Genomic DNA, 144,179 nt, shown 5'->3' with positions numbered 1-144,179 from the left:
GTTAAAATGCCAGCTTGAGCCTCATCTTGAAAATTTAGGAAAATTAATTAAACTTTCTAGGTTCGATGAGCTGATTTTTCTCTGCTTACTAATATCAGTCAGCTGACTTAACTTTCTCTATTTTATCATATTGGGAAAGGGAAAAAACACCCCATAATAGACCAGTAAGATAATACAGCTATCTTATACACTGTAGCTATAACTATTTCACCGTCTACTTCTCCATTGAGATTATGAGGCAACTGCTAAATCAGCTGGTTGCTTTCTTCCTCTCATAGAGTATTCATCTTGTTCAGTTTGCACTTCTCAAGGTTTTGCCTGGTAGAAAGGTCTTATCTAAACTGCATCTGATCATATGCTGTGAGCTGTTTCTATTTTGCCACCTATTTCTTACTTCTCACACTTCCATCATGTTTGGTTAGCCATTCCCTATTCTACCAGTTGGTCCTTGCTGCTCTTTCCTTAATCACTCCTTGCTCATCAAGCTGTTCTGACTACTGCGGTTCTACTAATAATTTGTTACTTCAGCTCTTACAATATAAACATTGCTGAAGGCTGACACAACCTTACCGTGAATATTGCTTATACCACTTTGACTTACTAGAAACTCTTTAGCAAAATATCCCACTTTTTTCTTGTTTTTAAATTATTATTAGCCCATAGCTTTGCATCTGCAAAATCATTGAGTTGGCTGTGATTTCTCCTATTCTCTTTCAGCTCCAGACTTTTTTTTCTGTACCAGTGAAATAACATATGTTTAAAAAGGTTATATTTTGTTAGTCATTTCCATTTGTCTCCTTTTCTCTTAAACAGATACCCATACAGCACTTTTCCTGGGCTTCCATGCTCTCTGAAAATCTCCTGTGATGTTCTTTTGGGATTCAACCATCAAGTTTAGATGAGAATGCTGTGTCACCACTCCACAACAGTAGGACTACAGTAATGTATGGAATAGGATAATCCCAATTCTCTAATCCCAACATTAATTTTGGGCCATCTGAGTATGGACTCTCTTAATCTGCCATTTTATTACATATTCTATTCAAAATGCTGAAGACAAAAATATGATTCCCCCCAGTAACAGCTAGAAAAACAGCATCAGAGTAAGTTACAAAGCCATCAGATTCAGTCCACTCTGTCTTAATTCCTCATTAATCTCAAAGTAATCAATAGAGAGAAGGCTTAAACTAATGATATAAGTAGACATAGTCAAAATATAGCACAGTGAGCAAGAAAAGGAGTCCACTTCAAATGATTGAAACAATGAAGGAGGAAAAATCTTTTTTGTAGGAAGATTAAGTATGGCAATTCATTGATGTATCTGACTGGTCATAACGTAGCATATTGTGGACAGATGGAAATATTAGTCAGTTTAAAAGAAATGGAGTTCAGCAAAATAGCACCACCATTCTCCTTTAACAACTCCGTGTTCTCAGATAGCATCAGTAAAAATGCCCTAGCCATATGGTTATCACAAAATACCAGTCTGTCATCACACTGACAGTCAGCACAGATTGGTCTGAATAAAAGTAGTAACATTGTTTGCTGAGGAAACACATGCATTTTTGAAGGTCATTAGCTTTCTCCTCCAAATTTGCGTTGCCTGGGCTGTTCTGGGAAATCTGTATTTTCCTTCCTGGAAAAAGAGTAAGCACTTGTTTTTCATGCAATTCAATAAAAGTCTTAGTAACTCCCATTAGTGCTGTGATGTATCACAGACTTGTCTCATAGACCTGTTTGGTACTCCCTCTCAAACAGCCTCAAACTTTTAATGGATTAAGATATTTACAGTTCTTCACAAAGAAGTAAATTCCCTGTCTCTACTGAAGCTTAGAACTTGCTGCTGAGTAGCATACACCTGGCTGTTTTTCACATCCCATGTCCCCTGCACTGGTAGCTGGAGGTACTGTTTTTTGTTTGTTTGTTTATTTGTTTGTTGTTTGTTTGTTTGTTTTCCTTTCTTTCTCTGTAAGAGAGAATCTCGAGTTTCTGTGGATACATTTTCTTTGTACTGGCACTGGACTGCACAGGCTGTGTAGAACATATCTGTTAAGGCCCTTTCGATGTGAAAGCAAGGTCTTTCTAAGCAAAGGCTAGCAAACATGAGCTCCATATTCATAGAAATGGCAGTGGTGTTCTCTGTCTCAAACAGTTCTATTTTCCTGAGAGATCTCCTCACAATGTAAGTGCTGCTTTCTAAAGGCACTGGTGAACTCCACCTTTTTTCTTGGTGGGAGTTGGCTGTGGCAACCATGGGCTATGGACAATAACCCCAACATGGGCAGCTGCTTCTGTCAGTCTTGAGAAAGTGTGAAAGCTCTGAACTGCCCTGTCTTGAGTGCTGACAGAGGGAGCACTTCATAGCATGAGCTCAGGTTGGGGAAAGATTTTTCAGAGAAGAAAGTAATTTGGGTTGAATCCTATGTGCTGTTCTCATGACCTTTTAGAAATAAATAAAGGAGAGCTTGCACCACCCCTGACTATGTAGATATTCAACAATGGACAATCATGTGTCCTATTATCTGTCAGTGAGACGAGGAACTGAAGCAAATAGGGCTTTAGGAATAGTTGCTTGTATGAAGGTCATACTTCTGATACACTCATGAAGGTCTCTTAAACACTTGGAAAGCTCCATTTGAATTGGGCAGTAATATAGAAGTGCACTGGAAATTTCTGTCAGAGGTATTGATAGAAACCGCCTTACATGAAAATAAGAGTACTTGGATGTCATTACTGTCCTGTAAAATTGAATTTGGTGGTTAAATAAAACAATTCTTGCTGATCTATTGTATATATTTAAATGCATATTTAATTGGTTTCCAGCCTGGCTGTAAGGAAAAAAAATCTCCTTGAAGAAAATGTTACTTGTCATCACAAACTTCTTGCCTGTTGAGATCTCTTTTTCAGCACATTTCACCTAACTGAGTGGATAAGTAAAAAATGTGTTTTGTTGAAGATAAGTAGTAACCATTGAAAGCTTAGTTATATTTGGAGTATGAATATGCAGTATGGTGCAGGTATTCAAAGTTGGCTACGTGTCGTTACTTGGAGGAAATACTGTTACTTCTACAATGAACCTGGTAGTTATTACGAACTTATAGTTACCTTATGCAAATAAAGTTACTGGTAAGTGTATTGGTAAGTACACTTATTAAGTACCTGCCATGAATCTGAACTGGGATTTCCCTGGAGTAGAATATGAGGATACATACCGTTTTGAGCTTTAACTCTTTCAGCAGTAGCTCCATTTGATTCATGCAGCAAGGAGATTTAGCACACTAATTCTCAATGCTCTCACAAAAATGTAACTCGATCAATTACTGCCAGCGTGACCCCAAAGTCTTAATTATTAAATTGTTTTATACTGTTCCTTGCAGAGATGACATTTGCTCATTAATTTCTCTGCATTCCTTTTTCTCAACATACATCTCACAAAAGGAATAACAATTTTATTTAGCTACTTATTATCTTGATTTACAGGTTGCTTACATAGATTATAGGCTTGTCTCTATTCAGGACATTCAAATTTATCATTGAGGTACAGCAAATAGCTACAAGTGTGTGGTTGTTGGCTGTCCTGTAAATGGTCCTATTTGTCACAGTGGTTAGACTGAGCTGGAGGGATGTAACCTCTGAAAGCTGCATGTCCTCCATTACAAAACATGGCAGCAGAACATAACTACCTATTTCTACCTGCTCTGAATGAACGTGGCAATACCAGTAATACTGGTATTAATTACCAGTAATACTGGCTGTTAAATGAGAAGTTTGTGTTAAAAAAATAGGAAGGAGGATTTGTGAACATATGTGAAGAAAGAAAGGAATTCCAGCTTCAAATTTCTTTTAATTCTACATGTGTTTTTCCAGGACTTTACAGGCACTGGAGGCTTGAAAATTATGTTCACGTGAAGCGTTTGAATATTTTCAGTATTTTCTGCATTCCTTAGTCTCTGTGCATTCACCTGAGCAGTATGGTCAGGGATGAAGTCACTACCTCTTGCTCGCTGGTCAATATCAAACAATTCTCTTCAAGCTATTTTCTTTCTGTGACATCTATGTTTACTTTTCCATAAATTCATTGCTTATTTTAGTTTGTGGAAATGTCTCATTCTTTTCAGTTTTCTTGGCTTTGAGTGCTCTTTCTTCAGCAACCAAGGTGGAGATAGGGACCCTAGTGACTCCCAAGGAGAAAGGTATTTTATGCTAGGTTATGCAAAAGGGCAAACATAGGGCTATCTACAGGTATTCTTTCTTGTGTTCTTTGTCTCCCTTTCCCATCATAAAAGATGCATCACTGCACACTAAACCCCGAGGCTGGAAAGACTGGCATTTTCAGAGTTAGCAGCTCTCCCTCCTGGAGATGGAGGGAATTGTCTCAGGATGACCAGGAAGAGGAAACAAGAGTGGTCAAACACTCACCTTCCAATCGGGCAGTGCACTGTCTGTCTTCTGAGACAGGAGCTGGCTTCAGCACTCATACTTTAATTGTATGTAATATATACCACGTATTTAATATATACCATTCTGGAACTGTAATATTGCTCTGCTGCTTCCCTAGCAGATTTAGTTTCTCATTCATGAGATAAAATATTGTATTTGTTGAACTTACCTGTGACTGTGTGACTGCTTACCTCCAGTTAGTAAAGAGCATTTGCAACCATCCTAAGAATACCTTGGCTATTCAAGTCTTCTGAATATATTGTGGCTATGGCACAAACAAATCTGAATTTCCCTTTAAAATTTCATCAAAGGCATGGTCATAGAAGGCGGCACTAGTTTTCTCACAGTCCGTGAGTGCCACCCACAGGATGAAATGCACATTTTTGTGCCACTCAATTTCTTTAATACTGTGGTCAGAAAATAGTACTTGTTTTAAGAGAGAAACCTGAAAGGAAATTAAATTCCTCAATCTGCTTTTGATATCACATAATCATTTACATTGCAACTAAATGGAAAATCCTTTCTCTCACCTAACCTTACCCTTTCTGCTAGAACTGTCTGACAGGCAAAACTGTGTTTTAGAACTTCAAACAGCTGATATAGAATTTTTAACATCTTATGGAAGGTTAATGGGAGAATTATACTAGATTTTATAGAAATATACTATTTTATAGAAATTCAGAAATATTTATAGAAGTATACTAGCTGTTGAGGACAGCTGACCTCAACTGACCAAAGGGATCACAGAATCACAGAATTGTAGGGATTGGAAGGGAGCTCAAGAGATCATCGGGTCCAAACCCCCTGCCAAGGCAGGTTTCCTAGAGCAGGTTGCCCAGGTAGGCGTCCAGACAGGCCTTGAATATCTCCAAAGAAGGAGACTCCACAACCTCCTTGGGCAGCCTGTTCCAGTGCTCTGTCACCCTTACTATGAAGAAGTTCTTTCGCATGTTGATGTGGAACTTCCTGTACTCCATTTTTTGGCCATTGCAAAAAAGTCCCATGCCATATGGCATCATGCTCAGCAGTAAAAGCTGGGGGAAGGAATGAGAGAGGTGGATATTTGGCATTATGGTGTTTGTCTTCGCAAGTATGCATTACTTACATAGAAGCCCAGCTTTCCTGGGAACAGCTAAACATCTCCTGCCAATGGGAAGTAGTGAATGAATGTTCTGACGACAGCTTTTGCTATACCTATTAAACTGTCTTTATCTCAACCCAATGAGTTTTCTCACTTTTACCCTTCCAGTTCTCTTCCCCATCCCGCTGAGGGGAGAGGGAATGAGTGGCTGTGTGGGATTTAGCTGCCCACTGGGGTCAGACTGCAATGGAAATCTGCAAGTTGAATGAAATGTGCTTATTAGAAGGTAACTGTGAGAGTGTGGCCATGGGGGTCGACAAGCCCCATGGTTGGTGGTAATATTGGATTCTTAACGATGAGAACATGAGGAATGAAAAGAGTTTAGAGGGAACAAAGAAGAGTGATTCAGGAGATGCCTTGCTGTCTTGGGCTGCTTGTTCTCCAGCCCTTAAGACATGGAAGTTTCTGGGTGTTTGCTGCTGCCAGGCAAAGTTGTTGACCAACGAATATTTAGTGGAAAAGTACTGCTGTAGAGCGAATGGTATAAAAAAAGATGAATGGTATAAGAAAAGAATGGTATAAGAAAAGATGGTCCCCAGATCTGGTCCCCAGATCTGGTCCTTCACCATCTTTGGTTAAAAAGAATTTCTAGTCAATAACAGTGGCTGAAAAAGTTCTGGATTAAGGCAGTGTGACTTAACACACAACACTAGAAATATTTTGAAGGAACTTTAAAAGTCAGGTCCCCACAGAGGACATAGTTCCTAAACAAGGCGTCTTGTGGTGACGAAGTTCTATGGTGCACAGCATATCCTAAGCCACAGTTGGGATCTCAAGCTGTCATCTCAGCTTGACCGGCTCCTAAAGTTGGAAGTATGCAGAAAAATTTTTAACAATGTGTTCCACACTTTTTAGCCCTAATGTCTAATCTGTGGTGGTTTGCAAAGGAGTTTTTGCACTGGCAGGAGTCCATTAACATAGTTTTGTGGCAATGCAATGCATTTTTGGAAGTTGTCTTGCCCTTTTATACATCTGCAACCTCCTCCCTTCATTGAGAGGAGACATTATGAAGTCTGAAGTTACAAATCTCTTATGCAGCATATGAGCCCCACAAAGTAAAGGTAGTTGTTTATCTTGGAGGGGGTACGTTTGAATCCAAAACTCATCTTTAGGACAGAAGCAAGACATTAAGGTCTTTATGTTAATAGGAACATGAGTTTTTCCACCTGGAACACTATTCAACAGATCAGGCAACCATTTCTTTAGCTTTGAAGATGCTGAAATGGACCCTGGGTTAAAAAGAACCAGTTCCCAGCCTGTCTCTAAAAACAGTTGCTTAGGGCTAAAATCTGTTTCCTTTCTGTTACATGAAGAGCCAAAGAGACTCATCCTTCCTTCTCATTTGAGTTCCGTGCTGCCTAGTCTTAAGATTTTCAGTACTCAGTAGCGTACCTCAGACTCTCATATTTTGAGAGGGGTTGCACTCCCCTTAAATAATACGGGAATCCCATTTTTCTGTCTCAAGGGTGAATGGTGTAAGGCACTTATAAATCATTGCAGATTGTGGTTGTTGTCAATTGCCATGTAAATTAAGGCCATGCAAGTACCTTCTACTGTTTCATCTTCCCTTTCATTTGTAGTCTGGTTACTCCTAAATATTACATATTTGGTGAAATGTCCTAAGAAAACATTACTTTTTAATTTTAACATTTTTTTTTCCAAGTCTGCCAGCAGCTGACGAGGAAGAAAGATATGCTTTTCTCTTTTATTCTTGTGAAGTTAGAGGCAGTGCCAATTTAAACAGTGACTGATGCTCTGCAATGATGCAAGTCTACCTTACTACTTCAAATTCAGTGATGCAACCTGAGTTTCCATTAAGGAAACTTTCAAGGATTCAACCAATTTAAAGCTTTTGGACAACGACAATTATTTGAAAACATTCCTACAGGTTTATTTTCTTCATTTACACTTGTTTGCTGTCTCCGTCTCATTCAAAGCAGATGGGACTGGTTTGCTTCTCTCTTCTCTAGAAATTTGCACTAGGAACCGTTGTTAGAATCAGAATCCTGATTGAAGAGAATGATGAAGTATGATTTCCACTCCAAGTTGGAAATTGGAGAGGAAAATGTTCATGTACACGTAAGAATTGTACTCAAACAGCTGATTACCCCTTTGCTTACACCTTAACGGATGCTTACACCTCTTAAGGGAAAACTTTAAACCTGAGAAACAACAGGTATTTTTTACATTTCCCTTGGGGATAGTGTACTCTTCTGTATTTTGCTTCTATACAAACAGTTCAAAATTTTAAAGTCATTTTGTCAGTCATACAACCTAGCAACCTTGCATGGCATTACATGTTCCCCCACAGATAGATCAAGCCCTGAATGCAAGACCAGACAAGTAAATAATGCCAACATGTAAAACTAACTTGTAAATACATTATTTTTGGCAGGTTTTTTGGCACTTTGTGGGGCTTAACTGTACTTCAGTGAGAAGAATGTCTTCTGGTGTGAACTGAAATTATACCTCTATGCCACAATGTCTTTTTTTTTTTTTTTTTTTTGGCGGGGGGGGTAGGACATCATTCCTTGTGGACACCTGAAGGAGTTGCAAAATAATAAAGATTACGTGAAAGAAAAGTTGCTTCTCTTAATTGAGGGTGAGCCGTTCGCTCACCCTCCCCCTCCCTCTCTGGGATAGGGGAGAGAAACAAGAAAAAGAAGCCTGTGGGTTGAGATAAAGACACTTTATTAAGACAGAAAAAGAATAATAATAATAATGATATTACTACTACTAATGTGTACAAAACAAGTGATGCACAATGCAATTGCTCACCACCTGCTGACCGATGCCCAGACTATCCCCGAGCAGCCGGTCCCCCCACCCCGGCTAGCCACCCCTATATATTGTTTAGCATGACGTCAGATGGTATGGAATACCCCTTTGGCCAGTTTGGGTCAGCTGTCCTGGGTCTGTCCCCTCCCAGCTCCTGCTGCACCCCTAGCCTGCTCGCTAGCAGGACAGAGCGAGAAGCTGAAAAGTCCTTGGCTTGGTGTAAGCACTGCTCTACAACAATTAAAACATCAGCATGTTATCAGCACTCTTCTCATCCTAATCCAAAACATAGCACCCTGCCAGCTACTAGGAGGAAAATTAACTCTGTCCTAACTGAAACCAGGACATCTGGTTTGTTTACTAATGAAGGAGCGTGAAAGAGACGCATGTCCTTGTATCTGAAGAGGAAGTGAAGGAACAGCTAGTGCAAGTAACACAAAAACCAGTTGTGCCAGACTAATATGCTGTTGTATCTGAGCGTGGAGACTGCAACCATCTTCTAACTTCCAGATCTAGAGGAACACTTTGGCTGCAGCCTAAGAGCCATGTGTACATAAGCTCCCTCAAGCTAGCCAATCTTCTTCCCATGACCTGCCAGAAAACAGCAATGTAGGCATGTAACCAAATTAAAGCCAAAACTTTCAGCCCAGTCCTTGACCTGAATAGTGAGTGAGGGTCCAGATCCTGGCATTTATACGTGATAGTTTATATGCAGCCGAAGTAAGTACTGTAGTCAGAGGTCATAGGGCTAGATTTTGAAAAGTCCTGCATAAAGAAGAGATCTCAGAAAAGCAAATGTAAATGACATTAATGTCAAGAAAAGTAATTCTGATTGCTATATTCTTTGTCTGTCGTGACTAGACAGATGAAAATCTATGATAGCAATTTTGCCTTTAAGGCCGTTTTCTTTTTTCTTTTACTTATCTATTTATTTATTTATTTTTTAACAGGCTCTGTACTAATTTTCCTCATGGAATGACTAACAGAAATATGACCCTTGTGTACCTTTTGTAGTTAATTCCTTAGGTCAACTCTAACTGCTAAGCCCCTTTTCAGGTTATTTCTATTAGTGATAAGGAGCAATTGACCTTAAAACATTGAAGCCAGGTAGATGAGCCTATTCCGCAAGGTCTCTTGGCTCCACCCTTGTTATGTGAAATCTGCCAGGTGTGGATCATTTGACTTTTGCTATATAGGAAGCATGATGAGGTAAAGGGGGAATTGTTTCCCCAGGGGAGTTTAGGGCTCAGGTTCTCTACAGTGCTTTTCCATCATGGGGAAGTGGAATCAGTGTCCCCCAGTAGGCTGTTTTTTCTTCATGTTTTCTGCTGTCTCTGTGAAATAGTTTTATAGGCTCTGTGAGCTAGTTATCATTGGTGATGCCTTCTCAGTGCAGTAAAACCCTGGTGGTACTACTTCACTATGAATTAGTTTGGAAGTGACTCAAGTTCAGAAGCTGGCAGGTAAGTGGTCCTGGGTTCTATAGTTGTTCAATGTTGAGGAGTTTGAGTACTTCCTTCACCTTGTCTGTTTTCAGTGAAATTACTTACAAGGATTCTAAGCTCCCTTCCCAGCCCCCCTCCCCACCCCCCAAAAAAAAAAAATCAACCTCAGAAGCTCAAGTTGCTTAAAGTATTGAAGAATGTTCTTAAGTATTTGTTAAGATTGAACAACAGGGTGTGTGAAAAAAGTGCCTTAATGTGAATTCAAATATTGCCTTGTGGTAAATAGAAACAGATTTGGATAGATACTGGTGGCATTACCATTATTTTCACTAAGTGGAAATATGAGAATATGCTGTTCATAAAAGAAATGCTGTTTTCACAATATGTAAGTCAAAAGTCTAAAAATTACTAGAAGTGATAGTTTCAAGGAGATAACTTTAAAGAAAGAAATTGTTGTTGGACATCTCCCCCGACCCCTTGGTAGATTGGTTCCCTGAAGAAAAGACATGAAAACTGTAACTGTTAATAGTTTCTGAGGTAGGGTCAGGGAAAGACGGCTTTTCCCACTTGTGCACTCTCCCTTTCTTCTCCTCCAGGCGAGTTACGGTAGCTTTCCAAACCTTGATATGTCCTTGGGATGTTCAGACCAGCATGTTCTTATTGTTGTTTCCTGAATGCACTTCACCTTTTGTCTAAGGTCAAACAAATACTTAAGAGTGTCATCCAGAGATTTGTCCTGAGGCAGGGTAACTGTGAGTGGTAGGGAGAGTGGGAGGATATGGGCAGGCTACTAGAGCAGTGGGCAACTCCAGTACTTTGGAAACTTACCCCTGAGCAACTGAAATAGTTTAAAACTCTGGTAGGGTAGAGTGCTTGAAAAAGGTGTGTCATCGTCCTGGCAGTACTAGACATACATAAATTACTACAACATGCTGGGGCTTGGCCTATGCTTACTGAGCTGGTTTCAATGCCAGCATAACCCTAGTGATGGACCCTACAGCCACTTCAACCCCTGAGGCAGGCCCAGCGGCCACTCCAAGCCCTAAAATGGGCCCCAAGGCTGAGCCAGGGAAATAAACTGTACCAGTGTATGTTGCACCCATAATCAAAATGAGAAAATGGTTTAGAGAGTCTGATTGTTTAGAACGCAGAGGAACTCCTCTGACAGTCCAGCCTTGTATTCTCCATACCTAGTCTTAGCAGGAGTAGGAGGATGAAGATGATGTCACAAAAACAACAGTAACTACCTGAAGCCTATACCAGTCTGAGCTACGAGATGTGTGAAAAGATTTCAGCAGTTGTCTAGGTGAGCACTTTGTCAGCTGGCTGCTCTGGTGCTGGGACACTGGAGCCAATAGTCTGGAATTAGAGGGCAGGGAAACCAGACAGCTGGGATACCTTGTTAGAGATGCAGGCCTTGACAAAGCAATTGGAAATGAAGAACCAGGCTACAGCCTCTGTCCCAGAGGTTAACCGACCTCATTTACCGATATGCGTGCTACGCCATTGGCCCCCTCGCTACTACTGCCATTGCAGGTCTTTGCTGTTATGCCCCCTGGTGACCTGACCTATCCTTTTGATCCAGGCCCTATAGCTCCTGAAAAGTAGATGGATCTGTTTCCCTCCCATCTGGGAGGAATGGGGTACATAGGGCCTGAAGTCCCATTTGCTTAACAACTTAAACAGACATATCATTCCCACAACTAGCCACTGAAACTTGATGGTGTTTGTAGACAAGAAAAGGAATGAAAAGTGGAGACTGTTACATGATCTGAGGAAAAATTAATGAAGTCATGGAATGTATGGGAGCACTTCAACTGGGATTGCCGTCTCCAACTATGCTCCCACAGTCATGGACATTAATAAAGGATTGTTTGTTACACATTTGCCAGAATTTGTAAAACTTTGCTATGTTTGTTTCAATTGATACCTTTTCTGCCTGTATTTTTGCATCTGTCCATGCAGGAGAAAAGGTGAAGGATGTGTGTAAACATATTCTGTCAGCATTTGCGAAATTAGGAGGTCCAAAAATGATTATAACAGATAATGAGCCAGGATATGGGGCCCATGCAACCCACTTTTTTTCAGCAGTGGGGTATTCAACATCTGACGGGTATACCTCATTCTCCCCATGGGTCAAGCAATTATTGAACAGGACTGTGGTACCCTAAAAGCTATGCTTCAAAAACAAAAAGGGGGAGTAGGGGTGTGACCCCCCAGGAAAATATAGCTAAAGCATGCTATGTTCTTAATTGTTAAATTGATGGACAGAGGCAGGTCCTCCGATTCACAAATATTTTAATCATGGTACCTTAAACTTAAGGAAAGAAAGGGCACAAGTCAGGGTAAAAATTTTAAGCACCAATCAATGGGAACGGCCCTACTCTCTAATAACTTGGGGCTGAGGTTGTGTTTGTGTTTCACCAGGAGCCGGTCCTAGATGGGTGCCAGCACAATGGGTCCATCTGTCCGTTTCATCATCTGCCTTAACATGATCCCAGCACTCTCCTCTGCGGTTCGGACTCCATCTCAAACAAAAAAACAATGTATGGGAGGGTCCCGCTGGCATGCAGGACCCACAAACAAGGACTCCAGGAGCTGGAGGGGCAGCCAGAGCCCCCCGGCTGGGCAGCACTCATTGCCTGCCTCTCCCAGGGATGTGGTTAAAAAGTTTGTTGAAGATAGGATCAGTATGCCTGGTGGGTTTTCCTCTGTGTTTTAATTTGTGTTAATTGTGCTTTCTTAATTTGCATTGTGATTTTTTTTTATCTTAATAAACCAGGGGGAGATGTGGGAGTGTGGCCATGGGGGTCGACAAGCCCCATGGTTGGTGGTAATATTGGATTCTTAACGATGAGAACATGAGGAATGAAAAGAGTTTAGAGGGAACAAAGAAGAGTGATTCAGGAGATGCCTTGCTGTCTTGGGCTGCTTGTTCTCCAGCCCTTAAGACATGGAAGTTTCTGGGTGTTTGCTGTTGCCAGGCAAAGTTGTTGACCAACGAATATTTAGTGGAAAAGTACTGCTGTAGAGCGAATGGTATAAGAAAGGTGCCTGTCCTCAGTAAAGATGGAGCTGAAGTTATGTCGTCAATAAAGTAGTAGCAGTTACCAATCCTAAAAGTGCTTAGGGGAAGGGTGTGGGTACAGGCAGTCTTGATATAATCTCAAAGATTTCCATAAGCAACAATTCGTGATCTTGTTTTGAAGCCTGCATTCATTACATCAAATTTAATGCTCACCAATGAATTTACACTACATGAATTTCTTATTCCTATTTGAGTTGCCAGATCTCATCCACTAATTCTTTACACAGCTGGAAGTTCTCTCTTCAATTCAGGGTCTTGACTTTGCTCTTTGCCAGGTCCATATTTCACAAGGATCACAAACTCAACTAGGGCATGGTAGCTGCAGCTGAGACTGCCTCCAGTCTTGACATCTTTAATGAGTTAATCAGTACTGGTAAGTGATGTGCGGAAAGCAAACTCCACAATCAGTAAGATTGTAAAGTAGGTATGTTTATTCAGTGCTGGGCAGCACAGGGGGTAGTCCCACTAAAGTCGTGAACACCCCAACGTGGCACTTGCCTTGGTTATATGTGGTGAAGAGTTACATGTGCATGAAGTTTCTTAATATGCCTATACATATGTGTGACCTATCCCTGCTTTGTATTAAAATTAGTTCCAGGGAGTCATTTTCATAGATTCCTCCTATCCACACTTGCGCAGTGTTTTCTGGTAGTGGTTGCCGGGGGTTGTGCGGATGAAGATTAGTGGGTCTTCCTCATCACCGCTGGTTGACCTCTCATCTCAGCGCAGACTCATAAGCTTCTGCTTAAACTGCAAATTCGAATTCGATTTCAGTTGGTTCTTGAAATGTGTTTCCTGTTTCTGTCAAACTGTTTTTCGTGCACAATAGGTAGCGGAAGATACAGTACGTTATCCCTTAGCCTGTCTTATTTACTAAAATTCCTTTGGCTTCCTTTCACATGTTCATTAGCCTATCTTACCTGCTAAAATTCTTTCAGCCTTCTCTCATAAGCACCAGGTCCAGTAACACTTCTCCTGTGGTTGGTTTGTGTAATACCTGGACCAGGAAGTCATCCTCGACTCACTACAGAAGCCTCCTGGATTACTTGCTGTGTAGCTTTCCCAGCAGATGTCTGGGTGGTTGAAATCCCCCATCAGGATGAGAGCTTGTAAGCATGATGCTTTTGTAGCTGAAGCAGTCCCCCTCTTTCCCTGCCTATCTCTTCAGAAAAGCTTGTAGCCCTCAACTGCAGTGTTCCAGTTGTGTGATTCATTCCACTGCATTTCCATGATGGCAATTAGATCACAGTTTTCTAATTGCACCATGGTTTCCAAAGCCTCCTGCTTGTTTCCTATGCTGCGTGCGTTGGTGTAGAGGCATTTCAGCTGGGCTGCATCACCTTTTTTAGGTATTTTGCTATTGCTTCCTAGAGAGTTGGTGTTCCCTGGTTCTTCTCTGTCTTTCAGAAGTATATCTGCTTTCCCAATGAATCCAGTTCAAAGCTCTTCTTTTAAGTCCAGCCAGCTTGCTGCCTAGAGTACTCTTGCCCCACCTGGTGAGGTGTGCTCCATCCAGCATCAGCATGCCTGGTCTCTTGAACCTTCCATTATTAGTTGACCTTCCTTGTTCTCAGCTGAAAATAAAGTGGCTGGGATGGAATTGCTTAAGCGCAATTGAACATGCATGTAGAAATATATTTATTAGGACTGATCCAAGAATCCACTACCCTGACAGTCTGATTCTTAGCTGAAACTGCAGGAATGGTAATTTCAAATTTGATGGATTATTAGGCAAGGATAATCTAGGAAAGGATTAAGGAATAATCACTATTGGTCCCACAGTTTTGTTTTACAGAATATTTCAGAATATCCTCCCTGCAAAGTGTGACCCAGAAGTATATGCTATTTTTTGTCAGACTGCTGGTTACCATTGCACAGGTCAATGCTTAAATAGTGAATCATTTTGCAGGTTACTCTCCCTGCTTCATTTCTCACAGGGAGTGAGTTCTGGTATCATGGGAGTTCTTTGTTTATGCTATTAATCTCTATTAAGTTCACTGCTGAAAATGGAGGATAATGTTGGACTGTGGAGGAAAAAAAAGTCTCAACAGTGTTAAGTATTTTTCTGGTCTTCAGATACTTTTCAGATTTTTTTGAACTATTTGTATGAAGATCTTATTAGACTAGTAGCTACTCATATCTGATTTTTTGTTGTTTTTCTTTCTTTTGGTACCCTCTGCATTCTATGATGTACATATCTGTGAGAAACTCTGTTTAGAACTATTGAGTTCTCAGTGTGTTGACATCAGCATGTATTAGGTTGATTGAAATGTCTCCTTTTCTCTTCATTTTCATATGCCTGTTACTGTTGACAGTCTCATACTTACCTTGTAGCTGATAGTTTGAGAGCTCTTTTTTTATATTTGCGCAATACTCACTAAAATGGGATCTTGGCTGACATAAAAATTAAGAAAGCTGCAGTAATAGGTGATGTTTAACACTAATAAAACAACCAGTCCCTAAAACAACCAGTCCCAGAAACACGTACCTCTTCCAGGATCATAGGGAAAGGCTATGAAAAAGAGAAATACAACTCTTCACTGGTTCAAGATTTAAATTACAGATGCTTTAAGGTGCTCAGATTTATTAAGTTATATACGAAGAATGTATAGGGGCTAAGAGAACAGCATAGCGTCTGTTGTATCATCAGTAGACAATAAAATGGCTTGCTGTCATTTTAACATACAGAACATAACCACTGAGAAGTCTGTCAACCCCAAGTTGCTGAATGAGCCATGTTTATTGCCTGATCAAATATTGATATGATGAGAGGTCATGTTATTTTCTGAAATCCCATTAGTAACCTGTGTACCAGTGTGTGCTGGGGGGAAGAACTTCAGTGTTATTTTTGACATGGCCATTTAAGAAATTCTTGGCAAAGGCATCCACAGATAATACATGTCTCAGCCCAGCCAAAAAACATCAAATTCACTCTGAGCTGCTCATCTTGACTAAAAGCAGGTTGGGAATGGTGGAGGAGATAGATGTACTTTTAGGACCACTAGGATGGCTCACTGTGTTATGGAACAGAAATGTTGGTTACTTTCAGAAGGTCTTATCTGGAAGTTAATCTTCAGCTTTAATCTTCCCGAAGTTGGCATGGGATATAAGCCCATTGACTATTAACCAGTTTCCAGAGCAAGGACAGGGACTGCTGGGGGAAGTTTTAAGGCTACAACAGATTGTCCTCTTCATTTGCAGGGTTTAAGGCTGAGTAAATAAGAAAAAAGAAAAAAAAAAGCCTGCTAGGCCAAGGACAGATTTATTTACTCCATGGGAATTAAGGAGCATCATGCATTATAAGAATGTTTAACAGGATAAGAATTTGAGAAGTTTCTCAATTATGATATGCCAACCTTTGCTCAACTTCCTGCAGTAACAGCTTGAATGCAGCAGTTCTGAGGGCTCCTTATCTTGCTAGTTCCTATTACGGTCCAGAAATGTTATTTTACATTAAAGGAAATATTAATTAAAAAAAAAGAAAAAAACTACTATACCCAGGGCCTTGGAAAAGAGGAGGGGGGAAAAAGCTTACTTCTGTATCCCAGATGTAAGTGCATCTTTGGTACGCTTTTATAGTCGGTAAAGGGTATTTTTGTATAGTCTAATCTCTGACTGGCATTAGCAGAGAAGTAGAGAAGGTTGCGAGTATCCTGAAAGAATAGATCATTGCCAAGAATGCTAGCTTAAATGTCTTTGAGATCCATCATTTAGATATGTGTACAACTAACAAACTTTATTTTTTATAAACCTAAATTTTTGTTCATTCTGTTCAGTAACACTAAAGCCTATATCTTTCATGAGTCTGTTACATCACTGTTATTAATATTATCTATCCATCTGGACATCTTAGTAAATATAGCGAGTTACTTGTATGAGACCTCATTTCTATGAACATAGGTGCAGCTGACATTGAAAATCATCAGGCTATTCAAATACTTGTGTGTTAGCTTGAGTACTCTGTTTGTAATGGGCCCCCTAAAGAATCACTAGTCAAGGGGAAGCAGCAGACTATAGCATTAGTGCACTTTATTTCCACTGCCATCACATTTCCAGAAAGAATTCTGGGGGCAACTTGGGGGCTATTGGGGGGGGGGGGGGGGTATGAAATGCTCTAACATTCACTAAATTTGTAATGAATGTGCAAATACCTATCTGTCAACCTTTGGCTTTTCAGCTAGTTAGCAAGTGTTTATCTCAGCAGGTACATTATATTCTTCATTTTGTATGAAAAATGTAAGCAGTTGTTTGTGAATTGTATCACCTCTTGTGAACTGTATGTTGGTAATGATCTTTGGAGTAGAGATTATAAAGAAATGTACTTATTGAAGTGTAGCTCCATCATCACCACATTCCTGCTGAGTACCTGAAATAACATTCCTGTTTTCACTGCAGTGATAGATGAGCAGTTTTTATCTTCCAGTTTTTCCTCAGTTAAAGTGCCACACTTCCTGAACTCTAGTGGAAAGAAAAGACATTTTCAGTGCCTACAGATTGAGATGAAATTAAAACTTTGAGAAGTAGCTAAAGAGATTGTTGGTTCTTATAATGCATTCTCTAATCAAATGAGATTTAAGAAGGTCATTCAGCTGACATCTTCTGCAGATCATGTAGGAGGAGACTATATGTAATTTAGTAGCATCAAATGCTTTTGAAGTGTCTAAACACCAGATAGCCACATCAGTCTCTTCAAAAACAAAGGTATTTTAGCTGTAGCATTTAAATGGTATTCCATAACTGACCCAGGAAATTCTGTCCATGACGTTCTGTAGAAAATCTGGTACAATAGTTTGACTGCTCAGAACTTCTGTGACAGGAGCTGCAGGTGTGCGCTATGATGGGCAATGCCTGTATATGTTTTTTTCATTGACTGTTTACTTACCTACCATTTTAGGACAATTTTTTTGTCATCTCTTGCTTACCTTTGGAAGACTGTCCCAAAACCAAATGTATACACTTCTCAAAAGCTTTTTTGTTAACTTTAGTATATATGTATTCACAGAAAATTTACACCTATATGCATTTATGTGGATGAAAGACTATTTTCCCTGCAGCAGTCACAAGCTGATCAAAGTCAGTATTTGCTATGCAGTTGGCAAGAGCCTAGTGATCTTGCTATCAAAGAAGGGGAAGACTTGGAATTTGATGGGATAGTTCTGGGAGAAGGAGAAAAGGAAGTGGAAGAGTTAAATAGCGTCACTTAAGTGACAGGAATGCAAAGTAATGTCCTTTCCCAGTCTGATCTAACTTATTCTCCCATTATTACGGACTGTATGTGCTAAACCTTCTCTTCCAATGACTGTCATAAAAAAGACAATATAACCTATTTTCTGTATTTACATCTTCTGGAACCAGCAATGGGAGTAGACTGACTGTGGAAGAAAAACTGTTCCTGACGCTTTTCAAAACGTAGTTGATTACAATGGGGTTAAAAGATACAAAAATTTTTTTTCCTTATGCCTTTAGCTATTAACTTAGCAACAATCAACTTTCCAATATAAAGGTATCTGTTGTTTCTTCAGTTTTATTTCACTTTGTAATGACTTGTTCTAGTGGTTACTGCAGTAATTAAAACAGACATTGTTTATATTTGAAACAGAAATGTTTTCTTAGTGTAGTTAATAAAAAAAAAAAATCTTTCTAAGGACCTCTGAATGTGTTATCATGGGGTATACATCTTATTTAGAGAAAGCACAACCAAAAAATGTCAACAGTATTTACTAGGTAAGCCCTAGTGGATAAGCTGTCCATCACTTAGCCCCCTTAAAACTATCAGTGATATGTTTTTCTTGTGAGTGTTTTTCACACTGCCCTGAGCCTGCGTGGGGCTGAGCTACCCAGTGCCCATTGCCCAGCCTGGCTGAGCTGCAGCTCTGTGAGTGCCCCGGAGGGAAGGGGCTGACAGCCCCAGGCCACCCCTACAGGGCACACAGCCCCAGGGGTACAGGGGGGCTGCGGGGCAAGGGAGCAGACAGTGAAAAGGAAATCCACCACCAGCATCAGTCTCCTCCTGGGAAGAATCTATGAGGCTGTTGACACCCTGCATCCCTCTGCTATAAAAGTAAACTCTCACTATTAGCCCTAGGAGCCAGAGGAAAGCATAATGCATTAGAGGCATAGATATCTGGTAAGTCCTCCTGTGTAACAGCTGAAAGGGTATTACAAACAATTAGGTTTTTCTGTAGGTTAAACTGTGAGTGTGACTATTTTGTAACTGGGTTAATTGCTGCTTCATTTTCAGTAGTGTGAGATTTTATTTTGCTAACAATAAATTCTTTGCTTTGTGTATAAGGTGTAGTCCCTTCCCCCATAAAAAGACTTAATGTATACCACCTTTCATACTGAAGATGTATACAGAGCTATAAGTGAAAAAGATTAACACATCTATTTTCAAGTCTCAGCAAATTGAGGTCAAATCAAGGCATAGCTAATGACTTACACAATAAGAGATGAAAATAGGGAGATGAGTGTATATGAAACTTGAAGAATTTACACAAGCTTGTAGAACCTACTGCTGTATCATCAGATTTCATTTGCCTTTATTGTGAGAAAAATTAAACCCTAATTTAAGATAAGGCTGAAGCAATAAAAGTGTAATAAAAAGAAGCAAGTAGATAAATGTGTTAGAAATACAGTTTACAAGCTGATGTCTATTTTTCCTCTTACTGTGCTTCAAATTAAAACTTGTGTTGTTAATGATGCCATTAGCATCTAAAATACTAAGGACATTTTGCAGGTGACTTGTGGCTATTTGGCTCTCCATGCTTCTTCTTCAAAAGTTAACAGAAATGAGTAGAAGTTTATTTACTATTTAATTTCAGCATGTATGACTAAAATCCCTTGGTAGTAAGAAAATGAGATGGAATATTTCCTTACAAAATATTTGTTGTTCTCCTTTTGGCTTCTGATTATGGTCCAATGTGAAGACATACAAGTGGAAAAAAAAGATGGAAAAATAGGGTGGAATTTGCTGATTTGTTAGCTCCATAAAAAATTTGTAAGATTGATCATATTAGAATTGAGCTGGGGATGAGAGGAGCAGTCTGGAACGTGACTATATAAAGTAATAAAAATAAATATAAAAATTGTGGGAAATGCACAAAGTTGAATTCTGGACTTTGTCATTACTATGCAAAACTTGTCCTAATTCAGTGTAAGATTAGGTCTTTTTCCTGTGTGTGTGAGAAGCTCAGGTGATGCCAGTAGGGAGTAAACAAATCTAAAGGGACCATCTTCTTCACTGGAATTCCTACATGAAGCAAGAGTTATCCAACAAAGTTTTCAGTTTCCATAGTTTTTTTTTAAATGGAGACATGAGCAAAGTGGAACCAGGAACAGACAGATGAAATTAGAGTACAACTGGATTCACTTATTTTTATTTGAGAAATGCTCCCTAGAAATGATTTTTCATGCAGAAATGTAATTCTGCTGTTTAAAAAAAAAAAAAAAGAAAAAGCAGGGGCTATCATTTCACAAGCAGATTGTTATTGTAATTAATACCCTTTCTTGAAACCTGTGTGTCTGGATCAGAGTATCAAGACCACAGCTCTTTCCCCCAGGATAGTTCTCATTCTGTTGTGCCCAGGAATAATGATCTAGGTAGAAGTCTCCTCTATCATATTCAGCTTTGTTTCCTATCTATTGCTATTGATAAGTTTGGTTGGACTTCGATAAAAATCATGTAGAGAATACTACATTTAATTGCGCATGACAACACCACCATGTAGGAGGTGTTACCATCTAGGAAAGCCTTTAGGAATTTTTCTGGATTTTATAATGAAGTTTTTGTGTAGCTATATCTTTCAGTATTAGATATTTTGAGTGATTATAATCTGTTGTAACCCCCCCCTCACATATGAGGTTGATGTAATAGAAATATTTACACACACAGTGCTAAAGCAGAACCTAAGATGCTCATCTCATCTTAATATGTAGTACCACAGGTGAGAATTAATGCTGAAAAAAGTATCTCTATTTTTCTGAAAAAGGCTACTTTTACTCATTTGACTATCTTTATCTGAGAGATTTCCACAAATTGAGGGAATTTTGATGTTACTTCCTCTCCAGGGATTTGAATAGAAAGTGAATCTTGCAAATGCACATGCATGACTGAAAGTTTCATACCCAGGAAGTTCATGCAGCTGTCTGGAATGCATTACTTTTTCTAGTCTTTTTTATGATGAGGCAATCATTTTACCAAGAAGCAGAAATGCTCACACATAGTGTGTATGATCATCAGTTTCCAAGTGAATGAAAGAATAAATAATTTTGGCAATTACTCAGAGAACAAAATGTAACACTTAAAGCATAATTGGAACAATTTCTGGTAACTGAAGTGTTTTGTGTTTTTTTAAAAAAAGTCCATTTTGCAGTGGTTCTCTAAAATTTCATAGCAACTGTAACACTAACAATAAAACAGCAGCAACAGAGCCCTGGAGCAGGAAGTCAAGGCTGTCACTTTCAGAAACATAATTTATTCTTAAATGCTTCCTTTTTTTTTGTAGCTCAAACTGAAATCCATTGTTTCTGTTCAAGTTGCATAGATTCAATATAGTCAAAAAGAAGACAAAATAATAAATCATTGAAACATCCCCTCAAAGCCATACACATTTAATGTATAGCTGCCTAGCCACTGGATGATAAACTATACCCAGAACACAGCTTACTGTGGGTCTATTTCTGTACACTTTCCCTGTTCTGAGCTCTTAGGTTTAGATATTAAGTGCAATACTAGGAACAGCGATAAAGATGCAGTGTTGCACCCTTAAACCATGGTATGACATGCGTTCCTTTCAGTTCCATACTGCCGAGGATGAAAATGAGATTGAAGAGCAGCACTGCCCTCCGGTGTCCAGATTAATTCTTCGCAGAGGTAAGGCTTAGTTTTTCCTTCAACTCTTGGAATAGTTTATAGGTTTATTTGAAAAGCAGTGTCTAGAATTGAACTGTGAACAAAATTATGCGCATGGGACTGAAACTTTCAGGTCAGGGTTTGAATATATATATATATTTACATAAATACATACAATATTTCTATGTAAGACTAGAAATCATTGCAAAACAAAAGTGGAATAAAAGTGTTTTTAGTAACCTATGGACAGTATAGTGCTAGTAAAGATGAGTTAATTTGCTTCATGTTTCACTTACTGTCTCATGAGTTTTCAAGCATTTAATGAGGATTTTCCCCTAACCTGTTTAGAATAAAACAGTCAAATTTTTGAGATCCTAATCTTTTAGTCACTGAACAAAACATGGTAGACACCAGATTAGATAAATAGCAAAATTATTCTTGCTGACGCTGGTCAGAAAGAAGCATGAGAATAAAATGTGTACAGTTTAACTTTGTGTGTATACAACTATGTTTACATAAAAAGAACTCTTCTTTCCAGTGGTTTAAATTGTTATATTTAGTATCAGTTATCTAGGCTTAGCTCTGTAAACAACTAATTGTTAACAACATTAGTAGACATGTTTATCATGCTCCTTCTGTTTTTAACTGTGGCCTTCTAGCAATGTTGGAAAACTTACCTCCATATGATAAATAAACTTTATAATACTGTATTTTCCTTGGTTGAGTAGTTTATTTTATCATAAACATCATCATGCCTGGTAAAAAAACAAATAGATTTCGAGCTTTCGTGAAACACTTCTGTGGCCATTTTTCAGAGCTGGATTCTATAGCACATTGGATTCTTTCTACTGAAAGATACACAGCTAGTACTGAAATTAGTCTGTCATCTCTAGAAATAGTTATGATGGAATTAAAATAAAAATTTAAGCACCACCTTATTGTAAACCAGTTTTTCAGATAGTGATATGCCACAAGCATGTATTTCTTCTCTCATATGTGTCAGGTGTAATTTTGATTCTATATTGCTTCCACCAAGCGATAATGATGTCTTATGTGAAGAGAGAATATTATGCCAGATTCCACTCAATGGTTAAGACTAGCAGGGCTGACTATATGCAGGCTAATGTCAGTGAAGATTTTACAGACCAGATTTGTCCCTGGTTCCTATCCTGAAAAACATCAACTACAGAACAGTAGTTGAAAACAAACTACATTTGTTCCAAGTGGACATTTGAACTCTTCCTGCTTGCAAAAAAAAAAAAAAGCTTCTTTCCATATATATTTACAGACTGCTCACATCTCCCTTAATACAATATGATATGTTAATGTTGACGTTTTTAGAGACCATTACAGGAAGAAGGTACTCAACTCCTGTTTGTATTTCAAGAAGACTGTTTAACCTAATCCTTTCTGTGTTAAATGACACCTCACCAACTAATCAGATCATAGAAAATGAGAGAAGGCTAAGGTTACGTAGTACATCTGCACCCAGCACAAGATCGATATATTTCATTCTTGAAGTCTGTTTGAACATACCTTAAAACCACTGTTCTAATGCCCCACTATCCTTTAAAAAAACAAATGTCTAGCCTGATTTTTTTCTTGCTGCAGTTCAAGCTCATTGTTTCCTGCCCCACCAATATGATGAATGTATTATTTGCTTTATCTTCACAGCAGCATTTTATATTTGTAGCAGTTTGTGTTCCCCCAACCTCATGTGTTTGAGAGGTCCTTCTATATTTCACTGTAGTCTACAATTTTGAGACTCCAGGTCCTCATGATGATTTTTAATTTGTTTATTTCACATCAGTCAACATACCTTTGATGTACAGTTGTCAAAACAGAGACCTTAACAGTGCCAAAAAGAGCGAGAGGTATTCTTTGCTTGTCATATTATCACAGGCTTTGACTGTAATCTGCTAAAATCCCTGGACCCTGCAGTACAAAAAAAGCCAGTTGTCCTTCGTTCTGTAGTTGTCTCCAGTTGTTTCTGTTTACATATCATCCTTATTACACCCTTCCACAGGCATTCTTCCAGTTACCAGACCACTGATGTTAGCCTTCTGAGAATGACTTTTCAAATGCTTTCCATCATGTTGCAACATGTTTATTATGCAATTATTATGCTTATTAAGCATATTTATTTGCAAATGTTGCAACGTTTTTATTATGAGGAATTTTCATATAAAGCAGGATCAGAAGTCTACTTAAGTCAACATATCTGACAGACTATATAACCTTTTCTATCTTAAGGGGAATTAGATTGTTTTGAGTTATGTGTTCTTTAAAACTCTATGTTCTAACCTGTTTTCCCAAAATCTCTACTTCATTTAGGATGCATAGAACTACTTGGAGTACTTTTTCCATTGTTTCTTGGTTATTTTTTCTGTGAATTAAACTGAACCCACACCTGGAGTTGTGGTTTCCAGACATTTTTTCTTCCTTTTTATAAGTATCTTATATGCTTGCTTTTCTGCAGTCATTTAGTACTTTACTTGTTCTCAGGCTCTCAAAAATTCATGCAAAGAATTTTAAGGTTCCTTTAGAAGTGTTTTGTTTTTGTTAAAGTACCTTAAGTAAAATTTCCTCGGATCCAGTTAGCTGAAAACATCTGATTAATCTAAATTGTTCTCTAACCTGTTTTTTTTCCTCCCATACTTCAGGCTAAGGCCTTGACCTTCTCTTATTAATATTTGCCCACTTAAACATGACTGAAATTTCTGAAAGAGTAATAATTACTCCTTTGCTCCTTTACTGGCACATCATCCTTTCAAATGTATTTTTCAAGTTTTTATGCCATTTCTACCCTCGTATAATCTCCCTGGCTCAACAGAAACCCCTCAGAGAGGATCTTTTAGTTCCCTTCTTCTTCACTTAGAGGCTGACTGGACTTTACCAGGCCCATGCCAGCAGTAGGATGGATGGCTTTCCCAACTGTGACATAAACAACCATTTCTCGTCCATACATATGCCATCTGTTTTATGTTAAGAAAAAAAAACACATTGCATTTGATCTTAATTTTTGGATGGATCTTTCAGTCTGCCATATTGTCTGCTGGTACCTTGGTTTTCTTGACAGAATTCCACTTCCCCATCCATCTTAAATGATATAAAGCCATACTTGAAGTCCATTACAGCATCCTCTTTCTTAGCATGTTCTCTGTTAAAACTTACTCATGCATGTTGGCTGCATGTTACAGACAGGATAATTAAAGTATGATAGAAAATGCTTAGCTTTAAGTGTGTTTCCATGTTTAATGAATCAAAGCTCAAATTATGAATAAAGTTAAATTTTCTGTTTATGATTTTCCAAATGCTGTGGCAATGTGTTTCCCTCAACAACAATTGGTATAGTATTCATGAACATTCATGATATTTTAAAACTATTTTCAAGTTAAACACAGGCCTGTCCCATCTAAAGGCTTTTTAAAGCATGGGACTAAATTTCACTGATTTTTAGGGAGACTGATCAGTTGAAATAACATAGAGACTTAGCTTCTTAAATACTGACTTAAAGTTTAAAAATAATCCGACACTTTCATAAGTAAACTGAACAATATGCAGTACAGTTTGTTAGAAAATTGCTGTTTCACATTTTTTAAATGTATATATTTAAGAGTATGTGTGTTAGGATATAGATTTATCCCAGCCTTCTACAATATTTTAATCACAACAAATACCAGTATACAAAAAAAAAGTGAACCTGAAGAACCTGAAGCCACAACTTCAGGAAAGAACATTTTAGTTCTATTATTCAGCAAAATTGCAAGAGACTAGTACAGCCTGGGGAGGATTGTGAAATGAATTATCCTTAGCTGCACTTTCCCTTATGGCCTGATTCCAAAGCAAAGCACTTTCCTTTTATTCCCTGTAAATATCTCTTCCTGTCATTTCCTGGTTTATTTTACTTTAGGGACGTGATCAGCTTTTATGTGCTTTTAAAGATCCATTTCTGACAGAAGGTAATGGCATTTTGAACTTTTTGCCTTTACTATCACTTTAGACTTTTTGTGCAATGAAATTGGTCTTTTTTTCCTTCCTAGTTTGCGGATTGTGAAAGCTGATGTATCACCCTTCCTTGATGTTTCCCATTGGGCACCAAGAAATGAAAAGGCAAAAAGCCAGATCTGAATGAGATCAACAGAGACAAAAATTTAGCAATGTTGTTTTTCCTCAACTTTTTATTTAGCTAGAATTTCGTATTTCCTCCACAAAATAGGAAAGACAGAATCACTCCAATGACATGCTACAGGAATTTCTGAGCTACCAAAGGCTAAAATCTGTTACTGTGGATGGAGTGCACTCTGCAATGACGTTAGTCACTTTGCATACTGTGATGTCTACATTCAAAGGAGCAATGAATTATTGAGAGTGCTTGCAGGGTTCCTGGTCCTGGATTCCCTTCTGTATTCCAATGGGGAGACATAGCTGTACACAGTAGAGTATTTATGTTAAGTAATCTCAGCTCCAGCACTGCTACTGCTTATTTTTCTGCTGGCTGAATAGAGAGACCTTGTCAAACAGTTTGTTGTTGTGGATCAATCACTGATGCCTGGACACCAGACACTGATTTAGTCTCTATGACAAGGTTAGTCTTCATTGCTAGGTAGATGAATATGGATTTTGGTATTTAGGCCTCTCTTTGTGTCATGTTTTTTGGGCATCTGGTACAAAGAAACTCTGGAAGTGTAATGTAGAAAGCTCAAAGGTTTAACAATTATTTATTGATTAATACTCACAAAACATGTCTAGAATTTAACAAGTTGTTAAGTTAAGCATTAGTGCGCTGACAATTCACGGAAGAGCCTTTGCTGAGAAGGTTGGTGGTAGTCCGGAGGTCAGCCTCCAGGCTACATGATCAGTGGGTGGCTAAACGTCCAGGGGGCAGTGGAAGCTTACCCCAGGTGTTACCAGGACAGAAGGTTACATCAGCCTTAATGAGGCAGAGTCATTAAAATGTCCTCCAAAGCTCTCTGTTTACATTTAGATATTTATTAGGAGAAATAGCTAGCCAAATTTTTCATCTTTTCCCTACATACACGACAAGCCTAAGCAAGACGCTTAGTAGAGAGAGTAAATGCCATTGCTGGGCCTGGGCTGATTGGTGGCCTGTGAGAAATTTAGTGGCAGTAGTGGATTTTTAGGGGGTTCAAATGCATGATCATCATAACTAGCATTAGCTAAACCTGCTGACCACAGCCACTGCTGTGCTGACACTGGAATTCAAATGGGAATAGTTGTGGAAACCAGCTGTTTCACCCTACGCGAGTTCTTGCTCAGATTGCTATTTAAACACAAGGACAACCTTAGCCTGGAGACCACATTGCTGCTAATTAGGGAAAATATAATTGTTTGAAATTTACCTTGAATAGCCAGTGAAACACATTGACAAGATGATTTGAATCTGTCTCAATCACAACCCACCAGTCAATAGAAGATCACGAATTCTGTGGAATCATTAAGGTTGGAAAAGACCTCCAATATCATCTGGTCCAACCATTCCCCTACCACCAATATCAACCACTAAACCATGTCCCTAAGCACCACTTCCAACCTTTCCTTAAACACCCTCAGGGACAATGACTCCACCACCTCCCTTGGAAACCTGTTCCAATGCTTGACTTTGTCTCCTCTGTCTTGATAAACTTGACGTGTATTTGTTCATCAGCACTAGAATTCCAATCATCTGCCTGGATATGCCATGGTGTTGGTAAGAAGTATTAGCAGTTCATATACTGCGCTCTGTGAGCAGTTTAGAAGTATGGAATGAAGAACTAATTCTCTCATACCTCTTTTCAGTGATGTCTGGGTACAGTTGAGCCAGTGCAAGGAGCACAATTATCTGATACAGACCAATGGGAAAAAAAAAAAATCTCTTTTAGAGAACCCAGAAAGTACTTAGAAACCATAAATAGTTTTGTGACTCAGAGAAATATATGTGGTGCTTTGTAAAAAGGGGTGCAGTTCATACCAACCAGACCTAAATCTACACTTTAGCCTTATGACTAATAGAAGGATATCACGAATAGTCTTAATACAACTAGAATACCTTTCTTCCCATCTTCCCACTTACTTTGAAAGGCAACCTAATATTCCATTAAATGTTATCTTTGGGCACTGATTGCATTATAGAATGAAAAATTAAGCCAATAAAGTTGTAGAAGTGACAAGAGAAATCAGAGTAAACCAAACAATAATTTATTGGGGAATATCAGATTTATAAAATGTAATAAGGGAGATTTTCTCATTAACATTTAATATTCATAATTTTCTAGTAAATATTTTTAAGTTCTTATTTACTAAATTATAATTACCACAGCATAAAGCAGTACAAAAAACATTGATTTAAAGTAGATTAAATTTCTAATTCTAAACTGATGCTGAAGATAAAAACAAAATCACCAAAGTAGTTATTTAATTGTTAACTGGACTGACAGAATTTGGATGTGAATAGGAAACAATACAAAAATAGAAAATAAAATTTGCATACAGAAAATTTGAGGAAAACGTGAAGCTTTCTGTTGAGTATATTTCTGGGAAGATCCTAAAGGTTTCTTAATTTTTCATATACATGGTAATGGATAAAAGTCTCAAATCTGTGCAGACAAACTGCTTCTTACAAAAGAAAGCTGTTAGAAAGACCCATCTTAAGATTACTGAAAGTAGACTGCTGTTGGGCAGGTTTCAAAAACATGACTACTGAAGTAGTCGTCAGTGAGCAGAGCGTATATGTTACAGTGAAGTGGCTGTTAAACTTCTGTAATTAACCTTGCTGTGTAGTGAGGACTCCCTTTGAAAGTTAGAAGAGATGATCAGCATAACTAGTGTAGCACAACAGCGGAAATCCTGGTGATTCACGCAGTAGTATAAAACCTCATCACTGGGAATCAAAAATCTTGCTTTCTAGTCATGGGAGAATAAAATTGCTTTATTTGTGTTGAGATAGGAATCCTATGAAAAGAGTAATGACAGACAATCAAGGTGGTTGCTTCACGATGCATAATATGTTTTTCCTAAGGCATGACAAATCAAGCAAGGGGAGTGATTCTTAACAGGAGAAACACTCTGAAATTGAAAAATAAAAATGTTTTAGCTTGCCAGAAGTGTTAAATACTCTTTTGGAGTTGCATTAAGATGCAGATGACAATTCATAAGAGCTAAAGAGATACTAGTAGTTCTATTTTCCAGAACTAGGAAAAAAAACTAAAAGGTTTTGGTACAGCTTTCTGAGAAATGAAATGTAACTCTGTTGCTTAAGAAATTATGAGGAATGTCTAACATATATTAGCCATAACACTTTGGATTTTAATGTCTTAGAGCAAATAATACTATATGGATTTGCTTATTTTTTAAATAATGGTAAGGGTTATACTTAAAGCTGGAAAGTGGAACATAATGATTACATATATATATCTAACTCAGGCTGTGGGACAGAGAAAGGAAGCATGGGCTGAAGACATGAAGAGGTGAAAATTGTGTAGCTTTGGTAGCAGTCTTCACTCTTCCACTTACTGTCTACATATGAAGATATTTCATATATATCCATCAGTAATGTCCTATGTGAAGGATAACATGTTATCAAGCTATCTAACAGTAAAAGAGCAGGGATACATTAGCTGCTAGATATAAATTGTATAATTAAATATTTTTAAAAGGCAATCTGTAAAACAGAAGATATTAGTTCAAATTGGGCCTATCATATAAAGCATGAAGGAATAAGTGCATTTTAATGACCAAAATGCTGCATAGGATTACATAATATTCCTGTACTGTAGTGTCATAGAATTATCTCTTCACATCCTATATTATCTGTTTTAATCATATGTTAAATGGTAGGGAAATGACATAAGAAAGAAGAAATAAGCAGGTGCCATCCACTTGCAATTCTGTTTCATTTTATCGTGGGATTATTATTGTAAAGATATGTACTACAAAAAAGCTGTTTGATGATTAAGTTTAGATAAACTCTTCTGTTGTATAACACACTTTGCCTTTAAGCCCAATCAGAAATTGTTTTTCCTATTTTGTCATCTGGGAATTTTTTGCTTTAATTTTATATCATTAGTTATATTTTCATTTTTGTGATAAATTATGTAATCTGTAACAGACAGAAAGTGACAGTGAAAAAAAGTCCTGAAACACAGGAAGATTACTGAACCATAGGTATACAAGCTATGATGATTCCAGTATTTTCTGCTAACTCTTACATCCTTTAACAGCTGTTGAAAAAAAATATATATATTCACAATTAGTTGTTAAGAAATATGATTAAGAAAAAAATGTTGTTATCTTAATGAATGTTTCTGTAATTTAGAGCCATAATAACTGCCAGTACTTTACTGGTTCCGATGAATAAGTAAAAAAGTAAAATATAAATTTCATTGATACATTAATTTCCATCACAGGCATTTCAAGGAACCTAACAATTAATGAAACATGTCTGGTCATGCGTCAATACAATTAAATCTTGGGTCTAATGGAATAGATAAGGGCTATAATTTTGTATTAGAGGAAATAAAAACTGCACAAAGTCCAAACACGGCCATCTTAGAAGGCAAAAGTTCACAGAGCAGTCAACACTCGATCAATTCCAGTTTCCTTAGTGGCAGTTCACAGTCTGCAGACTTTGGCTGGAGTCTGAGGTGAGCACTTCTGGACTAACTTAGGAATTTAGGAAGAATGATTGAAAGATTGAAAGTTTTGTGTTTGGTAGTAAAAGTTTGAGCCATAAGATACATCCTTTTCCTTTCTTACATTACAAATCCATAATAATGCCATGCATTATCATTTACAGGCTTTCAAAGGGATAAACAGAAGTGCCTTTTTCCCCACATACACTTAAAAATAAATCATTGCAATTCTAACAGAAGGTCAAACTGGCTCATCTCTGCACTGCTGCTAACTCATAAAATCAGATAACCAGAATATCATACAGAACTGCAGTAGCTCATTTTCCAAGAGACATGGCATGTATCTTGCATTTTTTATTAAATTTGCTCCAGAGTTGCATAGTAAAATACTTCAGTGCTCTTCTGGTGATTGGCTAGGTTAAGGCTAAATTTGCAAATGCTTTACTTACTAAAAAATTGGTGATAGGCTTTGCTTCTGTACATTAAACATTTATTTTACTCTGAAACATTTTAAAAGAGCAAATATTTAACATGAAGCCTGTGTGACCTTTTCACTACATCTGAATCTACCTCTTGCTTTTGATTGTCTTCTTTCCTCCAGTTGATGATATCAAAATTGATCCTACGTAACTGGGTACATTTTACTTATGGTGTATCAGCTGTGTTTTCACATCAAGCTATTCAGTCACCTTTGTCTAGCATTTCTTTCCCTTATGTAGTCAGTGGTATCTCATCCAATGCAAGCTCTGAACTATCGAATTTCTTCCGTAATGTCCTGAACCACCTTCCCTTGATTTGTCTGTTCTTTATTTTAGCTGTTTTTACTGGCAAATTTCATAGTTCTGTTTTTATCAGATACTGATTTTTCATTGTTGTCTTTTGCACTAAAATTGCTATCATCTGTATTCAGAAATGTCCATGCTCTCAATATGCTGTATAACCTGGAAAACAAGCAAACAAATGAAAAATGACAACAACAACTACCAAAAAAAAAAAATCCTCAAGAACAAACGTTCAGTAACAAGATTAGGTACTGTGTTGAAGGTACAGAAGGCTTCCTTTAATTTTTCCACATTTATCTTTTGCTCACTTGGGGAGTAGATTACATCCTGAAAAAGAAAGCTAGGTTGTAACTAAGCAATTGCTATCCATTGTCTGAGATATATGTTGTTTGCTTTTATTATTATGACAATGTCTAGAAATCTTATGATTGAGGTGGTATCTTGTTTTGTGCTGTGTGAATTGTGATGTCCAAGGTCACAAAACTACTTCTATTCGTCTTTTTTGTTTCAGTATCAGTGAGGCTCAAGGACATAATTGCAGATACATGTGAGCTTATGTGCTCTTCTAAATTAAGGTCTTAGACTCTGCTTCAGCAATCAGATCTATGGAACTGTATAGTATCATTGCTATGGGCACACAGTTCTCTGCCCACAGCAAATGTGATTAATTGTTGAAGTCTTTGCTGAAAAATGATACTGAAGGTAGAATGTGCACTATCATAGGCAGATAAGCGTTGTTCTCAGTTCATTAGAAATGGTATGTATATGCTTAAAAAAAAGGTATGTCTTCAGGTGTAATAGTTTCAGTGAAAACTTTGGGTTGTGAGTAGGTACTGGCTTGTAAGAAATATGTTTGAAGAGACTTCTAAAGAATACTTCTAATATATGTTTTTATTTGATTCGTTTTTAAAATATATATATATATACAATTTTAATGATTTATTCATTTGCATGTGTATTATGGATATATGTATATGTCCATATATAAAAACTATTCCCACACAACCTTAGTGAAGTGTTTCACTATGCAACAGTACAACTGTTAAGTTACTCATTCACAAAAGTGAATCCTATCCCACAGTAGACAGTATGGGGATTCTCAGTAAGACTAATGGAACTGTAGCTGCCTCTCTCTCCTCACTCCGGTGTGGATTCAAATGTAATTTGAATTTGAATTTTAAATTCTGGTAGTTTTTCATTCTGTACTTGTTGAATAATGTTTTCCTAGTTGTGGTTTGTGGCCTAAAGTTGACCTCAGATTTTATACCTTCAAAGTTTAAGTTATGAATACTTCTAATTAAGGAATTATACCAAAAGTTTCTGGGGGTACAGAAAACAAACAAACAAACAAAAAAACAGTTTTTACCTAGACTCATTTAAATCTATCTTAATAAATTTTCTTTTCATAGCTGATGGAAGCTGTTTAGCTGTTTATATCCTGGGGGAAGAGGTGAAAAAATCAAGGTAACTAAAAAGAGAGTCATGGGGTTAATTAAACAAAATAATCCTTAAGGATTGCCAAAACTGTGGTCTTCCCATTATATGTTTACTCTGTTCATAATGATAGACAGGCAGTGACTTAATGAAATTCCTGTCTGATATGAGATCCATAAAGGAGAATGGAGAAAAAATCAAGTAATTTATACCTTGTACAAAAACACAACAAACTTAAAGAAGAAAAAAAGTCCAGTCTGTTCTCTCTAGTCCACTAAATAAGCGGAAATGATCTGTTCTTCTGGAAGACCATGCAGTAGAATAAAATTTTCCATGTCTGTGCAAGAAAGGGAGTCTTTTGAAAGAATATGCCACATGAATGGAAGCCTTCAAATAGTACAGCAGTTTCTTGTACCATTTAGTTTTGGTTTTATAAGAGAGAGGATACAATTCTTCCTTGGGTACAGTAATGGGAAAGCAACCCTGACTTCAGAGTTTGTAATAGCCTCGCTATTTATTTTTAGATGGAACGAGAACTCCAATGGCCCTCTGATGAAAAATGCACAACAGAAGTTCCCAAGCATATGAACTGCAGCTATAATAATGCCATTAACTATTAGGCTCTAACTCTACTGTGCCTGGGTTCCCACTATTGCTGCTGTACCACGGTGCTAGCAGAACACAATGAAAATGCTTTTTGGTTATCACTAGCTGTGCTAATGTGAGAATGCTTTTAGTTGCAAATACCCAAATACTCTGCTACCCAAAGCTATCTTCACCTGTGCCACTCTCTCAGTAGCACATACTGACCTGTGTAAAAGATTTCTAATTAATTTCTTCTGTTCCTGTTAGAGCATTTTGTTTTTTATTTTTTTTTTTTGGGGGGGGGAGTGTTCTGTTGAGTGGGGATTTTTGGTCTTTTATATATATATATATAGTGCAATATTGGTGGAATCAATATTTAACCTATGACTTCCCAGGTAATATATTTTGAACTTACTAGCTTGAGGCATGTAGAATTCACATTATGAAAAATGAACATGAAGCATTCAAAATGTTAAGACCACACTTACTTCCTCAGATTCCTATTCTGACACATCTAGACAAGAAAAAGAGGAATATTTGGCTTCTCTCTATTACAATGAGGTATTCACAAGATTAGGGTTAATATTATATTTTTTCAATCTGTTCTGCACTCAATTTTCCTGAATGCCACCAGGAGCATATGGCCTTCTGTTTAGTCAGTTTGTCTTCAGGGTGTGAAAACTCTCTTCTGACTTAACATATCATGTGAAGAGACAGGCTGTGACCCCTTACTCAGTCTCATAACAGTCTTTGATAACATGGAAATTGCAGTTAAATGCAAACAATTACAGACTAGTTACTACCAAAAGCTGTGTGGTTTAGATCTGCAAGACCTAACAAACCTGCATTTCTTTGCTGAACTGAAGTTCAGTAAAATCTGATTCTACTCAGAGGTAAAATAATGTTTGGCAATTGCATAACATGGTAAGTTACACATACAATTTTTTACTCTACTTGGTAGCAGTTTGCCAGTTTGTACAAAATACAAAATGCAATTTGTACAAAATAAAATTTGTGAAAAATACAAAACCTTTTTTTTTGATATTATGATCAAATATGTGAAGATTTCTTTAACATGTGAAGTACATCTAGTACATGATATGAATTGGGCAATACATTCTATTTATAAAAAACAGTTGGAATTACTTTATTCCATATAACAATGGGGAAAAAAAAAAAGTGCTAGGATAAAGACCTTTTTTCTGTTCTTGTATATATAAACCTACATTTATTGGAAAAAGAATTAGGTAGACTTCATGCCCCTTTTTAACATTTGTCTCTTCAAATGTTATCATGATGTAATTTCTTGATCCAGTTGAATCTATATAGAGAATCATAGAATCATTAAGGTTGGAAAAGACCTCCAAGATCATCTGGTCCAACCATCACCTTACTACCAATGTCACCTACTAAACCGTGTCCCTAAGCACCACATCCAACCTGTCCTTGAACACTCCCAGGGACGGTGACTCCACCACCTCCCTGGGCAACCTGTTCCAATGCCTGACTACTCTTTCTGAGTAGAAGTTTCTCTTAATTTCTAATCTGAACTTCCCCTGGTGCAATTGAGGCCACTCCCTCTAGTCCTATCACTAGTTATCTGTGAGAAGAGGCCAACCCCAGCTCCCCACACCTTCCTTTCAGGTAGTTATAGAGAGCAATAAGGTCTACCCTGAGGTTCCTCTTCTCCAGACTAAACAACCCCAGTTCCCTCAGCCGCTCCTCATAGGACTTGCGCTCCAGGCTCTTCACCAGCTTCGTAGACTTTCTCTGGACATGTTCCAGGGCCTCGAAGTCCTTCTTGTAGTGAGGGGCCCAAAACTGAACACCGTACTTAAGGTGTAGCCTCACCAGAGCAGAATACAAGGGGATAATCACCTCCCTGGTCCTGCTGGCTACAATATTCCAGATACAAGCCAGGATGCTGTGGTCTTCTTGGCCAAATGGGCACACTGCCAGCTCATGTTCAGGTGAGAATCGACCAACACTCCCAGATCCTTTTCTCTGCACAGCTTTTGAGACACTCTCCCCCAGGCCTGTAGTGTTGCATGGGGTTGTGGTGACCAAAGTGCAGGACCTGGCACTGAGCCATGTTGAACCTCATCCCATTGGCCTCTGCCCATCGACCCATCCTGTCCAGGTCCCTCTGAAGGGCCTTCCTACCCTCTGGTAGATTGACACTTCCCCCCAACTTGGTGTCATCTGCAAACTTACCGAGGGTGCACTCAATTCCCTCATCCAAATAATCAATAAAGATATTAAAGAGGATGGGTCCCAAAACTGACCCCTGGGGAACTCCACTTGTGACCAGTTGCCAGCTGGATTTAACTCCATTCACCGTTCACTCTGTTCACTCTCTGGGCCTGGCTGTCCAGCCAGTTTTTAACCCAGCAAAGAGTGTATGTGTTCTATAACCTATACTAGTAAAATTACTTTCAGAAATGTTAAAAATACATCTCCATAAGTAGTCACAGAAAGCTTTATGTAGACCAAAGATCTGGATTCTTGTAGAGAATAGGAAATAAACACATTCTTAATTAGCAAAAAGACTGCTTCAAATACTAAGTAAAGTGACTGTTTAATTAACTCATTAACATTGAGATAGATAATGGAAATAAGAATATGATGTTATTCTTTGTAAAATGTGAAATCAAAATTACACAAATTTAGATTTAAGAAAGGTAGAATGTGATTATTTGATTTTCTTTTTCCCACATCATGTCCACTCTTCACTATGGTAGAATATAAAAACAAAAAAGAAGGACAGTGCTTGAGAGGCAAATAAAATGGAAAAGGAGCATAGGGAAAATACTTCAGAAACAAATATTTTTATTAGGTGATTCTAAAAATTACACTTTAAAAAAAAAAAAATTTTTGGAAGCTGAAATAATTTTAAGTACCACAGTCATAAACTTTCACAGTACATCTTTGTCAATTTTGACAGTATTAAGAGGAAAACATACCATAGTATTTTGCAAATAAGAGGTATCTGAAGCACTTAAAACAACCATCTGCTTTTCAGATTTTTATGATATTTGATAATGATGTTTGTTTGTTTCCTCTGTATTACCTTTTGATGTACACGATGGAGGTGATTCAAAACCTAATCAGGAAAATATATAAGAAACTTAATGAAAAAAAAAAAAAAACCTTCATTTTTGAGACTAAATCAGATCTAAAGCTCTGGCAATAACAAAATGTATGGATCTGGGTCACAACTTTTACCTGCAGGCCTTGCAGAGAGTGTAGAAGAACGTAGAAAATGCTATCATGCAATTATTTCCAAATGATGGATAACCATATTCTTCAAATACTAACATTGTTATTTCATACTCTTGTTTATCTTATGCAAACTCCTGCATCTTGTACAAATAATCTTATACAAAAGTACAGAATAAATAAGTAGATCAATAGTAGTTCAGCACATATAAAACACCGCAACGTTAAGTACACAACAATGTGTCGACCACATTAGGTTGGGCTAACTCGAAGCAAGATGACCTGAGATATCTGGAAGAGGTGAACTGGAGCTCTCCACAGGTAAAAAGGTCAGAATAAATAGCCTAACTGCTAGTAGCTGATAATTTATAGCCTATAAACTTATGATTCCATGCACAGATTTATATAATGTTACATAAGTGCTTAAGACAATAAAAGAAATATCTGGCATTACAAGACTTTGAGATCTGTTAATGAAGGAGTTCATGTCGTCTTGAACCTTTTCATAACTGAGCTGTTAGCGAAGATTTTCTGTTGTAGGAGTATAAAATTACCTACTACCCTGGTTGTTAAAGTAATACTTTTAAAAACAAACAAACAACATCTTTCCTGTTCTTTGCAATGTCACTACCTGTCACCAGTGCTTCATATCTACTCCATTGTTATTTATTTACTCAGTATATTACGTCTTGAGATTTAGTAATGCTTGTTCTTTCTATTTTACTAGTCTGACTGGGGTGGAGATAGCTTTCTTCATAGCAGTTTGTGTGGTGCCGTGTTTTCTATTTGTGGATAATGCAGTGGTATCAATTCACTAATATTTTGGCTCTTGCTGATCAGTGCTTGCACAGTATCAAGTTGGTTTTTTGTTGTTGTTGTTGTTGTTTTTTTCTCTTTTTCCCACCCTACCACCCCAGTGACTGGGCATGGTCAAGAAAGTTAGACAAGGACACAACCAGGACAGCAGACATGAATTGGCTGGAGGGAGGATATTCCATACAGCACCATGCTTAGCAATGAGAACTAGGTGCTTGGTCTTTCCAAGGTAGCCATTGTTTGGAGAATGATCGAGTATTGGTCTGCTTGTGGAAGGTGGTGAATGAATGACTTTGCATCATTTGTTTGTTTTTATAGTCTTTCCTTTACCTATTAAATTGTCTTTGTCTCAACCCAAGAGTTTTCTTGCTTTTGTTCTTATTTTATCCTACATCCCATGGGGCTGGGGGGAAGCCAGTGTATGAGTGGTTGTGTTGGTGCTTGGCTGCTGACCGTGGTGAGTGTCAACAGAAGAGCATGGTATCTCTGTGTGTCAAGATGAGGCACTGGGTGTGAATGTATTTGTTTGTATCCAACTATACTGCAGAGATGGTATTCATTTCAAGAAAGTCATGTTCAGAAAAGGAAACCATGAGCTGTTTTTCATTGCTGAGCAAATAAGGGACTAGATCACCAGAACCATGCCCAAGCATGCTTGGCAAATGTTCTCTGACACAGTCAGTAGTTTTACCAAGCTTTCCATACAAAAGTTTAGAGGGGAACATGTTTCTCACTCTTTACTAAGTCAGGATGATCCAAGTTTGGTTGAAGACTTAGTAAACACGTAAGCTTGGGATCATTATCGGACTTGTTTTGAAAAAAATAAAGCAAAATAATATATGTATATAAAGCAGGCTTTTAAATGTTGCAGGGCATGCACAACTTTATAAGGCCAATGGTCAATATATTGAAATAATCTCAATAGGATGCTGTCTCAATGGGAGATACCACTTAGGAAGCATACAGAAGCCTGGCTGCCCCCAAGCCTGGTACCTCTTTTACCCATTAACTCAGATTTGAGAAATCCTTCTAGAGCTCCTTGTCATTAGTGTGTCTAACAACTACCCAAATCTTAACCTCAGCAGTAAATTTGGAGATTTCATTGATTGCTCCCTTCCTTAGGTCATTGTTGAAGAAGCTGGGTAAAAACAGTTCCAGCACCAGTCCTTAAGAGGCTCTTTTCTACCCTTAAAAGTGATAATTATGCTCTCTCCTTTGCTTTCTATACATAAACTGGCTTTATGAGATCCCATTAAGGGACCAATCCATTAGTTTTCTGGCAACTTTCTGTTTTGTGGCAACTCTCTATTGTGGCAAAGTTTCTTTAATAATTTTCCACATGGAATCTTGTCAAAAGATTTTGAAAATCAAGGTATGTCCACCATATCCCTTTATCTAAATGCTTGTTGGCACCCTCATAGCAAACCAGCATATATTTCCAAAGTATTCTTGAATTAAAGGCTGTGCAAAGCTGAGTTCAAATGGCATACATTTTGTTCATCCAGAAATATAGATGTTAAAAAAAATATTGAACCTAATTGCTTATATTCCCCTTTAAAACAAAAATTTATTCCTCTTTCAAACAAAAATAAGTTTATGTCCTTGAATTTATCTACCATAACATGACTTTTCACTCACAATTTCTTTCAACAGAATGTTTCTTTTAACAATCATATTTACCAAGATTATTTCATCACTGTTACAGGCAAAATTTCACGTTACTGTAGAAAAGAGAAACCAGTATGTTCCTTTAAGAAATAAAAATGTTAACATTTAATACCTGAATTACTGGTACTTGAGAGAAAACTTTCTTTGCACATTATGGCAGACCTATGTCTATGCATCTTGATGTTTTTTTTTTCTTATTTTTTTTTAATTTGTTGTTGTTTAACTTTTCTAATATTTGTGGTTTTTGCTTGCTTGTGTTTTTTATCTTAGTTTACAGGGTTTTCACATGGATTTTCTTTTTCTTACACGTTTCTGGCATGTCCTTCTAAATGCTCCTATAATTTTGATGATGGTAAGTCTGAATTTTGCTTTGGCAGAATATCTTCTAATTATCTGTAATTTTATTTTTTACTGCAAAACTGAACCTTTCAGAGGATATTATTTATTTGAAATCAGATGAAAAATTAGCTTTATTAGTTTTATTTAGCAAATGGTCTGTCTTCCTCTCGGTAACTTTTGAACAAGCAGGTGTATTCTGTTGACTTTCCCTGGGGCAGTTTGAGTGCTACTAATTTTCCCACCTTCACTGTTTCATAACTGTCATTTTTTTCATGCTGTCTTAGAAAATAGTTCAGAAATAATTTTGAAATGAAGATATTTCTAATTATTTTGTCTCACATAATTGCCAAAGCAACTTAAATTGTAGTTTTATGTGAAATATAAATGGTATTTATAAAGCCATTATCCTTTTATTTCATAATTTTTTACAGGTTGTACAAATATTATTCTTGGGTAGTCATATTATTATTTAATAGGCATTTTGCTAGACTGGTTCACCCTGAAAAATTGCCCTTTTTCTTTATATTTTACTATTCATGTGATCACATGTGACTGTAATGAAAATCATTGTTCTGGGAGATTATGCTGTTTTCAGCCTCCATATACTCTCTATTTTGAAAACACTGCAAAAATGTAGGTGATAATTTGACTTTCTAATTTATGGTCTCCTTTTCCTCTTGGATAAACTTGATCTCAAAGATATTCAGAAAGATGTAAGACCAAATATTGATCTTACTGGTATAAGCAAGACATTAATGCATCGAAATGAAATTGTAAGCCTGCTGAAGAAACTCAGATGTTTCCTACAGTGTAGGCAAACAATTTATTTAAGAAATAAGGGAAAAAGTACATTAACCTGATATATTTTTCATACCTGTTCTTTTAGGAGGAGTCATCATCTATCAGGGTTATTCCTTTTGCTTCTGGAAAAAAAATAGAAACTCAGGCTTAATATTTTTGTTACAAAAGATGTAGGACTTTTCTAAATAAACAGATTCTGGATGTTACATCTAAACTGCCCTGCCACCTTAAACCTCTGAAAATTAGGATACTTGTTCCTCCAGAGCAGTCTTGGAGGCTTGCTTCTAGTAGACTGTCCTGGAGTCTTTTTGTTCCCCAGAGAATAATTCTAATGACTAAATATACATGGATTTTTTTTTTTTAATTAGTAATAGAAAAACTTTAAATTATAATTGTACCCTGAAAATAATGCCTTAGAAAGTATGTATTTCAACTTAAAGCTGGTTATTTTTTGACTGAAAATAATTCCATTTTCCATTCATAGTTTAAAGAATTGACAGAAGTATGAAAGATGGAATGGCATTCTTTTTTATCAACAGAATTGCCAGTTTGGTTTGCCTTCTGTAATCATTTATCACTTATATATGTCAATGGAAAAGAACAGAGATCTCTAATCAAATTGCAAGACTAATAAGCTGACTATTAAGAGAGCTGGCTATTGGCTGCTTCTACAAAGCTGGGAAAAATCAGGGGTTTTCATTGTCAGTGTACTAACTATAGCATTTTGACACTATTATTGAAATAAATGAAATACCTGCTAGCTGGAAATGCAGAAACTTTTATACTTGTACTTTTTGCAATGTAAGATAGACAAATACAAACTAGAATGCTGGTTTATTTGCAAACTTCAGAATTCTGCCTTGTGGAATTATGCTGAAGCTGAAGCATCCTATTCTCATTGCCTGTTTCTCATTTTATGTGAGAAAATTGTATGAGATCTGAAATACAGGGAATTTTAAAAGACCTATTTTTGGCTGCGTTGCCATTTGGTCAGTTTCTTTTTCTTTTCCTTTTTTTTTTTTTTAAATCTTACCAATGTTTTTACTTTTACCGTGTTTCAAAATGACCTAAAAAGCAACTGTTTTGCTCTTTGATTTTTTTTTATGTATTTTCCCCCAAAGAGTATCAAGTCTGTCAGAGCTGATTTACATTCGTATGTAAATCCTTCCATGCAGAGTAGTTCTGTGCCTCGGTTGACAAGTTTTTATCATTTTTTTTCAGTGGTAATTCTTACTTTTAAAGAAGACAAAGTGAAGCTGAAAGCCTGTCAACGATAAAAGCTATACAATTTTAAATATCATTGTTAGTATATCATGTGCTGTTATATTTGATGCTGTGTGTTTTTCCCCATTTTGGGTAGAATTAAAATAAGAAGTCACAATTGTTTTAATAACACAAGTTATAAACCTTTTTTTCCTATTCAGCGTGTTGAGAGTGTTTATGTTGTTTCAAAAATAGATAGATATTTTCATTTTTGTAGCACTTACAATGGGTAATGATGAACAATATCAACACAGTGACGAAAATTTGAACTCCTGCTCAAATAGTTCAGTCCAATTATATGAACTTTTGAGAAAGTAATTACATGCCTAGTTGATTCCATTTTTGAAATCCATGAGCATTTTCCTCATCCTTCTGTGTTATCTGTCAGCTCCTATTAAAATAATTATCACAAAAAAAAAAAATAAGAAACCCACTGTACATTCTATTTCTCCATCGTCTCATCAAACGTCCAATGTGAAAAGTTAATTTGGTGCAAGAAGCTAAATGCATTACCACAAAGGCCTAACCTGGATGCATTTTAACATGTGTTTAAAAGACTATAAATTATCTTTGCTCGGTAGTCATTTTGTGGGTAGAGGACAAAAAATAAGAGTGATCTAATCATTTAGTGATCAAACTTTTGATCTGTGCTATCTTGTTTGGGGATCTTGAAAGATTCCGCACAATCATTTTCTTATCATACCTTTCATCCAAAACAATTTGAAAAACATTGAGCCAACATGTAATTGTTGCCCTACAGTTAGGTGCAAAGTGGGATTTTTCAAAGCAATCTGCACTGATGCAATTCTTCTACCAGTCAAGCTCAGCTTCTGCTGAAAGATTTACTGTAGATTTCAAAAAGAAGACCAAGACTAAAGCTGACTGTTTTTCAAAGGCCATGCCAGGGTATTTTTAACATAAAAAAGTCTCACTGTCAACTTGCTTTGTAATACCTGCATTTAGAGAGAGCAGTCTTATCCTTACATTTGACATATTGAGCACTAGGTAAATATTTATTGGAGCTCTTCTTCAGCTGCTTTGGTCTCAGTTTGCTCCTCATTTTGGTCACTGTTTAGAGGAGAGATCTGCAGGGATTTCAGACTTCTTCTTTTCCTTCTTTCTATCTTATCTTTTAAATAAAGTATTCTCTCTCTGACCTGTGTATCTTGTTTCCCTTTGCTCTGGCTAATGTGGTCAACCAGCAGTAATGCCTGCGAGGTGGTAACATAACATAATAATAGAAATACTTCAGGGTTTATTTTTTATGGTGTGCCTTCTAGAATCTCAGTCAGCTAAAAGCGCTGTCACATCCATAACACAGCTACACAGGAGTACAAATGTGTTATAAAATCAAATTGGATTTTGCACAGATTTCCCAAATTGGGAAAAGCCTTTGGAGAAAGGCTTATGGACAAGCTATCTTAGTTTTTGTAGTGTTTATTATATAGGTTAGAAATAGAGATAATTATTGCTTCCACAGTTCTAAGAGAAGAGATTATTTTTAAATATGTGTTTGCCTAAAAAAAAAAAAAAAAAAAAAAAAAACATATTTGTGAAGATAATCTGGAGACTGGGACTTGAAAAGCACTTGAATTTAGGAGAAATAGGTGCTATTCCCATATTTCATAATTTAATGGCCTTTTAAGTATCTTCAGCTAGCTGATCTGCAGAACAAGGAATACTAAGTACTCAGTAGTTGAAAAAACACCTATGAAATGCATGCATTGATGTTTAAATTTTTATTTTAACAAGAAATTTCCCATTTCTCATGGTGTTACTTTGAGTCACAAAATTTTAAATATGTATCAAGAATAAGATTTTGCTAGCTAGCATTGACAATCTTTGGAAAGATCTCTGGAAACTGCACAAAAAAAAAAAAAAAGAGGATGCATTTTTAAGGGTGGTTGTTAAATACTGAAAACATTGTATATTCAAAACTAGTGTTTTTACTGGTACTTCTTTTGAGACTAGATTTTGTAAATATCTTGAAATGGTTTACATAGGATGAAAAGGGGTTAGACTAACCTACATCTAAGCCTTTGTTTCAGATCTTTTTCTTTTCCATGTCTTGTGGCCCCTTGACATAAAAACAGATATGATGTCTTTATTCCAAAATTTCCTGGGAAAAAAATGCATTCTGAAAAAAAAAAAAAAAAGCCATATGCCTAGGACAGAAAAAGTAGACAGCATTTATTCTGTTATTGTGAATAAAAACTAAGAAATAGGAAAATCTTTCCTCTGCCATTTTTCTTTTCCTTTCAAGATTTCCATATTGGCCTACAAGGCACAAATCTGTGTGCACATTGATGTTGCTATAATTGGTTTTATTCATAGGAACTATTATACTGTGACAAATTTACTGCTGTTTTCAGCTATTGCTCCATTATTAATACACTAGCTTTTACATTAATTAAATCAGAGGAGCAATAATGCTGTTACTTCCTTTTGATCCTTGTCCTTTACCTACTAATTTTGCTAATCAGCATTATCAGTCAAGTTAAGACTCTGATTCTTTCCCGTGTGCCATATCTGTGCCTACCTCAACCTATCTAGTTCTCACAGAGAACTTTGCATTGGTGTGTTCTTTTAATTACTCAATTGTTAGCCTAGATAGTGTTTTAGTTTCTCATTGTTATTATTGTGATATTGTTCCCATGATCCACAACTTTTTTCTCCTTACAGTAAGGGACATATAAGGAAAACACATTTATCTAGGATGCAAAACTGACTAAATAATTCATTATTGACTATATAGCTTATTTTCAGAAGGGAAGCTCACCTAGTTTTAATTACTTAAAAATTAGAGTCCATGTTAAAATATTTATCTATGACGTTGCTTTAGTCAGTGAAGAAAGAATAGTTGCCTCCAGAGGAAAATTCTTCCCCTCACCATTAGATCTCTAAAGTTAGATGAAAGTCTTCCTCTTTCAGTGTTTGCTGCCAGCTCTGTATTCACTTCTGCTGAATTAAACTGGATTAATCACAGATTTCCTTTCTGGATAGTCTTATTCTGCCCCACTTTTTATTATAATCTATTAAGACACATCTCTCTGATTCTGACTTAAGATAGGATTCTCTGATTCAACATTGGGAACTTCTGGAAAAGTACATGAATGTTGCACTTAGCTACGTGAAGTTAGGCAAAGTAGTGATTGATACAGAAAGGAACTTCAATCCTGACATGTAGAATCTTTCTGGACCAGCTTAAACAAGGGGAAGTTAGGTTATGTTGGGTTACGTTTTGTTGGGTTATGTTTGTTAGTTTCTTGGAAAAAAAAAAAATTAAAAAATCTTCCAGGTTTGGGGAAAGGTAATATATTCCAGCTTTGCCTTCCATGCAGATTTTATTTTTTTTCACCACATAATTCTGAAGAATTACAGCTGTTAATGACAGGAGTGAATTTTGATTACTTTCCTGATATGGGTCAATTCACATGGAAACAAATTGTTTCCCAGCAATCCATTTAAATCATTTCATTGACCAGTTAATTTTAATACATGTTTCTGAACCCTCTTCAAGGGTTCAATGAAATCTATGGAATTTTTATTTATTTATTTATTTATTTTGGTTATATGCTTATTGGAAGTCAGAATTTAATTAAATTATGAACGCACAAAGCAGCATAGATATTAGCTCATGAAATAGTAATCTAAAACTCCTCACGATCTATTTTGCCAGAATCTCAGCATGATCTTCCACGTAAAGTAAATGTATCAGTTATTTGATTGCATTCAGTTGCCCTTTACTGAATTATTTTGTGCAGTATACATCCTGTCCTTATAGTGATCATCCCCGTGAAACTTATTTCTTGTTAGCTGTTTATATGAAAGTTCTTGGTAGTCTCAGGCAACTCCATGAGCAGATCTTCACACTGCCAATAAATCTTCCAATGTGAGAAGACCTGCCAAAACTCAACTCAGATTTTTCAGCAGTCGTCATTCAAATATATACATAGAACCCTATTTTGGGCAGTGCTTAAGGACTGAAAGGAGAGATCAGTGTCCAGCTGCCTTCTCTGTCTTCCTACCTCGGACATACCTTAAACTAGTGAAGCTCTATATCACCTAGGCCATTGGGCAATTGTACTTGTTACATGACTCTGAAATCTGTTTGTTTGTATATTATCTCAAACTGTATGGCTTCAGAGGGAAAATGGAGACATTCCTCCTTCACAGCTTTTACTTGACTAAAAAATACAAGTCTTTCCAAAACTGCTGCTTTTTCTGATCACTTCAAGGAATCAGGTCAGTCATTTGTTGAACATTTTTGCGACCTACAACATAGTATTTTCACCGTCCCTAGACCAATTTAAAGAAAAGTTACTCGTGTCTTTAATACAGTATGCACTTTTAAAATTTTTGGATCTTTTCTAAGAACATCAGGATAAAAAATACCATCCTAGACAACTGAAGATTGAACAAGTCCTCTAAACTGGATTATCCTGGAAATAGGTGAAAATAGAGCGTATACGAAGTCTGTGTAGTCTTCTGTTAAATCACAACTCATCTGCCAAGCTATATCTTCCTGCATCAAATATGTTTTGCAAGACATTTACAAAAAAAATACAACAGTAGTGTTGTGTATTATGCCATTCAAAATCAAGCAATTTTAAGTAACGGGTTACACAAACAAGCACATTTTTAACTGCTATAAATACTGATACCTTATTTAGTAAATCAGACAAGTGTTTTTCATTTCATACAAAGTTTGGCACTGTCACATATTTTCCTCATCCTCAATATGTGCAGTTAGAAGAGTTAAAGATAAGCAATATGCATTTTTTAAATTTTGAAATACAACACTGCTGGAAAGTTGTGCTTCTGTATGAGCTCCTATTTAAAATTCTGTTTATTTTGTAAAAATAGTCTCTTATTCTGCTTCTGCAGTTTCACTGCAGATCTGTTGATTTGTTCTTCTGCCTCCTGGTATGAAAGTCTTCATAGCAAAAGGGACAAATCACACAGACATCTGAAAACATCTGCCATAAGAAAGCTAATTTCCATTTCATTTTGATAGTGGAGGGCAAGTCTCTGTAAGTAACCAAAGCATTTTCTCACAGATTGCTAGCCATTAATAGAATGTCAGGCATTAGGTGTGTTTGTGATAGACTGGATATTAGAGGAATTATCTGAACACAACATTCCCTCCTTTCTGTGTCAGCAGACTTTTCACCCTGTGCTGGAGAATGATTAAACAAGAAAATAATAGCAGCCCAGTAGGGCCATAAATCCTGTGGTGCTGCAGATGTGGATGCAATATAAACCAAGTAAATTGTGAATCTGTTAGGCTTCTACCTCAGCAAAGGTAGAGGCAGAAGTCTAATGGCTTAATCTAAAATTTCACCAGTGTGACTCTAGTAATATTTCTGAAAAAATGTTGAATATCAATACTTAAGTTACCTTTTTAAGCAGGTTAAAAATAAAAAATAATAAAAAACCGAAATATATGGCTTTCACTATTTTTCTCATAACTGCATGTGCAAAGAATTACCAAAAGCTCATAGAAACTGTAAATCCAACAACATTCTTTTATTTTAATTTTCACTTTAAAAAAGTGAAATAGTGCAAATCCAGTAACCACTCTTGTATTTCTGTGGTTTTGCTTATCTTTTATCTGGGACAGAAACTTTATCGCTTCCTTTCTGAAGAGATTTCTTCACATTTGCGTATCTTGTGCGTGAATATGACTGTTCAGCAATGTTGTAAAAAACTGTAAATGAAGTTTTATGGTGTAATTAATCTACAGGCGTCTCCTATAAATAAACAGATGTTCTCGTGTACTATTGCCCTCCCTTTCACATTATTCGTGTCTTAGTTGACCTTAGTTGAAACAGGTTTTCTAGACAGAAATGAAGCTGAAAAAGTCATCTGATGAGAAATATGTTCCTCTTAGTTATTATGAAATTTGGTTTGCTTCTTTGCTTGCACTTTTTATTTGTGTTTGTGTTGGGCTTATTGTACTTTCATGGTTAACAATCCAGGAGTTAGAAGGAGGTAAGTAACCTTTAACTTTTTCAGGAGTTCATCAGTAGAAGTTCAGACTTTGAAGACAGTATCATTGTAATTATATTTCATATTTCATGCTATGCTTTTAATGCTTTTGGATGGTTGGTTTCCTTAACACTTTCCTTCTTTCCTCCCCTGGAAACTGATGTAAACAAAATAAGCAAAGATACAAGCACTTGAAGCATGTCTGAAGTCAGAGAAGAATTTTCATGTCTTAGACTTTGGGAAAGGTTCTTGGAATGCAATTGACACTGTAAGGCTTTGGTTATTCAGTCATGTTTATCCAATAGTGAACATAATATTGCAAATTGTTTGTGAATTTCTACTTTTTTCTCCATGTGTAACATTTGACTCTTAAAGATATTCATAATCCACTAGAGTCTCTGGGGAATTTTAAGGTGTTCTACAACTCAAAATCTTTTTTTTTTTTTTCCCATCTTTTAAAATGTATTGCTATGAGAGAGATCCTGCATTAGACAGTCAGCTCCTAGCCTTGTGTAAAGTTAGTAGGAGGTATTTCTTCTTATCTAGACAGTGCTCACAATGTGACACAGTCACATTACTGATGATCAAAGTAAACTAAATTTTAAAGATCTACATAGCAAGATTTTGAAATGGAACTGAAAAATTGATTTAAAGATTTTTGAGGTATATGTTGACTGTGCACTGGAAGGCCACACCTGGAATGCTGTGTCCAGTTCTGGTCTCCCTAGTACAAGAGAGACATGGAGCTTCCTGTGTATCTTTCTTTTAGAAGATGCATTACTAGGAGCTTTATCACATATAACTAATAATAAAACACTTAAAACATTAAGTATGTCATGTAACAACAAAAAACCCTTTACTATTTAAAAACATTTGTTTAAATAGATTTGCAGTTGATGAAAGGATAAATGGCCTTTAAAGAAGCTCAAAGTAATCTACTGTTACAGGTTGATATTAGGAAATTGGTGTCACTAGGTTGTGCTGTCCATCACAAGCTGTTTATTATTGTGTTTCTCAGTTATCTGTTTGTTTGTTTGTTTGTTTGTTTTGTATTAAAACTCATTTTATGTGTTAATACCTTTAAAAACATCCTAAAAATACCACTGGTAATGTAACTGGTAAGCAAAATGATGTTTTCTGTCAACCACGTGTTAATGTCTTATTCAGACCTTAATCTGAAAATTTCCAGTGTGTTATACAGTGAGGAGATATTTTTAATGTAGAGTGAATAGTTTTATGCATATCTCATATGCTATAGCATATTAAAAATCAAGATCAAATATGCAGTAAGGACTAATTATTTAGTTTTGCATAAATTCTCCTGGCATTTCATTTATGTAGTGGTAGGAAATTTCAGGTCAAAAATAATTTAACTAGTCTGACACAAGTGTTTCCAGTGTTATCATCAAAAACAATCTACATTTATATAAAAACAACACTACTTTCAATACAGAAAATGTGACGCAGTAATTCTTAATATTTTTAATCAAGAACACACACACAAAAAAATCAAATTCGCAAAACATCATGCTTCCAGTGTCTCCTTGTCCCTTGTGCTAGACATGGATTGACACGCTACACAGGTTCATAGAATCAAAGAGTAGATGGTGTTGGAAAGGACCTCTGGATGTTATCTGGTCCAAATCCTGTGCTCAAGTAGGTCCACCTATGACTGCTTGCCTAGACCCATGTCCTGAATGTTTTTGAATATCTCCAGGGGTGGAGACTCTACAGCCTCTCTGGGCAACCTGTTCCAGTGCTCAGTCACCCTCAGTGTAATACTATTCTCCTTTATCTGTTCACAGTGCTGCTAGAAAGTTCAGCATTTAGTATGAAATAGAAAATAATGAGGACCAAGGACAAATAGTTTTCACAATATATTTACAATTGTAGATACTGTACTTTAGTTGAAAATTGTCTCAAAGTTGTTGTTTTGTTTTTTTTAAATCAGCACTGGGCAAATATCTCAATACAAAGCAAAACAGGTAAAAATTAGTCTATTGATGATCTCTGTGGAATAACACGTAATGTAATCTATTTCGTTTATTTCTATATAATTCAAATTACTTAATTTTGTTTTTAATTATCCAGTTGAAACAGGTGGGAACAGTCATCTCTACATGGGAACATTTAAAATAGTCTCTGGGACAATATTCACTCCTTCTTTGCATGATAGATCATCAGCTGACTTCAAAATCCTTGCCTTTGATGTTGAAAAGTTGGTAAGAACCGATTGATCTCTGGTTAAACCAAGAGTATGTGACAGCTATATTAATTTCCTGACATGACCTGCTGTTGATGCTTTCTTACTCTCTCCAAAATGTGATAGTTAGGGTCCTAAGCCCACTCAGAACTCCATATATTTTTTATCTGTGAAAATCCGTGAAGCATCAAAGAAAATGGTTGCTTCCATAGTCTAGATATAAGGAGGAAAAAAGTCAGTATTAAAATCATGAATGCATTGTGCAACATTGTATTTTCAATTACTGTATTGGTTCAAGATTTCTCTTCTTTGTACAGATACAAGAAATTTTTCAAGCAAGTATTCTGACAAATGAATTTGAGAGATGTGAAATTTTCCAGTTCAAGTAGGTACAGTTAAATTATACTTCTCAAATAAATGTTGTCAAAAGTCCTCATTTAGCTATTTCTCTCAAGAGTGGTTAACAGTATCTTGTTTTTCAAGTCATCCTTTGTATAGCATTCCTTTCACTTCTTATGTCTTCTAAGTGCTGCTGTGGAAAGTTTGGCACAGCTGTGTTTCCCTGGGCAAACTTCCTTTTCAGATTCCTGTATGTCTGTGTCTTGACCAAACAAGGCTGAGGACTAAGACCAACTCACAATTTTGTCACATTTTCCATATGTGACAGAATTGCTAAAAACTTTTTTTTTTTTTTTTTTTTGCCAAGATTTGTTAGTTGTGCTACATTTGCAGGATTGCTGTTCTTGCCATCTAGAAGAAAGTTCAGGACAGTGAGCTCCTGTTGGCATAAGCTGAGGTGAATGGAAGTGCGTTCAGATGTCCCTATGGACAAAGATGTATTTATTTCATAACCCTTCAGGTGTTTGCACAGGGGCTGTCACTTGACACCATGTAAAGGATGTAAAGCTGCATCCTGTGTGTCCTAGAGAGTCAGTAAGATAGTAAGAGCTGCTTCATTTATTAAATTTTGTTTGAACTCAGTTTTCAATACCTTGTTACATTGGTTGTCCTACAGAAAGCTATCTGGCAAAAAAAAAATATATGAAAAAATAAATAAAAAAATCTGGTAAATGGAGTGAGGTCTGTGGTATTAATTTCACCTGCACTGTTCTTCATAAAGTCTTGATTCTACAAAACAAGTGTAATGCTGTCTCCCACTATTTAACAGTTCCAGAACACTCTTCATAATTTATTTATTTATTTATTTATTTTCCCCTACAGGAAGCCTGAAGAAGGTCATGAAAACTTCAAGTCTCAAACTGGGTAACTACATAGAACAAAATACATAGGCAAGAGACAAGGAGATTAATTTAGAAAATTACTCTGTGGGACAATGAATAATTTAAAAATGTATTTTAGGATTTGATAAGTCTCTCTGAAGTGCATATGAAGTTTGATATAATCCATACTTTTCCTTCAAAAACATCCTTCAAGATTAGAACAAAAGAAAACGTAATAGTCCCTGGGATTGTCAATTCAGAAGAAAAATGGGAAAAGTAAGAACAGTGACATAGATAAGAAACTAGCTAGAAAGGAAGGTATATTGTTTTGTGTTAAGCTTGCTTGTGAAAAGCTACTTATACAGGGGGACTGATCTCAGTATTATGTGTGATCATATGTAACCTATGTTTTAGAAAAGTATTTCTGCTAAAGAAAGGTCAGGTGACACACTATAATAAGCAGTCACAAAACAGAGAAGAAGATCAGGACTATAGGAGAACTGAAGGACCTTGAGGAAAGAATGACAAAATTAGTTACCTTATATGCAAGACGAGGCAATTAATAAAAAAGTGGTCATTACATGACAGCTGATGATGTTAATAAACATTTTCTCTGTAGAAAATACGAGAAAAGGAGGAATTCTATATATGACAGTACAAGAGGCAGTGGGCACAAACCCACAAAAGAGGTCCCATCTGAACATAAAGAAAACCCTTTTTGCTGTAGGGGTGACTGATCACTGGAACAGGTTGCCCAGAGAGGTTGTAGAATCTTCCTCTGTGATGATATTCAAAGGCCGTCTGGACAGGGTCCTGGGCAAGCAGCTGTAGGTGGCCCTGCTTAAGCAGATGGGTTGGACAAGATGACCTCCAGAAGTCCCTTCCAAGCTAAACCATTCTGTAATACTATGATATCAGCTGTTCTTTCTATAACTGTGATATAATTGCTTTCTGTACATACATAAAATGGACAAATATTTAGATGAGATAGTTCAGCTGAATGACCATGCTGGCAAAAGAAAAAGAGATATTTGCCAAGCGTGAGTACATGTATGCTGAAAATGAGAAGCAGATTTGAAGTAGAGCAATCATTTGATTGTAATAGTGAGGGCATAAAACTAATTAGAAAGAGGTAAAGTATGATCACCTTATGAAGGGTTTTATAATATCAAGGGAAAGAAGTAGGCAACAGAGGAATAGGTCCCTCCCAGGCTGTTGTCCCTGAGTGGATAGGATCCAAGTAGCAAAATAAGGTTCCTGAGCACACAGTAGGACGTACCAAAAATTTTGGTATTGAAGATAAAGACATCTCTAAGCTAGTTGCTCAGGACTCACTTTATAAGCAATGAAAAAAAAAAAATTACTTTTAGAGTTTTTTCATCTAGTTTATTCAAATGCCTTTTTAGGAGGAGATCAAAGAATAGCTCATTTCTTTCCATGAACTACAAGGAAAATCTAGATATCTGCACTGTAAATATCTATATTTGGTCAAATGAATTCTGCCTCTGTATCTTGACAGTGAAACCACAGAAGTCACACAAAATCTGATGTCTATGAATGTTAGATCTTGCTTTTAATATATCAGAAAGTATCTGTCTTCATTTTTACTTTGAAATAATACTAGTTTATCTCATAAATGATTTTCTGTTTGACTCTTTTCATTAAAGAAAAAGTGTTTATCCCTTCTGGCAACCTTGTTATTTTACCCTTGAGACTCTGCTGAGTCACAAGGATAGCAATAAAAGCTTTTGTTTACTCAGCATGGCCTAGAGGTTATCAGAAACAAGTAAGAAAAAGGAGAGTTCTTCCGTATACTGCAAACTGTGCTCAGCACAACTGCAAGCTTAATAACCCCATATCAAAAAGCACTTCTGAGTCTGTTGCCATTGGATATTATAAATGCTTAAGAATAAAAAAGATTATATCTAAAATTAATTAAATGGAAAACAAACAAACAAACAAACAAAAAAAAAACAGCAATCATCATACTTTGACACTACCTTAATTTAGCTACAAATATAGAATGTAATAATAGTGTCTAGGAGGGATGGGAAAGAGACAAAATTCTAGATAAAATTCAGGCCCCACAGAAATTAAATATAGTTTAACCACTTATTTCAAAATATCTGTGATTTCAGCCTTTACTGTTTCCTTATGAGAATACAAATAATCACACAACGGATCCTCATGGATGCAGAATCCATACATGATGTTTGATATATAGAAGTGATCAGGTTGTGTTATATTTTTTATAATGTGAACATTTCAGGGTTGTTAATCAATATTTTAGAGGTTAAACTAGGAGAGTTCAATAATTAATAAACCTACATCTCCTTTGGTTGACTTGAATTCAGCTCCATTGCAGCAATTGATATCAATGCTGTTATTTTTTTCTCCCACATTGAATATAAGAGTTGCAAAAGAAAGAATAAATGTTTCTCTAACATTCAAAGCTACCTGTTACTTAAGAGCTATTTCTTCATGTGTCATGTTGACCAGCCAACACTTTATGATACTTTGAGTTTTCAAATGGAATCCTGAGGTAGAAGGGACCCACAATGGAACCTGTGTTGGAATGAAATATTGTCAAAGTATTAACTAGCAAAATTTCAGATTTACTGCATTATCTTGCTTAACTAACCATCTTCTCTGTTTTGTATTGCTAGTGTTGTTGTGATCTTCAACCTTTATCTTACCCAGAGGGTAATGGCTGAGAAAATAAAAGATGAGTTGCTTTTGGGTATTGACGCAAATACAACTGGTCTTGTTCAGACTTTGAAAATTGATGTGAACAGCATACAAATCACAGGTAATGCTAATAAACATCTATTTTGATACAAAACCTTGAGAACTACAGTTAACATGTGCAATATCTTTGGTTCCCAACCATCAGAAAGATATTCATGGTTGTTCTCCTTCTCCACCGCACAATCTATATGAGCAGGTGAAAGAACCTTGTCACCTAGAAAGTATGAATCAGCTTAGCATATGTTCACTAAGGAAGGAACAAAGGACAAAGTAGTTAATTACAAGTCATAATCAGTGAATTTCATCTCTTTTACGTAGCATAACATTTGTAATTCCATTGCCCCTCAAATTAATGCAATTAAGCCCCAACTGTGGTATTTCATAAGTAAATGCAATTATCATTTTGTTTTGCTAAAGAGTATGGAAAAAGGCTCAGCCTTACAGTGCGTGAGGACTCATTTATTGAAAAGATGTCAAAAACAATAATAAACTGAATACAGAATGTAGCTTCTGGAGAACTATGCCCAAGGAATTGACTTCAAATTTCTCTGATACTTAGGTGAAATGTAAATGACTAAATTAGTATAATACTAATAACTAAATTAGTAAATAGCGTAGACTAAATAGTGTAAATTTAAAGACTAAATGATTTTAAATTCAGCAAATATACAAATATAGTGATTTTATGCAAGTATGAGAAAAATTTTCAAAGCCTAAATGGAAGCCCAGCAAAATCAATGGAAATCTTTCTTTTGACTTCAATAAGCCTCCAAACAGGCCTTCATTGGAGATAATGATAATATGTAATTTGAATCCTTAGAAGTGGAAGATGACATCTGAAGACCTGATGGAACTACTATTAAGTAGCTACCAATTGCTTAAGAGGAGTGGGGCATTTGTTGTGCAACATCTCTTTATTCCTTGCTAAGTGCTTCAGATATTCAAAGGCTAAATTCAGTATCTTGATATCTTTATTTTTCTTTACTACTTGCACCATGTATAAGTTGTTCTAAATAACTGCAAATCACTGTGGGAAGTGATTGCTTATTGTGCTTGAAAAATGCCACCAAAGGAAATTACGTAGAGCCTTTTAGAAGGTTATATATCTATTGATGAACTTCCAAGTAGTCAAACTTTTCTTGATGTGCATCATTAAAATGCCTCTCTTCACATGAGATTTCATGTGTCCATTCCATCAGGAGTGCTGCAGTAAAGTAAGAACTGTAACTAATGAAAAATCATAGTCATACATAGCACTTTTACTTCCTATATGTCATTATGTTCTGCAAGAGACGTTTTATTTCTATTTCAAAGAGGGAGGGAACTATAACACTGTAATCAGGTGTGATTTGCTTGAAATCAACTTCCACAGTGACTAAAAGTAGCTTTCTTTCTTGCAAATCATCCCAGGTTAATTTTAAATCATTTATCTGATCTAAATACTGTCTATGACACAGGTGCTCTGAAAAGCTCCTTTGTATAAAAGTGTCAAGATAGAGATTTTCCAGATGAGGACGTTTTATGTGTGAGATAATGAACAGGGATTGATTGAAAGAGGAATTGAGAGACCTTGTCTTCTCTGGAAGGTGAGAGTTTTGGAAAAGGCTGGGAACATTGTGAAATGGTCAGAAGGAGGGATGCAGGACACTGCTAGTGACTCAAGAGAAATAGTCACAGCTCGTTTGTTGTTTGTTTTTTACCTTCATTTTCCTGAGTTGTATAAAACTAGATACTGCACTATGAAAGGAGTTTATAATGAACTTCCTTTCTTCCAGAGTTTGCTGAAAATCGAACTACAATGTTGCCTTTAACTTCATCAGGTCAGTATCCTTCATAAAACAGAAACTATTTTTTGTTATCAGTACAACAGAAGAAACAAGAATTGCTGTTCAGTTGGTATAACTTAGCAAAGCTGCGTTGACTGTAATTGAGTCTTGACAGGTAGGGTCCATTCAGTGATAGTTAGCTGATCTTCATCATTTCTGACCATTTGAGAAACCAGTGATCTAATGCCTGTACAAAAGCTGTAAGAGCTTAATTGGAGGATTAAACAAAAGTTGGATCTCTGTCAAACAGCTGAGTCACAAGCTGAAGTCTTTACAGATTCAGACAGGTAAATGAGGCTGCCTAACCACATGCTATGGTTACTGATATACTAAGCAGTGTTAGTAGACTTTCATTCCACTGACAGTCTGGAAGTCTTATGACAAGCCAAGATAATACTTGACATTTTACTACTTGGTTTATATGAGCAAAGTATTTTTCAGTAGTCTAACATGTAGTCATTGTTGAGTAGTTATTACTACTCTTTATTACCAATGGTACAGCTGAAGACTGAAAATATACTGGTTTTCTCCTAGTTATCCCTTGAAACGTATGCCGTTTCAATGTGCCTGTGAGTCCTAAGGTCAAAAGCAAGAAGAAAATGGGAGTGAGGGGGAGGTGCCAGAGGAAGGGAGAAGGGAGCTGGGAGTTGTTGGCATCCCACGCTGGAACTGGAAAAATGTTTCTAGCATGGATTCATTCCTCCTTGCTCTGAGGAAACCTGCTTGAGGTCACAGAATTATCAAATATCCTGAGTTGGAAGACACCCACAAGGATCATTGAGTCCAACTCCCAACTCCGTCATTTTTATACGCTCACTAACAGTCAACTTCTTCGTTCTTTCTTTTTCAACTCAAAGCCCACATTTTACCCTATGTGGTATGTTTACATCTGTTGGAACTTGGTTGTGCTCTCTCCGTTGAGCCTAAAACCAGCTTTATCCACCTCACATGTTCCTTAGATTGTTTAGTAATTGACCACATGAGGTTTGTGCTTATACTACTGATGCTTTCGTCACTGTCCTATGCTTTTACTCTTATGGCTTTTGTTATCAGCTTGCATGTGCACTTTGGGGAGCACCTGTGACAACCCTGTTTTTTCTCAACACCCTTCAAGGTGTAACTTCCTGATACTTGTCTTATTAGAAAAGCCTGCTCATGCATGCATCCATGTTTCAGGTCATTGAATGGTTCATTCTTCCCAAAATAATGGTCCATTAAATGATGCATAGATAGGTATGTATATAGGTAGATATATACATATATAATTCTTTACAAAATACTGTGAGGCTGTGAATGATGTCCTTCCCTGAATGCAGCTTTGTGAGTACAGTCCATCCAGATGCACCCTCCCTGCACCTTCTGCTGGGCTCTCCTCTCTGCCAGAGGAGCTCTGCCCTCACGTTTGCTGACATGGAATGGTCCATAATCCATTTAATAAAAAATGACCTAGCTTAGCTTAATAGTGTTTGCTAAACCAGCACATTTTGGTAGAACATTACTAGGAAGTCCTCTTGCAAGTTTCTCCACTAATAGGTATGGAAAAACAGGAACATCTAACAAGAGTAACTGTCTGTAATGTCCAATGATCAGCAACTTCTGCAGCAAAAGTCATAAACTGGTGGTAAACTATAGAGAAGGCCTTACTGTACCTCATACTATTCCTTCTAGCCCATCATCTCATCAACTGAGAGAATCTGTTGACTGTAATGACACACAAATTTAAGTCTTAATGTAGTAAGTAAAAATAGTACAGAGGCATACTAATGCAAATTCAAAGAGGAAAAATTGACCTTTTGGGAACCAGAAACTCCAGAGACATCCTCAGTAAGAGGAAGATTGTTATTTAAAAAATCACTAGTGGGAAAGTGTGTTGGAACAAGAATTCAATTTTTTTTTCCAGAATGTTTTTCGATTTACTATCATTAATACAAATCTACTTGTGTACCTAGGCATTTGATTATTTCTAAATATGTATAAACATTATGTCTACAAAGCTGGTGAAGGGCCTGGAACACATGTCCTATGAGGAGTGGCTGAGGGAACTGGGGTTGTTTAGTCTGGAGAAGAGGAGGCTCAGGGGAGACCTTATTGCTTTATACAACTACCTGAAAGTAGTTGGGAGTAGTGTGGGGAGCTGGGGGTCAGCCTCTTCTCACAGCTAACTAGTGATAGGACTAGAGGGAATGACCTCAAGTTGCGCCAGGGGAGATTCAGATTAGAAATTAGGAGACATTTCTTGTCAGAAAGGATGGTCAGTTACAGGAACGAGTTGCCCAGGGAGGTGTGGCATCACCATCTCTGGGGGCGTTTAATGAAAGGTTGGACCTGTTTAGTGGGTGATATTGTTGGTAGGTGGACAGTTGGAACAGATGATCTTGAAGGTCTTTTCCAACCTTAATGATTCTGTGATGAACACATTTATGTATATATTTCCAGTATGTAAGTGCACAAATACTACACAGATTTGAGTCTCTTCACATGCTGAGCTAACCAATGTGTTAAGCAATATTATTTATATTAAAAAGTACTTATACATTTAGTACTACTAATAAAGTCATAACCTGTCTTTTTCCAGCAGATCCCATGAGTCTAATTACAAGCTCCCTGACATCAGTTCCGGGTCAGAACTTGTTTATTTAACAAGAAAACATTACTGTTTTTTTTAAATAATAAATAAAAATTCATAAATTAATAATTAATTAATTAATTAATTGAATTATTAAATTAATTAATAAATTAATGAATTTTAAAAATTATAAAATTAATAATTTTAATTAATAAATTTATATATAGAGAGAGAAGTTACTGAAATGTATGGGACTATGTATAGAAGAATGAGATTTAAAATACACTAGGGTTCCATATTAATTTTCTTATGTTTATTCTGACATTTGACCATCAGGATCAAACCAATTAAGGTGGCGTTACTATATCATTACCTAAGCTGTGGGTTTGGGGATACAGTAAATAGTGCAGATCTCATAAGATCTGTATATCTGCTTCTTGGTTCTGCCCAGAAAAACACAGAGGGGCTACAAGAGAGCACAAAGTAGAGTTCTAACCCAGGGTTTGTGTTTGCCCAGTTTCAGAACAACTCACCACAATCAAGTTCACAACTTCAGGTAGGTAACCTCATATGGGGAAAATCAGAGTGGCTATATGAAACAGTCTGAGATCTTAGAATTGACTGTTTTTGTACATTGTGTTGTTATATGAATTCTTGCATCCCATTCATACAAGCATACAATATGCAGGTTTACTTTTTATTTGACTAGGGAGACCTCTTAAAAAAGAGGTAATGTATTAGACTGTACATTCTACAAAAATGCTTTGTGTATTATACACATACTGATATGATAATATTGATTATCATTATTATTAATATGATAATATTGATATCACAATATTGATACCCATACTGAATGCTCATTTTTGCTTCATAATATTTGTTCATGGTTTTGGGAAATCTGTAACTGATAGCAAATTCTCACATTACTTCTGATAATGGAAAGACAAAGCTGTTCAAATCTTTGAAAACCTCCTCCAATCTCATTAAATGGTGAAATACATATGATATTTATAAGCATTTTCAAACTGGTCTAATGTATTTACTGCCATTTCTTAGTTGAGTACAGAAATCATATTGCAATTTAGGGTAATTTGCTGTTTCAAAAAGAAGTCAAAATGTTTTACTAGAAAATGTTAATTTCTTTATATCCAGTAGATGGCAATGCTGTTTAGTTTTATGAGTGGAAGAATAAAACTAGAATTGATCATGTCATTTTTAAACAATGTTTTCTTGTGTATTGGGCTGTACAAAACATACTCTGAGATTATTGGTAGAGGTTTTGTACTTGGTCTAGAAAGCACAGTCTCATCTTTGCTCATCTGTGGCAATTTGTTTGTTGACACTATCACGTCCAACACTTGTCTTAAATATTTTTGGTTTATTTCAGCTACCAGTTGGGTTCAAAATGGCAGCTCTTTTGCTTTACACTCTTTGTGTTGCTAACATGTAAAGCATTTTGTAAAGCAGTTTGAAACGCTACGGTACATCCAAACAAATTCCAGTCTTTGTCACTTATACTGAATATCTTACACATATTTACTTAATCTGATTAAAGAGTAAGAGTTGCATGAAAAATAAATCAAACAATAATGTCCAGAGGATGCAAGAGGCTGCTGTTTTACAAATTAATATTTTTGCTGCTTACATAAGAAATTTTAGCCTCTACCTCTGAGCATTTAGTGAAGTAAAGAAAAGGAGCTATGTAGGGAATTGTGTATTTTCATAATATTTTATAGAATTTTCAAGAATTATTAAATTGGTACTTATCCAAAGCTGATATTAGCTGCATGTTTTTGTTTACTTTAATATGACCTACTTCTTAGTTCTACAGATATCTAAGACTTTTACATACAGCTTATATTCTGTGGATGAACATTTATGTTCTAGCAAAATGCTATCAGTAAGATTCCACAGTTTTAAGGATCAGCCAATGTATTATTTTTTTGCAGAAATTTTCTCTTAGCTTATGAATTTTATTTTTAAATCTGAAAAGAATCAGGTTTCTGATGTTTCTAGTATTTCCAAATCCAATCTTAAAGGCTTTAGTTTTCAAGATATGCTAGTCAAAAAATAAGTTTTTTATCACGAGGTTCAATATTGTGATGTGTTGAGATCAAAAAAATAAACTGAATTGTATTAAACTCAAAACAGAGATTTTTCACTGTTATTTAAACCAAATGACAGTTTTCTCATGTTATTCAAGCATAAGAAATTGGAAAATGTGTTTATTATATTGCATAAAATAGTATATTTAGGTAGAGGAAGAAGATGGGAATTCATAGAATTTTTCTTCCAGCCCTACTCCAAACTTAGTTTCAAAAAATATGTCACTTCTCAGAACTTCTTCACTCTGTTCCAAATTTACCATTTTAGTATGTGATATTTCATTCCAAAGTTTTAAAAATGCAGTTTTGTAAAACACAATAGAGTGGTTGATTTGATTTGTGCTAGAGTAACCAAAGGTAAGTCAATTTTCCTCTGTAGTGTAACTGCAATACTGCTTTGTTGTTATTGCTGTTGTCCTTACTATTTCAGTTGAGTGCTTGCCACTTTCTGAAGTTTGTGCTGATGGTGTAACCTGCATTAGAAAAGATTTATTTTGTGATGGAGTCTTGGACTGCCCGGATGGTTCAGATGAATCTGAAAAAAGATGTGGTAAGAATGCAAATCCCTGCAGAACAGTCTTTTCGAACATACTTAAACCTGTCAGTATTCTGTAAATAATTTACAGCCAATAAATTGCATAATGACGTCTAAATCAAGTCTAGCAAAAATGATAACAAGAGGGGTTGTTATAATAATATTATTGTAAATTGATTTTTTTCTTTAAAATTCTCATTAAGAAAGAATATGCTGAGTAAATAAATATCACAAGCTGGCTATAGTAATATAGCATAATATCAAAATTCTTATTTAATATGTAAATATTAAAAACTATAAATATAAAATGTAAAATAATGTCAAAATTTCATATGAAGTTGTGTACTAGTAATATCAAATAATGTGCTTTCCAAACACATCAAAATTATGACCCTATACAGTTATAAAATCACATTGCCCAGTAACAGAAACAACTTACTGTCATATTTGGAGTCAGAAGAGAGGTTTTGCTTTTGATTCCAACATTAGGAATATCATCATACATAATACTACAAACAACTTTTCCCAATAACATATACTCTGATACAATAATATTGTATCTCGGTATACTCTATCATATAGACAATGTATTCTTCTTACTAATTTATTGTGAGATAATTGATTTTAGATTCCTACATAGAAAAATCAGGCAAGGAATAAGCTAATATACCAGGGCCCGTCTTTAAATTTCTGCAGTGTTAGCTGTAAAACATCTGGCTTTTCCTGCTAAAATCCCCTATGCTTCAACTAAAAATGTACTCTCTAATACTAAAGCTATACTGAATGTACTATATGTTTAGATAAGTTTGTATAATTTCTTGATGTGCTTTTATTAAAATTATGAATTAAATTAAATGATAACTGAAATTTGCCCTTTGAGAAATAATTAGATGCCATTGAGGATTTTGAAGAGAACTTAAAACTATTCATCAGGCAATAGAGAAAATGATTTTTTCATTTCAGTGGGAACAAATTTAGATCAATGAGACACCTTTTTGAAAATGTAGTTACCGTTCAATCAGAAAAGTTATTTTTCTTAACAAAATCAGCAGTCTGTCACACACGAAGGAACACCTACTCTCTCCTGCCTCCACATTCAGAGACTTAGGTGGGGTGGTGAGTGTGTACTGCATTTTGCAGCCACAGGTGTCAAGTGTGACTCCTGCTGTGGCAGGAACTGTAACTTCGTCTGTTGACCTTGCACTTGCACATCTGACACAAATGTTTGATTTGCTGGCACCACAGTGAGAGATGCAAGATGGTAAACATTTGGGCAAAAAGCTCTTAGGAGACCCTGCCTGAGCAGGGGATTGGACAAGACGACCTATAGAGGTCATCCTTCCAACCTCTGCTATTCCGTGATTCTGTGAAAATGTTACAGAACTACGACCTGATTAGTATATGACTGAATAAAAAAATAAATAAATAAATTGCATCCTTCACCACCAGTGAGCTTATTTGCCTAGCTTCCCTGAGCACCTTTTCATGCAGCTGCCAATGCTCCATTTAGCAGTGAGCACTGAAATTGTACCAAGGATTCTGTTTGTGTTGCTGGTTACCAAATTGTGTGTGCTGCTTTTTGGTGGGGAGGCATATGTGTTAATGTCACCTGCATTGCTCTTCACAGTCTCAGCTCCCAGTCTCTAAAGTTTTCTTGCAGAGAGAACTTTTTAAATTTTCTGGGAGACGTTGGAACAATGAACTGCCTGATTATTTTATTTTATTATTTTATTGTATTTATTTTATTTATTTTATTTTATTTTTAATATATCATTTGTTAGTAAAGGAATCTGGAAAACTTATTTGTGTTCTGCTGTGAGAACATATTTCTGAGCTCTCCTGGGAAAAATGGTGGGGTCAGTCTAGTTTGAGTTTTCAGAAGCATGTTAAATGTTGGACTCTGATTTAAAAACAAAGAAGAAAAATATTTTTTAGAATTTGAAATAATTTTAAGAATTTTAATATAGTCATTGCAAGCCTGTGTCTGAAAGCTGGTGGCATGCTGACCCCATCTGCAAGTGGAATCTTCTTTAGAAAAAAGGTGAATTGCAGACCTGCCCATTACCTTCACTTTTCTGAGTGCAGCCAGCTCAGAAGGGAGACTTAGTCAGGCCCTTTAAGGAAAACATCCATTAAAATACTTTGGTAGAGTATCCACTGAAATGCATCCAAATCTTTCTTTATCATAACAGCTGCCTCCAGCTAGATCATAACAGTGATGGGCTCTGATCAGGTCTCTCTACATTGGGGAAATCTGAAGGTCCAAGGGTAGCTTCAGCTAGACCTTTGCTCCATTGGAGAGGCTGAAGTAACACAACTCCAAGGAGTTATTCAGTCTTTCATTTCTACCATCACACTGTTTTTTTGAGATGTGGGTTTTGGTTTTGGTATTCTGGTGGGCTTTTAGTTTTATTGTGGATAGAGCTAAATAAAAAGTGCAGATCCTTATAATAGTTAATAATTAGTAGCATACATCTCATAAAAACAAATGCTTTTTAGTTAGTATTAATTATTAGGTCTCATTTCAAACGTTTTGCTCATGATTTATTAAAGATACTACAATCACAGCTGTTACATAAGAGAGAATTTAATTGATATTCATACATTGATAATTCACCTGCTTGCATTCAGAGTTATGACTCAGCTGTGCCTTGGAGCCTGTGCATGAATTCTACTTGAGCAGAGTTTTTCAGCTGAGGCATAGCCTCTGATGCACATGCCTTTCTGGATCTGATTTGCATCTCTCCCTGACTCTCTGCAACATAAAAGTTGTGAGTGCCCTGCTCCTTTCAACTGAGTATATTATTTCTTGATCATAGCCAAATTTCACCAGTCAGTAAAGAATATGCACAACTGAGCTGAAAACTACAGGAATATGCATACAACTTCAAATGGGCAGAAAATCATAAAGAAACTAGCTGTAGTTATAATTTGCTTTAGGGAGCTGGATGGGTCATCCCTGATCATTTTCGCTATTGCCTGGTATTTCCAAGCAATTTATTCAGTTGCAATTAGATTGGCAGATTCAGTTCATAACCTTAAAGAAATGCAATTCTGGCTAGGGGACAAATTGTTGCTCCATCACACTTACTTTATATTTTCAGTCTTAAAATTTTCCATCCAAAAAGCAGAGAGCTTTTCTATATGTATATATTTAGATTTCTTAGCAGACTTTGCAAAACCAGCAGAGTGGATGGCAATAAGCCATATGCACGTTTGGGATACCTGCCAATTTTTCCATTTCTTTGATTTTTCACTTATGTCCCATCCCTAGAGTAACAATACAGTCACATAAAAGCTAACAATGTCTACATTTTCAGAAGTGCTTCTGGGTTTTACAATGAGATTTACAGGTGATACATGATTCTTGCTACAAGTGTTCTTGTACACAGAGGAGTTGCTGCTGTTTAAGCAACTTGTTTTTTCATCTTGATTATTTTTCTGTCTAATACTTCTGAGTTTATAGTATGTTAGCGGTTTTAAAATACAGGATACAAGTGTGAATTTTAATGGTCTCTTCCTGTCTTAGACAGAACTCAGGAAAATCTAAGATTCTTAGCAAAGTTTCAGACAACTGAACACCTTCATTTTTTGCGTTTATTGATGAAAATTATCTTGAAAGGTTTATTTCTGGTTCTGCAATGGAGTGCAGTAACAAAAGACCAGTGCAAAAGTACAGTAAGCAATTTCAATGAAAGGGTCTCTAGAGAAATGTGAAAGTCTGAACAGCACCTATTAATAATATCCAGCAATGCTGAAAAGCAGCCATGTAGCCTGTAAGTGTAAGGAAAGGGGAGACTGGAGGCCGAGCCCAGAAGGTGTTCACTTTGCATCCTTTCTTTACAGTTATTATATGTCTAGGCTAATATTTTGTGATTATATACCTCACAACATTACTAGAGTATTGAGAGAGATTAATCATATGGAAGCCAGCAAGTAATGCACTGCCCTTGGCAGAGAAAGGGCCTGTTGAGTGAAATATGTGGGCTTCATCTGACCGGTTTGGGGAACTTCTCCCTGGATTTCAAGGATAACAGGATTAAGTCCTCCTCATGTGCCCTGTATGCAACATAACTAAATAGAAATGCACAGAGATGCATGTTGGGAAACAGTTAAAGTAGTTCCTACAAAAGATGTCTTCTGGCTTAGAACAACTGAATTAGAACAACTGAAGCTCGCATTAATTTTACTCTTCTCTCAACACTAGTAGCACCAAGAGAGAGGACTTCTAGTTCATATCATTTGTTACTGCTGCACTGACTGTCTTGTACTGGGGTCAGCTGCTTTGCTGTTCCTGTTCATGGTATCTCTTACTGTTTTCGATGCTTTTCTGTGTTCCTCATACTTATTGGTTTCCATTTGGTGACTGCATTTGGAAATAGGTGTGCTGACACCTGAAATTCATCCCTGGAGTATAGCCAGAGTTTCATTCTGGTATAAATGAAAACTAAGCTCTTGGATGTTAGATAAATGATATTTTTTGTAATGTCTCCATTTAATGTCTTTTTTAATGATTTCTTCTTTTTGTCTGCTATTTCAGAATGTTTTATAAATATTGACTTTGGAAAGGTATCCATAATGTTTTCTCTGTTCATTAATTAAAGAAATTGCACTGTTTGGGGGAGATGGTTGTAAATATTAGCCCATTGGTAAAGACAGAGAATGTATGAATTCAGATGGACAGAAAAAGTACTTCTATGCCTGCTCTAAAAGTGTAGTCTAATCTGATAAAAAAGTTATATAAAATACTATCTCTCTTTCATGGACCTGTTTTCTCTATGTATTTAAAATTTTACATGGTCTACTTTCCTCTCAACATCCATGAAGACTGCAAAATGGAACATGTTTCTATTCCAGCTTATGCATCAGACAAAATTGTTAGTGAAATTCATTTTACACGGTCTTTATTAATACAATATGACTGAGCCTGACAGAAACAAAGCTTAATTTTTATTTTGTTTTTGCTGTCGTGATGGACAGAACGAATTTTATGCTTTTAAAATGAACAGACAAGGAGCCCTGATTTATTATTTTATATAATAATTTCCCAGAGGAGTACTATGTTCAATAAAATTTCAATTTAATTTCCAATATGATTGATTATTCATCATTTGAATAGTCATTATAGGTATGATTTCATTTCTGATGTTAATGAAAAGCTCTATCTAATTTCTGGTTATAAACTTCAAATTGATGAACTAACCTCTCCAGAAAGTCTTGTACTGTACTGATTATATCCTTACTTGAAAGCTCTATGATGCTTTCTTAAAAAAGGGAAAAAAATAACTTCAGAGAGAATCCTGGCATAATGTTCAGTGAGGATGCAGCAAAGTCTTAAACAATGTTTCAGTGTCTTCTGCAATTACATAATGCAATGTGAATTAATATTTCCAATCTTTCTGAGGTTTAGAAGTACAGATTTTTTTTAAAGTAATTGATTTTTAAACTGAAGAACATGCATGAGATGGTATAATGCACCAAGAAAAAAAAAACTAATAAAAGCCTTTTGAAAAATTACATGATGATGGATGAGATTTACCTTAGATGAATGAACTCGATAGCTAGCAGGAAACTGGGAATATCCACTTATCTTTCTGAATACTTAGTAATATGTAAGGCGAGGAACAGGGAGATCATAAAAATAGAGAGACCAATAGTGAACCATATCCCTTCTTGCATTTATTCACGATATCAAGTTTCTGATAGTGCATGAACAGTTTCCTCATTTAAAGTAGCTGTAGATAGGAATTATTAAGGCAAGATACTTTTTCCTTACAAAGGTAAAAAATAAAATGAAAGACAGTTGGATTAGTTGAATCCTACTGGATTTTAATGAGTGTGATTAGTTTATATTAGTTTGGATTAGTTGGATTGTCTCTGATTTAAACTTGAACTGTCTGTGCTGCTTTTTTTTTCACGTATAGTAGTTTGAGATTAAATAGTCATAGGAATTAGAAATGAGAGTGGGTTGGCAGTGTGTTTTAGTTTATCTTCCCAGTGTTGCTTACAAAGTATTTTCTAGGTAGTACTTGTAAACCAGTATCTAAGGTCACTCTCATTTTGGCTCTGCTTCTCTTTTTCAAATGACATTTTGACAAATGTTCTTCATTATATCTTTACAGCTGCAGTTTGTGATGGAAAATACATGCTGACTGATTCCTCTGGGTCTTTCCACTCTATGAATTATCCAAAACCGTATAATGCAAATATTGTTTGCCGATGGATTATACTGTAAGCCATTTTCCAACAGTTTTGTAGCTAAGATTTCTTTGATTATGAGGTGTTGTTTTTTCGTGTACCTTATGCCATTTCTATTCTCAAATACCCCAGCATAGAAAATACATAATACATAATGGCATTTTCTCCCTTGTATTTACACAGCTTTTCTTTAAAGACTTGCAGGCCTAAAACCCATAACTATATCACAAATTTTCCCACTTGCAAGGATTTTGATAAAACTTGTGTGTTACATGCGTGTGAAGGAACATATTTTTAAGCTCACAACAAATTATACAATTCAAAATAATTGCAAGATATCAGTTTCAAAGTATTACAGTACATACCAGTCTTTAGGTACTGTTTTTGTATAAGACATCCCTGTTATTAACAGCTGGAGTATTCAAGAATCCCCTTGTTCCTCTTTATAGCCCAGGGAGAACAAAAAGGTAGCCATAGTATGTGATAAATCTCATCCTCAAGTACTCATCTAAAATAAGTCAATGATCACGAGTTTTAAGCTCGTAAAAATCCACAGAATGATTACCAGTTCAAAAGTTGCAGCATTGAGAGACAGTGATTCTGATCATGGCTTTGTAATAATAGCCGTTCTTTGATTGTGAGAAGTATTAATTTGGTAGAAGAGTTTCAAAATAGTTTTCCAAAATAGTTTAAGGAAATACCTTTAAAATTGAAAAAGATTTGAAATTCTCATTCCCAAAGGCCCCTTTCACAATGCTACCCTTTGAGCTTGTTCAGGACTTTCATCTTCACCTTTATATTTCAGGAGAAAGTCATAGTTTTTTCTTCTCTTTAATACATTCATTCCTTCTCAGCTTCAACACTACCATTCACCAATAATTACAGGCCACAGATGATGTTAAAATACAGTGTGTTACAGGAAAAGCACAAGACTGTATATGTCAGCACATACACCTGACTTGTTTCTCAGTTCGTGGTGTTACAGAATTTGAGCATAATAAATAATTTTGTCTCAAGTGAACTACTGCCTTCTAAGCTGTTAATTTTGCTTCAAAGGCTGGTGTAGTGGCAAGAGGCAGTGTACTGAGTAGGTGTCTACACGGGCTCTGTAACTGTCAAAAACTTAGTTTGGGAAATACTCATGGATAATTGTGAATAATACAGTACAGGTGCTGCAGATCTGTGTAATTACAGATTGATCAATGACAAAAGCAAACATCTGGTTTTATTTTCCAGTTATCTGCTTTAGAAAATTGTAGTATCACTGAGAGTAAAGGCCTGAAAAGTTCAAATATTGGGTCCCTTTAGAGCAGAATTGTTCCTATGAGGGAACCTTTCGGGTTTTTCAGTTACCAATGAGAGATATTTTGTACTATTATTTTTACTATCCATGTGAAAATGTGTTAAAAGTTAAGTTATAACACATCCAAGATTTGCTTTGTCTTCTGCCTTTCTTTCTGTCTAGAAAGATTTCCCTGTTGTCGTTGGGTAAAACATTTACATTTTCACCCCTCTAACTTTTCCGTGAATGAAGAAGTAATTTCTTCTCTTTTCAAAAGTAAGAGCAGTAAGTTCAATGTTTCTCCAACAGATTAGTTCATCTTTCCTTTTCAACTACTGTTTTACTCTTTTCAAACTAAGGATGTTTTTTAACTGACAGAAAAACGTTTTTCAAAAAATGCAAATACTTACTTCATGTTTCCCTACTAGTCACTTCTGATGAGCACCAGTAGATTGTTGTTCAAAAGTTATTTTTACTGAGTATCTTAATTAGAGAAAGCAAACAAACAAACAAAAAACAAAAACAACAACAACAAAAATGATGACATAAGAAGCTAATTTTGATATTACAGCTTTAGAATTTGGACTACCATGTATGTAACTGCTTAAATATAGGTTACTACAGCAAAACAAAACCCAGCAATTTTTACACTTTTGTTAAAATGACATCTGCTGTTAAAATTACTGGGTGATATTAGGTTTGATAACACGTTCCCAAACAGTGGTTTTGAGATCCTCAAATCTTCATGTAAATACTGTTTTGTGTAGGAGACTTTTTTTTTTTTTTTTTTTTAACTTTTGGAAGACAGATCTTGATACACATTGATAGCATTATAGCACTTCTCTGACTTGGTGAATTCTACTTGAGCAGTTAGACGTTATCATCTATCAATAACATGCACTAAAAAGAGATTTGAAATTAATGATCCACAGAGAAAAAAAAAAGACTGTCCAACTGAATAGCATGTTCTAAATTTTAAGAAAATTGAGTTCCTAGAATATATGTGACTCCAGTGAGTAAAGGAGTAGTTCTACTGTTACAAATGGTTAATTCTCTATTCCATCAGTAATTTTACAAACTAAAAGTTAGCCAAATAGCTAATCTTGATTAATAATATCGATTGGTGTAATTTCAGTTTGCTTCTGAACTGAATGCTGTTCAAGCACACAATGAATTTACTACAATCAAAAACAAGCAAACAACAACAACAACAACAACAACAACAACAACAAACAACAACAAATATTAGTGGAGAACATGGCTCTTAATTTATTTTTTTTTGTTTCTGGTTTATTTTCCTGTTATCTTAGAGTGCCTCAAGGGTTGTCAATTAAACTGAACTTCACTTCTTTTGATACACAACAATTTGCAGACAATCTAGATATTTTTGAAGGTATAGGACAAAACAAGACTTTAAGAGGTAAGGTTATTTTTCAGTTGATACTGGTTTTTCATTAATAACATTTAAGTGGTAAAATAAGTGTTAAAAATTTGAAAAAAAAAAACCTAAGTGTATGTTTAAGTGAAAGAATGCATCTGTATACAGTTTTCCATTAGACTATTGATCTTGATATACTTAAATACTCTTATGAAATAACCAGAAATATGCTTACGTATATATAAAAAATCACAACAATTTTACAGGTCTTATTTGAACAACATGTCTTACTTGAACAATCGTTATAACTTGAACAGTGCCATGGTCTTTCTGGGTTTGTGTTTCATTGGAAATATGTTGTCAGAAGATCCTTTGACATTGCACACAGTGAAATAAAATTAAGGCATTTAAACTGAAGCTGATATGTGAAGCTGATATGAAGCTGATATAAGTGCTATGGTGCTCCCTGCAGTTTATTATATGCATGACATTACTACCTCTATATTCTATTCTGGAAAACTGGGATTCTCACCATTTTTCATGACTCAGTCTGTCCAGCTGAATTCCATCACAGATGGAATACACATACTTGAAGATAAATATCTAGATCAGGAATATTTCTAACTCAGAAAGATCTTTATTGTATACTCCTATTTTTGGAAGCAGGGAGAGATTGGGAATGTAGAATAGTAAAAGACACCTGAAATACAGAATGGAGAAATTCTACCCCTCCAGTACTGCTCTGAATATAATCCCGCTTTGGGATTTAAATTTCCATGTGAGAGAGTGCTTCAATAATATTCTCTGTAGGAACCATTAACTTGTGTATTTTGAAAGACTTCTGTGGGGGTGACTGGTGATACTGCAAAGATGTAAAGACAATGTTAAAGACTGTCCTTCAGTGGGTTGCCTAAAACGTTCTAAGGTACATTTCCAGTAGACTCTACATTTAAGTAAATAAATTAATTTTACAGTAATTCAAAATTTCTTTAGTCCATGAAATTCTGTAAGCATATATACTAATTATGTAAGAGAGTAAGTATATCTAATAAAAACACATAGTCAGTATTGTTATTCTAGAGTTTCAGAGTGCATATCTGTAAACCTCAAGAAAATCTGCAGCATAATAAGCATGAATAAGAAGATTATAATTTTGAATATATGGGTATTTTATAACAAAATAAAAAAATAATCACAGCGTAACATAAAAGATGTTTCTCCACTAGCTGATATCCATATCGACAGATAAGTGAGATGGGATATGCAGAATAATTATATGGCAGCCAAACCGAATGGCTTCAGGGTTTCAAAGGCCTTGTAGACAGGATCACAGTACAAAAGAGAGAGCATTCTTTAAGACTCAAAAGACTAATCCAGTGTGTTTTTATAACAGCACTGGAGATATTAATGCACGTTCTTTTTCTCTGACTATTTTATTCTGCTTGTTTTCAGCTTCTCTCTCAGGGTCTAATGCTGAGACAGTATACATTTTTTCTCATGAGGCTACAGCTGAGTTTATATCTGATTATTCTGAAAATTACAATGGCTTTAATGCAACATATACTGCATTTAATGCAAATGAGCTAAACAGTAAGTGTTCTTTTTGTTTGCTTGTTTTCTAGAATGCTTGGTGAAACTATATTTTCAGTTTGATAAAATGGAGATGAACAGGGAAGCAGTATTTTCTGGCCTTAGTCCCTTAATTTACTCCACACTGAGAAATTTCATTCTGTTTTAAAGATCATATCATTGATTTCATTAGGACTGTCCACAGGCCTACAGGCCTAGATCTGGTAATAGGGTAATGCCTTACAAAGACTGTGCTGTTAAAATGAAAGAGTAAAACTCTGGCCATATCAGATGGCCTTCAGATTCCCCACTGTCAGTTTGTTAACTGATGAACACTGTGGGATCACCAATGCTGATCACTATTTTGTGATCTCCAGGTCATACCTGTTCTCCAAAGTTTCTGATAATCTAATTCATTGCCACAAATAGTAGTCCCAAGTGGCAAAATTAGCATTCAGAAAAATACGTGCTTCGGTGACTAGACATTAAATAAATAAATAAATAAAATAAAAAATCCAGATGCAGTAAATCTACAGTGAAAACAAAATGCAGCAATGTGACTCATGCTCTGATATTCTTTAGTAATCAAGAAATAAATTTAGAGGCAGATTCAGCAAGTGAAGGCTGCTTCAGCTGCTACATTTTGAGAAGGATATGGATGGGGCACGTGACTAGGAAGGGATATGCTGCAGAAAAGATTCAGAATGCCAACAAATTCTTGTCACATGGAAATCCTTGTTATGGGCAGAACTGCGATTCAAGGCACCATGAAGAGAGAAAATTATGGGAAGAAAAGTATTGAGAGTGTTGCAGCAAACACATATGATCAAATAAAGAGCAAAGGACAAAGACAGAGACATTTCTGATGTGTAAAGCACAGCAGTTATATGTCGAGCTTACCGGTGGAGGCTCTGATGGGAATCTTTCAGCTGGAGCAGCCCAGACTGCAGCTAAGAAAAGAGGAGGATTAGTCCTTAGGGTTAGCTATGCAAGGGGTACTCTCTCATTTCCCCACCACTTACTGGTGAAGGATCAAGAAAGAAATTTGATGAATAAGTACAAGAGCGTGTCAGGCCACCGTCAGTGATGCATTGTTTACAGCACAAATGACACATTTATTTGAGTTGCTTAGAAGAGCAAAATGAGAGTCACCATGGGCTCCAGTTTTCAAAAACATTTAAAAAATGTACACTTTGTCACTCATTCTTATGAAATTCTGAGAAAATACTTAATGTCTTTGTCATTTTTATATACTAGAGGTTCTTATTCACAGATTATGAGAAAGTCTGTTGCACTTTTGAAGATGGCTTTTGTTATTGGAGGCAAGATTCAGATGATGATTCAGACTGGGAGAGAATTCAGGGCCCTACCTTTCCCCTTATGAGTGGTCCTGATTTTGATCATACATTTGGCAACATGTCAGGTAAGATCAAAAATATATTGCTTGCAGATTAAAGGAAAAGCTGCTTTAGTTATATCACTGTAAGCTGTTTTCTTCATAGTGGTATTATTAGGATGTAATTTTATCTGCCATAAAAATGAGTCTGGGCTACCATACAAAAAAGTTTATGCAACTGATTATCATCTTGTATAAATACACCAAAACTAAAAGAAGAAACAAAGGAATATATACATTGTTTGAAGTGTGGGGTATTGAGGAGTTTGGACTCTATTCAAAGTGACTTATCTGTTTGTCTAAGGGGGAAAAAAATGTATTTACTTTTTACTGAAATTACTTCTTTTTCATCCTGATCTACCACTCAAAATCAATATATACATATATATATATTTATATAAAATTGACCTGCAAGGTACATATGGTACAGTTACAACCGCACTGCAAGAACACTGATTATCAGCACACATGCAGAACTCAGACACACCACCAACAGCAAAATAACTTAATTGGAAGAATAGTCACATCATGCGTGGATTTTAATTCAACAGATGATACTGAATAGAAATCAGATTTTGAATGTGTATGTTGAATGTTTTTCCAAGAACTTGACTCCAAAAGTTTTTTCTTGTTCAATAGAAAAAACACGGAATCTGTCTCAGCTGATTTTTCAGTCCAATTAAAACTAGTTAAGATAATTTGAATTTCACAATGACCATATATATTCTGTGCAAGACAAATAACATATGCAGTGATAAATAACTGTAAAAAGTGAAAATTATTCTGGCAAAACTTACTCTTGGGAAAAGAAAAATATTGTTCAGTATGTTATTGCATACAAATTATTCTCTCTGAGTAAATGAACATTTTCTAAATAATCTTCAGAACACTGTTTTGTCTTCCCTCTCAACTCCTAGAGTATAAATCAAATGAAAAAATGTAAAATTTACTTAATAAAACTCTTGACAGTGATTTCTAGCTGTGTTGAAAATGCTAATATATTCTAGATATGTTTCACTGTACTAGATCTCAGTACATATATGATGTTGCTATATGTAATGTTACCTTTATGTTGAATATTCATATTTCTATTACCTGCATTTGAAGTAAAACTGCAAACTGCAACATTAATATCTAGGTATTACATAGACACTGTAGTATTGTTTCACTACTCTTGAATAGCAGGGAAGTTAATACATACTTAAAAGACCTCAAGGCCTCAAGACTAAACCTCTGTAATACTGTAGACCTCCACTAGAAAATATTTATTTCAGTTCAAATTCAGCTTAAATCTCATTTTCCTTTCTCCACATCTGACTGTGTTGTACAGTATTACACTTCATACCAAAATGATACAGGCAATATAATAAATATTCTAACAGTGAAAGTGCCAAAGGAAAACTACATTCATTACTGGACAAAATTTCCTCCATTTATTCTGAATTCTCAGAATGAATGAATGAAACAAAAACAGGGGCCTGTCACATTGGCTCTAAAATGAATGCCATGCTCATCTTAAAGCTAGACACCATGTATCTTTTAACATGTGCTTTTCTAACACAGGAAACTATTCATATTTCAGACTTTTTTTTTTTTCATGTACTTGAACCTTCTGTGTGAAAAAGCTAGCTAATCTAGAAGTGTAAATAACAGAATATAATATAGTGTACATTGCCTAATTATATTTAATGTAAATTCTATCTGTATAATATTGCATATGTAGATATTAGGAATATAGGTTCATAGATAGATATAATAAAATCTAAGATTACAGACAAAATTTCAATAAAGCAAGAATTTTCTTTTAGGACTTTTAACTACGCTTAATTTTGCTTTTCTTGTGACAAACCATAATGTGTCTGTAGCCTGTCCTCACATTATATTTACGTTTGGCAGCAAGAAGTCCAAATTCTCAGCAGGAAAGAATTAATTCAGAATAGGATTAAACAATAAACAAATAATGTCCTTTCTTGTTTATTTTGCTTCCCCTTGTTATAAAATATTAATGTAGTCACTCTTTCTCCCCAACACACACCCCATATTTCCCATTATAGTGTGGATAAAAATTATAGCATGTCAGGAAATTCTATTGCAAATCTACAAGCAATGTCAAACAGGGGGACATTTTTATAAACTAAGCAGAAATCACTCAGGTAAATTCCTGACATTACTGAAGAAAAGGTGGATCTCCCACTGACTTCAGAAGGGCTAGTTTCTGATTTCATGTCTAGCTCTGAGGACCATCTGACAAGCTTAGAAGCTCACTTTAATGTTCTTGACTGATCAATATAACTCAGGGTCATTGTTCACTTCTATTTTGTCAGGAATCCTCCAAGTCATTAAATCTGTGCTTGATATTACTGATACCATTTTTAAACACAAAAACTTGCCCTCATCAAAAAAAAGGAAAAACAAAAAATAAAAATAATATTTCTACTGACTAAAATGTGCTCATTATTTTGCAGGATTTTATATTTCAACACCCATAGGACTTGGATTCAGAGAAGAGAGAGTTCGGATTCAGAGTTTGCCTTTGGTCTCTTCAGATCCATCTTGTCTAAGCTTTTGGTATTGTTTTGTAACCTCTGCAGATTAAATCATTCCTAAACACATACTTTGTTTAAGAATAAAACAAAATATTTTTCTTTCATATATATTAATGCAAGTCAGTGTGCTAACCATACAAGCCTACGTCTATTTGGATTTCCATGACCAATCTTGACTCCAGAAATTTTTACTCCATTATAGGTTTGTCTTGCAATTAGCTTTAGTTCCCATTTACACTCTGCAACCAGCATGTATTTCTATACAGAAATACTAAGAATCCCTGAAATGTTTTTGTTGTGAAGCTTAACTAGGCCTACACAGAAGATACAGCAAAAGAGCAAGTAAAACTTCCAGTTTTAATTGTATAAAATGTTTCATTTTGTTTTCATGCTCACTAAAGTTTAGTTCCAATTTCATAAAGCTGTTTAAAAAATAAAAAGCTTGATATTTTTTCATGAAATTTCACTTCAATATAATAATAGAAAACATTGTTCTTACCCCTCTAGGTATTACATGTACAGTCCTAATGTTTACCGTTTAAGTGTTAGCATAAGTGATGAACAAGGTGTGGAAAAGATAATTTTTGAGAAAGAAGGAAACTATGGAAACAACTGGAATTACGGACAAGTAACTTTAAATGAAACATCTGATTTTAAGGTTTGTTAAGCTATTAGTCTTTCATATAATTATTTTAGTTTAATTGATATCAGTTTTCTTCTAATGATCCACAGCTTTAAATTTATTTTTATAGGTATTTTGGTTGGCTAGTCTTTCTATACTAGTTTTCATTGATGCAAAAGCACTGCCAGAAAGGTGCATTTACCATCTGAGAAAGTGACTACATCTCTGACCAGGGTGCATCACATTTCCAGGAAATGTGTGTTATAAGATCTCAAGAAGAGAATTATACTTAATTGTAATAGTTTACTTACACATACTATATACTTATACTTAATAATTGAAAGACATCAAGATGTTTTTTGCCAGCACAAATTCCTTGGTAGCAGGATTGCCTTAAATATGTGTATATTAAAACGCAGTAACAAGCCATCAGATGATAAATTGCAGTTGTACATGGAGACATGCCATTAGATCAGAAGGGCTGGACAGATAAGTGATACAGAATGTTGTGTGTTAAAAATTACATGTATTCATATAAAAATAAGTAAAATTCTTGAATAATTTTAAATTATGTTCATCGTTTATATGAAATTCCTGCATTCCTAAGAATGATCTGTTCAGTTTGCATAGCTTTTGTGTTACAGGAAGTCCTGTCTCATCCCTGATCCTCTCCTCTGAGTATAGCACCAGTGTAGATTACAGTGGAAATAAGAATATTTGAGAAAGACTAAATGGTTCGGTATAGGAGGCTGAATGATGTTTCATTAAGTTATAACGTTCTGTTTTTTTAAATGAATTTCAGGTTATCTTTGATGCCTTTAAAAAGAATGGTGCAAGTGATATTGCCTTGGATGATATTGGCCTGACAAAGGGAAAATGTAACGAAAGTAATTATGTAGAACCAACTGCACTTCCAGTTGTTACTACTACCCCTTCAGGTCCCAGTAAGTAAACGCTACTGTTGATTGTCATTTCCTATTATTGTATTTGTGTTTGAGTGATTCAAGATTTGCAATAATATCCCTTCAGCTTTATAAAATTACCTCCTCAGCAATATAAAATTAACTTCAGGATAATATGTTAGGGATCATATTCCCTGCCCATGGCTCCATTCATAGCAAAAGTACTGGTAGTTTCACATCTTAAGCTCTCTGTACATTGTCTTCCAAAACTTGAAGAGTGAAAGAGAAGTTGTGGTGGTTTAACATTGATGGGCAGCTAAATTCTATCACACTGCTCTCACACTTCCTCACCTCAAAAAAAAAAAAAAACGAGAAAATACAATGAAAGAAAGAAAGAAAAAAAAAGGCTTATAGGTTGAGCTAAGGATGGTTTAATTAAACTAAAAGAAAAAATAAAAATAATAAAAAAAAAAGGCAAAGGACACAGAAGCAAAGAGAAAATAATTATTATCTGTTTCCCATCAGCAAGCAATGTTCAGCTACGAATTTTGAAACTGGTCCTAAATACTTGTAGCGTTTTTTTTGAGAGGTCAAACATTTTCGTAATGAGAGCCCACTCTTCTCTTTCCCCTTTCCCATGTTTTATTGCTGAGTGTGACATCACATGCTGTGGAATATCCCTTTGGTCAGTTTAGGTCAGCTGCTCTAGTGATGTCCCCTCCCCACCACTTGCCCACCCCAATCTACTGGCTTTGGGGAGGGTTGGAGGGAGTCTGGAGGCTGTGCCAGCCCTGCTCATAAATAGATAAAAACGATGGTGTGATACCAGTGCTGTTCCATCTACAAGCGCAGAGTGTAGCACTATATGGGTTGCTGTGGGGGAATTAACTTTCCCATCTAGACCCAATACATAAGTAAAGAATTCAGAATTTGTTTCTAAAGTCTGTAATTAGTAAAGCCTCCAGGAATCCAGTAAAGAGGAGGGAGTTAAAAAGAGGAGGAGGATTATAACCTCTATATTTAAAATTATAAACACTGCAGGAGTGGGATGAGAGTTAGCAAAATCACATAATAATATCATCAGAAGTCTCAATAGATATATGTTCACCCAGCTCTGAGAATACCTACACAACGAAAAATCTCATATTTAGGGGAATGAAACAATAATGGTGTCAGAATGGTTTTAAGAATGGAGCAAGATCTGTATGAATGCCAGATACCCAAAATGGATGTATTCTCTGGAAGAAGGCTCAAAATGAATGAGTTCTTTTCAATATGCATTTGGCCATATTGTTATTTGTACTATATCTGATTACATTCAAAAGGAAAAGTAGAACAATATTTGCTCTGAAAAAAAACTGAATAGGAAAACAAAAAAGATGGAGTTAGCAGTTCTGGTGTGTGAGGAGATGAGCTGCCACCTCCAGTCCTTTTTCACGTGGTCTGAGTAAACACACCTTGGAAGTTGACTTCAGGCAAATGATCAGTGGTAGAAAGTCTCTGTAGTAAGTAGTAGCTGAGTGCTGCTGTTGAAACACTAAATAAAACAGCGTTCAAACTGTAGATCTCGACCCAAAGTATAGTGACAAAATTTAACTATTCAAAAAATGAAGTGGTCACGTGGTGTATAAATCTGTATAAAATGAATTAGGGAGGATCTGTGTTATCTTTCAATATGATACAAAAGTACAGTCTAAGCAGTTCCTGTGTAAAAACTGACTTGGTTGCACTCTTACCTTATTGAGGCATGATACATATATGCCGTTTGCAACCTGCTGAAAAATGTGAATATTATCAATCATCTTCAAAGAAGTCTGATATTACTTTGATGGATATGGTGCAAGTTTACTAACAGTGACAGTTTTACTACAAATGTCAGATCTATAAACAAGAGATGAAAGAATTTGCATTGAACTCATTTCCTTTGCTAAACCTAGAGCTTCAGTGATAGGCATTTGCATCATTCACAGTGCCACAGAAGCTCATTGAAAAGTCTGATTTTTTGTCAGGTTATGGGGTAGGGGAGCTGGATTTGCTTTTGTCATTTACACAAGACTGTCAGCTTACACTTTCATCTAAAGCAAGGATTGCTTTAATCTTCTTATTCATTCATAACTTGTCTTTTAACACAAATCACAGTGTGGAAATTGCAGTGTAGATTCCACACTTTAGATGTGTATGTTAATATAAAGTAAGGTTTTGGTCAAAGCCAGAGTATTTTTTATTTTTTTTCTGTAAAAGTCATATATCGTTTTCTACAGTGCTGAGAAAATCCTTTATTATCCTTGATGAAACAACTGAGGTTATTGGTGCTGATTGTTTTTTTTTGGTTCTCTAATGAGCATCTGGAATACAATCCAGAATAACTCCATATAAATTTATCTTTAAAGATTACAAGAAATTTTAAAAGCATTTTTCCATGAGCAAAATCAATTGCTTTCATTGCTTTTCCATGCAAGACAAAGAACAGATCATTACTGATGTCTTACATGTAGCCAACACCAGACCAGATTTCGTCATAAGTTGCTGAAGTTCAGCCATTAAGAAAGTTGGTTTTGCTCTGCTCATGTCATAAGATGAATCTGGCTAAGAATTCTTTGTCCGGGTTTGCAATAGTTCTGTGCTTGTTTCTATGGGCATTAATATTCCATAACAAAACCAATGTAACTTTTATTTGTTGTTAATGGTACTTACAGAAATTAGTTGTCACTGTAACCCATATAGCTGAAACGTAATACAATTTTTAGTGAGAGTGTGATTTTTAACAGTTCCTTTGCCTTTCAGAGAGTTCAATCTATCTTGACAGGTTTGATTTAAAAAATAAATAAATAAATAAGTAAAATAAAATAAAATAAAATAAAACAAAACAAAATAAAACAAAGCAAAATAAAATAAAATAATAAAAGGCTGTAATGAGAAAGTTCAAATCTTTTTTGTATTTAGTGGAACTTCTTTCCAGTGGAATTCAATGGACAACCTCAGTAAGACTTGTATATTATGAAGTCCTTATACTAGAGACTCACAGTATGCAATTCTGACAGACATACCAAAATACAGAATGTAAACCAATAGGGGGGTAATGTTTAACCAAATACTATGTTGACAAAATCATGTTTAATTAAAGGAATAAAACAAGAAAAACAAATGGTAGAATTCTTCTACCTTTATTTCTGTTTCCTGGAAATGTTAGAAGAGCAGTGTTTGTTTCTGAAACAAGTAATCGAGAGCAACTGAAGTGGTAAAACAGTTTTCTTTCCAATGGTACAGCTGAAATAACATAAATAGCATTTCTTAACATGCAGTAAAATTTTGGGATATGAAGCTGATATATTCTGGATGTAAACCACCTTTCTGTACTATATATTGAAAGAGAATATTGAGTATATACAGCACATTTAATTGTGTGTGTGTGTGTGTGTGTGTGCATGTGCATATCTAAACTACTTGCTTTTATATAAATGTTATGTTTATATATATGAGTGCAAATACATGTTTAGGATAAAGACCTTTTTTTACTGGAGCCGTTGTTTCAGGGAAAGAACAAATGGCTACTTTTACTATTTAAAAAGGTTTAACTAAAAGCTTTTTGACTCCTGATGAAATCGAAATGACAGTATAAGTTCTTAAAATACTCACATATCATGTACTGTATGTTAGTGGAGTGGTCGAGACCCATTTTTCTAAAAACAATACATAATAGGAAAATTAGGAATCTCGCTGTAGTCAATCTTTTGATGTTCTGTTTCAGAACATATACAAGCTTTTGTACATTGTTTTGCTGTCATTAGAGTAAAAGGTATCATCATAGTTACCAAGGCAGATATTGTAAGTGCCAATTTTGTTGTTGTCATATATCTAGATAACTATTAAGATATCTTTTCAGGCCAAGCATTGAAGATATCATCTGGCTGTTCAATATACACTTAAACTGGAAATTAAAAAAATGAAAGTCTTAAATTTTTAAAAGCATTGACCCTTTCACAATTCTCCCATTTAGTATATAAATACTAGGTGTGCTAGTTAGTGTTGCCTGGCTCATTAACAATATACGACATCACTTCTTTATAGGTGTATTCGCACACAGTTCTGATGCCTTCACATGCTGCATTAGAGTATGTTTGGAAAAGTCTGAGTACCTGAGCAGACCTCTTTAGTGTTTTTCTAAGTTCCCTCCTTTCAAAATCTGCAGTTCATCTCCATGAATTTATATTCTGAAATTGCACTGGAAATTTTTATTCCATTTATCCTTATAGAAGTTCAAAGATTTTTCACACCAACAATATCACCTTTCCCCCAACGGGAAGAATAGTAGATATGCTAGTAGACATATTTGTTTTGAAATATATGGGTTTCAAACCTCCTTGCATAAAAGCTTAATTTGAAAATCTCATATTTAATTGATGAGTTAAACAATAATTGTTGCAGTAATAACAATAGTTAATTTTTAATACATTTTATAAGTTTATGGAATGAGAAAAGAAACTGCTCTTTATTTCTTAGCCAAGATGAACTGCAAAATGGTGAAAACTCCACCTGAGAAATTTTTTAGAATTTTTTGAATGTTTTTCAACTAAAAATTTTGCTACCAAGAAACTTTCAGGTAAATTCTAATGGTTTCCATTATAGATCCATATGGTCTTGCTACGAAGTTTATTTCCTAGATGACAAAATGGGCTTTAGTATCTCTGCCAGTGCTTCAAGAAAATCAATTAGATAATAAGCAAGGCATGCCAAATAAATGAATGCTTATATTTAGGCGATGGGGAGGCTTCCTGTCTTATATAGATGTTTTCTAGTTTTTATGTTAATACACTACTAAATTATACACATTTTATTCACATTTTCTGTCATGTGTGCAGCTTGCAGACCAGTAATTACCAAATGAAAACAAATTATATCCTTTCCTGCCTATGTGGGGAAGACTGCTCATAACACCATCATGAATGCAGTTGTGCACCTCGGCACTAGCACTTCACAATCAGCATTGTCTCACCTACAGCTGACCGATGGCATGAATTGTATGGGTCAGCAAGTCTACCACAGCAGCTGATAAGGACAGTAAAGCTCTTCCACACTTTGCTTCCCCAAAGGAAGTGGAGTGGTGGCTTATCACAGTTCATTGTTCAAGCTTTATAACAATAGGACCATAGCTGGCCCCTTACAGTGGTAAAGTTAAATTGAATATCTTTTTCATAAAATTATTTTTTCCAAATTGTCTTTGTAGACAGATGATTGCAAAAATAAAGTAATAGATGAAATATGTTTTGAAATGTTTTCTTTTTCAGATGACTGTGGAGGACCAGTTGAACTCTGGGAGCCAAACACTACGTTCAGCTCTGAAAACTTTCCAAACTATTATCCTAATCAAGCATCATGTAAGTCATTCTTTTCTAAGTCTTCAGGAAAAGTTTAGTTGAATAAAGGTTTTAAATGTGCTTTCAAATGTTGTCAGGAAAAAAAAGAAAAAAAAGATCCAAGCTAAATACTTTGGGCTCTTTTAATTGAAGTCTGTCTATAAGACACTTAGCAGAAGCTAGGGATTCTTATGCCAGTTGATTAAAAAGTGATGTTGATAAGCATAATCCCTTGGAATGATTTCAGACAGGCCAGATACATTATGCCTTTTATGTCAAATATTTTCATATCAATACACATGAGAAGGTGTTGAAAGTCCACATTTTAGCATTTCACCTCAACATATTTGTCAGGTTAGTAGCTTGGTCATCACCTCTTTGATAAATAGTTCACCTTTTAAAGTTGAAATTATATATGTATGTATTTTGCAAGGGATTATCTTTATTGAATATTTCTTAACGTACCAGTGAAAAGACAGCATTAATCTACTAATGTTACTTGATTTAGATGAAGCTACAGCTGGCAAAGGTGAAAAGAAAATGAGATTTACGATGTTTCAAGGTGGTATATGCTGTGTGCTGTTGATGGATTAAGCAAGGAAGAGAATTTTGCTGTTGCTTCTTAATTAAATTTCAATTATTTATTACTTTACCTTTAACAGGAGAATTGTGCTGGGATGTTAATCGCAAAAGTTATTTTGTGTTTTGTCCCACTTGTGATATGGTTCTTATTTCCAGGTATTAATTTCACAAGTTCCCAGACACGATTGTTACTAGTGAGAAAATACTTTTCATTCTATGAAGAGAGAAAAAGTGTTTTGTGTTGTTTGTTATTTTTAACTTTTTTAGCAAGATTTCCATAGTATCCACAGTCACTTAGAATAAATATAATAAAGGTGGTTTAAACAGAGGCAAATGCTTCTTCTGTAAAAAGAGATCTAACTTGAGAGACAGGTTTCTGTGAATGGTTATAGAAATTATTTTACTATCCAATAGCATAGGGCTTAAGTGACAAGACTGTCATGTTTTCATAGTTACAAAAGAATTACCTTTCCTATGTCAGGGAAACAAGCAGATGCCATGAATGGTAATAAACGCAATTGTCTATGTCTTAGAAGAATAAATCCAATTTTCGAAAGCATTTTAGAAAATCAGAGTAAATGGGATTTTAGATCTGGACAGCTTAAGTCACTTCTAAAGTTGAAATTTAGACTTCTGCATCTCGTGGGTAATTCTGAATATTTTAACAGAGATCTTTTTTTTCCTTCAATGTGAAAATCATACAGAAAATGTGACAACCATTAAGCTGGTTTTTGTGTTTGTGTGTTATTGTTTTCTAGGTGTATGGTACTTAAATGCCGAAATAGGGAAGAACATTCAACTTCATTTTCAGGTATTTGATGTGGAATATATTTATGATATAGTTGAAGTCAGAGATGGCAGAGGACCAAATTCTTCACTTTTGGGCAAGTAAAACTGCTGGGTAGTAAAATGAATGCAATTAGGCTACTGGAGCAAACTGATTGATCTGATGTAAAGGAAATCAATTCTCTCTTTCTTTTACATTTCTTCAGATTTATACATCTTATAAATTAGCAGGAAAACTCAAGGAAACATACAGTATGTGACATCATGTTTCCCAAATGTTTGCACACACTCAGCTTTCCATAAATCCAAAAGAAATTAACTTCTCAATAAATAAGACTGCTTATGTATGTGCAGAAACAGAACAATATTCATGTGTTGGTCAAACTTTATTTTCTATACTGATATATCAAATTTGGGGTTGAGCTTTGGGCATCTCAATCTGATAGCAGTAAGTCTTTAAGAAATAACTGTACTCATGTGGTAGCAATATTTGCATTGAATCCTAAAACATTTTGAAATAAATAAGATCAAAATAACCTAAATGTATCCATGTTCTCCTGGAGAGTAGCTGTCTATACGGGACAAGGCCCATTGCCAGATGTCTTCTCTACAACAAACCAGATGACAGTAATCCTTTTTACGGACACGACTGTAACAAAGAAAGGATTTCTTGCAAACTTCACTACTGGCTATCGTCTAGGTCAGTGTACAATCTCATGTCTTTAAGAGGTTATACCAAAGCTCAAATACATTTGAGGAAAAGTGGAGAGTAGGAGGTGACTCTCAGTCCTTAATCAACAGAAATATCAAAAAGTTAAAAAGACTAACAGTTACTCATTTGCACTTTATGTTTTCTAGCAGGAAATGTGACATTTTTGTTACTTTAAAAAGTACCCAGTTGGCTGATGTCAGTACCGTCTGCAACTCAGTTCAATAGTATGGGAAAAAGTGACTCAGTATTTTGACCAGTGAACCATCTAAATGCTAAGAGGGCAAATATGAACTATTATTTATACAAACTCTCAAGAAAGAACATCATTTTGTCACTCATTTGGTGGTGTCATTAATGTATGCTTAAATGCATTTGTAAAATACTTGTTATCAATCACACTAGAAGAACAAAATGCATATGGTAACTCAGATTAGAGTTTGAAATATGGTCTTTCTTGCAGCTTTAAAAATTTGATCCTTAATGTATGAAAGATTTAGGAAGAATTACTTTTACGTGTTTAGACAGCAGTGTATCTGATCCCAGTCAGTTTCCTGCTGAAAGAGTCATGTTTGTGCTGGGAACTGCAGCTGGAATTGTCACCTGCATAATACAGCAATCATCTCTACAAAAACATGCAAACTGGAGCCAAATGTGGAATATATGTGTATGGAATAGCAATGTGCTTAACAGGACAAATCCTTACACTAACTCTAGGTCAAACCTTATTGAAAATAATTAAAGGCTTTGTATTACTTTGTGGAAGTCTGACAACAGAAAAGAGAGAATGGAGAAGCAGTATGTGTTCAGAGATGTGTGCAGTCTCATTCACTTGCGTGAACAGAAAGTCAACAAGAATCTACACTCTTTTGCTTTCTTTTAATATCATAAAGTCAGCTTTTTTATATAGATTTACAGTAATAGTGATATATGTATATTTTTTTATCTCTGACAAATCATAACCATTGATTTACTGTTGGTAAATCAACTCACCTTGTGCAAGACTGACAGGCAGGTTTATATGGGCACATGAGCATTTTACTGCTTCTTTTTCTTCCTTATCTATCACATTTGTTCAGCTCAACAACACTATGACTATTTTTTAACTGGTTCAGTAAAGATGAAGCTTTGCCCATGTTTTGTTGTAAAATAAATTATTATGCTTATAAAGGCAGAGTTCTCAAAGTGGCCATTGCCAGGTCTGGTTAAATATATTAAAAGGTTGTCAATTGCAGAAGAGTTAAGCTTATTCACAATCTTTGCAGCCAAAGGACACAGACTAATACCATATTGTAAGTAAATAAGCGAATTTTGTAAGTAAAGAAGATTTTTCTTCACATTTTATTTTTCCATGAAATACTAAGATTTTCATAATGAAGAATAATTTTACAATAAATAATTTTTGATGGTATACAATATAATAAGAAAAGCGTATTTGAAAATCTTATCTTCATCTAGCTGTGTAAGTAGGAAGTAAGTTCTGTGGAAAATCTGGCATCAGTTGTGGCCAGTGAATGTGTGAAAATCTGGTTCAGGAATTACAAAAATCATACTCTTTTACGTCCATGTTAGATAACAGGCCATACTGGCTGATAAATTAATCTTTTTATATGGATATTAAAAATTTAGGAGGAGAGCAATTGTCTTGCCTTAAATAAGATTTAAGATATAACAAATGGTGCGATTAAATCCACTGGTCCCCACACAGCAAGGATTACACCTTTATATTTATTCTATATGTGATCTACATTTTTTACATAACTGATACTGAAGTGGATTAATCCTATTTTTGTGAATGCTTTCCTCATTCATTTCTATTACTTTTGTCTCCCCTTTCCTCCCAGCTAGGTTTTGAAAGGAGGACTCTTGGCTGTCAATGCCTCTTTACTTGCACATTTGACTTGACACACTTTAAAGCCACTAAACTTCTGTGAAAGTGTTGACATATGAAATTTGACATTATTAGTCGCTTTCAACAGGATTTAATCAGGATTTGATTTTTCTTATCCACTCCAAAGATTCATTTGTGCAGCAGAAGAACACTAGTAACCGAGCAATGCTAACTTTAGCAGAAACTGTACGGTGTAATACCACTGATTTTATACTTAATTAGCTTTTATTTATCTGAAAATCATCATTATTTTGAAAAGAAAAAAAAAAAAGGAAAGAAAAGGGAAAGTAAAGGGAAATCATAAGTGGAAGGCATTAGGAAAAAATCCTGTATACTATCCACCCAATTTTATTGTCAGGTAAACTGGATGATCTCCACCAAACTGATGTTTACAGTTTTACCTTTCCAATAATTGTGGTTTCATTTTCATTTCATGTTCTCCTTCAGGAGCTTGTACACTCGAGGAATATCAGTGTCGTAGTGGAGAGTGTATACCATTGCATAACCTTTGTGATAACCTACCTCAGTGTGAAGATGGCTCTGATGAAGTGAAGTGCAGTAAGTTTTATTTCATACATAGAGAAGGAATGCATGAGTATTTGGTATGAATTTCATAGGCAAACAGACACAGAACCTTAGCCAGTGTAAACTGCAGGAGCTGCATGCAAGCCATGCAGATTTACATGGCAGTATCTGACTTTGTCATGGACAGAAAAGCAAAGTCACATTTCTGAGACAATGCATGTAATCTTGTGTCTCTAGGAAAGGTAGTAAGTTACTCTGTACTTAAAACTATGACTATTTACAGTGACCTCAAAATAAAATGAAAACTCGTTACATGCTCTCGTTCTGTATCCATATCACATTTCCAAAATTTTGTATTTTTTCCTGTTATTAATTTCAGTTTCATAGCAGTATAAATGCTGTAGTGTGTAATAGAGTTTAAGAAGTCTTCCTGAGAGAAACTGTCAAATAGTGGGAAGCCAAACTGTGGCACAGAGCACCCTGCAGCCTGCCTAGACTCCACCTCATGCTGGCATTGCCATAGGATGAAGGTGTGGCACAAATGAAAAAGTGGCATCTGTTGCTCTCAGTGGATGTGCAGGTTCCTACAAGAAAATTGATAGCTGCAGTTGCTTAATCATCTGATAAAATGGTTCTTTCCAAAATTTAGGTGTACGACATATGGTTTCATTTTGCATAACATGGAAAGAATGTTCCCTAAACAACAACTTCAGTGTAAAACTGTTGTTAAAACTACATTGGGCCTAGAACAGAAATCACATTGCTGTGTCTGACAAAGTGCTGTTCTGACAATGTATTATGAAACACTAATGGGAGAGTTAAAAGCATACTTTTAAGCTCAATATATCATCATCTTCCTTTGTTTTAAGAAGGACTTCTAGGGTTCAGATATATCATTGGATATATGCTGACAGTTCTCATTAATTTCAACATCTTTTATATGGATGTATGTGTATATAATGTCTGAAAGTGCAGTGTCAGTGTTCACATTAATGCAAGTAGCTGTTTTTCTGCCTTTAAAAATGCACAAAATAAAATTCACTTCAGCTTCTTCTTAGCCATTGCTAAAGAAGATCTGAACAAGGTAACCATCACCTAAATTAACATTATGTACATTTTCCCAAAGATTTATTTTGCCATAGATTGTCTATTTCTTCATAACCAATTACCTCACATTAAAGGATAGGGAGAATTGCTTCCAAAAACCCATTTAATCCAAAAGTTGGCTGAATCAATCTAACCTTTAAAATAAAATGCAAATTCAATTAGACACCCTCATATTGAGTCTTTTCAGTGTCCAAAATACTTGCTCATTTTCCTGAAACCAATTTCAATTTCTTATCATATGTACCATTTTAGACTAGACAAACTGCCATTTTCAAATACTCCAACTCATGAAACTTCCCAGGGACTCCAAAGAAAAGACATAGGATATCTCTTTGAAAATTCTAAAGTATATGACATTACAATTAACCACTTGTTGAGTGCTCAGTGAGTCTCTTACTGCTTAGCAGCAGTGTATTTGGAGATTAATGTAGATCTGATAAGGAGAAAGGAAGAGGAATTATAGTTCAAGTAGAAGACAGGGAAGGTGTCAAAAGTGATTTGGAGAAATCTCACAGTGCAAGCAATTCTGAGATTTTAAAGACTGCTCCAAAATTTTGTATGAGTGATGTTTACCATTAATTTAACCACTGTCTGTCACTTATTTCATTCATGTGCTTTGCATGTTAACGAGGAATTTTTATTTATTTATTTTTAATAAAGTGGATAAATGTTAATCTTTATGGAAATATTTAGTTGCAAAAAGGTTTTCTGGAGAACTAATATTTTCCCCAAAACAATATTTCAGCAACCAGTAAATTGCAAATGAATTATATTGCTTTCCCTGCTTCATGCTGGCAATAACTGTTATCTGTCTCAAGTTCAGCTGTAGCCTATGAGTTATAGATGGAATTCTGTTGACCTTCTGCTCCAACTTCCTTAGTCACCATGACAGTAGCATAAGATTTTTTACCACATACTTAAAGAGTTTCCAAATTTTTTTCTGATTTTTATTTTTTTGAAAACCTTTGATAGAACTACTGGTTTTCAGAGAGCTTTTTTATTACTACTGTTATTATTTTAACTTAAGCTGCAATGAAAGCAAACACTGAAAGTTCTCATAGCGATTATAACTGGAAAATCCAATTTTTCTGTCAGCTCTGGTTTTAACCTTACTTCTAGTCAGTGTTACTGAGTATCATGTAGCTAAAGCCTCACCACAGTAGTTCAAAATTGTGTAGTACTGGCTAAGAAGAAATAGTTGTTAGAGTAGATGGAAAATGTTCTATTTACTGTCTGTTCATGAGACTTGCAAAACACAGGCTATGAAAACATCCTGTCACAGAAATATAGAAGGAAAAAGCATTTCCTTCCTGTGGGAATACAACATCTTCTACATACTGGGTTTATTACTGCTGTAATGTACCTTAACTACTTTTGTTCTTTGCTGGCAATAATATTATTGCATTGTGTGGAGGGGGGATTGTTTGTGTTTCGTGTTTTTTTGTTGTTGTTGTTTGTTTGTTTTGTTTTTGTTTTTTGTTATTTTTTTATTTTGTTCTTTTTTTTACCACCTGCCTAAAATGCTTCTATCCATTTTGGTCTACAGTGAGATTGCTTAATGGTTCTTTAAGCACCAAAGGGCTGGTACAAGTCAGGATTGGGAAGACATGGCACCTGGCATGTGCAGATGATTGGAATGAGCAGATTTCAGACAGTGTTTGCCACCAGCTAGGATTAGGGTGAGTGAAAATATTCAGAATATTCAGTGTCTTTGTACCTTGTTTGCAGCTTTTCTGCGTCTCTGTATTTGTGTTTTCCTCATCATTTTACTGGTGTCTATACCATTAAAAAAAAAAAAAAAAGACAAAACAAACAAACCAAACAAACAAGTCTACTTTTCTATAGTAAATGAAGTGCGAGGTCAGCCAACAAATTTGTAAGTGTCGCAGCGCCTGTTTTGATGGCATTCATCACAGTGTTGCGAACTTTGAATATGGTAGATTAGGCATGAGCATACATATTGGAGAACACTGTGAGACTGATGTGGTGGTGTTAGTCTTTTATCATTTTATGTCATCATTTATGTCTTCACTTTTTATGAGGATAGCTCCAGATTAAATCTGGAGAAAACAACAGCCTTGGCTGCTCCACTATCATATTGATGTTCATCTCAACTAAATTCAAGATAACCACCTGGGTATCCTGCAATGAGGATCCCAGTACATTTCATACTTATCATTAGACCTTAGCTGTTGGGTTACGAAACTGTATTTCTCTTGAGGTGTGGTTGAGGGTGGAGGGAGAAAGGAAGCGTATGATTGAAAAAATGGATTTGGCTTCAGTCACTACTGATCAGCTGAATTTCTAGGGAAGGGGTGAGGAGGGTCGAGTGCAGAAGTGTCATATTTTTGCAACTGTGGTAAAATTTATGGCCTGAATTCTGACCTCACTTACACTATATGGAACTTCACTGCCATCCATTGAATAATAAATGTCTTTCCTACAGTGCTGAGGTTTTTAGGGAATGTCACTCAAGTAATAACCAAATGAAAGTCTTAGCTTGCAGTTTATCATGGTCTCTAACCAAAGTAGGAAGCCTGCAAATGCCTGTCTCATAAATTAGTTTTAGATACCATACAGGAAGATGTAGAAAAACAGCTAAATGTTTGAAAGTATTTTTAATCATCTGATGAGAGAATGTGTGATGTTTTATTTTTATTTCTTTTGGGTAGGTACTGCGTTTATATACATATCAAATACCTGCATGCACAAATTCTGGTTGTAATATGTATATGTAATTATCTAATTTATGCATGCATATAAGGACATACAGAGTGTGACTAAATGTTCTTCTAGTCAAATAACCTTGTCCATCACGATGGCCAGTAGCTTTCTTCCTCGCTGCCTGCCTGCTCCTGCCTCCTTTTCCTCCATAACTTCTGGACACTGGTCGTTTTGTAGTGTAATGGTTTAGTTTACATTTTGATATTTGATAGGCTTCAGTGAACTTTGTCTTCCATGGTATTTTCTATTAGCTTTTAAAAATTACTTATTCTTTTGTCTCCATACCATTCTATGGCAATATATTTCAGAGTTTGTCTGCATAATAGAGTCAAATACACTTGTTAAAAAGAAAAAATCCTATTAAGTTTCCTAATTAGTTCTTTTTAAATCCATTGTTCAGTTTATTCCCATTGTTTAATATATATATAGTATTTTTAAACTGAAATTGTATCACATTCTGGTATCTTGGGTACCTTTTCTGTTACAAATCCTGCAGAACAGGATAAAATTATCATACGTATATAGAAATCCATTAAGCATCAAGCTGTTTCTGTGTTCTTTGAATCTCCTTGTAGCAGCATATTTGTTGATAACTGGCACTGTATTTGTTAGTAAATGGATGGTTCTAATAACAGGTCTTGGATAGGCTATAGCTCATGCTGCTATACTGAAATAACTACCTAGAATCATGCATTATCAGAGAAAGAGGCTAAAGTTCATCTGGGGTGATTTACTTTTGCTGTTAATTGGTTATACATTTTCTAGTGTCGTTTCTTCTTTAATTTGTGAAAAGGAAACAATGAGAGTCCTGCAGCATATCCTGATTGTTTATGTAGCTGAGCTAGAAGGTGCAGTGTTCCACACAGATTCTGATAAATCACACAGCAGAATCCTTTTGCTTCCATTTTTCAAGTATGTGACTGTCATGTTTGTGATATGTGCCAAACAAGCAAATCTGGAGGGATGCCTGTGTGTTCATCTACAAAATGGTTGCAAATTATTTGCCTAACCTATATTCTGAATGAGTCCAGAGTGCAAGATACACAAATTGGTGGAACTGAGAAACCTGAACAAGAATCCTTTGCTCAGCCTACACTTCATGTGTATCTGATGATGATGTTAAATCTCAGTATTGTTAGCATCTCTTTTCTTTGAGCCATCAAACAATACATTGAGCTTTTGACCACTCTTCTGGTTTCAAACACATCTGTTTCTTTGGGACCAGAGCCAGATGGGTTTTTACTGAATTTTACCCAGGAATGGGGTCAAACCTTGCAGTTTTGCTGTAACCAAAAGTCCAACAAGGAATTTAGAATTTGTTCTCAACCCTGCAGTCTGTTTTGTTCCTGAACTCACAAAATTCTTGAGAAGGAAATGAGTTAACTGGAATATGATTTCTTTTTTGAGATTCCCAGGTCAGTTATATTTTCATTTACTCCACTAATGAATGGTAGGTAGTAGCTGCATGCCTAACTCCTTGAAATACCTGACAAAATCCTGTTTTTGACTGTCAGACCTAGGCCTTCCAGCGTGGCAAGAGCCTGCTGTAGAGCCACTATGAGTAATGTACTAGATGTAGCAAAGAACCTGTTTCTCCATGTGTTGAGACTGTTTTGCATCATTGAGGACCAGAATTAGGGCAGTCCTAATAACTCAGTGGTAGACTTAATGTCATGTCAATTGTCAACAAGTAATAATGTGCACTTTGACCTGAAAGCCATAGGAGGAGTCTTGATGGATTTTTTTTTTTGATTTTTAGGTCCACAGTTTCACTTGGGATCAGACACTGCTAGTACACTAACTTGTACTAGTACACAGACAAGCTAGACACTAGCCTCATTTAAACCCTTTAGTTTAAACATCTTTTCAAATCCAGGAAGCATTGAGAGGTTATTTTTATTTACCATTTGCATATTTTCTTACAAAGAAATTGTGCGTACACAAGCATTTAGAAAATAGCTGCTCTCCATATGAATTCACACATGAACAAAGATTTTTTTTTTTTTTTATGCCAAAGAATGTGTTCATTGTTTGCAATTTGCTACTATTCTTTAGTGGTTGTTGTTCTCCTGTTTCTCATAAAATCATTGGACAAAGCAGAAACACTCCCCTGTGGCTTAAACACAAATTAAACAAACTGCAAACATCCTTGCAGCCTGAAAACTAAACAATGAATTACAAAATGTGTGAATATATATATATATATATATATATTTTTTTTTTCAAATAAGTGTGTGGATTTTTTTAGGTAGTAAAAGGAATTGTATCTATTGGGCAAATGGCACTCTTATCCTTATTCTGAATAGTTTTTCTGAAATGTACCATTTTATCTGAATCTTTCTCAACAGTCAATATAGTGCTTATTGTTACTGAACACATCTGAGACAGAATTAGAGACTGAAACCTTAAATAATGCTGTATATCTGCATGTAAGAAATTTATCCAGTATTCTTCTGTGAGTTTTGGCTAGTGAACATGTTGAATGGAATGAGGGCTACTTAACACCTGTATTAGCTTCTTAAAGGCCATTTTCGTCACAGCCTTCAAAATTTCTAACAGATCATTTTCATTAACAGAAGACCCACAGTGAAAAGCCAAGATACATCTTACTTTTAGGATCTCGCCTATGATATTAATCTTTTCTCCTTTTGAAATGATAAGAGTCTAGATGATTAGAGATAAAAGTTATCACAATATGCCATTATCACTCCCTCCATTTGAAAACTAGTTCTATTTTGAATGTTAATCAGTTCTAGGAAAAGTAATCTTATCAGAACATTTTATCTTGGGTACACCTAATCTATGTGCTGAACGATGCCATGAATCAAAGAAAATTAAAGAGCTGTGACACTGTCTGTCTAGAGTTGTCCAGAGTTTCTGGACCTGCTAAACTATCATGTTCTTATTAATCTGAGAAGCTCCAGGAAAAGCACATGATTTCCATGATTTCTTATACTTACAGAAATGCTTAAGACTCATCATTTACCAATACCTTAATTAAAAGAGTAGCAGCTTGGTTTTGCAGTCACATAAGATTTAGGAATCTCCAGCTGTTTGTACTTCAGGAAGTCAAAGTAAGTAAGTGAATCAAATGTAATTATCAAAGGTTTTCTCATAGCGACTTTTTCCGTAGAGCATGTCATACAGCTTTCCTAGTGGCACATCAGGGCTATTGAAAACCTTCTTTTTCCTATGCCTAATCTTACTCTTCACACACAGCAGATTTGCAGGCAAATAGTAGACTGCATACTTCCCAGGACAGTGAGTGCACTTGAAGTCATACTGCCTTGATAGGTGCTCCCTGTGTATTAAATCTGCACAAATGGTTGTCTTTTCACTCCTGAAATATCTATGGCTAAAAGATCAGATGGAAGCAGGCTGTCACCCCCAAAACAATTATGTAGTTTGACCTCAGCTGTCTTTTTTACCCAGGTTTCCTCAAGAGCCAGGGAGTATATGTTCCAAGCCTGTCATATGCAGTATCACAAAGTATATGGTGCAGAATAAGCTATGAACAAAATCTAGATATGGGTTGTAAACATCGAAACACTTCATCTCACCAATAGTTCACAGAATTGTTGGTGTTCAAAATGCCATTGTTGCAGAAAAGGGAATCTAGGAGTACAGCCTAATTCAGATGAACTAACCTGTTCAGTGGAAGACACAATACCCTTGATTTATTCCACAAATCTTAGAATCATAGAATCATTTAGGTTGGAAAAGACATTCAAGATCACCACATAAAACAATCAACCTGACCTACCAAGTCCTATCATGCCCCTCAGTGTGATGTCCACATGTCTCTTAAATACCTCCGGGGATAGGGACTCCACTGCTTCCCTGGGCAGCCCATTCCAGTGCCTGACCAGCCCCTCTGTGAAGAGATTCCTTCTAATACCCAATCTAAACCTCTTCTTGAGAAGAGGTTATTCTGTTATTTTGATTTCAACAGATCTGTGGGGTGAAACTTAACTTCTAAGGTAGCTTTAATTCCATTAGATTCTTCATGAAAGAAAGTATATTTTCATTTCTCCTCTAGGCACAAAGGTAAAATATCAATGAAATTAAATCCTGTAAAAACAGCAAAACTGTGATATTCCAAGCTTCAGCTTGTTACTCATCAATTTTGCATACTAAGTTTTAGCTCCATATATTTTAGAATCATTATTGTAAACCATTCAGCGTGGCACCAAAAAGCACAAATTGATTTTTTACTTTCATTAAAATAATTATTTCTATCTATTTCAATATAATTGTAGCATTAGAGATCTTAGAAGAAGGCGTGAGAATGAAAGTAGGCAAGTATCCAGGTATTTAATCCATGAAAGTTTCAAAATCTCACAAATCTCCAGATAGTCATTATTTCATTTAAAAAAAAAAAAAAAAGCTGCAGTTTATTCCACCACCATAATCATCTCCCAAACAGTCCTCCACCAGTGGAATAGGTTAAATATCTAAAAACACACAAGTGTGTCTTTTTTTTCTAGGGATGCAAATATGTCATCAACTGTATTATTCACCGGAGATGGCCCATTTGCTGACATCACCAAAACAGCTAACCAAAGCCTTATATTTACAAAAAGGTGGGTAGAGTGAGGTTTATTCCTCATACAAAGGATAACTGTAAGTATGGTGACTGACATTTATACAATAATTTCTAGTTCAAGTTTTTCTGAGGGGTAACATGGTTCTGTACAAGGTCTGGAGTATCAAAATAGCTAGGTTTTATTCTCTATCTGCTGATGAATTTTATATAACACTGGTCAACTCACTCTTCCCCCTTCCATTCCTGTCTATTTTTGAATTTCAAAGGAAAGAGATGCTTGCTGCATTTTTAGCCAGCATTCAGTACAGTTTTATGTGAAGTCTTTGAACATTGACTGTGGAAATGATAAATACCGTTATTTTTACATTTCTTTTTACATGCATATTTTATTTGTAAATGCTATTTACAAAGTATTTCTTATGTAGAGATCTCTAAACTGTGAATATATAATACATTAATTTGAGCACCAATAGAAGGATTAAAATGGAGTGGTATTCCCCCATTGTTATATAAGAGAGAACACACTAGGTTCTCTCCAAAATCAGTAGTGAAAAATATGCACTTCCAAATTGTGATTCATCAAGCTATCTTTGCTGGAATAAAATTAATCACATTCTGTAATCCATTGACTTTATTGACATAAGTTTAGGACACCAGACAGATGTTTAGACAAATTAATCTCACCCAAAAATGTCTTCTGGGTTTGTCTCAACATTTAGAACTGAATCATTAGGTGAGATGATCCTTGGAATGCATTTGATTATACCCTTAACCTTTCTCACTCCAAATGAACTTTAGTTCACTTGAAGTGATTCTGAAGGGTCCTACAAACAGGTAGTATTTCTTGTAGATTAAATGAAACTGTAACATTTGCACAAGATTATATTCTCAGGAAATTATGGGATTTACAGTACACCTCCAAAAGGAGAAGGGCTATCTATCATCAAATAAAACATATAATGACTTCAATTACTGTGTTTCTGCTTATGAGGGCTTATTATACACATTTTCCTGGAATCCTACCAAAAACACTGATGCAGAAAATTACTGTATAATTGCTAAAATGTTGAAATGATGTTGAGGATGGCAAGAGTCCATATTCTTTCAAGTTTCCTTTATGAACATACCACATAGTAACAAAGCAGGAGGGAATTCTCAATTTGATATGCTGTATTTTATCTAAATTTAAAAATAATGATAATAATAATAATAATAAAAAAGCATTGTATCTTCTAATTGTACTCTGTTAATCCTAAACATTTATCGTTCTCATTGGTAGTAAAAGTATCTTTAACTAATGGGATATCATTGCAACCTATTTTTCCTTTTTTTCTTGACTACATGTCTAAATAAAGATAGCCAATAGACATCTTAAACAGCGGCAGTGATTTAAAGACATCTTCTGCTAATATCTGCTAAACTGTAAAAGGTGATTAATGCAGGAGGAAATGGAATAAGTTCATTCATCTTATTTGTATTTCTGTTGCTGAAATAGATATCTGTCTTCTACCATTTTTCATCTGGAAAGCTGATAGAAATCATTTTTACAGGGTGACACCATTATAGTTTCGCATGCTTTTGTTGTATATACAGTGAATGACAGAAAGGTTACATAGTTTTGATAATTAAAAAATCAAATGCTCATAATCAGATTATAAAAGGTGTTGCTCACATTGCCTTTGGTAACTACATTCAAGCATAACTACCATAGAAGAAAAGGAGAGCACAGATCCTCAGCTGTGGTGCAGACATCATAACTGTTCTCTGATGCCTTTAGGTAATGTATTTCTTGACAGAATAGCTTTGTACAGGGCAAAATCATGACTTGAAGATACATGAGCAGATGCCACAGGCATAATTGCTTTTGCCATTCCTAAGTGAAGACCATAATCACAGATGTCCCATCTATTTCAGATTTCTGCCTTGCATGCTCCTTCTTAGATTGCACTCAGAGGGTCACATAGGTTGGGTATGCAGTGCCCATGCAATGCCTCTGTTGCCTTTTGGACTCTCCCAAGTTTACCAATAGGTAGCTGAGGACTGGTAAACCGAAGCACAGGCAAGGAAGTGGTTTTCATACTGTGAGCTTACTCCAAAAAGATGAAAAAGCAGAAGCCCATAAGTACCTTATATGAAAGCAGTCGGTAAGCAGTGATGGTGGGAGATACATGTGACTCCATTATATGCAACTCCCTTCTTCAACGTAAAAAAATAGGGACAAATCTTACATGTTGGATATTAGATTGGCTAGTTCATATCATACAATACAAGGCTAGAGGCATATCTCACTCGCTCACCCTCACCATGGTGCAGATTTAATCAGGTGGTGGAGCGGAGGGTTACATCTTCTCACTTGCCCTTCTTGCACCACTACGCCATTGTGAAAATGCTGGGTCATGTCACCCATTGCTTCCCTCACAACAGATTTCAAATTTTAGTGTAAACATAGTGAGGGATGTATAATACCACATCATGTTTAAAGAATCCTTCCCTTTTTCTCTTTTAAAAAGAGATACTGTGAACTAGCTTTTGGCAGTCCTTTTTATTTTTCTCTGATATACTTCTGTGTATATCAGATTTAAATTGCTGGCACACACACTGTCCCAAGTGTTCAGATTCATTACAAGCTATGAAGATAATCTTAAAACCTCTGGGTATCAGAAATGCTTGAGTTGTTTTGATCTGTGGTCTCATACTGTTCAGGCTCTGGCTTTATATCTCTGCTAAACAATTCCTAACACTCTATATGCAGCTATATATTTTATAGTGCACTGTAATCTTAGTAAAGAAGATACACTGATACCAAACTAACCCCTTTTTAAAATTCTTTGGCTACACTGATCTCTAGTGGTTAGTTATTGAAAACTTCTCAAAAGGCAGAAGAAAATGCCATATCCTGTTACAATTTTGTTGAGAATCTGTCATAAACAGATGACTTGTTCACTTAAATCACAAGGGTAATCTACTTTTATTTCCATAACATGCATCAGTTAAGTGTCCATTAAAGAAGAACATGTACATTTAATATTATATATAAAAGAATATTTTGTATTTATAATTAAAACATGATTAAAGCATGAAGGACTGTAGCCAAAATACTATGTTTAACAGTTTGATAAACTAATCAAACTAATATGCTTTTATATATATTAGAGAGAGAGTGTTACCTGGTGTGCAGATACTTGTGATTTAATTATACTTTTATTCTAGAGAACACTGTTTGAACAACCGGGTGATTCATCTGCAATGTAACATTAAACGTAAGTACAAACACCCTGGGAATGTTTCACACAGAAATCAGATTGTTCAGTCCATAAAGCATAATGTTTATAGTTTGAATTGAAAGGTTAGGGAATGGACTATAAAAACTGTACTTGTAATGATATAAACACAGAAAAATTTACAATCTTCACTTGTTTTCAGAGTTAAGTATACACTGCAGTTGGGTCTATACTGAAAACGTATATATATATAAAAATGTTAAGGTCTCAGAAGATAACACATCTAAATCCAAGTTACAAAGTTGCATTTTGATTTCAGCTATAAAATGACTTCCTCCATGATAATAGCATTTTTGAATTGCAGGTCAGGTAGTACAAAGCCTATTTTTTCCAAGAATATTAACTATTCAAATAAAATGTACCATATTACCCTACAAATCTATAAATCACTATTATTATTATTATTGTTGTTGTTGTTGTTATTTTAGCTTGTGGACAACGCTTGGTAACTCAGAACAATAGAACAAGGATTGTAGGTGGAAGTGATGCCAGAAGAGAGGCTTGGCCTTGGGTAGTCTCACTTCATTTTAATTCCATGCATCTTTGTGGAGCCTCCCTTGTCAGCGAGGAATGGCTGGTGACAGCAGCACACTGTGTATATGGGTAATGTTCATTGCACTCATAAATTAACACATGCTTTTAACTCCCCCAACATGCAAGTATCCTAATGGTGGGTGGCTGTCAGTAAAGCTGGGTTGAAGTGTAGTCCTGAGCCATCAGTCAGTCCTACACAGAGCAAAGCATACTTTCAAAGGATTGTACTGAAAACACTCAGGAATGACACTTTTTTGAGGCTTATTAGATGTTTTGAAGTAAATTAATATAAATTCACAAGTGCATCTTTGTCTCCACTGACTCCAGGGCATCATGCCAACTAGCTGAGATGGTCATATTACATCCATGCCATGTCTTTTCTTTTTGATTTTAAGAATGACGGTGAAACACTTGTTTTATATGCAGGTTCACTAAGGGGCATCAGATAATGAATAACTTGTGATACTGATACAAAAAATTAAAAACTCGCTCACTGTTTAATTACAGTGTTTTGAAGCTCATGGAGCTTGGCTAAAGGCTCTTTTACTTACTGGTAAACCCTCAATCTGTACTTTAAAGCAGAGAATCAAGGAAACTAAGAAGCATTTTCTGAACAATGAAGAATTACATTTTAAACATACGGTATTAATACCAACCATTTGCACTTAAACCATGAGTAATTTGGGTCCCCATTACTTACTTCAATCTTTGTCAATGCTGTAAAGTACGAGGTGTTTCAGAAAGGTATATTCAGTGTTGCTTGTTCCTCCTGTATACTGCTATTGATTGATCAAGATCGGCTGTGTGTAATTGGAATGAATCTTGATTTATGTGCATTGATTAGACAATACTGGATGCTCTCTAGCTGGTGTTATCTATACCATTCAAAGAAGTGATACATATTAAAATACTTTCTAGGGTTTGCCTCCATAACATCTATCATAGAAACACGTTATGTAGAAGACACCCAGAAACTGGAATGGCAAAAAAGAAACATTACTGTTCAAAATTACAGTAGAGTTTTAATTATAAATAGCTTAACAATAATGCAGTGCAGACTGTGCCAATATATGAGTGCCTCCTCATTGTATGACAAGAGCCATATTCCTGTCACAAAGACATTGAAATGAGGAGGATCAAGCCCTCTTAGTTTGCACACAAGTCCACATCTATTTTGGTGCTTCCTTTTCACTTATAACACCTTTCTCTTTTCACTTAAATCTCATTTTATCACCTCGACTTTGCTGTAGTTTTCCTTAAGTGCAAGCTTCCAGTTGCATCCCTTAATTCTGAACATTTATCTTAAATGCTCCTAATTTGGAAGATCATAACCTCTTGATGTCAGACTAAAAGATAAGCAGAAACCAATTTCATACAATAAGGCTGAAAACATATTTTTGAAACTACTAACAGGTCAATTAAAAAATAGCAAATATATAAGTTCTCTAACTTAGATACAGTCTCAAACCAGGATATGTAACCCAGAAAAAAAAAAAAAAGAAAAAAAAAAAAGAAAGATTATGCCATAGTTTGTCTAAACGTATTGTTTTCAATCTAGATAAGAAAATTAAGAGACCAATTTTCTGAGTCAGTGAGCTGAAGCATTTTCTACAACATCGTAAATCTATTATTCTTCAGATAACTCCATAATAATTTTCTAACTGGGACCAATATTAATTGCATTATGGGCAGTCATCAGCATTCTTCCCAATGTTTAAAAAGCCATAGCAATTTAGTTAATGTATTTTCCCCCACTGCATTGCTGTCTGATTAATTCTTATAAATAATGCATTATAAGCTTAACATCAAGATTCAACCACGTATTTCTACTATATGGATGTTTAAAATGGTATTACTATCACAAAATTGTAAGCACAGCCACTACGTTTTCATATTTATTTTGAGAAAATGTGAACATGCTATGAATTGCTTGGAGGTTAAAGATCAGCATTCTATCTAACATATTTTTCAGAACTTTCATTAATCATTCAAAATTGTGAATATTCCTTGCAACTTCTAGGAGGCATTTACAACCATCTAAATGGAAGGCAGTTCTTGGCTTGCATGACCAATTGAATATGACACACCCCTCAACAGTAATTCGATACATCGATCAAATAGTTATAAATCCTCATTACAATAAGCTTACAAAAGACGGTGATATTGCTCTGATGCATCTTCAGTACAAAGTGCAATATACAGGTAAATAAGTGAGGTGGTATTTTACCATAAAATATATTTATTCTATTATGCTAAACTCTTAACTGTGCTAAGCATTTGAGGGTGATGGAATGGCTCTACATTTTTTACAACCTAATCAATCAATCCAGTACTTCCTGGTTATTTTGCCCCCAAAAGTGAATTTGAATTAATGGACATTTTCTTTTGTGACTCCATAAAAAACAGAATACAGGAAAGAGGTTGAAATTGATTGCTTATTTCACATTCACAGACTACATACAACCTGTCTGCTTACCAGAAAAAAATCAACACTTTCTACCAGGAATTAAGTGCTTCATTGCTGGCTGGGGTGATACTACAAGTGGAGGTGAGTCATCTGTGGGAAAATTATAGCAGGCATGAAGCCAGGAGGGAAAGTCTGCTCCTGATTTCACAGGAGCAAAAGATTAGAGATGTACTCCATACAGAAATTTTGGAGCTATCCCACTCACCCACTAGTTCTTCCCCAAAGCAAAGTAAAAGAGTTACAACATATTTATTAAAAAAATAAATAAAAAAATATCTACAACCATTAAATTATAAAGAAAGCTTACTGCATACCACTTACGAGTTACAATGCTTTTCTCAATATGAAATATGAACATCTTATTTCCAGATATTTGGGGAGGAGGAAGGAAGGGGGGGAGAAGAAAGCTCAGTGTTTCTGAAAACATGCAAACGATTTTCTTCAGAAGTCAAGCATACTGACTGTAGTGTGAAATGCATATTCTATTTGTATATCCCCTTCTCCAGATTTGGAGTCTCTGTAAAATAACGAACATGCCATTTCACTTCCATGGTTGCTTATAAATATTTGCACCTCCATTTTCAGAGTAAAATTGCATTTAAAGTTTCAGGTAGAAACCAGTAACAGAAATCTTTACAAAAACTAGAAATACCCAGTCAAAGTTATACAATGAATAGTGTGGAAACATTGGGCAATCTAAGCTTCTAAGCCTTTAATTAGCTCTCAGACCTCTCCACAGTAAGTTCATAGTCACTGATTTTAATAACCTTGATTCAATTATAACCAAATTCAGTCCCATTACACAAATGAAAGACAGGATTCAGTTAATGAGCACCATTTAATTAGTGATTGTGTTTCAGGGGCATAACCCTGAATAATACAGCAGTGCAGCAGGGCTTCCTACTGTTTGGTAACATGCCCAACATGTTGGAACAAGAACAAAATTATCGGTGTTCTGAGCATGTTGTACATATTTATTGAAGGATGTAAACGTAGTCTGTATGTTCATCAGGTTCCACTTCAAATATATTGCAAGAAGCAGAGGTCCCTCTCATTTTAAATGACCAATGCCAGCAATGGATGCCAGAATATAGTATTACTGAGAATATGATCTGTGCAGGCTACGACATGGGAGGAATAGATTCCTGTCAGGTAAGGATAAGTGACTCATTTTCACTGCAAGCACACAGTACATCTAATTATGGGAAAAAGTGATCCTCCAGTCATTAAAACCTGGACTGTGAATCACTGTGAACATAATTTCTACTCACAATATTTTGCCCGTTTAGTACTTTATCAGGATACATGTTATAATAAAAATCTGTTTTGTATCATCTTGACATAAACAACTTTATAGAGAGATAAATGTGAGGACTGGAAATTTTCTGCACAAAACTTTGAATAATTAGTTCTGAGTAATTCCATGGAGGAAAGAGGAACACATTTAGCAAAAAGCAGGGTACAGAGAAATAAATACCAATAAATCAAAATCTCAAAAATACTTCACTCAAGGAAAGGGAGAGAGCAATGATAATTTTCCCCAGAATACGTAGGCTCTGGAGATGTTTCGTAAGTGAACATCACAGTATTTTGGAGAGGCTGCCTTTCTGCATTTGTCTCGTAGGCTGCTTATTGGGGCTCTCAGTTCTGTTCCCACTCTCCTTTTAATGCACTGCATATCCTTGAGGGCATAGTCAGTGTAGGCCAACACATTTTTCTTCCAGCAATGTGGAATCTACACCATGGAGATTGTCTGGTTCTCCTCAAGTCTGATAAGGAACACTCTCACATAATTGATCTTGCCTTATTGCTCTAAGCCTTCATCAGGTGCAGTGACTTTGGCTACTTTAGTCAAAGAGGAGTGAGTGTATGCAAGCTTACTTTCATTTTCTTTTCCTTCAGCCTCTGTGGCTTTCCTCTTTCCTTTTTGTTTTCTACCCCTCCAACTGAAAAAAAAAAAAAAAAAAAAAAAAGTGTAGCGCCATAGGTTGATAAAGAGTACAAGTGACCAGCATTGTGATCAATGGCCATTCAACCATGAGCAAAGAGGAACAACTGATTCCTGATACTGCTTCAGCCTTTAGGCTGCTGTCACCACCTCTGAACTTTTGTGGATGCTCTAGATTTATGGGCAGAAGTATTTTAATGGCTGAGTCTCCACAGAACTCTTCCCCAAAGCTCCCTTCAAAGCGCCGCAAGAAGACAACAGTAATACTGGTTGAACCAACTAGCTCCAGAATAGACAACAAAAAATGATCGTTTTCTTTTTCATCAAAACAAGACATGAAAGGTCACTCAGGCTGTGGGATGAATTAAATTTATCTCCCGCACTCTCTTGCAATGCTACATCTGCTAACCCATTGAGAAAGAGATGGCAGAAAAGTACATCTCCTCTTCTGGCAATCTTGCCATCATTTTCTCTAAATTTGAAATTGCCAAAGGTCGGGGGACAGAAAATAGAACTGTATTTTAGCTAAATAGACTCAGCTGGAAAATAATTCTACACATTTACCCAAGCTTTGTGAAAAACGAAGGGCTAAATGTATAACAATCGTTTGAAACTCAGTCCTCTACTAAAAGACTGATGAGAATTTAAAATCACATCCTTTTTTATTATTTAAAAAAAGATCATAGATTATTTATAGATTATAAATAGGTATATAAATATATAGAGATTATATATAAACTTTTAAAAATAGATTATTTCTGTGTTTTCTGTATGGAAGAATCCATATTAATCTAATTTCTGGTGTCCAAGGCATAAAAAGATACAATGTTCATGATTAAAGATCATCAAGAAAAAAAACACCATAACCAACAACCTCTGGTTAACAGTTGACACTGTTCACTTTTAACTTTTTAATTGCATATTGCAGGGAGATTCAGGAGGCCCTCTGATGTTTGAAGATGGTAACGAGTGGGTTTTGGTAGGTGTAACATCATTTGGCTATAAGTGTGCACTTCCCGAACGACCAGGAGTGTATGCTCGAGTCTCCATGTTTGTGGACTGGATACAAAATACCATCTATTATCTTGATATTTTTTAATGATAGAAATTGAATTTAATGGTTGAAAGTAAGCCTGTATAATAATGCAAAACAGACTAGCATTCAAAACGCACAATTAGAGAAACTGAAAAGGTATAATTCAAAATACAGTCTGGATTTAAATTTAGGGAAGCAAATATTAATAATTGAAAATTACTTTCTTTATAAAAAATTGAGAGGAATATCTCAAAACAGATTCTATACTTTTTAATAGTTTTATAATTTTACCTTTTCCTTTATATGAGAGGTAATTCTGCTATCTATCCACTGTGTGGGGAAACAGTTTCTTTGAACAGCAGTGTATTAAATGCATAGTAGAGAGCTTTACAAAGGATGGGAAGGGAGGGAGGGAAGAAGGAAGGAAATTAGTTTTCAAACCACAAATGCTTTATTGAAAAATGGTCTAAATTATTAATTTCAGGCCAGACATTAACTATTTTTATGATTTTACACTATTTCCCAAGGTGCATTCTTATTTCAAAGCATAGTCAATTCTTCTCAATAATTACCACGTATTGAAATGAAAGTATATGTTATCTGTTGAAACTGGACTCAGGGGAGTTCTTCTACCTTGGCTGTTAGCTCTGATGTGATGTTTGTAGATTGTGCATAAAGGTTGATCCTGTATCATCCTGCTTTATAATGAGCAAACTTGAATGTACGATTAAAGTTATCTCTGGTGCAATTTGTTTGGAATTAATAGAGTTAAATAAAGATGGAATATAGCTTTTTAGTTTTCTTTTTATGCAAGTGTTTTGGAAATTATTCAAATAATTACAGATATGTACTTGTGTAGATCCTGGCACAGACTGACAATACTGCAACTTCTTCTCATAAAATACAATATATTTTTTTAAAGTCCTGACAATAATGAAGATCATGGTGAATAAAATGTTCTTTTGATATTTTATACTTTTTCTGTCCTGGGGACTTTTAATGTTGATTTTGTGTTTTGTTTAAAATCTATCCTGATTGCCTATTAACAGCATTCCAAATAGTAAAAAGTATAGGGAAAAAAAGCTGTTTGATCTTATTGATCTCTTGTCTAAATACAGTTCTATTAAAATACTACTCTCTTCTTGTTAAAATGCCTTAAATTCAGTGGTGTCTGAATGTTGGCGTAAGGTGATGTGTATTCTGCTTATAACCTAGTATAGAAATTTAATGCCTTTTAATTCCGCAGCACCACATGAAAATACAAAATGCATTCTAATTTACTGGATATATGTATCTATATGTAAACACATAGATCAACAATTTTTGTAAGGAGCTTCAGTGCTTGGTGTTTACAATGCTAAATGCCGATATGAAGTGCAAATTAACTGGCTACAGATATTCATTTTATTGTTAATCTGTTTTTAAACTATGTGGGGGGGGAAAGTTGGTTAAAATATTAAGAGTTCAAAACCTTATATTTAGTAGTGGTCTGTTTCTCCTGTTCCTCTCCTTCACTGGAAAAAAGCCAATGAAAATAAAGTGCATTCTCTGATCAAGTATAAATTGATGCAGATGAAGCAATTACATTAAAACACTTAATTAAAATGTGACATGATTTCAGCGTTATTTACCATACATCACTATTGTAGATGGCATTTCATTCTGTTAATGAAATACAAGAGCCAACTCAAAGCATACCCAGTTACTAGAAAATGTGCTTCTCAGAAATATAGTATCTTTCTGTGTGTATTTTTTGCTTCCCAAAATGCAAAGCACAGATGTATTTTGAGGTATACATTAATAAATCATTACGTCAAACTTAAAGATTTCCTATTATAAACTCCCATACAGAAATATATATATATAATGTTGACTAGTATACTTAAAAATAAACATTTTATTACAACTATGTCTAGATGAAATCAACATAACCTTCTTAGTCAAGCACATTTTAACCTTCATTCAGCATCCATTATTTTAGTATGCCCGTGTCATATTAGCCTGTGGTGAAACCAGTTTTTACTGTATTAAAACATGTAGGCAGCATGGATTATTTTTGATTTGAGTTTGGCCTGAGATGCTTCAAAATAGGGTATGGATGCTTGATGCTGATACATACTTGCTTGCACCTAAAATGATTAAAAGGTTAAAGAAGGAAACAAGAGCTTTCTCTCCGAAATGCTTCTTGCTTGCAAAAGGCCAAGATCACTATGGAAAAAAAAAAAAAAAAAAAAAAAAAAAGAAAAATTACATTCCTTGGGGATGATTGGAGCAGGAAATATAAAGTTTTTTAGAATGCCAAATTGAAGTCATGCTGTCCATCTGAGGCCTAATTAAGTTTTTACACTTCTTTGTCCTTCAGTTCCTTGCCTCACACCTCCTGCTGCTGTCTGCAAGAGATTTAGGGAGATAGTGATCAGAAGGGAATGTGGTCGCCATGAGCTGACCCCTTAGCTGTAAGTAGAAGCCAAGGAGCTGCTTCAGAGTGGCTGTAGTTGATGAAATCTGACACCTAAAACTGCTTCTTTCTCCAGTCTGCAGAATTTAATATGTACATGAAGGACAGAAAAGTGGTGGAGTTTTTTTGCCTTTTTTTTTTTTAAATAGCAATTCTGTTATCACTACTATAGCATTTCACATGAATAACTTTGGTTTTCCTGGATTCTTTAAGCCCCACAAAAATCCAAAGGAAATACCAACACAGTCTAATTTCTAGGTATTCAGTCTACAAGTGCAAAACACCTGTTTTTTCCGCCTTTCCTCTCTTACTACTAGCCCTATCTCCCTTTTGCATCTGGAAATAGGAAAATAAAGGTGAAAGAAATTGTGTATGTATGGAATTTATATGTTGTGCATGAAAGAGAATCACCAGCTTAAAGATGGGACTAACTGGTGCAAGACTATACAGTGCATTCTGTGCACCATTTGTTATTTTTAACATAGGACTCTTAAAACTGTTCAGATTGTATTTAGGAACCCAAGTCCTAGGCAAAGGAAATACACGCATAGAAACTATTTCCTTCCCTTGGTCAGGTGAAATGATACATAAATGATATTGGTCCACACTGATAAATGCCCGGCAATCACCTTTGCCCTTTAGGAAAGGCATCTGAAGGTGTTTGAGTTCTCCTGACTGCTACATGGAAACTACTCCTGACACTTCTGCTATACTAATCCCAATATTGACTGTCAATGTCCCTTAGAAGCACAAAGTATGAAGAAATGGTAGCTCTGTAGTTATATGTGAATCTTCACTCTCCCTCCTTCCCTATTTTCTTAAGGGAGTTAATCTTTAAAGACCAAGTTCTTATTATCCCAGATGTTCACAAGAAAGATGAAGCTCTTGGCCTCAGGTGAGTTAAGCAATAATTAGGTTAGGAAAAAAAAAAATCTAATCTTGGTTATCAAGTTTTCTTCCTATTCATAATCACTATAAAGGAAGCTGAAGTAGGAGACTGAGCAAAGAAAGATATTAAAGCTGATTGGAAAAACAACTACAGAATGTTCTAAGTAGGAGGAGTGGCAATACTTAATGTGAACTACAGAAAAAGCCTTCTTCAAAGAGGAAGTAAAAATCATGGCATAACTGCAACTTTAAGATGCTTCCAAAAGTGTTTCAGCAATGCAATAGCATCGTACCATTAGTATTAGTGGCAGTGAATATTTATAAATACTTTTTCTTTACTCAGAAAAACTGATACATTGTTCTCTCTGACCTTCAAAAGCTCTACTTCAAAAGCTTCCAGAACATCAACTAGCACAGCGTAGGCATCCCAAAGCATAATATGCAATCGGTTCTGTCCATCTCTCCCCAGCTTCCACCCAGTGGTAGTTTTCTATTTATATTAATGGAAAACCTGACAAGTGTGAACTCATGCTTTTGAACTCTTGCTGCAAAGTGCAGCAAGACCCTTTAGCCTCTCTGCTACATCACCAAACTGTCATCAACAAATCAGCCAGAGTGTTTTTACTAGCACCCTGAGATGCAGTCCTAATGACTGGTAAAACCATTTTATGGCACAGAAAGCTCTTATAGAACCAGAGAGAATGAACGTTAGTGATATTAATAATATCTCTAAAAAAAGGACTTTGAATGCATTGTGGTTACCTCTAGATCTATCAATTAACATAATTAACACTTTTCTAGATAGTACTCTGAGTAATGTTGGGATCAATTTCTTAGTACTACTTCCAAGACATGACATTTGTCTTCTCTTTGATCCAACATTATGTTATTCCTATCAAACTATTAGCTATATTTAAATAATCTTTAATGTCTTCTTTACATAGACTTACTGAAACAAGTAATTTTATTCTTAAACTCTTTCCCATTGGGATACTTACACTTTTTTTTTTCCTCAGAAAAACTAAAAAAAATTTTACTTAACAACTAAAGGCTGAATTCAAGGGACACCTCACTAATGTTTTACCGCTTGCCAAGTGATTTATGTTGACCTTGTACCAATATGTCAAGAAGATATGGTCACTCCTCAGCAATGTGGATTCATTATATAACATCAAATGACTTTTATGAATCTTTGAATTTTGCCACAGCAGATCAATGTCGTAACATGGCAGCAGTCTCTGCCAGTGAGAATGGTTTATATATACCAAAATAATTTGTGCCTTAGGATTAAAAACTGTCTTAAGCATGCAAATAAATACTAAACAAATATTTTGTATCAAACATTTATGCAAAGATAAATAATTGTTACACTGTAAAATTATCAGTTCCATTTACAGTACATCAACTAGGTCACAATGCATGACAGACTAAAGGAAACAAAGAGGTTTCATTTAACTACAAACAATCTATCTTAAAACTGATGCACATTGTAGCTATGTTGTCATAAAAACTTCAAACGCTCTGTTCATTTCATTACTCACAACTAGCTAACTTACATCTCTTAGCAAAATAAACACATACCCTTTATTTAGCATGGCATATTTTGTTACTGAATTAATAATCAAACAGTATATAAAAATGATCTGAACATTTGCCTCAAGGGAAGCTTAGAGTTCATTCTTGTAGATCCTTTGCATTTTCAAGCCATTCCAAGCTAATGTTCTTAGATGACATTATAATACAGCCTGACTGCAAAATGTTATTTTTGCTTTGCTTTCAGTCAGTAAATCATTATACCTCCATGCTACTGTCCTTCCTAGGCGTCTTTGAAATCCATAGTGTGGACTGGTTTGGACTTGTTTTTGTTCTTCCTTTACTGAAAAATAAAAATATAAACTATTTTCAGTGCATGTGTACTTTTACAGGCCCTGAATCAGGTTTGTGATCAGACATGGATCATCCCCTGTTTGATGGCCATTTTTGTTGGCATAGAGTCCCCAACCACATAAGGGTCATGCCCATGTTGCATCAAGCATAGTGCCACAATGGTGGGTCAAGGTAAGAAACTGTTACCAACATTACCAGACCACCCTGTTTAGGAGAGTTCCTCCCACGCAGTGAAGTGAATTGAATGGCATTTATTTTTTATTTTTCAGTTCGCATTCATCCACACTTACTCATACAGTATAGTCTTCTCCATTTCTGGCCAGAGACTAAAACCCCTCTGGAAAAGACTACTCTGTAGGAATAGGTGTGGATGACTGTGTGGCCACTGTCTGAGCAGGGCAGGGGAAGGCTGATCACTTCCCTTGTATGGAAGGATGCATGGAGGACAGGAGTATACGCATCCCCAAGCCTGTGTCTAACACACACAAGCCCACCCACCCAGGGTGGCTACCGCAACCATGCCCATGCGCATCCTGGAGCTGCACCCCTGTGACCGTGACACACTAACGGGTGCCAGCATGTACAGGTAAGCCAGAAAGCCTCTTCCCTTCAGAGCACTACCTAATTTCTAATGAAATAATGGGATATGAGTCAGACTCCTAGCAATGAATGACCAGTAGAAAGCTTCCTTAGGCCTAGTTTTCATTCAACACTGTTGATAGTAGTTTTTTGTGTTTGTTTTTGTTTTGTTTTGAGTAAAAAAGATAAAACTGGTCCCAAAATACTTGCTCTGGAACACTGCAAAACCATTCACTCTAATCTTCACAGGGAACCCTGAAGCACACTTTAAAATGAGGCCAGACTCTCCATATGGGTAGCATCTTCTCTGGTCTGACTTCCACAGTGCACCACCTTCCCTCACTTACATGCTCAAGGACAGTGCACTGCAGTCTGCTGAAAAGAACAGGCACTTTATGAGCCTCTGCAGCTGCATTTTAGTAAAAGTATTTCAGTCTCTGGACAGAATATTTCATGCTGATATATTTTCCAAGTAAGTAAAAAACAGAGGACGAGAAGTGGCCTTTATGCCAGCACATAATTCTGTAAGTTGGAAACCTGAGAGTCAAGATCCCAATAGTACTAGACATTCAGTTTTACTCAGTTACTGGTATATAAATGTAAGTGAGTCTGAATTGATTTAAAATGCACTTTGAGGGAGCTGAACAGTTTTCAGTCCCTCCAGACTTACCTCTGAAGTCCTACAAAGTAATGCATTATGTACCTGAGCCCATTGGAGTAATTGAAAAGACTCCTAATGATTTCAGTGGACTTTAGATCAGGCCACAATGCTATAAACAAAGTAATTGCAATGGATCAAGTAGTTTCAGTACTTCTTTCTTTAAGAAACTGATTCACTACTGCCTTCTAGATTAATAGAGCAAACTCAGGCATGTTTTTTAAATTTCTGGTGAAATGCTTTGAATGGAGAGTTCTTGCCACAGAGCAGGAACAATTTCTAAATAACTTGGGCCAGAACTTTAGCTGTGTAATACAAGCTTATCTTCACTGATTTCCAGCAGCTATACATCTGGTTCAGGAAACAGGTTTTAGTAAGAAAGGTGCAATAAATAGGTTGAGCATATTGCTGGTTTGACCATCAAATGCAATCATAGAAACTGAGACATATACCAGGTTGGAATTTAAACTTTCTGCAAGGCATTCAGATGATAATGGAGATGGGTCTTTGAAGCAGTTTCTCCTTGCTTCCCTGGAAGAAATGAAAGGGAGAGCATCTAAGCATGAATGAGCTGATCATTTCTACTAGCTACAGGGAAGATGATTTGCTTTGCCTTATTACTACCCTTTAAGAGCTCAACGCCAGGCAAAATTAGTCATGACCTTTCAAGCTAGGCATGTCCTGGTTGGCCATGGATTGTGGCTTTCAGAAGAAAGGTCACCATGTTGTGGAAGCCTAAAAAAGAATGAGAAATCAGGTTCATTCAGAAAGTTGGGGATCCCTCCTTCCCCGGCAGGACAGAATCCCTTTCTTAAAGCTCTGCACTGTCCAGCTGATCAGTTGAAGTGGTTGACTCTTTCTTTGATTTGTTTTTTGCCCAAGAACTGTGTACTTGGGATGAACCAAAATGATTTGTTAGGTAGATCATATGTGGAAATATAACTGAAAATAACCATGGAAACACTTTTTTAAAAGAAAGATTTGTTTCAACAGATACAAACAAATTTTTGATGATATCAGAATACAGATGAATTTTAATGAAAAAAAATTTGTCTTCCTCTATTAAAAGCTTTAGTACAACTCAAAATGAATAGTCTAAAAAAAAATGTTTTTGTTCTGGTTCAAATCTATTTTCTTCCTGATTTTTGTATCATTTAGTCTATCAAACCAATAAATTAACAGCACTATCTTCCAAGATGAATTTCCAATACCTGTGTCATGCAATATTTACTTCTTGGAAGTTCAGATTAATTAATTCTGTATGAACTGCTATAGCATCAAAGGCCTGATCAAAGCCCACTGAAGTCAACACTACTATTTCCATTGATTTCAGTGGGCCATGAATCTCTCATTGTCGTCCTAAGACTATTTGAGAGCCTCAGCCTCCACAATCCTTTTTCAGAGGGAGAAAAATCAGAAAAGGTATGAACATGTATGTCATTATACTTACCAATAAATCCAGGTCCCTTATAACATGTGTTCCAGATTTAGATTATTTATATAATTGTTATTGTTATACATAAGATTCCTTTTTTATTATTTTTTCTTTGAGTTGCCAACCTTTTATAGCCCAGCTGCCAAGGTCTGGATACAACCTTTCACAAGCCTGGATTTGCCTGCCATAAAGAGTTTGGAAAGCATGCATTTTCCTTTTCTTTATAGGGAAATGTGTATCATTAAGACACAATCTATTTTATACAGCAGACTTCATAATACCATTTTTATATGTTCAGTTCTCTCAATGAGACGTATTACTATGAAGAGTTAAATGAGAAACACAAACTAAAAGACTAAAAGTAAGGAGCAAAAATCTTTTTTTCTAATTTTCTGAAACAGTGATGTCAAATTCCCTGCTAGCATTTCTGCACTTCAAGAGAATAGGGATAACAAAGCTTCTGAATCTGTTATTCTTTTTATTTTATAAAAATAATTTTTATCCATAAAACATACTTCAGTTTAAACTTCTCTGACTACATTAACTTGAGAACACTCTATGAAATGAATGCAGAATGAAAAATATCCTTGAAAGTTACAGAAAGACTATTTCAGAAAAAAAATGCATATAGATTATCAAATTTTGATATAACATATTTTCAGAAGGAAAAAGGTCAAAAGTATTTAAGTGTGAATCAAAACATAACCTGTTTCACAAGCTGAAATGTTTCCTATTTGCATAATAATAGTGACTGTTTGAACCATCTCTGTATATGCTTATCTATTTAACTTTATGTGTCTTCTTTGACAGATAAATGATGTACAAAAAAAGTTGCGCTGGCGTGTGGCTCAAAACTAATTTTTGCTTTTTGTTTTCAGTTTTCCTGCTCTGGTAGCCCATCATGCTCATATGAGATGTGAACTGAAACATCATTAAACAGCTGCTAGTCCTGCTCAGAACAATTGGCCCTTTTTGTCAGAAAGTGAATTGAGTCCTTGAGTTTGCCCTGTATCACTGAGGACCCCAATATTACTCCCTCAAGCCCAGATGCTATATAGGAGGTAATCATGATGGAAGAGGTAAAATAAAAGCGCTGACAGTAGCTCAGTGTATCAATTGGTCAGCAAATCTTCTTCCGGAAACAGGTAAAGTCCTAGTGGCAACGTACTTTGAGAGACGTGGAACTATTCCAATTTATCTGTGGAAAAGTCTGAAGGTGAATGTTCAGCTCTAACAGCTGTAAACTACTTGGATTTTAATAGATGTAAAGATGGTTCTTTGCATATTTGGGGACAGATGTAAGCAGTCTTTCAGTATGAATAGCTTGCCAATGGAAACATGAATTCCACATTATAGAACCATTTTGAATTAGTGTATTTTACCTTTTATGAAGCATCTGGAAACAGCAAGTCCCAAAAGCCACCAGTATCAACAGCAGTAGTGGTATAGTGGGTATTACAACATAAATTAGATTTGGAATTATACCTACAAAACAAAAAAAGTTCTCATTAATGCCTCCCATCTTGAAATACACTTGACCACGTGAGTAAAAATCTGGAATAAAATATCAGAAATACATTATGTTACACACACAGAAAGAAAGAAAAAAAAAAAAAAGAGCATTTATGCATTTCTTCTGTAGGAAGAGCTCCAAAAAGATGACTCCGCAATATCAATAATAAAATACTACTTCCCCAATGTTATGCAAAGAATATCTTGACAATTTAAATTCTGACATTTTCTTTGTGCATCAGTGCAAGATTTCCAATTTTGTGATTGAAAAATCAAGTATTTAAAATGATTTCTACAATGCATATAACCTGTCTACTCAGTTGCTCTTAAATTATGGTTTCCCGACTACACAGGACTACAAGAGAGAACAAACTCTGCTCTTTTCTTCCCATTCCCTTTAAAAGACTTATATAAACTGTCCCAGAATAATGTGGAGAGAGATGAAGATGCTCCCCTGCAGGTTCCTGGGCAAAAGGAGTGGGAAGTGGTACAAGCTGGGACTCTATTATCTGCCTAGAATAGAAGATGAGGTTTACAGCTTCCAGAAAGGGTCTGTTTTTCAATAAGTATATACCTGTGTTTTATAACACTATACACATAGGGTACATATTGTGAAGACTTTCTCACCCATTGTTCTCTTCTGAACATATTTTCACTAGCAAGGATAAAGGCTGGGTTTGTTTGTTAGTGTTAGATTAATCTTTGAATGTTTTTTTTAAATAGTAATATAAATTTCAAAATACAGTTCATCAATATATCTGTTCCTCTGGAGCTGCAAACAGTGGGAACAGCAGCTGGGAAATTCACTCAAATTCAGCCAACAAATGTGGAAAGGGAGTGCCAACTTTCCATAATACCGTGCTGTAATCCTGTAAAATCCTGAGTTGCTTTTCAGAGTTGTTCCATTCCTTGCATTAAGGCCATGCTACCACACTTAAAGAACTGCAGGGCATAGGACATAATTCAGGACATAAATTGCTAAATGAAGTACTTGAGAGCATTATAGTAAGCTCCTAGGCAACCATTTTCAAAATATCAAGCACCTTCTTTACTACTTTCAGCAAAGCATTTAACCATTCTTGGCATGTCGGGTTGGTGTTGGACAGGCACTGTTTAATGTTGGTGATACGTACAGTGGGATCAAGTGCACCCTCAGCAAGTTTGCCTATGACACCAAGCTGTGCCATGCAGTTGACACACTGAAAAGAAGGGATGCCATCCAGAAGGACCTGGACAGGCTTGAGAGGTGGGCCTGTGCGAACCTCCTAAGATTCAACCAGGCCAAATGCAAGGTCCTGCATCTGGGCCAGGGCAAACCCAAGCATAAATACAGGCTGGGTGAAGAATGGATTGAGACCAGCCTTGATGAGAAGGACCTGGGTGTCTTGGTTGATGAGAAGTCCAACATGAGCCAGCAATGTGCGCTTGCAGCCCAGAAAGCCAGCTGTATCCTGGGCTGCATTAAAAGAAGTATGACCAGCAGGGCAAGGGAGGTGAGTCTCCCCCTCTGCTCTGCTCTCCTGAGACCCCACCTGGAGCCCTTCATTCAGCTCTGGGACCCCCAGCACAAGAAGGACATGGACCTGTTGGATTGAGTCCAGAGGAGGGCCACGATGATGATCAAAGGGCTGGAGCACCTCTCCTATGAAGACAGGCTGAGGGAGTTGGGGTTGTTCAGCCTGGAAAATAGAAGGCTCCAGGGAGACCTTATACCAGTCTTCCAGTACTTAATGGGGCCTACAAGAAATTGGGACAGGGACTCTTTGTCAAGGAGTGCATTGATAGGACAAGGGGTAATGGTTTTTAAGAGAGTAGATTTAGATTAGATATTAGAAAGAAATTCTTTTCTATGAGGGTGGTGAGGCACAGGAACAGGTTGCCCAGAGAAGCTGTGGATGCCCCATCCCTGGAAGTGTTCAAGGCCAGGCTGGATGGGGCTTTGAGCAACCTGGTCTAGTGGGACCTGTACCTGCCCATGGTGGGGGGATGAAATTAGACAATCTTTACGGTCCCTTCCAATCCAAACTGTTCTGTGATTCTGTGTGGTGTTCATTAAAACACAGGGTACTTAAGGACGTATGACATGGCGCTTAATCTGCAGATAACTGAAAACTTCATGCCCTGTCTGTTAGGAAGGATTCCTTTGTGCTTTTTTTGTGATCCCCAGGCATCAGATATAAAAAGACAAGCACCATATGTTTGTTTATCATGTGGGGGAAGAAGATGGAAGGAGATGAAGAGACAAGGCATTGGCTATCACAGCCCTAGAAGGAAATGCTCCACAGCTGGATGAGGGCTGGTGAAGTCTTACACCCTAACAGAGACTCACCTGGGTCAGAGACAGCAGTGCAGACTTCAAGGACTGCTAAACTGTAGGTTTGGATCAAAATTTGGGGGGACATGGAAATATTTCTTTCCACAGTTACAAGTAGGATCACATGGGACTCTTGAAATCAACTCAAAAGCGTTCTTCTTCAGGGCACTCTCTGGGGCAACAGATTGCTTCCTCCCATAGATAATAATGGAAGTTTTTAATAATTAACTGAGTCCTCTGTTAATGTTTTTACCATAGCTCTAAATTCTTATGAATACATTACCTGTTTCAGTAGCTATAACGTGATACTGATCTTCTGGTTTCTGAGTGTCATATGGATTTCCTGCTGGCACTGTTGGAAAAATACCTGGAAGGATATCAGATCTTTTAGGAAAACTGTGTGTATAAAATATAGCTGTTATGTTGTTCAATAAATTCATCATAATTACATTTTCATTTACATTGGAAAAAATAACTTTTCCAGGATTAAACTGCTGCATGTAAGTGCGTAAATAGGACTTTATTGAAAAATTGTGTTTATATCTGGAACGAGAATTATAACCAGTAGTATTTAAAATGATAGCCATATATTTGTAGCTATTAGTCTCTATAAGATACATTTTTCACATGTTCCAGTACTAACCTATGTCTGTTAAACTTGAGTAATTTTAGAGGGTCTGATAAGTTATCCTTATAGTTATTTATTATTGCAATTCAATTTAGTGTATCAGAATTTCTTACCGTAATCTGGCTCTGCTCTGTCTCCTAATTCTTTTTCTAAGACATTATCTGTTAAATCAATATTTGAAATCAATAGTTAAAGAATTAAATGTGTAATAAAACAGATACTTTCATTATTTTGCATGTGGTATCACAGAAACAGATATATTCTCCAAAACAATAATTACTTATTTTTTTCAGCATTTAGTTTTCTTACCAAAGATTATTTGCATACTAGTGTCAATTCACTTCTAGTTCATACTTTTCCCTCCCCTTTGAAAAGGGCTATAGTAAATTGAAGTTCCATTTCCTGGTGGCATCTGCTAGGTTATTGGCTAAATCACTGAATCTCTTAATTTCTTGCGCTGAATAAAACTCTTAACATATCCAAAGTTTCATTTACGTAGTTGATACTAAAACAGTATAAGAAAGGAAGTGTTCTTGATTAATACTTAAGTCTTATTCAGATTTTTAAAATAATGCCTAAAGAATATTGGCTATAGAGCATAACAAAGAAGCTCAAGTTTTTGAGGTTAGATGTCAGCTTCATGTAATTTGGTTTTACAATGGGCAGCCCTAAATGGGCAGTGGTTTCTAATGTATCACATAGGAAGTGAAACTACCAAAATAGGAATGATAGTATCATATTCCTTGTAATGCATAAGAAACTGGAGGACCAAATCTGGCTTTGAGTTGTACTGCAGAGGCTTATAGGTTTACTTACGGTTATTGTTACAAAAAAAAAAAATTATAAAGATTACAAAAATAATAACCTCACATTGAAAGGATGAGTACAGGAGTAGAATCTGCATGATATTTTGAATACCATTCCTTTATCCTAAGATAATATTAATATAATAGTGCTACTAGCCTGCAGTTCCAAGTGTCCTGATAAACACAAAATGCTGAGAGAAATCAAAGAGGCATTAATGCCTACTAGAACAAAAGTAATTATTTCATCTCCTCTGGTAAAAACTGGCTACATTTGGCCATATATAAAGAAAGATATCAAAATACCACTAAGAACTGAGTTGTTCACTCTAGACAGCAGAAAAGGAGATGAGTTTTTAATTTGATTGTATAATCAAACCTACAGGAGCTGGACAGGAACTAAAAGCGGTTGCAATTACCAACCTATAATTAAGTTTAAGATCAGTGAATGATCAATATGATTTAAAGCCAGACTGAACATTGCAACAATGCTTAAGTGCTTAAAAATGAAAGTGACTACCAGAAATGCAGTTGCTGCTTGAGTATGACTGCCCAATGAAAGACTACTCTGTACTTGCTGCTGATAAAATCAGATGCAGCTACATCATGAACACATACAACCTCTCCATTTTGGCCTATGACTGGTATCATACGCCATATACTCAGACAGGAATGTTGTGAAAAACAACACGCTAAGATAAAAAAGTGAAATTCAATGTCCACATGTCACCATAACAGTCCTAGTAAATTGGCTGCGTTTTTTATTACAAATAGTTGAAGTTGAAGCTATTACTGTTATTTGGAGAGAAAAGGAAGGTCTTTCGTAAGTCTTCCTGGGTTTTAGATAGCAAATGTAATTTTCTTACACTGCAGTATTTTCTTTAGGTAGTGAAAGAAATGTTATATACCTATTTATATACACGTATACATCTATTCTTTTCTTCCATGTGATACAAGAATACATTTCTGGAGAATAGTCTTTTGCTGACAAGCACAATTCCAGCACCATGGAAAGTAAATAGCTAGGATTTTGCAGTAGTGTATTTAGATACATAATAATGTTAATAATAATCTGTCTATTGTTTGCCTTATTGATGTAACATTCCTCATTATACACTAGTGATTTATTTGTACATGGTGAAAAAAATATAAATTCATTTTCATTGTTACTTTTATCTGTTTGTTTTCTGGAAACTCAAAATATCCAGCATTTTTTTTGTTTTCTGATAGAGAAAGCAATAGGATTTAATAAGTCTTTATCAGATCACAGCTGGAATAGTAAGTAGTTCGCTATTGTAGAATGATTATTCCACTTACATTTGTTTGTTTTTAAAGATATGAAATATACTTGAAACTGAGCCCTTTTAATCAAACTTACATTTTTGGATGTTATAATTTTGCTATTCTGCTATTTTTATAATAAAACTTGTTATTATTTTATTTTATTCTCTTATTTTAAAATAATTGTGATCAGCTGTAGAAGTAATAGAATTTTGCAGATCACAGTTCCTTGAATGGCCTGTATGACCAACATGATCACCGATCACCAAAAGACAAATGACAAATGATAGACACTAATAATTTTAGAAGAAACAACAGAGGGTGGGGTGTTAAATGTGTGGATATATCAAACCTTCCAAGTATTCAGTATTTACTTGCAATATTAATTGCCATTATTAACACCATTAAGACAATAGACAGTAACACAATTTTCTATCCACCAAAGCTGGTGGAAGAAAATAGCCTGAATCTCTAAAACAAATGTATCATCTCCAAAGACTGTGATCACTGATAGATCATGAATATAGAAAACAGTAGGAAATACTGCAGAATTAGGTGGGCTAAATAGCTGCTAAGAGTAGGATTTCATATGCATTCTGACTTCCAGCTTAGTTTTTGAAAGGCACACCACAAATTATTTGAATACATTTGCATGATCCTGCTGAAAAACATGTTTTCATTTACTGTAAATACCGTCAAAAGCAGAAGCTGTTACAGGCTCAACTTGTAAGTTTACTTTTCATGTCCTTTTTCTGATTGCACTGTGTTCTAGTTTATAGTTCACATTTCCTCTGCTGACTTATACAGAACCTATGTCATGTCTGGAAGTACAGCCAAATTGCCTAAGATCTGGCTTTTTCTATCACTATCTGAACTAGTGTGCATCTGCTTTTTGTATCTATAAATCTACATGTGTGAATGCAGATTTTTTTTCCTGCTGTTCTGGACTTGCTATTTTTTTCTTTAAGCCAGAACTGTTAGAATAGTTCTCATATACATACGTTGATATAAAATATCAGAGGTATGAGACAGTTTAATTTTTTGCAGTAGGCGCAAGAGATGCTCTGTTCATCCTACTTGATAGCAAGCAGAGGAATTAGAAAATGGCCATTTAAAATACTTAATGGAGAATAAACGACTGAATGAGTTGAAGTAAACCTGAGAAGGCATGATAGTGAAGCTAACCTTGAAAACATTCTTATCGGATACAGACAGTTTTATTTAAATTATCAATAAATAGATACATTACATCCTCTATTAATATCAACTCCACCACTCACATGCCAAAGGAATCAGTATCATGGGCAGGTCTAATGGTATGACCACATGACATTTGCAGCTTCCCTCATAAAACAAGAGGCATTGTTTTTCTAAGAAAGGGTCCCATCTGTGAAATATGGCTTTAGTGTCACCTACCTGGGCCATACTTGCAGATAAAATTGTGCTTCATGTTGCATCTGTCATCATTCCACTGATAAAGATATGGCCCTCCCAGACCAGGATTTGCAGTTGGCTGATGATACATCACAACACAGGCTTCACTTCCACAGGAAGGCTCATCTGTGTACCAATTTCTAGCAGTATACATAAATAAAAATTTTTAAATGTTGATGATAAATTTCATCAGAACATCAAGGAAAGCAGTTAATATCAATGGAAAAATGTCAATCCCAGTGGCCCCACCGTCTTCAAAGGTAAGCTGCATTTCCCACAACACCTCTGTGAAACGAGTTTAGGGCCTGGGATACAAATATCTGGATAGTAAAAATATTAACAATAATAATAATCTGGCCAAAATCATCACTGCAGACATAACATTCTGCTGCTTTCTTGACCATTTTCATTCCTATTTGACTCTTACCTGCCCCTGTGAGCTGTTGTTGTTCTGGCCTTTTTCTTCAGGAAATTAAAGTGTTTTTGTTTTCAAAAGACAGGGTAAAACCAGAATGATTTGAATTAAATAACATGCATTAATTTACTTGTTGGCTGCCTGCCTGATCTAAGGTGGCCAGTCTTGCAGAATTTGTCTGAAATGAGAGTAAGGACAGTTTTAGACTGGACCTACATTACGCCATCCTTTCACAGATTCAAATCAAAAACCCTTGCTGCCAGCTCCCCTTTGGAGAATTTAAGGAGTCATGCTGTTAACTTCATGGGGCAGCAAGTCTTCCTGCTTTTTTCTCTACAGACTTGCCAGGCATTTCACCCTCCATTTCTTTCCATGAAACCTTCTCAAGAAGCAGTTTTACAGACTTACCTGAATGGTGAAATACTTCCATCAGCCCACTGGTAGAGGTCAGGGCAAGCGCTTGAGGTGGCTAGTCCATCACTGCTTCTCCACAACCCAATCCAGAAATCTCCATCAGAAATCCCAGAGCCTGACTTTGTGAGGTTTTGCAACATGTTCTCTATTAGTTGCTGCTCAGCTTCACTTTCTAAGCTCAGTAAAGCCCCGCCATCAATTTCACAAGCTTGGCGGGCCTCCTGAAAACCCACACGTCTGGACAAGTCCTGGAAATAAGCTATCTTGTAACAAGAACGCTTGAAGTCACCATAGCACACCTTTTGACCTGGGAAAAAAAAAAAAAAAAAAAAAAAAGGTGGGTGAGCATATTAAAAAATATGACAAACGAGAAGAAGAAAAAAGTACAGCATAGCATGACTACAGTGATGCAGAAGGAGAGTAGACTTTTTCTTGAGCCCCTCTACGGAAGGACTTACGGTGATAGAGACACTGCTGGAAACCTTAGCTTGAATTTAACATAGCTCATATCCCACTAGTACCTAGGAATCTATGGCTTTCTTCCCAAGGCTTCTTAAACTGTCTCTGAGAAACTGAAAACTCCCACCGACTTCTAGAAAAATGTTCTCTTCTTTAATGACTGTACCATCAGGTACTTCTGTTAAAGCTAAGATTTGGAAGGTAGCTTTTTGTAACTATTTCATAGAAACGGGCCAACTCTACTTCTATTTGGTAATCAAAACTATTTGACCAGGAAAAAGTTTATCTTCTCAATTTTAGTGGCAGGAAGAAGCTAACACATTCTTGGTTCTGCTATCTGACCTTGAGAGGCTGCTTTCACAAGGACTTCATAGCTACTCTCCACTATAGCATCTCTAAATACAGCCTCTAGGTGTATGTGGAAAGACAGCATCGGTTCCTCTAAGGGTACCTGATCAATTACTTCTTCAGTGCAAAAAGGAATAACAAAAAAAAAAAAAAAGAGGAAGCCATAAACAATATACATGCACAAACCTGGCAGACAAATGTAATACAGGAAAAGACAAGAAAAAAAATACTTGTCTGACACCAGTTGGAGGGCAATCGAGAAACTCTATGTAAACAGGACTTAGCAACTGGTAAGGATGCAAACCTGGGGGACCAGGATGTTGGGGGGGGGGGGGGGGGGGGAAGGGGGTCAGTGGGATAATGCACACTGAGGAGGGACTGTGCAGGGTTAGTGACTGGGGAGGAACAAGGAGGGAACAGAAAGGGGTATAAAAGCAGCTAGTCATGTGTAAAACGGGGCCAGTCAGTATGCTTCCCTGACTGAACCCTGCACCTCATGACCGCAGTCTGTACCGTCTTCTTATTAAATCTTTCCTTAATTATTTCTCTGTGTATTCTCACTCTCTGTCCTGTGTATAGGTATGCTTTCAGCACTAACTCCTGGAGCAGGCAGCATCTCCCAGCCAGGCCCCTACCACGACCACCACCACCACCACCAGGAGTGGCACACGTCCCAAAAAAATAGCTTCTGGGGAGGACTAATGTGAGGCGAGTGCAGGGCTACATGCTGGCAGCTGGAGTGGGGCCACGGGTCACAACCTGTGCGCCTGGTGACAGCTGCTAGGGAGTGCAAGTGTCTGTATCTTCCCCAGCCTACTGTGGGTGGGGTGTGCACATGTACTCATGAGCAAACTTTAAGCTGAACCAGGCAACATGTACCAGAGGCCTTGGGTCCAGGGCAAGGGCAAAGGTTCAGGGCTGGTATGCCCAAGGGGACTTGCAGATGTGGTGTAGATGAGGGACGAGTGTGTAAACTGAGCTTCGAGCTGGGCCAGCTGGTAAGTAGGGGACCTGTGAAGTGGGTAATGGACCTGGGATCAGGATCCAGGCTGGGTGCTAGACACACAGTGGGACTGTGCTGGTACTCGAGGGATCCAGGCACAGTGCTGGGTACAGAAGGGCCTTGCTGGTGTTTGAGGGATCTGCTAATGCGTGTGTGCTTGTGAGCCTGAAGAGTGCTATGTGTGTGTGTGCACACCTGCTTTCACTAGGGCCCTTCTGTCTCTGTGAGCCCAACAGGAGGAGCGGACACAGCCGTCTGTTTATCTATAACATGGGACCCACATGTGGGTGCTGCTGAAGGCAGCGCCTTGTCTGCAGCAGTCTGTGTGACCAGCCCTGTCTGTGTATCTGTGGGACACGTGCTCAGCTTTGCTACAGGTTGAACCCATAAACAGGACAGCTGCAGCTGCATCCCGCAGCCCCGGCAGGGACCCCAAGCACCAGGCTGGACTCCAGGGACCAGGCAGGAGAAGAGCAGGAACCAGAGGTGCTGGAGGTGGCAGCCACACTCCTAACGTCCCTTAACACAGCCAACAGAAGCTCCAGACATTAGCAGATATCGCAGTACTGTCCAGATACCACAAAAAATCCCTACTATGCTTTCAAAAAGCACTCGATCTACTGCATTCACAAAGGTTTTCCCTTGCCCTTCAGAGTTTTGTCTGTAAAAAATAAAAAATAAAAAAATAAAAAAATAAAAAATAAAAAAATAAAAAAATAAAAAGTCAAATGATGAAAGAATGTCTTTTCCTTCCAGTTATTAGGCTGAGAAAGACAGATGCCGTTTTCCTGAAATGGAAAAAACAATTATCTTCAACTAGAGAGATTCTCTAGAGCTTATTCAACATATACAAGATGTGGTATGAGCAAGCTCACTTATCAGATGCTGCTGAACTCCAGTGAGTTTATTTGGAGGACACGGGAAGGGTTCTAAAAAGTATGTAAGGAAATAAACTAAGCACCTTTTAAAAGATCAGTTTTTCCAGTATGTTTTGTTACCACTGCGAAATAAACTCGCCTATATTTTTCAAACTAAATAAGAATTACTGAAGGATACCAACGTAATAAGAACTACATTATCTAAATTACTTATAAACCAGACAATTTTTTTTTTTTCTGTAACATTGAATGTAGAAAGAGCCATAGTCCTAGCTGGGCAATGGTGCTGAAAAATCAAGGCAAATGCACTTCATTACAGATGCATATAAAATAATGTGTTTCTTCATAAGACTGCTTTGAACAAAAAGAAAAAAGACCCCCCTATTATCAAAGTAACAATATGATAAGTCTAAATGCTCAAAAGCATGAAGTACAAGAATGAAAGCTGCATATGAAATCACAGCTCAACTCGTTTATTTATAATGTTGCAATTAAAATTTTCCTAGTGTTGACACAACTTTGTTTTTCCCAGGAGCTTTGTATCATTGACAGGACGGAGTGCACAGTGAGGAAGGAGCTGTTCAACATTCTGATCCTCATCACTGGGTGAGTGACTATGGTTTATTGCCAGAGTACACATATGTACATAAGAGTGCAAGGTTAGCACTGAATTATGTAAGACAGTAATCATCTATAAGGAACTGGACCACACCCCTCCCTGTAACTAAAGATTGAATTCAAAGCTTTAATTCAAGATGTATAAGCAGATTTAAGGAGGTTCCTTTGTCCATTGTCTTGCTGTTTTTTTCCTAGACAATTTTTAGAAAAACTCCTATAGAAATCTTTCATTTGGTGCACCTGTTCTCCTTGACATTAAGTAGTAAATTCAGGTAACAAAACAAGCAAATTCAGGTAACAAAATATATCTCTGCCATGATTTCTGTTCAAACCACTAAAACGAGTGGGTTGACCACTATAGATGTCAATGCCTTTGCTGCACCTCCCTGTCATGGGAAAGGAACCAGCTTTCCATCCATAGCATCACACTTCCACTCCCCTGCCCCTTATACTTCTCATGCGCCTGAAATGCCCCCTCACTCTCCATTCCCATGCACTTTCCCTGTTCTTCTGTTACTGCCCTAAAACCTGAATAGAATGACCTCTCCAACAGGAGAAATGGGTCCTTGCTGACCAACTGACCAAGCTTCTTCAGTGTACTTGTCCTCCAGTCAGGTGCATGATGACTAGTCATGTGCTGCAAGGAAATTTAGGGTGCCAACTAGCATGTGCCATTTCTGAGCTGCTATAGAGCGTGTGCCCATAAGCTGTAAGCTGCACTGTATGATGATGCACCTTCCATATTGGACCAGTGTTAATAGCTCCATCACTGACACCAAGCTGAAAAATACATGGGACTGTGTGGAGCTGGGAGAAAGATGGGTACTTGTCATGCACAGTGGCAGCAAACTGTGCAATAGGTGCTACTGCAGCACTTGGTATGATCCTGTTTCATGAAGCCCAGTAACAGCTTGGCACTGTTAATGCACCCTGTGCAGGGAGCCTTCTTGGCACCATCCAGAATACAGAAGTAAAGGCCCAGCCCATACCCAAGGGTTTATCTAAAATGGTTAGTGAAAACCTGTGTGTGAAGATTTGTATGCTATTATTTCTATATAATTCAGACTGATCTGAACCATTTTTTGTAGACAATATTGTTATTGCAGATATTTGTGCATTGTTAACTCTAAAATTCTGTATTATAAAACTAAAAAATTGAACAAGTGAAACTTCATATACAAGCTAACTTTTAAGTTACTTCTCTTTCATAGAATCATATCCCAAGTTGGAAGGAACCAACAAGATTCATCAAGTCCAACTCCTGGCTCCATACAGGACAATCCAAAAATCAGACCATGTGTATGAGAGCATTGTCCAAATGCTTCTTGAACTCCAGCAGGCTTGGTGCTGTGACCACTGTCCTAGGTAGGCTGTTCCAATGCCCTTTCATGTGTTGCCCTCTACCCACACATACGCATAAAATAAAATTTAAAAAGTTTCCTCTTTACAGGCTGATTATTTGTACAAGAATATACATCAAAACAAAAACAGAAAACAGCAAACAACTAAGAAATATTTGTGTTTAAGACCTAACCTGTGTGAATGAAGTGTGATGCAGAGTAGTACGGTTTCTGGAAGAAGCTGTGAATATTTTTTGTTCCAGTTAATTTAGTTCCTGTGTTTAGGTAATAACCCTCTATGAATCTTTTCTTTCTTCTTTTAAAGGAGACTTTCATCTGCTGTTGTGGAGCTAGTTCAAAGTGTTAATGGAAATCCGCAGTTGTGCATTAATAGCTGGCAAATCAGTTAACATTTTAGTGCTCTTCTCAGAGCATGCTGAGATGTCAAGCTTTCAAGCTTCATTTTTTACAGCTTTGTCTCACTACTATTTTATGAACTACAAAGCAGAAACAATTTGCTAGTGAAAATGACAGAACGGACCACACTGTATAGGAGATAAGTATGGAAACATTAACTATAGGCTATTTCAACTTTTTCTAACATCTTTATGGCAGTCAACACCCTACTGTTAATACTAAAGCAACATTTGCTATTTCAACATTACTTTAATTCCAATTTTCCTATCACAACTGAATAGAAATAATTTTTGAAAGCAAGTCTATTGGATGAATCAGAATAAGATACCTATATTTATTCACTTTACATAGTAAGTTAGGCCTTTGCAACCCTTCCACACAGTTTGCCCTAGGCTGTCTGAGATGAAAAAACAAACTTGAAAGAAAACACTGTTTCATCACAGCACATCCAGAAAGAAAAAAAAGATGTAAATGTGTTTAGTCTTCCCTTGAACAAGAGACCAACGATCTAACTAATGCAATTAATAAGATCTAAGAATTCATTCTCACTGTTATCCCTTACAGATGCTCGGACAAGTTGATGTTTCAAACAATCCTATCTGTAGATGTGAAGGTGGAGTACTTAGACCTTTCTTTGCATGGAGTGTATTAGCTCCTTAATCCTTGAGCAACCTTCACTCTCCCAAGCAGGGCAGCTCAGATCCAGTCAGAAGGCATAGAGAAAAGCAAAAACGTGCACTTGGCTTGCTGACATAAACCAACATCTTAACTTTTCATCAACACCAGAGCTCTAATAAGTCTGTTGAGGGAAGAGTGCTGTGTTGAAGCAACAATTAATTGACAGAATGTTCCCTTTTCTCCCTCCCATTCTTGCACTGCAAAACTGGAAGGTTAGGTCTCCCCAGTTTCCTCATCAGAGAACAAACCTGGATGTGTTTATGTTTTTCTCCCTTTCCTGCATATACCAGCCATACAACAAAACTCTGGCTCTGTTCCCTCAGCCTTAGCAATTCCAGTTGCCTACTGCAGAGAATCTGATTTAAATTCCTTTTCTCTCACTTTGTCTCACCATCTCTGTGGCTGAAGAAAGCAAGGGTACAGTACTTGCTCTAAGAAGTGCTAACCACCATTGCATTCATATGCTCAGTTTTCGTCCTTGGGTGTCACACAGCAGCTCCATAATAGAATGTTTTGGTAACATTGAACCAAATGTAGCTTTAGTTCAAATACTTGATACTTAGTTAAACCATTTCTGCAGGTAATTTTGCAAGAAAAAGTCTCCTTTGAGAAAAGGAGGAACAAGCAAATATTCAGCTGGTATTTTGATCAATTATGCCTCCATTATGTTTTAATAATGATGCCTCATTAAACAGAATCAGTAATTTCCTTTAGGTCCGTCATGACAGAATTTATGATGATGTCACTGAGGACAAAAATTACTAATAGAGTACCCATCTCAAAGAGTCACCTCTCTAAGTGCACAGGCTCAGTCCCATTTAGAACCCATTGGCCAAGAAGGGCACAAAGGTTATTTTGAGTAATGAACGTGACTCAGCTTGAAGTTTTGGAAATCCCAGATAAAAGACAAGCTCCCTGCTGGTAAATCCCATCTCCCTTCCTCTTAAACCTAATAAACTAACCTACAGTCCATGGCTCACTTCAGCTACCATCAGTGTTCACCTAGATTTGCAAGGAACAGTAGGTGACTGTGCATAGCATGTGTAAAGAGCGAACAAAGGAATGTACAAAGCCCGCTGTAGAAGGTCCCCTGTTTTCATACTGACTTTTTTCTTCACTAGATAATGGATTCAGCAGAAAAAGCAGAGGAACATTTGGTGCAAAGAAATGTGGAACATTTAACACTAACCAGAATCCCAAAGGCCAAAATGAGGCTGATGGAGGCCTCTGAAAATAAAGTAACAAAGACATAGGGACTTCTGTGAAAGAGATCATGAAATAATAGCATGATGGAAGTCAATGTAAATTAGCCAAAACATTCCACTGGCTAGATATATTTCTCTGCTTGTGTTATGCAGTCCAGGCTTGGTCTTAAACTTGTGTGTGTGAGCACATTGACCTCAACGGCTGTGTAACCAGCATGCAGGACAGAGGGTGTTCCACAACAAGTCCCACTTTAGAATGTGGTCAGTAGGGGCTAAAAGGAACAAAAATTTCCTAGTCACAGTTTGATTCAAAGCTAATACATCATGTCAACTGTCCCTTGCATCATTTAGTCATATTTTGATTTGGTTCAGCTGCTGGCCATGTTTTGATATGTTGTTGTTCATGTTTTACTGCATCATACTTGTATCCATCCAGTCTACTGAATTCGATTCGTATTTTTGGTGAATCTTTTTTGGTACATTAGGTACATTTTTCCTCCCACCCTCTTCATATCTAAGTCTGCAGAGAGAATAGTCACTCATTGATGTATAGCTTTTTTCCTGGATTAGGGTTTATACCTTAACTGTCATAATACAGTTTCTCTAAAGTGATGTTTATTAAAAACAAACAAGAAAAAAAAACTTTCAAAGATTCTGAGTTCTCTTTAAGTATTTATATAAAATATTTGAGGGTCGTTTGTCTTTTAAGTAGTTGTACTTCAGGGAGGTATTTGTACAGGCAGATAGTCCGTGTGCCTATCATATGGTCATTATCACATAAGTGAAGTTTCTTAAGAGAGGCTGTCCTTCTCTTAAGCAAAGCTTATCTATGATCCAGAATTTTTACAATAATTTTCATAATAGAATCTGTTTCTTGACAAATTCTTATGCTTTAGCATGTAAAAATGATAGATTATTTGCCCTGTGTTTGAGAAAGAATGGAAAGAATTTACTTGTCATTTTATAGATGCTACCTATGCGTCTATCTTCGGCTATTAACCATTCCATATTCTGTGAATCAAAGAGGATGATAGAGGCCTCAGACACCTGCCAAACACCCATCTCTAGAATTAATGCACAGAAAGAAAATGGGAAGAGGGAAGTTGTAAGAAAAGATACTGTATTATACTGTTCACACTGCAGTTCAGTACCATTGAGCAGAATACGGAGCTACACAAGAAGCATTTGTCTTAGTCTATTCCAGGTCTTATTTTCCTCTTTATAGCCATGGGAATTGATTTTTGGTTCATTTATTGCTGAACAAGTTTCTATATACCAGAATTTGCTATTTATGCTGTTGTGTTGCCAAGTGCTTTTGGGGACAGGGAACTGAATGGGTTATTTCTGGATAACAACTGCTCTCAGACAAATAAGACCTACACATTTACAAAAACGAGCCATCAGAAAGGTGACAGTTCTGTTTGTAAATTGGCATTGGGCAGCGCTGATTTGGCTATTAAAGATCATTAGTTATAACTGCCCCCTTCACTAACACCTGGATTTTTCCATCTGGCTGAATAAAAACACAATTAAAATGACACTAGCTTGTTCTAGATGCACTGGGAATTGCAATACCTGCCCTCATGAAAGGCTGTCATCTTCCCCAAGCAGTGATAGGCTTATTCACTTGTTTTACAAAGAAAATAACACATTTATTTCTTGTAGTTAGCTTCACAGCGCTGGCACACATAGCACACTGCTAACAGAGCTGTGAAGAAGTAGCTTGATATCACCATCTCATTACGGATGGTGAAATGTTGATTAGATTCTAATTATCCATGCAGAAAAACATACAATTACAATTATGTGAATCAATACAGGGTAAGTGCATTCAACTAGAAAACAAATATCCCTTTTTATGAAACAATTAAGCAGTTTTAGTCGCTGGTTTGTGTGATACATAGGCATCAAAAAAAATCTAAGTATTTCACAAGTACTTCCCCCCATCAAATCATTAAAGCCCTAACAGTTTTCCTTTCTTTTAAGTGAAACATACCTACTTTTGGCATCAGTTCTGCTTCAGATATCTAGCACATCGTAAATTTAAAGCCTGAGATCCATTTAGCTTCTCCTGTAATAACTGTTTTTTTTTCTTCTGATCATGTGAACTTTACGGGTATATATCACAGGACTGATCATGACAGACAGCCATTTGCTTGGATAAGGAGCCAGTGCACAATTGCACTGTCCTTGGGGTTCATCATGCACACAAAGTGCTGACAGAGTTGCTAAGACAACCCCCTAAAAATTGCAAGTTGCCTTCCCTTTTCCCATGTGAAGTAGGAAAAGACTAATGTCAGACCTGGTTTCCCCCCTTCTGTCTCTGATAGGTCTAGCAATGCTGTCGCTGCAAGCAACAGGCTCCTTGGCATTTTACAATATATACACATACTTCCATTTCCCCAGCAGTTAATTATGCTTATTAAAAGAAATCTACAAAGCTACCCAAAGTATAACACTTCATAGGTACTAACAACCCTATTCAATTGCACAGATTCAAGCAAGGAGGCTAATGATAACACCCAACTGCCAATGGGGGCTGTTTGAGCCTATTCAAAATAGGAGGAAATGTATTAGAAAGATTTAAGTATCTACAAGTCTGCTCCAAGATATGGATTATTTACCCAAGACTTAAAACCCTTACTGCTGAAACCCTTAGCAGTGTTTTTGCTTGATTGTTTTCATTTTTCTGAAGTCTTCTATATACACAAACAGTATATATTTTCATATAGAATCATAGAGTTATATAGGTTGGAGGAGATGTTTAAGATCATCAGGTCCAACAATCAACCTGACCTACCAAGTCCTATCACTAAATCAAGTCCCTTTTGACCACTTTCTCTGTGAAGAAATTTTTTCAGATATCTAATCTGAACCTTCCCTGGCACAGCTTAAGACTGTTTTCTCATGTCCTATCACTTTGTCAAAAGAAATCACTTGAGAAAAGAGTGAAGAGAGAAACACTCTCCTTGCAGCAACCTCCTTTCAGGTAGTTGTAGAGAGCAATGAGGCTGATATATCACAGCATAAAGACACCAAGAATGTTCCATCAATTTCAAACATTTCAGCTGTTTAACAAAAAAACTGAAGTACTGACAAAAATACTCTGACAAGACTGGCAAATTAAGTCTCTTCATCACTAGTTTTTGGTGTGGCTGTAAAGACCAGAACAGATTTCCTAGATAATTTTAAGACAGGCATGATGTGGCAGCTAGTAAATTGTTCTTAGCATTTTGTGAAGTAAAACCCAAAACCATTCTATTCCAACCCAAACCATTCTATGAATCTATGAAATAGACCTGATGGAAACTGTAGGGTCTGACACGTGTGCCAGCCTAGGGGAGCATGGAGTTTACCTTACCTCCTGTTCCCCACCACCAGACATTTTCACATATACCTAATTTTATATACAACAGTAGATTCCCTCAGGAGGATTTCCTCACAAGCATAAATTTAAACATTTCTGAGGCTTTCTGCTCATTGCTCATTTCTTACTTGTCTCTAGAAGGGAATAGCTCATAAATCTTTAGTCATTAAAATATACTCTTTGCTATTCAGTACCCACAGCAAGCATCTGCCATTCTCTTATTCTTTTTCAATGAAATTTGAATTCCTTTTTCATGTAATTATATTTTCATGCGTTTGCATCCAGAGACCTATATTTACCACAGATGTAAGTAAAATGTATGTGCGAATGTGATATTATATTCATTTTTTTGTTTTGTGGACTGAAAGGTTCCTAGAGTGGATCACCTTACATGCATCACAGTATGAGTGCAACAGAGTGATGACTGATGACCTTATTGCAGTAGTCCCGTAATGAAAAAAGATAGCAATAGACAAGTCCTTGCTCATTCACCTTCTATTCAAAAGAGTGGAGGGAAAAAAAAAAAAAAGCAACTTTCCATATGTGGGAAACTAGGACTGGTTATAGTTCATTTTGTACAAAAATAGAAAAGACCTTCATGGACCTTTCTGTGTCTGAGCTGGCTCACCAACCTCACTATATAGACAACTGAAAGAAACAGGTGTTCCTAAGGTGTATCTGCAGTACTTTCAAGATATATTTTAAAATGAAATTAATCACACCCCAAAAATACATATTTTCCCTCACTGGCTATAAAGTGAGCCTAGAGTTATTATTAGTATAACTCAGCTACATTTAGATTTTGCTAAAGTCATGACAACTATTTAATTTGACTTATTTCTTAAGACTGCTTGGAGCTGAAGGTCCTACTGTTTGTCAGTGGTGGGAGCCTCTTCAGCATGAGAAACCAGCCATTTCAGGCTAGTGAGTGCTTGGTGTGAATATGGGATTACAGTGACTATCAAGCCATTGTTGCATCTTATTTCTTATTTTACATATAGTACTATACATTATTTTTAGATCCATGAGAGACTGGAGAAGAGAAAGTCATTATGAGAATTAGTCTTAAAAAGAAACTTCAAAAAGCAGTGCTGTAAGTTTACAGAGCACTTTATGAACCAAAGAGTGTTTTCCTGCAAACAGCATATAATCTAGAAGTTTCATCTTCACAGGATCAGACCTGAACTACAGAGAAGTAAACTCAAGGTTCAGAACATGACTTCGACAAGGAAGGAGACGATTTGGCACCAAGCTGCTGCACTGGGACAACACACCAACCTTGTCTCACTGGGAGCAAGAAAAGCTGTGAAAGATGAGCAGAACATCCACTCTGTCCTTCAAATTACGCATCATATATGGAATCACTCTGTGGTATGTTCTCCTGAGCCTGTCAAGTGGGGTACTGGATCTTGGCAATCATGAATTTCAGAACTGCAATGCCTTACTTCATCTTTGAAAAACGTAGTTAAATTGGGAATCTCCATTCCTGGAAAAGTGACATGCTCACCTGAGACAAAGTGTTAGAGTTTTTCTTCTCTCTTTCCTTAGCCCCTGAAAAGATCTGCAGTCTATCCAGCCTGCAAAACACTCCCCAGAAGCAAGGTAAGTTTTACCAGGTTGATATATAGGGGAATTGCTTCTAATACAGAATTCTCATTCCTGAAAATGATTTAAGTACTTTGATATTTCTACCCTGCTATGGACTCATCCACCATCAAGCATCTCAAGCTGTCACTACTGTGTTTTCAACTATGAGTCACAGCAGTTTACCTAAGATAAAGTGTCTTTCTGTGGAATATTATGTAATTTCTTGCTTAGGAGCAAAGTGTTTAGAAAAAACATATATTATATCCAAGAGTCATCACTTCATTTCAATTTAAGAACCCAGATCATTGACTAGTCCCCAAGAAGACACTGGTCAAAATAGGTGCAGAAAGAGAGAATTAATAAAGGAGTCTGTAGAATTCTAGAATTCTAGTCTGAGAATTAATAAAGGAGTCATTAAATGCCCAACTTATCTTTCAGTTCTCGAAGTCTCAGCTTTAGTGATTGTTGAGACGCACGTTTAAATCAATCAAACAAAAAGATCTTGTACCATGTGTATATGCATTTCCATTAAAAAACTTTCCAGTATGGAACCAAATGCTGAATATTCGCAACAAAATACACGTGCGATAGCTGTGTAACAAACAGCACACCTCTTCTAGATGAGACTGGCAGTGTTTTTTCTAATAATACTGTTCCAAATTCTGAGCTATCAATGTAGCTTAAAAATAACAGACCATGTTACTAAAACCAGCAGGTTTCATCTACCAAAATTACTGAAAGACATTAAAGCCAGACAAAACTCATGTGTCATAAACAGTCCAAGCCAGCTGAACTAAATTAAATTTTGCCTTTTGAGAAAGGGTTTGTTATGTCTATCCAATTTATTACCCATGAAAATACATCTTTAATGATTTTACCTTGCAATATTTTATGGCTATCTCAAATCCAGTTAATAAACTGTGCAAATGAACACATATACATCCTCAAAGGTATCTGAAGCAAATGAGCCTATAGTTTAAGAAAAACTTGTTGTTTCGTGGCCTGCCAAATATTTAACTTTATTCAGTATTCTATATATTCAATTACTTTTACACCAAAATAGACACACACTGCTTTAAAATACTTTATCTAGTACTTAATCTGCTATTGATACATTGCCATAGTGAAGAGAAAATTTTTAAAAGCCTTAGAAATATAAAAGGATAGCAAATGGCAGTCATTAAAGTATATTTTTTATGATTAATACATAGGCTGTTAAATGATTAGTAATAAGATTAGCTTGCATCTTTCCTGCCCAATAGATACTTAAAGTAATTGCATCTTTGCAAACTGCATTATCATCACTTTATGTTCTTCATGATGTCATGGGACAGCAAGGCAGACTCAGCAGTTTCTTCTGAGCCTGCTTTGATCCTCTTCTTTAAGAATCAATTCCCTGGCAAGACTAGATTCTCTGATAGGGAGGCTGTGAGCACTGCTCAATACATCTGCCTAGCAACATTAAAAATTGCAAACCACTTACATAACTTCTCTTTAGCAATTGCCAAATTAAAGATGACAGAAATAATGCCTAAATATGAATGGCCTGGTGCAAATAATCTATTTGATTTTAGCCTAGGAAGACTAACATACTTGGAAAAAAAGAAACAGGAAATCTTTAGCTAAGGAAATAGCATTTGGAAAGTGTAGACCTTTTCTTCTGTGCCCTCTTGCTGCTGTGGGCAAAATGGTTGAAATTTTGCAATTATTGCTAAGACTACTGGAACCTTACTGCAGTTAATGGGAACCTTTCCACAAGTTTCAACCAGCACTCATGTCAGTTTCAGGAACATTTTTTTTTAATGTGAATGATAGGGATTATATTTTTAAACATATTTGGAAAGTGGAGAGATTTCCATTTACTGTAGATTATGATGATTGAAGCCTAGGTTACCGATTTTTCAGAATCAGATCTGTATAAGATGTAGACTTCTAAATTTAATGTAAGCCTGTTTAAGTCCAAACAGTTGGTTATTGTATACAGATAAGCTAGACTGAAGTGATGTGGATGGCAAACACTGTCCAATAATTCAACAGTACTATTTCTTGCTTGAAAGAGTGCAGACTACTAGTTGCACTAGACCTATCCATGTGCATGTGGCAGGAGAGGGGTGTGGTTCAGGTGGAGAAACAGTCAGTCCTCCCTCCTGCCAGTATTTCTGGAAATAGGCATGCTAAATATCTTTGACAGTTACTGCCTAGAATGGATTCCCTTTGCCAAATGAATACATCTTCATCCAATATATTTAATAGTACATAAAAGATTCCTTCTGTAAGTGACTTCAAATCTCCTGTATTAAATCAGCCAAACATTAGCTAGTGTAATAGAGCAACATGAGACTCATCACATGCTTTTAAATACTCACTTATTAGCCTGTATTCTCTCCAAAACCTGAAGTCCACCTAGGAATTGTTTGTCTATGTGGTACACGTTATGTACACTGTTTTAAAAGCTGGACCTCTGTTCATTTCGCTGTATGTGTCACTTAAATGCACAAGATTCAGGTAGAAGATTAAGGGTCCGGGTTTCCTCCGGCACACACTGAGAATACTAAAAGCAAAGTGCAATCTCATGGACAAGCAATCTTCACTATTACTTACAACAACAAAGTGCAGTATAGTATTCATTTAAATTGCTAAACTAAGTGTTTTGCTGTATTGTATATGACTACACAGTTTACATTATAACAGAAAGAGATGAAACTTCTGGGTACACCCTAGGCAGGCAAGCTTTTTCAAAATGTTTTGAACTACTGCTACTTAACTATTTTTCCAGAAAGATAATTTCTCTCACACACAAAATCACACCTCAGCTGTGCACATGAACGTGCAATGAATAGGACATCATTGCAGTGGGCAGTGACTACTCCATTAACAAATAAGAAGGAAACTGCCTGAAATCAGCAACCTACTGCTTGCTACCAAAAACCCTACAACTTTCCTTGACATTTTACCATCACAGCCTCTGAGACAGCTCATATAAAAATAACTTGCATTGTTCTGCAATCAGTTTATGAAGAGACACATTCTTACCTGCATAGACAGAGATTTACACACGACTTGTTAACAAGTGCAGCCAAGTGTGTAAAACTTCGTTTCAAGATAAATGTTTGGATTTGCTTGTGTGCTCAACACGCCTCCAAGAGCCCATTAGCTTTAGCCTGGAGAATCTGACCCAAAGTCCAATTGCGAACAGCCTTTTTGTTACTTTTAGCAGCTTCCAAGCATATATACTTCTATGTTGGAAACACACAATGGGATCCTAAAGCTCTTACACTAAAATTAACCTCACATTTTAGATACAGATTTCTGAAGTATTGTCTTCCTCTCCACGTTGAGAGAGCTGTAGATACATCCGCACATAACAAAATTACTTATGCTATACATCCTTAATAGTTTGCTTCCTCCTCCTGCCTATGTTACAAAGAAGAAACATTCCCCTGTCATTGCAAACACATCTCACTGCATAGCTGTTTCTCAGAACGACACCGTAGCAAGTCCACACTCTGGTTTTAAGCAGTTAGAGCTGCATCATGCAGGCAGGCAGGCAGCCTTAAAACTCTGTACAAGAAAACCCCACGGTGCCAGGAGCCGACTCAAGGCTAGTGCAGAAGTTTGGCCGCCGAGCCTCCCATCTCTGCCGAGCCGGGATCCCAGCTGCTCCAGGCTCTGATGGGCACACTGGTCCAAGCCGAGGTCACTCTCAGCCAGCCAGCCCCTAGTCCACCACCGGGCCACCAGACGCTGGGCTACTGCGGGAGCCGCAGGGAAACCGGGCTGGCCGAGCACGAAGCCGCTCGCCCACCAGCACGCCCACCAGCCGGCCGCCAGCCCTCAAGTTCACTTATCTTCTGCCTTGCTCTCGCATCCCCCCCGCTTTGTCACCGCTGCCCCGGCCGCCGAAACCCCCCGACGCCGACCCCGGCCCCGCTACTCACCGCTGAGGACGCGCCCGGCGAGCGCCCCGGTGCCTCCCAGCGCGGCGGCCGCCAGCACGGCCACAAGCAGGGCCACCAGCCCCTGCCCCAAACCATACCCCAGCCCCAGCCCCCCGCCGGCCCCCATGCCGGCGGTGCCCGCCGAGAGCCGCTCCCCTCCGGGCAGCCCGACCCCGAGCCCCCCGCCGCCGCCACCGCCACCACCGCGCACGGACGGTGGGGACGGGGCGGCCGCGATTTATCCCTTCCCCTGCGGGGGGCCGGGCCGGGAGGGCGGCCAGCACCGCCCCCCGCCGCCCCCCACCGCCCCCTGCCCCTGCCGGGGGGAGTGGGGCGGATTTTGGGGCGGCCGCCCCGCCCGCTGCTGTCCGGGCGGAGTGGATTTGGGGGATGTTGGAGGCTGTGTAGGTGTTCCCGGGAGAAACGCACTGCTGACAGCTTAAACACGCGGACGTGTGCCCATGTGCAGGTGCACGAGCTGGAGGGTTCCCGTTTCTCCCTGCCCTGGGAGGTACCGCAGCCACGTTCACGCCTAAGGCACGCCGTGATAACTCTTTGGAACCCTTTAAGGACCGCTCCGAAGTCTTTGTCCTCCAGAGTCCTGTTGTCAAAGGGTTTTTCATTAATTACAGTCTAAATTTCTAAAGGCACACACTCTTTCTGCACATCAGTCTGTTACATAGGTTCTTGTGAATGGCTTGCTTTTACATTGGGTAGATTATCACAGACCTTAGGTTTTAAACATCTTGTATGCAAACTATTTGATGGCTTGCCAGTCAACTTCATCTTTCTCAGAACTCAGCTAGAGACCATGTATGTGTGTCGGATTTGTAAGTCATTTTCTCTCCAGATGTCTATAGCCAGGTTTTGAGGTCAATACACCTCAGATTATTATGGATTTTAAAGTGCGTGATAGATTTCCTAGCAGCTTTGAAGCTACTTGGGACCAGTTCCCCACTATAAAACCCACATGAAGTTTATAAGCAGTAATGGAAAATTATTTCCAGTTCTGCTATGCTTTGCTAACAGCTTTTTCTATTTCTTAATAACAAAGTTGTCGTTTGACTGATGAGATTTTTTTTTCCACATGGGTTTTAGGCTTCCAAGCCAATGGCTTATTTTATTTTATTTTATTTTATTTATATATATATATTTTTTATTTATTTATTTTTTTTTTTTCAAAATCCATGGATATGTTGAGCAGCGACCTCAGACTGGTCATACAGAAAAATATGTTCTGGAATGGAGAAGTTACTTGAGATCTCCATGGTGTATGAGATTCAGCCTTTTCTTTATGTAAGGCTGATGGTATACAGAAAGAGAAGAGCACAACCAAAAACTTATAATAAATGTGATGAGAATTTTGAAAAAAAATAGTTTGGTAATCAAAGCCTTTCAGCCCCATATGTTTGCCCTACAGCCCTACACCAGTGTTGCAAATATAAGGGAGTTCAAGTTTCACTGAATTGTCCGAATTCTCAAGTGATGTTCAACCAAAAGAGGTGGGGAAAATTAGAAAAAAGTTAAAGGTTTTCCAGAGTGCAAAGCCTCCTACTGTCTCAGAAATTATATGAATAGTAAGGAATGAACACACACACACACATGCGCAGCTTGTGGGAATCTTATGTTGAACGCCTGACATAGACACCAAAAAGATCTTCTTCAAAAATGTCTTAAATTACTAGTTCCTAAAGCAACACTGAAATGGAGTGCTCATATGTTTGCACAGCTGAAGAAACTCTCCAGGCATACACACCACCATCTCTTTTCCAGCAGAATTAAGAGCATGCAGAGGGAAGCATAAAACAAGTTCTGTCTTTAGTGAATTATGCAGCACTTTTTAAACTTGCTTTATGTGGGTTTATTAGCCAAAATGGTATATGCAGTGACAGTTCCTGGCATTCTGCTGATATTTGCTGCATTTCTCATCACACAGGTCTCCTGGAAATAAATAAATTAAAAAAAAAAAAAAAAAAGATACGGGCAGTTGTACTGTGAGAGTGCATTTTCATAGGTCTTATCTGCAGAAACTTTCCAGGCTCTTCCTCATCTTTCTTGCAGCCACTTTCAAGAAAGAAAGCATGGAGCTGAGAAAAAAAAGAAAAAAAGCATGGAGCTCTATGTTGCTGCATAGAGGAGTTTTCTTTAATAGTACCAATTCACATCAGTATGAAAGTACTCATTGATTTGTCTATGTCTCCTTATCTCTTTCATAGTTGAAGTGTATTTCTTTTTTCAGGAAAGGGTGATTCCACTTTCAGTTAAAAATAATTACTTCCCAGACCTGGCAACTCAAGATGAATTTGCATCATTCATCTGGGCTTTCTAAATGATGAAAAGAGGAACAGTTGGTTGCTCACTGCTGGGACCAGTTTTATGGTCTTTATAATACATTCATTCTGTTGATACTCTGGTTTCATCCTTAATATATGTCCCATCTCAGAATTGTGCACAACAGTGGCATTGTCAAGTAGCAGCCTAGAATTTTAACAAATTATGATAGCTGTATTGCAACTCAAAAAAAAAAAAAACAACAACAAAAAAATGTAGTTTTCAAGGGTCTTGTACCCAGAACATAAAAAACTTTAGTTAATTAAAAGTTAGGGTAAAATCCTAATACCTTATATGTACATGAAACAACTTTTTGAAATGTAAAGTCTCATTTGTCGTGTGTCACTATTTAGTCACATTGCAAGGTTTTATTCCCTAGTCTGAGGAAAACAAAATAAGAAAGATAGTAGCTGAACATAAGGCTTTCAAAATATTACTATCTTCAAATCATAAGTAGGCATCTTTCTGAATAAAATTTTAGTCTAACACAAATTATATGCCTTATTGCAGAAGAAAATGGGTAAGCTTGTGTGCTTATGATAATGTGGTCAAATCATTAGATAACTTAATGGTATTCATTGTATGAATTTGTAAATAAATATGATCTAAAAATGCTGATGTGTTTCTCCTTATTGCTTTTTAAACACTTTAAAGACCAGATTTGGCCAATATTCAATAAAATAAAATAAAATAAAATTAAATTAAATTAAAATAAAACAAAACAAAACAAAACAAAATAAAATAAAATAAAATAAATAAATAATAAAAAAGGTACTATTTAGTATCACTAATCAATTTTCAAACAAGCCTAGAAGGGCAAAAAGGGGAAGCTACATCGGAATAGTATCCCTTTGAGGTGGTTTATAAGTTCCTTTCTTTCATCAATAACCAAAGTGGTAGTGTTTTATACTTCATTTTCCTGAAGTACTTTTTAAACTATGAGTTACATTTATACACTGTTAATTTCTCATCAGTAATTATTTTCATTTTCTTTTTAGTTTACCCACTCATATCTAAAATTCTTCTGGCCATTTGTCCATGACCCCGGATGATGCAGTCTCTATACAGGGCCAGTGTAGAAGTGAAAGTAGGAGGAAAAAAGTTTTGTACATTTACTGTGCAATAGCTTGCATGTGGACAATTTATCAAATAACACTGCTAGAGCTCTATCAATTTGATATTCCATTAGCTTCCAAAAACAGTTTAAGCTACCTAGCTTCCCCTGCCAATTTACTTGGTACTATAATAGCATTATATTTTAATGGTTATTATTATTATTATTATTTAGTTATGGAAAAATAATTCAGTACAGATCTTAAAAACAATTGAGAAGATGTAAGATATACTACAGGAAGGAAAGGATTAGAGAAATTTTAAACTTTGTTTACGCCCCTTCATTATCATGCGAGGTACCATTCTCCTTTGAAGTTGATGTGAGTCAAAAGAAAAAGAGGAGCAGAAAAGGGGAGAAGAAAGAAAATGTACTTTGTTTGCTCTTCAAGTGTCCAAAAGTGCACCTCTACCCTGCACAATCCAATTTCCTGAATACCTGTGAGACAGCAATCTGCACAACTGGGGACAGCGAGAGGTGCTAGCTTGAGCTATGATACCTCAGTGCTCAGTTAGAATGGCACGGTTCCCCCGTTAATCTATCCAGCTCTGAAGCCAGCTAATTCAGTGCTAACTCAGGTATTTCTGCATAGTGCTGCATAGCACAGTGCGAAATACCATCGTGGTTGTACATGCAATGCAGTACGACTGACAGTTACACAAAGTCCTGCCAAGGAGGACTAAAGTAATTTAATTTCCTTCGATTATAATCCATTTAGATATAATATATAGCAGAAGTAGCTTTAAAAAATGAACAAAACCATTTAGATAAACAGGCTCTCTTGAAGGCCACAAGATATTTTTACGTATTAGCACAAAAATTGTGAGTTCCCAGAATTTTTAAGCATTCTTAAATCATGACATCTTGTATCTAGAAAAGTAATATGCTTTTCTTCAGCAAATTCTTCATGGCTACAGACCTAATTTATTAATGTTTCTTGGTTTTAGATCAGAATAATCAGTGGAATGAAAGTCTGTGCGTGTTAATTAAGCCTGATTATCAAACCAGATGCAAAATATTAACTCTAAGTGAACAGTATTTCTGTCCCAGACTGAGACAGTAAGTCCTGTTTTAAACTACCTAGATGAGTATTTTTACAACTTCAAAGCTTTATTGTGAAAGCATGTTCAAGGCAAGGAGGTAAGTGAAAACTGTTACAAAATTTGTCTTTCTGGGTAAAAATAGTGGTTCATCAGATTTTGCAGTAAAATCAAATCTCTAGCCGCTTCTTTCTCTGTCCTCTCAGAGAAAGCAGCTAGTGCCCAGCAAGTGTCCAGCTTCAAAGACCTGGCGGCCTCGACTAGAGGAGATTGTTACATGTCTTTGAGTGAACACTAGCTTCTATATATCTAGACTTGATTTGTCTGAATGAGAACTTAAATCCTAATTATTGGTATTCATCAACTATTGTGTAGCAAATTTGTGAGAGTAGAAGCACTGAGGTTAATACTATTCTTTCACTGTGTTATCCTGTTTTCACTGTGTGTCAGGGACAAAGATGGGACCTCATTTGGATGCTAGGGTCTCTCAATATCACAGATACCAGCATTATTTATATAAGCCATGCCTAGAATGAAAGAGGCACCACACATTTCCTTTTTGTTATGACCCTTTTGACTGGCTAATTTCAACTTTCACTCATGTATTTTACCAAAATCTCTGCAGTTTGGAATTCTCTGTAGACTTTCTGGGTAGCAAGTATATTCAGAAATGTCACAGGATTCACTCATCAAATTTTCAGGCCTTGTTTTTCTTGCTTACTCTTAAATACTATTGTAAGAACGATTGAGCGAGACAGATTTGTTAGGAGTGTCCATCAAATGCTTTTGTGAATCAACAACCATGCAAGACGAAAGACAGATTTTATCTTATACTTTTTTAGTCATAGTCTCATTTCTCCCCAACACCTTTATCTGTTCCTTCAAGAATGACTACTAGGCCAACATACCCGTGCTTCCTTTCTCAGCTGCTTTCAGGCATTTGAAAAGAAAATGTGATTCAAGGATGATCTGGTTATCAATAAAGGTTGAGTGCTATTAGGCCTGCTCAACAATAGAGGTTGCCTGGCAGCCTCCAAATCCGTATTTCACTTGTAGAACCTGAGCTGTGAGTTGTGCTTGACTGTTATTTCTTACCAATGAAGTTATTTGTACCTCACAACTGAAAGGCTTGTCTAGGCTGTCAGAGGCAAAGTTTGTACCACATATTAGTTTTGATCATGCAGAGTTGTTTCCTTTTAAGGAACTTCTTGCAGTGTACTTCTGTTTTTCTCAGGTCTACTAATGCTTATTCTGTTCTTCTTCTCCTTATCCTGCTACTCCAATGTGATAACTCTGTGAGCATTACCACAAGTATCCTTCAGTGCCACTCTGAGTCCACCCTGTTCTCTGAGCACTGTATTTCCCTAACTCTACTGATACCCAGGCTGCAGCTCATACTCTGCCTAATAAATCTGAATCGCACTCCATATACCCTTTAATGCCACGAAATAAATTATGTAGTGCCCCTTAAAGCCGATCTCCTTCTAGCAGCAATGACATGGCCAAGTGCAGAACCTTCTTTGTTCCCTGCCACACCTTTCTTTTTCATCCCAGTCCAGCAATATGCCTATTTTCCTTTCCTAGATCTGCTGCCTCCTAGGGCTGAGACACGGCACCTGACATGTCAGCCGAAGCTGTGGGAGTACTCAGGCAGCTATGACTGTAAGGATGTCTTCTCCCTCCCCTTCTTTGGGAGGGACTTAGTGTTTCTTAAGTAGAACAAGGAATCCTGCCCGTCACTCAGTGTCTGCCTTTGTCAATGTCTCAACTTTGTAATGACCCAAGTAACTCTAATGCATGTCTTCACTGGAGTAGGGGAAGGAAAAAAAAAAAAAAAAAAAAAGCCACCTTTGTTTCACAGCATTATTCTGCTTCTTAATGTGTTCGAGCAAATCACTCAGTTTGTTAGTAAGAACTCTCACCAAATTTATAGCATTGTGTTATGAAGCTTGTAATGCACCTGTTTTTGTCTCTTCCAGGAGGCAGAAGAAGAAAGAGACAATGTTGATGCTGGCAGTTTGTAATTCCAAATCTGGGAGTTTCAGTCTGTTCCTTCTAGCTTGGACAGATCAGCTCACATCTCTTAGTCAGCCTACCCAATGTCTTTGCCTATGACACAGAGAGGGAGAATGAGGAGACCTTGCACACTGTCAAAACATACCAATCTGTAATTAAAGTCAAGCTGGATGCAGTCACTATGCAAGACATGTCTGTGAATGCAGAGATGATTTCTTACATCTCTGCTGGCTGAACTGTGCAGACTGTACATTTATGGAGTGTCATGACCAAATAAAGCAGAAATGCAAGAGCAAAGGGAAAGGGACATCAGAAATACACATATGCATAAATTGTTTTGTGTTGCTCCAGATGCTGTTGCATCTGGTTGTCAGCAGCTGATATTTCAAGTTTTACTTGCTGCCCTTCTGATCCAGACATTCTCGCCAGAAATAACAATATTACTTGGAAAAAAATCAAAATAGAAATATGGTTCCTGGGATAATAATGTTTTCCTTCTATAAGGGTCAGTCCAAAATTCCTTAGAGGAAGAGGCCTAACACCAGAAGGTTACCTTACAATCGAGTGGTGTAGTATTTGTCAATCTTGCTTGAAGTTCCAGGCTGGCAAGGCCTACGTCCTTAATATAGAAACAAAAGTCAGAAATCCCCAGATCTCTAGCCTGCAATTCCCTGTTGGTGTTTCAAAGGCTGGTAGCTTGGAATTTTACATTGCCTCCCAGCTCATGACATCCTCATTTGCAGGCACCCGATTTGATCTTCTGTCACTTGAGTCCAAGTTTCCACTAAGAAAGAGCTCTGCTTATTCCTGGGAGGAAGGATGATGCTCTGGAGCATGACTTCTCCGGGCCAGCCTTGAGGAAAGAGAGGCCAAAATCTCTACTCTGCAGGCTGTAGTCAAACAGTAGACAAGAGCCCCAGGAAACTGAAGGATAAAGATTAGGGACTTCATATCCATTAGATCTTTAATTCCTTTCTATGAGAAGTTTCCCATATCATGATTCTCAGGCTTCAGTACTGAAGACTAACAGGTGCTGCTACCCTTGTTTCCAATCGTCCATTTCATTCACACACCCCTCCTCTCCACCACTTTTCCTTCAAAAAATTGTCCTTCACTGCTCTGGCTTTGTTCCAACCAGAAGTCTTGCAAAAATAGACACTCTTGAAAGCTGCCCCTTGCTGGAAGCAAAAGGGATGGTGACTGGTGATATTCTTGTAAGATCCCAGATTTCTGTCCTACCATCTTACTGGTTCAGCTGCTGGCAACTGGATCCCAGA

At 36.4% G+C, this 144,179-nt stretch overlaps 2 protein-coding genes across 2 annotated transcripts; one reads left to right on the top strand and one right to left on the bottom strand.

Moving 5' to 3' along the window:
- The first annotated feature begins 47,129 nt into the window (after positions 1–47,129).
- Positions 47,130–103,923, top strand: TMPRSS15 (transmembrane serine protease 15). Its single transcript, XM_050711886.1, is given in 28 exon segments — positions 47,130–47,274; positions 49,363–49,493; positions 49,792–49,859; positions 50,696–50,737; positions 53,361–53,503; positions 55,218–55,266; positions 58,298–58,337; positions 58,339–58,390; positions 60,373–60,492; positions 66,600–66,708; positions 69,268–69,377; positions 70,788–70,925; positions 72,178–72,327; positions 74,766–74,868; positions 75,354–75,504; positions 76,271–76,412; positions 81,656–81,745; positions 83,065–83,190; positions 83,661–83,792; positions 86,140–86,250; positions 88,871–89,003; positions 94,536–94,631; positions 97,805–97,854; positions 98,304–98,478; positions 100,430–100,611; positions 100,862–100,957; positions 101,889–102,028; positions 103,753–103,923. Coding segments are annotated over 28 exon segments (3,195 nt in total).
- Positions 103,924–108,767: 4,844 nt separating this feature from the next.
- CHODL (chondrolectin) lies at positions 108,768–122,787 on the bottom strand. The gene is made up of 7 exons (XM_050711870.1): positions 122,658–122,787; positions 120,561–120,873; positions 119,720–119,877; positions 116,333–116,380; positions 115,875–115,958; positions 113,148–113,250; positions 108,768–109,082 (listed from the first exon to the last, which is right to left on the bottom strand). The coding sequence occupies exons 1-7, from the start codon at positions 122,785–122,787 to the stop codon at positions 108,998–109,000; spliced, it is 921 nt and encodes a 306-aa protein (XP_050567827.1). The 3' UTR covers positions 108,768–108,997.
- Positions 122,788–144,179: the final 21,392 nt, after the last annotated feature.

This window comes from Cygnus atratus, chromosome 1 (genome assembly GCF_013377495.2).
Source record: "Cygnus atratus isolate AKBS03 ecotype Queensland, Australia chromosome 1, CAtr_DNAZoo_HiC_assembly, whole genome shotgun sequence".
In the NCBI taxonomy this organism is placed as follows: Eukaryota; Metazoa; Chordata; class Aves; order Anseriformes; family Anatidae; genus Cygnus; species Cygnus atratus.
The sequence above is the reverse complement of the archived record's forward strand: the minus strand, read 5'-3'. Positions and strand labels throughout refer to the sequence as shown.

Coding starts and splice junctions, on each gene's coding strand:
- CHODL (XM_050711870.1), bottom strand. CDS start 122,787: ATGCAGCTGCAGCTGTCCTGTTTATGGGTTCAACCTGTAGCAAAGCTG. Junction 120,874..122,657: donor GCCTTCAGCAGCACCCACAT/GTGGGTCCCATG, acceptor TTTTTTTCCCAG/GTCAAAAGGTGTGCTATGGT. Junction 113,251..115,874: donor CGTTATAGCTACTGAAACAG/GTAATGTATTCA, acceptor TTTGTTTTGTAG/GTATAATTCCAAATCTAATT.